The 142,050-nt window shown below is 50.8% G+C and overlaps 2 protein-coding genes, 1 non-coding gene and 2 pseudogenes across 3 annotated transcripts; 2 read left to right on the forward strand and 3 right to left on the reverse strand.

Annotated features, from left to right (window-relative positions):
* Nucleotides 1–3,233: 3,233 nt before the first annotated feature.
* On the forward strand, nt 3,234–28,885 carry LOC140695786 (lactoperoxidase-like; annotated as a pseudogene).
* Nucleotides 28,886–31,580: 2,695 nt separating this feature from the next.
* On the reverse strand, nt 31,581–40,928 carry LOC140695787 (myeloperoxidase-like). The gene is made up of 12 exons (XM_072958950.1): nt 40,835–40,928; nt 40,609–40,702; nt 40,106–40,281; nt 39,758–39,881; nt 39,535–39,664; nt 39,241–39,447; nt 38,079–38,397; nt 36,047–36,207; nt 34,161–34,416; nt 33,532–33,702; nt 32,519–32,756; nt 31,581–31,788 (listed from the first exon to the last, which is right to left on the reverse strand). Exons 1-12 carry the CDS (start codon nt 40,908–40,910, stop codon nt 31,581–31,583), a joined length of 2,160 nt encoding a protein of 719 aa, XP_072815051.1. The 5' UTR covers nt 40,911–40,928.
* An 11,956-nt stretch (nt 40,929–52,884) lies between these two features.
* LOC140695945 (cytoplasmic dynein 2 intermediate chain 1-like) lies at nt 52,885–104,166 on the forward strand. Its single transcript, XM_072959058.1, is given in 27 exon segments — nt 52,885–53,027; nt 55,000–55,149; nt 61,691–61,775; nt 69,559–69,612; nt 70,224–70,641; nt 72,266–72,357; nt 73,895–74,191; nt 74,667–74,722; nt 75,982–76,036; nt 78,268–78,333; nt 80,235–80,312; nt 80,963–81,182; nt 83,223–83,325; nt 84,456–84,585; nt 86,393–86,526; nt 86,830–86,917; nt 87,887–88,016; nt 89,536–89,708; nt 90,414–90,567; nt 93,041–93,154; nt 93,245–93,306; nt 93,707–93,758; nt 95,922–95,982; nt 98,257–98,356; nt 98,531–98,662; nt 100,227–100,450; nt 103,626–104,166. Coding segments are annotated over 27 exon segments (3,468 nt in total). The 5' UTR covers nt 52,885–52,962; the 3' UTR covers nt 103,801–104,166.
* On the reverse strand, nt 63,311–63,371 carry LOC140696233 (small nucleolar RNA SNORD44). The gene has a single exon (XR_012072389.1). It is a non-coding gene; the product is annotated as a small nucleolar RNA SNORD44 (small nucleolar RNA).
* Nucleotides 104,167–121,141: 16,975 nt separating the features above from the next.
* The window catches only part of LOC140696225 (vasoactive intestinal polypeptide receptor 2-like), a 25,625-nt pseudogene continuing 4,716 nt past the window's right edge, over nt 121,142–142,050 (reverse strand).

Consider the following 142,050-nt stretch of genomic DNA (forward strand, 5'->3'; position numbering starts at 1 on the left):
CTAAAGCTTGAGATTTTGTCCTGCGGGTAGCAGAGAGCCCTGGAGCAAAGGAAGGGGTGGAGAGGATTGGTGGCAGGGAGGCCACTGAGAAGGATGTGGTCTTGAAGCAAAACTGTGGTGAGTCAGAGCAGAACCAGAATGTAGGGAAGGCTAGAAGATGACAGATGCAAAAGATTTATGAAGGACAAATGGACAGGAATTGGTGACTGAGATGGGAGATGGGAGGATGGAAGAGGAAGAGAAAAAAGAAGAGTAGAAGCACTTGGGATAACTCGCTGGTTTCCAACCTCATCATCTGTATGTTAATTGAGAAGGAGGAAGATTGGGAATAAGGAGAGGAAAAAGACCAGAAGCACATAATATCAGGTGCTCAATGAATACCTATGAGGGAGAAATGAAAGGACAGGGAGACAGAATACCAATGGGAAATAGGAGAATGGCCTTGACCAAAAAGAGGATTTTTGATTAATGGAGAAAAGGAAGGAACAGCATTCTGCCCACTCCAGCAGAGAAGTTCTTGGGAACCCCCTCTGCCAACTCTACTAGAGTTGGGTCCAACATTCTGTGGCTAATTGGAGAAACTCATTGATACTGAGTTTGCCACTCAGAACCCTTGTGTTACGGCAATTTCAGAAGCCACCAAGCATCTAATGAATCCTCCCACTAAAAAATAGTTAGAGAAGACAGTGGGGCCTCTTTCTGTCTGCTGAGGGAGATACACAAACCATCCCAGACATTTTTCTCTTCCATAAATCCCTCTTCACTCTGAAAGGGGCTGCCTGGCAGTGTTCCCATCCTTTCCAAGGGCCTCTGGCTGCCAGGGTCACCATTCAGAGAACCTTTGCCATCTCCACGCCTCTCCTAAGGCCAGGATGGCTTACACCAGAGCACCTGGGTTCCTCCCTTTCCTGGGGTGAAAAGTGGGTGAGTCTCAGAGAGGGTAACCATTGGGGGACGAGAAGTCCATTAGTTTGGTGTTCTGAGAACCAACAAGAGGAAATGCATTTTAGCCAGGAAAGAAAAAAATAAGCTGTCCAGCTGTGATTGACAGCCAAGCCAGCAGAAGATGGGTGAAAACAGACAGCTGAGGAAGGGACCAGCTGGGTTTCCAAGGAAGGTATCATCCAAAATGGTGGAGATGGCGAGAAGGCCAGTGTAAGAACTTAAGTCACCTCATACAGAGAGATCACTTTGTCACTGACCATGGATGTCCCTTTAATCAGCATGCAGTGTATGTACAGCACGCAGAATTCTACCTCTTAAAGTAGAAGAGGAGAACCAACCATGTCCAAGGTCAGCCTCATCTATAAACCGAATTCCTGGAAAATGTGTGTGTGTGTGCGCACACTACCATGTGCCCGTGATCTTCACTGGGTATTTCCTGCCACTTCTGCTGCTGTTACTAAAATCTCTTGGAATCTCTGCCCCCATACATGAGAAGCTGTTGGCCTTCTTAGCCTTCTACTGGACTTCCTGTCTTCCAATCTCCATTTCTTATGGGCCAATTTGCCATTTTCTAATGGGGAGACATCTAACTATGCTAAACAGAGTTAACTAGATTGAGTAAGTCCAGGAACACATCATTACATGTCAGCAAAGCTCTGAAAATACAGATTAGCCACAGGACAGTTACACATCCACTGTGACTGCCTCCAGGTATGCCTTATGCCCAGAACAAAGGAAGGACCACCCTCGTCTGGAGCTGACACTGCCCCACCCCTGCCCATTCCAAAAAGATCGAACCTAAGACATCATATCATCTCATAACACGATCAAGACACAGGGACAGTCAGATCTGCATTTTGCTCTTACCTTGACTCCAGTAGCTCACTATATATTGCACACAGGAAGACAGCGTTATCCTATATGCTCTTCCAGAAGGAAGTTTCATTTTGAAATCATTCAGAACCAACTAGGTCAAAATCCATCTAAAGTCACACCTTCATTAAATCATAAGTCTCGAAACCCAGAGGTGAGAGCCTTGAGACACGTGCTTCAAAGTTCAGGGAAGGATCAGACAAAGAAAAACTTGGCTGAGAAGCAGAAATGTCTTTCAAAGAAAACAAGAAGAGCCTGAAGTCTCTCACTACCTTTCCTGGACAGCTGCCTTCTTTCGAGATGCCCAGCTCATTTGCCTGGATTCACCACAAGAGAAGCAGCTTCTAACTCCATTCCATCAGCCAGAGCAAAGGAATATCACTTTTTGGAAGGTAAATTCAGGGGGTTGGTTTTTGGATGATGAGTTTCTGATAGTCCTCCAGAGTATCTTCACCCCAAAGTATAATTTCATAAAAAGGCTAATGTGTTGTCAGTCTGTAAAATACACTTTTATGAAATTTCATTTTCATTGAACCTTCCTGTTTCCTTCCTGTATGGATTTAATGAACTTGATGGTATATAACATTATACTTGGGCTTTAAATTATTAAATTCCCAGATATTGGTGTTTTTTAATGATTGCCCCACAGAAGGTATGAAGTCATAGCACGTTAGTAATCATCTAAACCAGCCATCAATTTTGCAACTAAAGTGTATCAGGCACCAGAAGGTGAATGACTTGTCCACAGCCACACAGGGACAGAGGTGGGGACAAGTCCAGGGCTCTTCTCACTTCTCTGGTGGCCAAGAAAGGGCAGTATTTTAAAACCTGGGCCAGAAAAAGTCAACATTTAAAAATCATTTTAGGGGGCAGGGTAATAGCACAGCGATAGAGTGTGTGCTTGGCATGCGTGAGGTCCTGGGTCCAACACTCAGTACCTCCATTTAAATAAATAAACATAAACTTAATTACCTTGCTCAAAAAATAAAAATTAAAAAATAGAAATCATTTTAAATCTCTGTTGGCTTCCACAATGGATTGGGTGAAAGGTAAGGGAGGAATCAAAGGATAGTGAATAAATGAATGGAGAAGAGAGCCATTTATTTAATTGTTCCTAATTTTGAGAGCTATTCAGATCCCATTAAGGGCATAAAAGGGACAAGCCTGCTCAGAGATTGGAGGTTTGCCTTCCATGACTGCAGCAGGACTCCGTATTTGACCTGGAACATGGGAAGAAGAGGATTTTGCTTCACCCAGAGTCAGTGATACTGTATCAACCAGTCCCTGCCATTCTGCAGTTTCCTCATGCGTCTGCCTTAGAGTCACAGGGTGTTTCCCGCTGAACCTAAGCGTCTCCTCCAAGCCACATCAGCCCCTCAAAATCTTTCCTTCTGGGCCTCTCCCAGAAATAAATTATGATAGACGGTATAAAAACCAACTCCTTCAAGCAGAGAAACACACCTGGCTGCCACAGGAGGCCAAGGCCCTTGGCAGGTAAGAGTCATTAATTTTAATCTTTCCTGGTTTCTGTGCAGTTGATGATGAAATTTCCTAAAGACTTCTCAGAAAGCTTGGTACTGGATTTGGACTTGTCTTCATCAGGCATTTTCTGTTGCCAGCTCTGGCTGCCACCCTGGCAGGTCATCCCCATTTTGTGTAAGGGAGAATGTGATTGAATCCCTTTGTTGGATAAGGAGGCATTTCTGAGTCTGAAAACTGAGTCATAGAATCATAAACTCTTAGGGCTAGAAGGTACCATAGATCTCTCATCCATCCTGTTGGGAACTGAGGCTTCAGAGAGATCACGGGCCCAGGTCACACAGAAAGTTGGGGGAAATTAGTCACAGAATGACACATGGTGTTCTTGAGACTGGTGTGATATGATGCGACCACCATACTATCGGGAAAAGTCTGCAGTGTTTTAAAGGGTTCCCTGACCCAGGGCTCTCGGATCTTCATCTTGTTTCCAGCAGCTCATGCTTCCGACAGCAGCCCTGAACATCTAGTTAGCCCTGAACGTCTAGTCTCAGGTGTCTTGAGTGCCGTATGGACACTTGGTTCTCAATCAGATTTATGAAAGCAGCGATATTTAGATGGGCTTTGTCTTGGGAGAATGGAGTGGTTGAATCAGTTTTTTTATTTTTAAATGTAATTAGGTGTCCCAAACCCTATGGCTCAGGTGGATTTTGTTCTGCAGTAGAGAGTGTGATAAGAACTCTCTCTTCTCCATTCTTCTCTTGATACTGGAACTGCTCAAAAGATCAAACAGAGCATTCGGGGGGTGATGGGGTGTTTGTTGATTTTCCTACTGGCCCTTCCCACCACCCTCAACAGAGCTCTCACCATTCACGGAAAAGCATCCTCCTGATGCCTTCCCTTCTCAGTCCTTCCTGTAGCCCCCATGGTGACTTCTGAGCAAGTCTGAGAGCCAGACTCTTGGAGGTCGTGACATTCAGTGTGGTCGGCAGAGCAGCAGCATCGGCATCACCTGGGAGCTTGTTGGAAGTACAGGCTCTCAGGCCCCTTCTAGGACCTTCTGAGTTAGAATCTGCGTTTAACAAGTTCCCTAGGTGATGAGTAGGCACATTAAGGTGGGAGGACCCTGCTAAGGGACCATCACCACCCTCTGCCTCTGCACCCTCCAGATGTTGGATTTCTCTGCCCTAGGGGTTTCATTCATTCAGCAAGTACTCAGCACCTATTTTGTACCAACACTAGGCTTGGGCACTGGAAGAAACAAAAGCCAGTAAGATATAGCTCTTGAGGAGCTCATGATCTCCATAGGGGAAACAGTAACATGAGATATGAGTAAAGCACTGTGGGAGGACAGAAAAAGAAATGGCCTAACTTGGCCTGGAGAAATCTGGTACACTTCATAGAAAAGGTGGCACTTGGCCTGGGTTTTGAAGAATGAATAGGAGTTTATTGGGCAGAGAAGGCATTGCATAGGAAAGAGCTCTGTCTCCAGATAGTGCTTCATGTCCCAGGGAAGACTCCAAGCTTTGATGCAAACCAAAGGGCTTGGGAAATGGTCTCTGCACTGAGCATGATGATAAGAATGTGTGTAAATATTCAAACATCCCAGAAGCCTCTTGGCTCTGGAGTGTGCCTCCAGGATCTTTCTGCACACCCCCTGCCGCCAGTGGCATGAACTTTGCTTGGCTCGGCTTTCTGTCCCATATGCTTTGTTCACGCCCACCAGGAAAGACGGTCAAGACATGGAAAATAATTTAGCTTTGGCCTTGAAGTTCCCACCTACCACTTTTCAGTGAGGGAAGTATGAAGGGGGTTCCAAGGAAAGGAGAGGATAAATGAGTATCTAAGGACCTTTTCCTGTTCAGATTTCTCAACTTTTATTTCTTTGGCTACGATATTTTTCTTCCTTGGTCTCTCTCAGATGATACATCTTTTCATAGACTAACCTTTTAATTTTTGTTTTTGATTTATTATAAAATACATTAGCCATTGAAAGAATAATATAATGAATACTTGTGTACCCATCAGTTCTCTTAAAAAAAAAATCAATGATAAGGGGCTGGGAGGAGAGGAGGGGGGAAATGAGAGTTGGCATTTAGCGGGTGGAGTTTCTGTTTTGCAAGATGAAATAGTTCTAGAGATCTCTTGTACATCAGTATGAATATACTTGTCACTGTTGTACTGTATGGCTAAAAATGGTGAAGACAGCAAATTTTATGCTATGTGTTTTTACCACAATATAAAATAATATTGGGGAGGGTATAGCTCAGTGGTAGAGTGCATGCCTAGCATGTATGAGGTCCTAGGTTCAATCCCCAGTACCTCCATTGAATGCATGAATGAAGAAGAAATAAACAAATAAATAAATAAACCTAATTACCCCCCAAATTTTTTAATAATAAAATAATATCAATGATGCTTTTTATTTTCCAAAACCATCATCTTTGTTTTCTTGAAAGGCTAGATTTCTGCTGGCTCAGTGATCTCCTCAAATCACAAAAAGGAGGACAATGTTTCCACTCGTAGAGGTGTAAGGACAGGAGCCCACTGAGGCGTCAATCTCAACTGTCTGAGATTTCCTCTTGGGAAAAAAAAAAAGTGCTGGAGAGAATCTTGACCAGATAGGCATTTATTCATACTTTGTCTTTTTTTTTCTCGAGTAAGCTTACAAAAAGTACATTCAACAAGATAAAAATTATTTAGGGAGATCATCAAAGGTCAGAGGGAAAGACTGAGGAGGTGTGGGGGTGTCAGGGGGGCCTGAAATTATCTGGTCCAGATACACAGGTCTTTTCTGGAGATTATCCAGAGAATGCCTGGAAGACCACCTGGATGGTTTCTCAGGCAAAACTCCAGACCCACGATTCCTCTTAGGGAGCGTCAAGTAGATCTGGAGAGGGCAGCCAATCTGAGGACCTTCTCCAGGGTGCGTTTCTGGAGTTCAGTCAGTGAAGGCACACTATGGGGACCTCTTGTGAACACAGTCTAGATACACCATCATTCCATCTGTATTCCATGGCCACCTCCAAGGCTGGAGCTAGTATCTCCTTGAAAGATATTTTGGGTCTATTCCACCAAATCTAATGAACACCCTAAGCCCCAAAACAAACAAAGCTGCATGCTTTTAATCTGACAATCTAGGGTCAGAGTTTAAAGCTCACGATGCAGGGGTTAATCGAAGAGCTGGAATCTCTCCAGGCAACCTGGCACACAGCTGTGAGCTCCGGGGCACCTTGAGCTTTTTCACAACTTTCATTCATGTGTTCCCATCAAGATGGCTCTCTGAGAGGGGGTAAAGCCCCTGCCGGCTTCTGAAGGTAGAAACTGAGCATCTGTGTCTCTGGCACATTCTCTTGTGCTGGGCCAGAGGAGGACGGCTTTCATCCTGAGGGGAAAGGGGAAGGGGAACTCCTAAGATGTGTACCAGATTTGGTAACAGCATTTGTCACCGGTGACAAGACAGGTACAGAATCTTGAGTCACAGGCTGTCAGAGCAGAATCAGACATCCTGGGTCACTTGGTCCAACCCCCTCACATGGCAGGCCAGGGACCCAGAGATGTTACGTAACCTGCCCGATGTCACAGAGCTAGTTAGAGCACGTGGAGAACTACAACGTAGGACCTCCTGACCCCGAAGCCTGAGCTCCTTCCTTTCCATCTCTCAGTACCTACCGTGGACCTGCACACACGGGAGATGCTTAGTTACTGTGGTTTCCCCTCCTCTGCCCCAATGTCAGGGTGTCTGGCATTCTCTGGGCTGTTTTTGCTTTATCATCCCCTTTCTGTGATCCAGCTCCCCACCATGGGGACTCTCCAAGGCTCACGCCATGATCCTGGGTCTCGTTTCAGTGATGCGGGTCCTTCTCCATCTCCCAGTCCTTTTGGCTTCCCTGACCTTGTTCCAGGCTGCAGCATCTGACACCACTGGTAAGGGCCACTCTGTGTTGATTTCCCGGGGTTGCTGTAACTAAGGACCACAAACTGGGTGGCTTAACACAACAGAAATTTATTCTCCCACAGTTCAGGAGGCTGGAAGTCCAAAATCAAAGTGTTGGCAGGGTCATGTTCCTCTGAAGACTCTAGGGAAGAATCCTTCCTTGCCTCTTCCAGTTTCTGATGGCTCCCAGCAATCCTTGGCTTATAACTGCGTCACTCCAAGCTCTGCCTCCATCTGCACATGATCTTCTTCTCTGTGTGTGTCCTCTTCTCTTTTTATAAGACTACCAGTCACTGGATTTAGAACCCATTCTAATCCTGTACCTATATGATTTCATCTTAATTAGGTAAATCTGCCAAGACCCTATTTCCAAATAAAGTTCCAGTTGGCATATATTTTGGAGGGGCATTATTTAAGCCACTATACCCTCCTTGTTTAGAGACTATATCCTGCCCCCCCAATCTCCAGACCCCAGTACGAGTGAAAACAAGGAATCTCACTTTTACTCTATTCCATCCCCTTCCCTACTTCAGGGTCCTGGTGATCAGCCAAGCCCTTTGATGGACTAGCTTACGGGTCCGCCTCACCAAGAACCAAAAAATTCCGCACCAGCAGCCAGAGCCAACCTGAGTGGTCACAGACTTTCTGAATCCCATCACTGGGTCCAATTAGCTCTCAGTATCTGCAGGTTCTGCATCAGCAGATTCAACCAACAGTGGATGAAAAGTAATCAGAAAAAAAAATTCCAGAAAGCTCCCCCCCCAAAAAATACCCACTCTTGCAATTATTTACATAGCATTTACATTGGATTTACAACTATTTACATGGCATTTACATTGCGTTGGGTATTATAAGTAATCTAGAGATGATTGAAAGAATATGGGAAGATGTGCATAGGTTGTATGCAAATACTATACCATTTTATACGAGGGATTTGAGCATCCTGGGAGGTCCTGGAACCAAATCCCTGTGGATACTGAGGGATGACTATATTGTAGTGGACTCCTGAGAACAACACTGACAGCTTACTGAGAATCAGAGAGTATTCTTACCATTCGAGGTTTTTTCTCCTGGTGAATGTTTTCAATCTTGATCTTCTGCCTGCTCAGATCTGAGGGGTGGGTTAATGGCTGAGAACGAGGGAAACAGAAGCAAAGGCTTTTCCAAAGAGTGGAGTCTGATACCCTGCTCCTTGCTCCTCCCCATCCAAGCGCAGACCACCGCTGCCGCCATGTCTGACGCCGTGCGTCAGGTCAAGGCTCACGTCAACAAGGCTTTCCTGGATTCCCGGACCAGGTAGGTGAGACGCACACACCGCATGTGTCCCCCTTCCTGGGCTTCCCGTTCATGATGAGCACACCTGGGCCAGCCCTGACAAGCCAGGGAGCCAACGCGGTTATACAACCTGCCCTTCCACCCTCACCTGCGGGCGTGTGTGGCAAGTAGGAGTAACAGCCCACAATTCCTAAATCCTCAGCCTCTAAGTTACTGTGAAGGGGATGTCTAATCTGACCCTACAAGCACTTTCTTCCACGTGGCTGAGTGATTCCTTGGGTCACGCATACCAGAGTCTCAGAAAGCCTGAGGGGCCCACCTTACTCTTGCCTCCTGGGGCTTCCTTCCTCCTTGGCCCTTGAGTAAACTCTCAAGTGGTCCCATAACCTTTGGGCTGACTTTTAGAGGACAAGATGTGCTCTGGTCACTTCTAGTCCCAAGAACAGTGTCCTTTCAGGAATTCAAATGTCAGCATGAGAAGATGAAGCCGAGAGCGTCTCACTTTCCTCAGCTCAGTGCTGCTTCCTGCTCTCACAGTGAGAGAAGGGCGCCTGGTCGTTTGTCCCCCTCCCCCAGCCCAGGTTTCTGACTCTTAGGGGTAGAGCTGGGGGAGGTAGGAGGGGGGCAGGATGGCAAAGTCTAAGTCACCGGGACAACTTAATGCCTGAGGGTGAGGGTGGAAGGGGGGTGGGTCAGAAGCGCCTTTCCTCCTTGGGCACTTTTCGGCTCTCAGAGATTTGCTGCCAACTCTCTGACCCAGAGAAGTTTCCGGCCAGCAGCTCACAGCTCCAACCCTCAGCCCAGGAGCCTGGGGCTCACTCCCTCTCCCCTCGCCACACCTTCTTGAGTCAGGTCCTTTTTAAAGAGGCTCCAGGAGACTTTCCCCTGCTGCTGGAGGATGTGCGGATTTGGGGCCCAGGGCCGCCCTGTCTGGCTTACTCTGCTCTTAGGTTCAGAGCACCAGCCGCCTCTTCTTTTCTTGTTTTCTTTAGGCCTTTTGGGCAGGTGCCAATCACCAGCCACAAACACACAGTGGAGCTGCCTGTTAAGTCCCTTGTCACTAGAATTAGTCCAAAGAGGAAGCCCCATGGTGGCAGCAGGGAAACCATCTCCGAATGAAAATTCTCCCTCCCTAATGTCAATCCTGTCAGAGCCCGAAGGTGGGGCAGAATAAAAGCCACAAAATCAGTGTTCAGCACCTCCCTTGGGAGTTGCGCAGCACAGGACCACCAGCCTTGCTTTCAAACTTGCCCCCACTGGTTAGTTCTTGGACTTGGGGCCTCGTGGAGATGTCAAGAATCTACGTTTAAACATCTTGTTCACAAGCACCCAAACAAACAATCCAGCAACTCACGATCTGTGAGAAGGACAAGAAAGGAAATAAACAGAGCAGTGGCTGCGGCTCCAGGTGCAGGGATCCGGGAAGCCAGATGGAGGGCGAGAAAGAGCCAGCCATGTTGAGAGCTGGGGGGATGGCATTCCAGGGTCTGGGAACAGCAGAAGCAAAGGTCCTGAGGCAGGCAAGAGCTTAGGGTGCTCAGGAAACAGAAAAGAGGCTGGTGCTGGTGGCAGTGGTAGGAAAGGAGGAGCACGCAGGCAGAGCCTGAGGACCCAAGAGTCAGAGGCAGATTCGTGGGCACCAGGGAGGAGGAGGGAGGGATGGGACGTGACTGTTCATGGGCGTAGGGTCTCCTTGGCAGGTGATGAAAATGTTTGGGAACTAGATAGAGGCATTGACTGCACAAGGTCACGAGCATGGATGCAGTAAGCATGTGGATTCACACACATCGTCGGGGAGCCAAGGAAGTGCTTCAGTCAGAGAGCAGCCTGGCCTGCTTTTCATTCCAAAAAGCTCCCTCCGGCAGTGGGGTGGAGCTGGACGGGAGAAGGACAGGAGAGGAGCCAGGAACCCAGTTAGGAGTCTGCTGCGGCCATCCAGGTGGGGGAGGATGCTGGCTAGGTCGAGGGTGGAGGCCTAGAGATGGAAAGAGTTCCTCCAAGGCCCTGCCTCCCCCCAGGGAGCCCCACCCTGAGGCAAAGCAGGAGGTACCTCCCGGGTGAGTCAGGTTCAGGCAGGAGGCTGCACGGAGCCCTGGCCCAGGAGGAAGGAAGGCGCACATAGGACCTTGCATGGGAACTTTCGGTGAAACCCTGGGAGGCCCAGCAACCCCACTTTCTTGTTCGTGGGTGGGGGACCCTTTGGGACCTGGCTGATGAAGATGGTGGCCTGGTGCTAAGGCACGTGGCTTTATTCTGTGCCAGAGTCCGCTCTTGGCCTTTCTCATTCCTTCCTCCCTCAAATCCTATGCAGTGCTTAACCCAACTATAGGATTTAGCTGTTTTTGAGGCCAAATGATCAAATTGCATGGTTACCACCATTATCCACATTTTGTGGATAAGGAAACTGGGTACAGAGAGGTTGAGTAACTTGCCCAAAGGCCACCAGTAAGTAGCAGCAGGAGTCAAACCCAGACAGCATGTTGCAAAGGCCACGGGCGCTGGTGTCAGCGACACTGATTCCCAGTTCACAGAGGAGGCACAGCTCACTGGGAGGTCACATCCATACGCCCATCCTGGTGGAACCAGGGTTCAAACGTGACCTCTAGGCCCAAACTCTAGGTCAGTGCTGTCCGATACAGGAACCACTGACTACATGCGGCTACTGAGCACTTGAAATGTGACCAGAGCACCAAGGAACTGAATTTTTAATTGTATTTCATTTTAATGAATTTCCATTTAAATAGCCAAATGTGGCTAGTGGTTACCATACTGGACCTGCAGGAGTCTGGGTCCCTGGGCCACGAGGTCTCCTGCAACAAAAGGCAGCAGGTTTATCTTCTTGGGTTCTTTTTCACCAAGGTGGAGGGGAGGTTAGAAGCACGTAGGTCTGGTAATGAGCCACGTAGCCCCTCAGGCTGAGACACCAGGCCCCCTCACACCTGAAATAGAGTTAATAACCTGGTCTACAGGGACAGGCCAGGTGTTACAGCCTGTGCAGTTCACTCCCAAAGCAGGGATGTCTTTGTGAGAATTTGAGCCACTTCCAATATTTGAGTCTTAGAGCCTTGAGTCTAGAGGGGGTTCGTGAAGAGTCTTACAGATCGTCTCCTGGAGTCCCCTCATCTCACACATGAGGAAGCGGAGCACCACAGGGGCTGGAGGTTCTCATAGAGGGACTTTCTGACATCTTGCCCTTAATCTCCAATTTCTTAGTAGTAGAAGGGTTTTTGGCTTCTCATTTTATACATGGGAATTTAAGAATAAAAAGGCTGAACATCCGACCAAATAAATGGGCAGCAAGAGGCTGGATGCTCCAGCCACGTCTAAACAAACCCCAGTCTCACTCTAGGGCCAGGTGGAATTAAGGATGCTTTCGTGGGCAGAACTGGAGGCCCAGAGGCATGGTGTTTCTAGAATTCTCAGTCCATGAGGCTCGATGAGAGGCCAGCTCCACGGTCAGGGGTTTCTTAGCCTAAATCCGTACATCCTGGGACTAAGGTGAGTTTGAGGTTCCCCAACAGATCTGGAAGCAGCCAGCACAGCTGCCACCTGCCAATTCTAATTCAGGAAGGGCTCACCTTCCTCTGCCTGCCTTCCCTCAGAAGCAGACGTCACAAAGCTTAAAGACATGCTGTAGCTTCCTCCTCCCAGAAGAGATTTTCCAGAGGCATCAGAAGAGAACACAGAAGTGGGGGGAGGTCTCTGGCGTGCTGTCCACCCCCCACCCAGCTCCTCCCTACACACACGGCGCCTCACACCCCTTCTACAGGGTCGAAGCCCGGGGGCCAGGTCGTGACTCCCCCACTGCTCTCAATTGTAGGCTGAAGGCTGCCATGAGCTCTGAGGTGCCCACCACTCGACAGCTCTCAGAGTACCTCAAGCATGCCAAGGGCCGGACGCGCACAGCCATCCACAATGGGCAGGTGTGGGAGGAGTCCTTAAAGAGACTGTGGCAGAAAGTGACCCAGACCAACGTCACAGGTACAGAAAGCTCACCAGCCCTCTGATGGCAAGAAGGGGTCATCTCGCCACAGGGGAGAGCAGAAGCCAGCAAAAGCTGCATTTCCTCTTGGGAGCCATCGCCTCTCTCTCTCCTAGACCTGCAGAGCAAGGAGAGGCTGAGTTCAGCGACGCCCATGCTCTTTCCTGCAGAGAGAGGAACTCAGGCCCAGCAAGGTCCCACTGCCAGCTCGCAATGAGGGGACATTCATGCTCTTTGTTATAACGCCATCTGTTAGGTCTCTGTTCAGAGGAAGGACTAATGTCAATAAACACCAGTTCCTTGTCCCAAACCACAGTGTCACCACTTCCGCCTGTGAAAGGGACAGTTTAAGCCACCTGTGTCGAGGGGATTTACTGGGATTATGTCACAGGTGATGAGATTTCCCTCTTGTTCTGGGTGCTGTGGGGCTGAAACAATGAGCTGATGGACTGGTCATGACCTCCCCAACCCCTCCGCCCCACCCCCTACTGAATGGCACAGCTCACGGAGGGTCACGGAGGGAGGGGATTGGTCATGACTCGAGGAAGAGGCTACAAGTTCTCCCTGGGCAAACATCAAGTGGATGAAGATCCCTGGCCTGGGTGTTTGGGCAAATTCCAAAGTTGCAAAAGAAGGAAACTGGGACAAGGTAGGGAGAAGCAGGGAGCAGTTTGGACTCCAAGATTCAAAATGTGCTGGGGCCTCTGCCAACTTTCACAAATGAGCCCCCCAAAGAAGCCCCCAGAGCCAGATTCCCTTGCCTCCCTTTCACTGCGGGCACTGGGATGGAGCACAGCCTGCATTAGGAGGTCTCTCCATTCTGTGCCCACGTGGAAGCCTCTGATGCCTAAAGCTTCCCAATGTGTTATCCTCCCAAGACCACAGCGCCCCTCACTTAAATCCTGCCAGGAACAGGACCACCACAGAAACTGGAGAGAGTCCAGCCCAACTGGTGTCCACAGAAACACGGAAAGCGGAGGAAGAATCCAGCCCACTTGGCATCCCTTCTCTTTCAGACCCCAGCCTGGACTTGACTGCACTCTCTTGGGAGGTGGGCTGTGACGTCCCAGTTTCCGTGGTGAAATGTGATGAGAACAGCCCTTACCGCACCATCACAGGAGACTGTAATAACGGGTGAGTGGCCATGGGTGGGTATAGAAGGCAGGTGCCTCCCATCCCCACAAACAGCCCACTAGGCTCAGCCCACCTGCCCAGGCCACCTGCCCTGCCCAACCCAGCCAGGACTTTGCCACTTGGACATTACAGGCAGAACTCCCACTGCCTTACCCTCTTGGACTAGCGTCCCACTGGAATCTGTGCTGTTGGAACCCCCCTAACTTCCCCACCTTCTAGAGACCACTGTAACCCACTGGAAGCAGCACCTTTCCCCGGTGCAGAGGAGCCCCGCGCCTTCGGAGGTGAGAGTAGCCCAGACACCCCACAGTTGAGAAGCACCTCCTCCGGGCCCCCTATCCCTTGTTCAGAGGCTCCAGGTCCTTCCCCAGGGGATTCCCAGTGGGGTTTTCAAACAAGCAGACCCCGGGGCCGACCGGCCGAGGCTGAGGACGGGTCTTGCTGTTTCAGGAGGCACCCCGCCCTGGGAGCCGCCAACCAGGCGTTGGCGCGCTGGCTGCCGGCAGAGTACGAGGACGGGCTCTCCCTGCCTTTGGCTGGACGCGGGGGAAGAGGCGGAACGGCTTCCCTCTCCCGCTGGTGAGCGCAGGCCCGGGGTCGGGGAGAGCCCCGGGCAGGCAGGTGAAGGATGGGAGTCAGAAGAGAAGGGATGCACTCCCCAAACACTCAAGGAAAGGAAGAAGAAATAGGTGGGAGGACAAAGGGTGCGCGGTGGAGCCGCAGGCGGAGAGATGCAGATTTGGAATGGCTCCCTGGAAGTGTTCCCCCAAGTGCCACTAGAGGGCAGCAGAGCCCGGGTCCCGGAGCCCGGTTATGTGATGGTCACTTCCCAGCTGCCAACAGACCAGGTGCCCTGGGGTTTCCCAGGCAGATGGCCTCCCTGCTGCATCCCGCTGGCGCCTGCCCTGTCCCATCCCCTGGAGTGCACCAGCCGTTGTTTGCCTAGAGGTCCTCTCTGTTGGCCTCATCTGACTTGGCAGGCCCTCTTCCCAGAGCCCCTCCCCTAATCCCAGACACCGGGCATCTCCATGGCACTGGCTTCAGAAAACAGCCTGTCTTTCTTTTTGCCTCTCCGAGTGGAAACGGCACTGGCCTTGCAAGCCATCCAGTCATACAGACCTGGCCCTTTGTGGCTGTAGGACCTTGGTCAATTGACTTCACCTCTCTAGGACTCAGTCTCCACATCTACAAAATGGGAGTAACGCCACCTGCCTCACAAGCTTGTCATAAGGATGAAACACACCTATCATATCATAGGTACTCAATAAACTGCAGTTGAAGCTAAATCCTTGAAGCATCTTCTCCTCCCTCTCCTTCTCTCTCCATCCGTAGGCCCGTGAGGTATCCAACAAGATTGTCGGCTACCTGAATGAAGAGGGTGTTCTGGACCAGAACAGGTCCCTGCTCTTCATGCAGTGGGGTCAGATTGTGGACCACGACCTGGACTTTTCCCCGGACACGGAGCTGGGGAGCAGCGAGTACTCCAAAGCGCAGTGTGATGAGCACTGTATCCAGGGAGACTACTGCTTCCCCATCATGGTAGGCCACTGCAACTGCGCGTCCCTGACAAACCCCCTGCCTCCCTAAGGTAGCAGACGTTCCCCGCCAGGCAGTCAGCCAGGACCTCTTGGTAGGTCTTGAATGCTGATTTGACAGCTTCCCAAGCCTCACACATCTATTCATTCACTCACTCGTTTACTTAGTAAATAGACATTAATCATCTACTCCGTGCCTGGCAAATGACACACTGTCCCTTCCCTCAAGGACGAAGGGTCTGTGTAGGAAATGGACGAGTAACCACTAATGGCAAAATTGGGAAGCGCTGGGGAGGGCCGTCTGAGTCCCCGGCCCAGCAGCATTTGGTGTCACCTGGGGTCTTGTTAGAAGTACAACAAGATATTGTTGTCCAAGACATTGGGAAACAGAATCCACATTTTATCAGGATTCCCAGGAGATTCATTGCATACACAGTAAAATTTGTGGAATGTTGCTATAAGTCACCATGGGGTCCAGGACGGCTCCTTCCAGAAAAAGCTGAAACCTGATGGATGAGTCAGAATGAGCAGCCGGTATTTATGGGAATTTCCAGCAGGAAGGACAAGGAACTTGCCATGATGCACCTTTTCTTCAGGGATTTTACAGTTAGAGAGTGATTTCTTTACTGAAATAAATCAAGGCTGTGAGCTGTGTTATAAAGAACATGAGCTATGGAGTGAAGTCACTCTAGCTCTGAATCCCACATCTTTCCTTTGCAGTTTGTAAGTTCTTGGGCACATGACTCAACCTTTCTGAGCCTCGGTTTTCTCCTGGGTAAAATGGGACCAAATTACCTACCTTACAGGGTTTTATGAGGACCAGAGTGAGATAAAGTATGCATAATGCCTAGCACATGGAAGGGCCAAAATAAACAAATGGTAGCTGTTGTTAGCAGTTATTATTAACAAACCCTTTCCTGTCTCGTGTTCTGCTTCCTTGTGCCGGGGTCGGAGGACTCCCTCACCACCAAAAATTTGGAACCTTTGCTATAAAAGATTGGATGAATCCCTTCAGCCCTTTTCCACAGCGGGACGTCATGAACTTCAAGGTATTGGGGGCCCAAGACGTATAGTGTCAGCAGGAGGCACCAGGAGCCAGCGTGTGGTCCCAGGGTCCCAGGAGGACACCATCAGCATTTTTGCCAGCTGCATCTGGACCTGCCCTGGGGTTACCAGCTGTACCACCTCTGCCCAGTCACCCTAATGTCTCTGCAGTTCCCGCGCAATGACCGCAAGGTGATGACTCAAGGGAAATGCATGCCTTTCTTCCGAGCTGGGTTTGTCTGCCCCAATCCTCCTTACCAGTCTTTGGCCCGAGAGCAGATCAACGCCCTGACCTCCTTCCTGGACGCCAGCTTAGTGTACGGCTCTGAGCCCAGCCTGGCCAGCCGTCTCCGTGACCTCAGTAGTCAGCTGGGCCTCATGGCCGTCAACCAGGAGTTCTGGGACCACGGGCTGGCCTAGCCACCCTTTGTCAACAAGAAGCCGAGCCCCTGTGAGGTCATCAACACCACTGCCCAAGTGCCTTGCTTCCTGGCGGGTGAGTTTAGGCTGGGAACAGAGGCGCCCAAGGACAAGGGGGTTATCCTGGGGACTGAGAGCAGAGGGAGGCCAGAAAAACTTCACGAGGCCCCTGGGCAGCCTCTGGGGAGGCTTTACCATTGTTCCTTCTCATCATCTTCTACAAAAACACACACCGAGCCACCACCGCCCCGGGCACTGTCCAGGACTGGCAGAAGGGCCCAGGTGAATACAGAATCTAAGAATGTATGTTCACTGTAAAAATAAATAAGAAAATTCACAAGATCCCACCACCCACAGATAATCATTCTTAGCATTTGAATGCCTATCTTCCCAGGTTTTTTTCTATCCCATCACTCTACATTGTTTTACATCATTGAGGTTGCACTTGAAATAATGCTCTGTAACCTGATGACTTCCCTTCATGCATCACATCATGAAACCATCTTCTACAGTGGGCTCTTAAGTGGCTGCCTGGTATTCCGTGACATTTATTATCATAATTGATTTTTGTCAACCCGATTTGGAGACATTCAAGTCATTTCTGGTTTTCCTGTGATTTTTTTGTTGTTGTTTTTAAGTTAATGAGCATCCTTGTTGATGAATCTTGGTGCACATTTAAAAATTTTTTACTAAGATAATTTCCTAGAAGAGGAAGTTCTAGATGAAGAGGAAGATATAGCTTTAATGCTTTTTATAAACTTGGCACAAAGCCCCTACTCCATACAGCCCGTGCACAACCAAATTCTCATTCTGGGGGTTCCTGTCCTCCTGGTCCTCACTGCCTTTGGCTTTCGGAGGCTTTCTCTCTTCTAAAGATCCAATCCCCCAGGGCAAGCCCCCTGCCACCCAGACATGGCAGGAGGCCAGTCTGTAGGGCCAGATCTTCTCTTAGCTGTGTCCCTGCATCTCTCACATCAATCCAGACCAAGCCTTTGCCTGTTTCCCCCCCAAAAAATTACCCAGTACGACTAAGCACTTGTGAATTTAACAGACTTTCCTGAAGATTGGAGGACACAAAGAGAAAGATCCGGTCTTGCACCATCTATCTGACCTCCCATCCTATTCCTCCGTCCCTCCCAATTGCCTCTATCTCATCCTGTATTACACAGAGGAATTGGACCCTACCCTCAAACTTGGATTCCTAAAACCTTCAAAGTTGTTCCACACAATGAAAAGCCCCTTGTTTATTTGTGGGTCCCATCTTGGAAGGCAGTTGGGATTTAATTACCAAATTTTAATTTTTTAATGTCACCTGTAGTCTTTCTGTCAGTCTTGAGGGTCGACCTTATTAGCCCCATTTTCCCAGATATGAAGACGGTGGCTTAGAAATGTGAAGTCTTAAGTCACACGGCTAAAAGTGTGTGTGTAGAGTTGAGATTCAAATCTATGAATCCCAACCCTGATCTCTTTCCACCTGACTTCCCTTAAATTAACTGGAAGGAGGGGCTTAGGAGAGGTTCTCTTTGGGACATTGTCACTGATTTCTTCGTGCAGGTCCCTGGGGTCTGGGGTTGCTCCAGGGAACCTACCTTCCTACCTTGCGGGCTTTCAGGAGATTCCCGAGCCTCAGAGCAGATCCTCCTGGCCGCTTCCCACACCCTGCTTCTCCGAGAGCACAACCGTCTGGCCAGAGAACTAAAGAGACTCAACCCTCGCTGGGATGGAGAGAAGCTCTACCAGGAACCCGGAAAATCCTGGGAGCCTTCATGCAGGTGGGCCCAGGAGCACTGCGCCACACGCCAGCCTCGCTCCCGCTCCTGACCCTGCTCTCTGCTGGTCCCCACACCTCCCGCTAGCCCCTCTGCGTTCCCCCTTGCTCTGCTGCTGCTGCTTTCCCATCATCTCATTCTTGTAAACCTCCCCTGTGCTTCTTCTGCCTCTCGGCCCCAAAATGAGTCCCTGGATTCCGAGTACTGGAGAGTCAGTCTCACGTGGTCACTCAGTGTGCCTACCCAGGTGCCCTCATTGGGACCGTAGGCTCCATCACTCCTGGGACTGTGACAGCACACTTATTCCAGTTGTTTTGATCGGATTATCGTCTTTAAAAATTTTCTGCACTTAAGCCACATGTCACCGGCACAGTTAATTGCTATTGTTGATTGGCCAGTTGACTAGAAGGGATGTAGAAAGGGCGATATGTTGATTCTTATTTTTTAAACATTTTATTTTGAAATAATTGTAGATTCTCAAGAAGTTGTCCAAACATGTACATGCACCTCCCCCAGTGTTAACACTTTGCAGAACTATGTCACCAGATCACAATCAGGAGGTTAACACTGATAACAACTACAGAGTTTATTCAGATTTCATCATCTTCATGTGTGGTGCATGTGTGTGTGTGTGTAGCTCCAGGCAATAGTATCACATGTGTCGTTTCATGGAATCACCGCCACTATAAAGATACCTAACTTCCATCGCCACAAGATGCCCTTGGGCTATGTTTTTATAGCCACAGCCACCCTCCCCCTTCCCATTTTCCTAACCCCAGGCAACCACTAATCCATCCTCCATCTGTACACTTATGTTACTCCATGAATGTTATATAAATGAAATCATGCAGTATGTGTTCTTTTGAGACTGGCCTTTCACATTCAGCATAATTTCCTTGAGGTTCATCCAAGTCATTGCATATATCAATAGTTCATTCCTTTTTGTTGTTGAGAACCATCTCATGCTTTGTTTAATCGTTCACCTATTGAAAGACATTTGGATAGTTTCCAGTTTAGGGCTATTGTGAATAATGCTGCCATGAACATTCATATCTATGTTTCTGCAAGAAAATAAGTTTTTATTTGTCTGGAATTTAAGCCCAAGAGTGCAATTGCTGGGTCATATGGTAAGTCCATTTTTAATTTTAAAAGGAACTGCAAAACTGTTTTCCAGAGTGGCTGTATCATTTTTACATTCCCATCAGCAATGTATGAATGACCCAAATTCTCTGCATCCTGGTCATTATTTGGTGTCATTACTAATTTTTTTTCACCCTTTCTGTTAGGTATGTAGTGATAACTCATGTTGGCTTTAATTTGCATTTCTCTGATGGTTGATCATATTGAATATCTTTTCGTGTGTTTTTTGTTATCTGGATATCCTCTTCAGTAAATACCTGCTCATGTATTTTGCATATTTTCAAATTGGATTTTGTCTTTTATTGTTGGGTTTTGAGAATGATTTATGTATTCTGGATACGAGTCCTTTGTCACATATGTGACTTTAAATATTTTCTTCCAGTCTGTACTTTGTCTTCTCATTCTCTTAACAGGATCTTTTGCAGAGAAAGAGTTTTTCATTTTGATGAGGTCAAATTTATCAGTTTTTTTCTTTCATGGATTGTGCTTTTGGTGTCAAGTCTTTACTCTTTCCCTGGTCCTAGATCCCAAAGATTTTTCTCCTGTTTTTTTTTCCTAGACTTTTTATAGTTCTATGTTTTACATTTAAGTCTGTGATCTATTTGGGGTTAATTTTTGTGTAAAACATAAGATTTAGGTCAAGGTTCATTGGTCGGGGGAGCTACGGATGTCTAACTGCTCATGCACCATTTGTGTAAAGACTGTCTTTCTTCTATTGAACTGCTTTTGTTCCTTTGTCAAAAGTTATTTGGGCATGTTTATGTGAATCTATTTCTGGATTGTCTGTTTCATTCCATCAACCTATGTGTCTATTCCTACACCATTACTACAGTGTATAATTAATAACTATTAGTAACCACATAATAAGACTTAGCATTGGGAAGAATGACTCTTCCCACTTTCTTCTTCTTTTTCAAAATTATTTTGGCTACTGTAAGGACTTTCCCTTTCCATATATATTTTAAAACAGGCTAATCTATGTCTACAAAGAAATCTTACTGAGATTTGGATAGGAATTGTATTAAAATTATAGATCCATTTAGGGACAAATGACATCTTTACAATGTTGAATTTTCCAGTAGATAAACATCGTATGTCTCTCCAAGTATTTAGATTTTCTTTGATTTCTTTCTTCAGCACTTTGTAATTTTTATCATCAAGAGCCTACACATGTTTGTTGCATGTATACCTGAGAATTTCATTTTCTTTGGAGGAATTATAAATATTACATCTCTTATTTCAGTTTCCACTTCTTATCAGTGTATAAATATATAACTGATTTTTTAATTGAAGTCACTCAATACTAGTCAGTTTACAATGTTGTGTCAATTTCTGGTGTACAGGGAAAGGGTAAGTTGGCAGTTTGAAGCTTGCAGATAATTGACAATTTTTACCTGCTGATTCTGTATCTTATGACCTTGCTGAACTCAATTAGTTCCAGGAGTTCTGTAGATTCCTTGGGATTTTCTATATAGATAATCATGCCATATGCAAATAAAGGCAGTTATATTTCTTCATTTTAAATTTCTTTTTCTTCCCTTATTACAGTAGCTATAACTTCCTGTACTATATTGAGCAAGAGTGGTGAGAGCAGACATTCTTATCTCCCAATAATAGAAGAAAAGTATTCAAGTTTTCATCATTAAGTATAATGTTGGTTATGAATTTTTTGTAGCTGCTCTAGATGACGTTGAGGAAGTCCTGCTCTATTGCCTAGTCTACTGAGAGTTTTTGCCATCAACAGATGTGGAACTTTGTCAAGTGGTTTTTCTGCATTGATTTATATGATCATATGATTTTTCTTCTTTAGCCTGTTTTGCTTGCTTTGGGTTTATTTTGCTCTTCCTTCTAGTTTATTGAGGTAGGAACTTAGAGTATTAATTTGAGAGCTTTCCTCTTTTCTAACAGAAGTATAGTAAGTGATATAAATTTCCCTCTTAGCACTGAGTTAGCTGCAGCCTACAAATTTTGATATGTTCTGTTTTCATTTTCACTCAATATGTATTTTCTGCTGTTATCTTCTTTCAGACTTCCTCTTTGACCTGTGGCCTATTTAGAAGTACGTTATTTAATTTAGAAGTGTTTAAACATTTTCCTGCTGCCTGTCTGTTATTAATATCTAGTCTGATTCCATCATGGTCAGAGAATATATGATTTCATTTCTTTTAGATTTGTTAAGGTATATTTTATAGCCCTGGTATGGTTATCTTGTTGAATGTTCCATAGGTCCTTCGAAAATATTTTTATTCTGCTGTTGTTGGGTGGTGTGTTCTATAAACGTCACTTAGATCCCATTTATTGGTGGTTCTATTCAGTTCTGTCTCCTTGCTGATTTCTCTCTAGTGGTTCTATCAATTGCTCAGAGTAGGGTGTTGAAGTCCCCAACTATAATTGAGAATTTGTCTATTTCTTCTTTCAGTTCTATCGATTTTTGCTTCATGTATTTTTGCAGCTCCGTTGCTTGGTGAATAAACATTTAGGATTGCTTGATCTTCTTGATGGATAGATCCATTTTCAGCATGCAATGTCCCTTTTTGTCCCTTGTAATCTTCTTTGCTCTGAAGTTGATTTCACCTGATATTAATATAACCTCTCTTGCTTTTAAAAATTAATGTCTCCATGATGTATCTTATTCCACCAGTTTCAACCTACCTATGTCATTATGTTTGAAGTATGTGTCTTATTGACGACACATAATTTAAGTCACTTTTTAAAAAAATGTTTTTTAATGGAGGTGCTGGGGATTAAACCCAGAGCCAAGGCCACTTTTTTTTTAATCTGCTCGACCAATCTCTGTCTTAAAATCGGTGCATTTAGATCATTTACATGTATAGTAATTATTGACGTGTTAAGGCTTAAATCTGCCATTTTATTATGTTTCCTGTTTGTTCCCTGTTTCTCATTCCTCTATTGTTATTGTTTTCCTTGCTTTCCTGTAGGTTATCTGAACACTTTTTAGAGGTCCATTTTGATTTTAGTACATCACTTTGCATAGTTTTCTTAGTAATTGTTCTCAGTATTGTCATATGTGCATCATATCAAAACCTACAGGTGTCAGTGTTTTATCACTTTCAGTGAAGTGTAGAAAACTTAACTTCCATTAGGTCCCTACATTTAGCACCACATCAGATAGTGCTTTAGCCATAAACTATGATTAAAGAAACTCATAAGGTAGAAAGTAATTCAGTCTGTTTGCTTCTATTTTCCATTACACTGTTCTCATTTCCTTTCTGAAGTTCCCAGCCTTCTTCTGTTATCATTTTCTTTATGCTTAGAGAGTTTCCTTTAGCCAGTTTTTGAGGATACATCAGCTAGCAATAAATTCTCTTTCCTTCATCTGAGAATGTCTTTTTTTTCGTCTTTATTCTTGAAGAATAGTTTTACCAGATACTAGATTCAGGGTTGACAGTTCTTTTCTTTCAGCACTTGAAAAATGTTGTACCACTTTTCTCTGTCCTCCGTGATTTCAGATCGGAAATTTACTGTTATTCAAATTGGTGTTCTTTTATAGGTAATGAGTCATTTCTCCTTGGCTATTTTTAACACTTTATATTTGTGTTCAGAAATTTAATTATGATGTGTCTTAGAGTAGCTTTCTTTGGATTTATTCTGTTTGAAATTCAGTTTCTGAAATCTGTAAAGATATGGGGAGGTTTTCAAACATTATTTCTTCAAGTACTTTTTCATCCCACTCCCTTTCTCCTCTACTTCTGGGACTCCATTAATATGAATATTAGATCTTTTATTATTGTCCCACAGAACCCTGAGGTTCTGGTTTGTTTGAGGGTTGGGGGGCAGTTTGGGGAGTTTTTTTCTGTCTATTTCTCTCTGTTGCTCAGATTGACTGAATTCTATTGGTCTGTCTTCACTGTCACATCCACTGTACTACTGGGTCTAGCCAACAAGTTTTTCATTTCAGTTAGTGTATTTTCAGTTCTATAATTTCAATTTTTTAATAAAATTCTACTTCTTTGCTGAGATGTTGTTTTTTTCATTTGTTTCAAGATAACATAATGGATTGTTGGAGCATTTTTATGACAGCTGCTTTGAAATCTTTATCAGATGATTCCAACAGCTGATTCATGTCAGCATTGGCATTAGTTGATTGTCTTTCCTCACTCAAATTGTGGCTTTCCTGGTTCTTGGCATTATAAGTGATTTTCAGTTGTATCCTAGGCATTTCAGTTATTATGTTAGGAGACAAGATTCTTGATCCTGTTTAATTCTTCTGTTTAAGAATGCAGTTACTCTATTTAGGTTTGGCATGTAGGTTCTGGCATACTTTGTGAGCTTTAGTTCCAAAGATAGTTTAGTTTCCTGAGCCCTTGCAATGGTATCCTCATCTGCTTCATTCTTCTGGTATGTCTGGGGTTTCAACTCAATCCCTGTTGACTCTGTCTGTAGGGCAGGAAGGTACTTTCCTGGCTCCCTTCTGTTGCTAGGAAATCTTCTAAAGGATCAGAAACCACTGCACCTGAGTCTCTATGCCGATGGATGAAGAACAGAGAGACGGGGCTTTACTGCTGCAGGCAGATCAGACCATTCACCAGCCTGGGTTGTGTATCAAGAGCAAAGATGGCTAATGGTTTGGATTGTGAGGTGGGTTTGAGGGCTCTTTGCTAGGTCCCTGCTGAATTTCCCCTGACCCAGTCCTCTCCAGAAAGAGAGAGAAGGCTTTTCATAGCTTCTTTTGTCTATTCCTATTGGAGCTTCCAGGGTGCCAGCTTCTCACGGACCCAGCCTGGGATGTGTAGGAGCTCATCTTATTGTCATTCCTCAAGTCCTGAGGTTCTTATCCAGTTCACCTTCTTTCCAGCTTTTACAGTCTATTTATTGTTGTCTGTTGAATAATTTCCAAGGTTTTTAGTTCTATTTAGTGGGGAAGACTAAGGAAAAATGAGTCTACTCCATCTCATTCTGGAACCAGAAGCACATGCTCTTCACCATCGAAGATCTATTTCCATTTATTTCTTAGAAAAGTCTCCAGAATTCAACATTTATTATGAAAATTTTAGACTCAGAAATCTTGCTGCTAGAGATGTTTGTAGGAAATCATCCAAAGAATTAAAAATATCTACGTAAAGACTATCTGAGTTGAGGCTTATATTCGTTTGGTTGAGCTGTCATAACAAAATAATGCAGACTGGGTGGCTTACACAACAGAAATTTATTTTGTCTCACAGTTCTGGAGGCTGGAAGTCCAAGATTAAGCAGTTAGCGGGTCTAATTTCCCCTGAGGCTTTTCTCCTTGGCTTGGCCGTGTTCCCTCTGTGTCCTCACATGGTCTTTCCTCCATGTATGCACTTCTCTCTTCTTGTAAGGACACTAGTCTTATTGGACTAGGGCCCCACCCTTATGACATCATTTAACCTTAATTACATCTTAACTGGCCTTATCTCCTAATACAGTCCCACTAGAGTGTTAGAGCTTCAGCATATGAATTTGAGGGAGACGCAGTCCCACCTGCAATGAGGCTTCTTGGACTACAGGAGGAAGAAGCCCACCCAGACTAGCACAGGTGTTTTGTATTGGCTCACCCTAGACAAGTGGAAGCAGGTAAGGGTTCCTCCCGGAACCCCTGGGCAGGGACTGTAGCTGGGCCTCAGAAAGGGTTAAAGCCAGAGCCTGGAAACCATCTGGAATTAGGGCAGCTACTCCCGCTCTGCCTCTCCCTCCTCTCTGCTCCTCTCTTCACTTCTCCACTCTCCTTCTCTGCAGATGGGTTTTCCCTGCTTTTCTGCACATGGTAGGAAATGACAGCGCATATCACCCCATCTGTCCCTCAGATCAGGCGCCACCAGAAACAGTCTAGGATAGCTGCCTCTGAAATCTAAATTCCTGAGAGAGAGAATCTGACTCACCAGCCTCGTCTGGTGCCACAGCTGAGCCAGTCACTGTGGCCAGAGGCAGGGGCCTGTCCCCTGCTGACTCCCACAGCCTGAGGCGCAGACTGCCTGCTCCAAGGATGACATCCTTAGATCTAAGCTGCTGAAGAAATGGGCAGCAACCAAAGAGTAAAACAATAAAAGAAGGACCCACGAGTGCAAGAGAATATCATACACATTTAATTATATAATAGTTGGGAGCTAGGTAGAAATGTGAGAAACTTAAAGTGAAAAAGCAGAATGCAAAAGCATGCATTCTCCAGGGTTACAGTTATGTAAAACTAGGTATCCTGTAGACAAAGATTCGAAAGAAGAAACAATTATTATAATTATTGAGTTAAGTGGTGGCATGATATTTCCAAATTTTCTCACTTTATGTTGGTTCATTGTTTTGAGCAAAACAAAATGAAAAACAGATCTCTCTGTAGTGCAGCATTTCTTTGAGAACTGGAGGTTGAATGAACTTTCCTTGGTTACCCTGTGAATCATTCCTGTGGTTCTTCATTCCTCTCACCCTGGCCTATGGGGAAAAGTTTAAGAATATGACTTCATCATGTTAAAGTGATGCATAAGGACTGTCACTTTAGCTTCAAAGTCGTAAACTTATAGCAAAGATGGCAAAGAGAGTACATCTCAAGGGCCATATTAAAGTGACTGATTGGTAAAGCCTACATGGAGACAAATTATGAAAGAGCAGCAGAAAGTATGTCGTGATCAATTAGTAATGTCTGCCAGGGTCATAGGAAGGGGAATTGGACACATGTGCTATCCATTAGCCATCCTTGATTTTTGACCAGTCATCCCTCTTGGCAGCGGCTTCTCTCCCACCTCGCTCTGCAGAGGTTTTACGTCTCCTCATGCCCTTTTCTCACAACTCGTTTTTCCTTCCAGATTATCACCTTTAGGGACTATCTACCCATTGTGCTAGGTGATGAGATGCAGAAGTGGATCCCTCCATATCGAGGCTATAACAAATCTGTGGATCCCCGAATCTCCAATGTCTTCACCTTTGCCTTCCGCTTTGGCCACTTGGAGGTCCCCTCCACTATGTCCCGCCTGGATGAGAATTATCAGCCATGGGGTCCAGAACCAGAGCTTCCCCTGCACACCCTCTTCTTCAACACCTGGAGGATAGTCAAAGATGGTATGTCCTTTCAGGGCAGCACCTGGCTGTCTCACTCTGCAGCCTGCTTCTGGGGAAACCTGGCTTGGAAGTCAGACTCCATGCACTTCCTGTGTGACCCTGGGCAAGTGAATTCACCCCCCTTGAGCCTCAGTTTTCTTATTTGTGAAATGGGGACAATAATAATACCTATCTCACTAGGCTATATAAAAATTGAAATATATGGATAGAACTTAGTCTGCAGTGGTTCCTGACACACAGAATGTGGTCACTAAATTTAGCTATTATTCTTTACTTTCTCCTCTGACCTTTAAGTTGCTGAATTTTCTCTGCTTTCTTTCCATGTCTCGGGCTTCTCTGATTGCTGTAGAAAGAATGCATGGGTCTGGTAAATAAACTGCTCTTTCTGCCTTCTCTACGGCTTTCCACCTCCATTAAGTGCCAAAGGTTGGACACAGCTCCGCTTAGGATTCCTGGGCTGGGCTGTAATGAAATTGGCTTTCCTTAAGTCCTGACAAATCAGGGCATTTGATTTCTGCCATCTCTTCCCTTGCTGCACAGTTCCTTGCGGGAACATATGTCAGGAGAAGGAGCCAATTCTCTGAACTAGAGCTTGGGAAAAAGTCCCTGAGGCTGATGCTCATGCTGTCACCCCCGGAGTGCCCCCTTCCCTCCACCCCGAAGGCGTGCAGTCTGACCTGGACCCCGGCCCCCAGCCTACCCTGCAGGCCACAGCAGGCTCTTCCCTCCCCACTTCCAGCCCAAAAGGTTCAGTTAGCTCTTCTTTCACCTACGAGAAAATGTCTGGTGGAAGGGGCGGACAGCAGTGGACGATGTCCCCAGCCTACCCCCATCCCCATGAGGGCCTGGTCTCCCTGCAGGTGGAATTGACCCTCTGGTACGGGGCCTGCTGGCCAAGAAGTCCAAGTTGTTGGGTCAGAAGAGAATGATGACGGGCGACCTGCGCAACAAGCTCTTCCAGCCCCCTTACACGATCCACGGCTTTGACCTAGCCGCCATCAACATACAGCGGTGCCGGGACCATGGGATGCCCGGTGAGTGGGCCAGGGGTCCAGCCATGCCTGGGGAACTTGTGGCTGCTTCCCAGGGTTCCTGCGGACTCTCTTCTATAGCCCTGAGGCTCTGATCAGTTTTAAAACAGAAGACCAAGATGCCCATTTTTAAAACTTACTTTGTTCCTCTGTGAAATGGAATCTTCCAGTCTCCCTAATGCAGAGACCAGAAAACACATCTGGTACTATCTTTGAGCTCCTCAGACGAAAAAGAAATCAACAACTGACGTCTAAAACCAGTTTTAAAGCCCCGAAAATATTAAGAAATGGATCGTAGAGGGAAAGCAATGATTTTTGGGCCTTCTTAAATGTAGTACTTAAGAGCCACACTGCCTGGGTTCAGATCTCGGCGACACCTTGTCTAGTGGTGTGACCTTTGGCGAGTTACTTAACATCTCTGTTCCTCAGTTTACATATTTGTACAGTGCTTGGAGTAGTGCCTGGACCCAGAGCAAGCCCCAAAGAACCTACTAGCCCTCTCTAGGCTTCAGTGCCACAGTATAAAACAATGGCTTCCTTCCTGCCTACCCTGTCCCAGAGGTTGCGAATCCAGACTTTCTGGGGCTGATGCAGTGGGCGTGTCCCCCAAAGAGACTGTGGGCAAGAAGTCCCTGGGATGAGACAGCTTCAGCCTCTCCGCCCTAGGGTACAACTCCTGGAGAGGCTTCTGTGACCTCTCACAGCCCCAGACGTTGAAGGAGCTGCATGCAGTGCTGAAGAACAAGAAGCTGGCTAAGAAGCTACTGGATCTGTACAGGACCCCCGACAACATCGACATCTGGCTAGGGGGCATCGCTGAGCCCCTGGATAAAAGGGGCCGGGTGGGGCCTCTCCTGGCCTGCCTCCTGGGGAGGCAGTTCCGGCAGATCCGAGATGGAGACAGGCGAGTGACCCCACCGTGGGGAAGGTGGGGAGGGAGGCGCTTCTCTGCGGGGGGCGTCCCGATGTCCTGCCTGAGGACTAACTTCAGACCTCGGCACGGCCCCAGTGACCTCGTTCCTACCCTTTGACAGAATTGAGAGGGGCCCACAGCTGGGCTGATGGAGAAACTCTGCGTCTGTCTCTGCAGGTTCTGGTGGGAGAACCCTGGGGTCTTCACTAAGAAGCAGCAGAAGTCTCTACAGAAAATGTCCTTCTCATGCCTTGTCTGTGACAACACCCACATCACCAAGGTCCCGCTGCACCCCTTCCAGGCCAACAGCTACCCTCACGGCTTTGTGGATTGCTCAGCCATTGATAAGTTAGACCTCTCACCCTGGGCCTCAGAGAACTAGGGGCCTGGACTCCACACTGTGTAGTAAAGCACCCTTTGGTCCATGATGCCATTTCAAGCAAGTTCAATGACCTGGTCCCTTAGAGCACCACACCCTAGTCCCAGGCCTTCTTTCCAGCAGGGTCTCTCTACACGCCCCAGCCTCGCTCCAGCCCAAGGCCAGCCGCTCTGGCCTCTCCAGCGCTTCCTCTTGAATCCCACTGTTCCCATCCGCATTCCCCCATCCTCTCTGCCTGTGGAAATCCTCCTTTCTGTCAAGACTTGGACCACTTGAGATGCTTTCCAGATATCTCCCATCCTCTCTCCTAAACAAGTCTTGGCTGAGGCTGTGGCCTTTGCACGTGTATCTTTCCTCCTGTCCCCTTGAATTAGATTGTAAACGCCTTGATCCAGGGACCACAGCCTGCTTCTAAGTGTGTCCGGTAGCCCCCAGCATGGTGCTCGGCACCCAGTAAGTGCTCAATAAACATTGCTGATTGACTACAGGCACTGGCAATGACCTTGTTCCCCTGGAAGACAGGCCTGGGAATCAATGCCAAATAAGTAACTAGATGTTTACAGTTCAGACGTGTCTCACCACTAAGAGGCTGTGTGCTTGAGTCTGTGCGGTGAGAGGGCACAGTTTGGTGGGATTTGCAAGTGCTCTTAAAGAAAAGGGGGAGGCAAGAGGCTCCTGGGAAAAGAAGCCAAAACCATGGATGGGCAAGAGAGGGCAGTGCCAAGGGGTCAACAGGGAGGAGATCCAAGCCTGGATCCCCCCAGAGCTAAAGTTACTTTCCCTTCCAGAGGCCCTTCAGGGAAATACCCTCTTCTTCTAGGCTAGTCCTTGGAGCCTGTGCAGCCTCTGATGGGCAATGGGCGGGCAGCTCCAGAACATCCCTAGTGCTGCTGCCTGATGCATATTCATCAATTCTTTAAAAGTGACCCTCCTGGGTCAGCCAGCTGGGGCCTTTGGATCCCCTGACTGGCAGGGCGTGGGTGGGAGGCACTTAGCCCAGGACCCTGAAGACCGGGGCTGCAGCCCTGGCTCTGGCACCTTTTCTTCGAGGCCTCACATGAGTCCCTTAACCTCCCTGAAGGCCCCTGTCACCATCAGTGAACCGGAGATGAGCAGTCTGTATCCAGCTACATGGTGAGATGCTAATATAACTGCCTGGGGCGCCTCAGGGTACCTGAGCCCCAGCATCCTGCATAGTTTCAGGTGTGGGTGCCCCCCCTCAAATGTGGGAAGAAAGGAGGGAATGGGGAGGGGACCCATCAGTCATTTATAGGGATGAAGTTCTAGGCAAGATTAATAGGGACGTATCCTCCCTCCCCTCCCTCAGCACAGCCATGTGCTGCTCCTGTCTGGGAACCTGGCCACGTGAAGGTGGGAGTGAGAAGGAGTCAACTGTCCTGAGGGTCTCTGAATCACTGTGCCAGCTGCAGGGAAGCAGGACCCAGTCATGCCCTGTCATCTGGGGAGGGAACTACCTTCCCATCACCCCCCAGCTCTTTCTCTCTCCCAGGAAAGCTGTGTCTCCTCTATTTCCCAGCACTTGGCACCGGCCTGACATGGAGTGAGCGGTTAGCAAATCTTTCCCGGAGCCATGCATGAACAAAAGGGCTTGGTGACCACAAGTCCTGTACTCTGGGGTAGTGTGGGTGGAAGGTGACGGAAGAGGGTCTGCTAGGTCTGGCCTGGCACCTAGGCTTCTAAGAACTGACTGCCTTCCATATAGGAATTGGCCAGAAGAGGATTCCTGGATGCCCTGACCTCCAGTTCAGAAAATGAAGGGCCCTGAGGCACAGCCCACCCGTGTTCAAGTTCAGAGCCCAGAGCAAGCTTCACACTGAGGACCCAGCCCCACTGCAGACTCAGACAGAGCGAAGGTCCCTATCAGTGGCGCTTTATTAGAATAATCATCAGGTATAAACAAACGGTACCAGAGGGCCAATGGGCCCTAGTTCCTCTCCAGGCAGGCTCCTGTGAATAAGCAAGAGAACAGGGTAAGGAAGCCAAAGGGGAGCCATGGACTGAGCCTGACTCGCCTGGGCTCATAACTCAACCACCTCGCACTGCTAATGGCCGTTCCTCCGGGGGTCACTGGTTCACCTCTGCTGACCGGGGACACTGTCAAGCTGTAGGGTCCACGAGGGCCAGACACGGTGTCTGACTTTTCCCAAGCCTAGCACAGTGACTGGCAGGGGGTAGGTGCTCAACAAAGTACTAGAGGATGCAAATGGACCCGCTAAGTAGCCACAACAGCTGTCATTTACAAAGAAGAAAATTCAGGCTTAGCGAGGTGGAGGAACTTGATCAAAGTCACGCAGCTGGTAAGCTGCAGAGGCAGGATCTGAACCCAAGCAGTGTGGCTCCAGAGCATGTGCTCCTCACCAATCTGCTCGGCTGCCTTCCATACACTTAACATAGACACAGCAAGCACACACTCCCATAAATGACACGTATACACAGCACACAAAACACTACCTGTGTTCATAGGCAACACACACATGAAATGCACACGCGTACCCATGCACGTGCATGCATGTGCACACACACACACACAAGTGAATGTCTAGTCATTCGCTTCGTCTGTCGGCTGGCACCAAGAACAGGGATGGGCTCACCCAGGGAAGGGAGATCTCTGTGTTTCCGACTGGCCAGCCCAGGTATGCCCGGCCTTCACCTCACACTGCACCCCCTTACACAGCCTCTAGTCCCTGTTCCTCCAGGGAGCCAGGTCCAAGGCAGGGAGTGTACTGCAGTTGACAAAGTCCCGAGGGAATGTGTTGGACATGAAGATGTTGTTCTTGGACACGACAGTGATGCCTGTGTTGTCGCAGATGATGCGGGGCAAGGAGATCTTGGCCAGGGCCCGCTGCTGCTGCATGCTGAACACATCCTTGTTCTCCCACCAAAACCTGCACGGGAACACCCATGGTCACTGTGACCGAGGCTCTCCTGGGCTGGGAGGGCATCAACTGGCCAGAGCTGATCCTGGACGCAAGAGGACCATGCAGACAGCAGCCCTGCAGCACAGGAGAGCTCCGGGCTCTCAGAAAGCCCGGGGGCTTTCAAACAAGTAGAGCCCCACTCATGGCTGCCCAGTTGCCTACCTCCTGCCTCCAGAGCACCACTAATGATAGGCAGGGAGCCAGGCCCACACACGCTCACCAAGCCCTGTGCCCTGGCCCTGGGCTATATCCACAGGGTAGAAAGAAACTTGGGAGTGCTTAATAATTGTCCACCTTTTTCCCGATTTTCCTAAAAGCACAATACAGGTGAGGTGAGAAGTGGCTATGAGAGATATATGACAGTGGAACGACAGTGGGAGAGGCGGTGGGGAAGCAACGACTGGACTGTTCAACAGGGACAGGCAGCGCCATGGCTGCGCCCTGAGACCCGGAGCAGTGACTGGCGTGGCAGCGAGGTCTCGCTTCCCTCCTTCACAGCCAGGCCCAAGTCCCTCCTTGCTACACCATCAACAGATTCAGAGCACATTAGGGGTGACCTGGAGGCTCCCCGGAACACAGTGGGAAATCACGGACTCCTCCTAGCCCTTCCTTTCTCAGGAGGAAGAGGGGCCCCCAGGGGGTCAGGGACAGGCCCGGAGCCGCACAGCCAGCCTGAGCCGCTCGGCTGCCTCCTCACCGATCGCCATCCCGCAGCTTCCTGAACTGGGTCCCGATGAGGCAGGCGAGGAGCGGGCCCACACGGCCTTTGCTCTTCAAGGGCTCAGCCACGCCGCCCATCCAGATGTCGATGTTGTCAGGTGTGCCATACTGGGCCATCAGCTTCCTCGCCAGGTTCAGGTTCTTCAGCACCGTGCCCAGCTCGCCCACTGTGCTGGGCTGCGGGAGCCCGCAGAAGCGCCTCCAGGCATTGTATCCTGTATGCGGGGAGGGGAGAGGAGGCTGTGGGTGGGTCCCAGTTAGCCCACCTTCCCAACACACCGAGGTCACATACAGAGGTACACGTGAGAGAGGAGGATATGGAGGGGCTGCCACCCCACTGTAAACCCCCAGGGAACCCCCGGCCTCTCTGGGAGCCTGAGGACAGCTGGGTCTCTCCAGGAGCCTCTCTGTCTTCCCTGTGCCCTCCTACCCTGAGGTAAATCCTTAACTGCATAACTCCTGCTAGATCCAAGAATAGGAGCATCTCCTTGCCCCTCTGGAAATCTCAGACCGCGAGGGGCACAGTTTGCCTCAAAGGATCAGCCACACCAGCTCTCCCGTATCATTGGGGTTAGGCTGATCTGGGTTCGAATTCCAGCTCTGTCACTGATGAGGCTGGAGACCCTGGGCAGGTTCTGAATCTCTCCAAGCCTCTTTCCTCACGGGTAGACTTGAAGTGACAATAATCTCTTCCTCTCAGAGTTCATGTAAGATGAAACAAAACGAAATGTAGTAGAAACAGGTTTTCAGACTGGGGGTGGGAGGGCTTGTTGTTGTTGCTATGGTGATGCTCCAATTTGGAGGGTTACAGCAACACAAAAGGGGTGAGAGGAGCTGGAAATGGACCAGGGAGAGGTAAGGGCCTGAGCTGGGATGGCTTCCTAAGAGCAAGGCTGGTGGGCGCAGGGCTGGGCAGCTGGGGACACTGGAGACAGCAGGGCCCTGGGTGGGAAGCGGGGGAGGGTCAGGGGGACTCCTGCAGCCCCTCACCTGGGAGGCCATGGTCCCGGCTGCGCTGCATATTCAGAGCGGGCAGGTCCAGCCCGATCCTCATGACCTGCTCGAACAGCCGCTCCCGGATCTCATCCACCACGATTTGGTTCTGGCGGTTCAGCTTGGCAGGGGTGGCCATGAGGCCCCGGAGGATGGGGTCGATGCCACCTGGGGCAAGAGGAGCCAGGGTGGGGGAAGGATTTGGCTCAGTTTCAGAGCTGAAATGGAGTAAGGTAGAACCAGGGGGATTGCAGAAGAGGGCTGGGCACTTGTGGCTCCTGGCACCACGGTGTCCCCAGGGGGCAGGTCCTCGCTGGGGCACTGAGGTCTTAGGGAATCATGCCATTCAGACTGGCAAGGTTGCCATGCTCCCAGACGCTGGCTTCCTGCGTCACTGAGAGTCACAACCCACAGGAAGGAGCCAGTTCCCTAAAAGCCATCTCCACCCCACCCTTTATTATTAGATGGGCAAGTGGAATCAGGTGAACTGAGGCTGGAAAGTCAGATCAGGTCCCTAAAATAAGAGGGAAAGAGGGTTTATTCCGCCCGAGCTCACTGTGACCAAGCCTGCCCCCACCCCAACCTCGGCTGCCGGCCCACTCCCTCCTGGCCTAGGCCCTGCTCACCTTCCAGCACTACCCTCCAGCTGGCAAAAAAGACCCTGCTGAGCGGAACACGGGGGTTGGGCTGCATAGGCCGGTACCGATGGTCCAGGCGGAACATGAAGGGTTGGATGAGGGTGTGGCCATAGCGGAAGGCGTTGGTGAAGACATTGGAGATGCGAGGGTCCACCGAGTCATTGTAGGATCTGTACTTGGGCAGGTACTTCCTCATGGCCTCTGGCCCCAGCACCAGGGGCAGGTAGTCCCGGTAAGTGATGATCTAAACAAAAATCACCCCTCCCTGCAGATTCTCCGCCTGCTCCTGGCTCAGGGATCCCTTCCTCTCCTGTAGCCAGGGATTTGCCTCCCACAGCACTGGATCTGGGTCTCACAGAGTGGCACCAAGAGGCAAAGACAGGGCTCTACTGCCTGCCTGCTGTGTGACTCTGGGCCAATTATTAACCACTCTGAGCCCCAGTTCCTCAAATGTAAATTAAGGGTAATTAAGCTGCCCTCTGCCTTAGAGGATTAAATGACAAAAGGCTTCATTAGTCCCTGCAATAGCTCCCTTGCCCTGGAGTTACTAATGTCTCATTTCTCCTACTAACTTATAGCTCATTGAGGACAAGGGTTGTCTCATTTCTCTTGAAATTACTCAGTGCCCAGCAAGTGCCTGGCTCACAGTGGGGTTCAATAAATTGTCTGTAGAAGGAGGAAAGGCAAGAAGGAAGAGTCTCCCTAGGTGACTTCTCCCAGTGAAAAGGGCCATGTCCTGGATGACTTCTCCCAGAAGAGATGAAATAGTCTCACTCTAGATTCTAGACTCTGGAATCTCCTCTGAGGCTTAAACAAATCTCACTCAAGTTCTTAATGCAAATCAAAAATGCACCAACGGCCCTTGCAACTCTCTCCCCCACAGAATCTAGGAATAGTAACAAGGTGGGGGCCGGGGCGGTGTGTGTGTGTTTGTGTTTATGGCTTCAGGAGAGGATGGGCGTGCTGAAGCAGCACAAATTGGAGGAGGGACCCAGGAACACTGCCCAGGGACAAGCAAGGATAAGCGTCGTGGTCCACAGTGGGACAGTCCGTGATGGGCCGGTGACACGGGTTGGTAAAAGAATTTACCAGAGATGAGGGAGGAAATGGTAAAGGAGTTTATTAGGGGTACACTGCCATAGACAACAGCAGGCCACAGAGATGAGAGGTGCCAATGTGAGCGCCGAGGGCCAATTGTTGGAGTCTTTTATAAGGTCAGGTCACAAGGTGACTGATCGGCTTGTGCACAAGTCTCTGATTGGCTGTAGGTGAAGTAAGAAGTTTAGGGTCCGTGAAGGGACACCGGGGATTTATGAGTCTGATAAGGTGGGCTGAAACAAGCCAGCCTGAGCTGTTGTGAGATTAGGCACTACCCAGGGCTATTAGTTTGTTAGGGGAAACATGCCCAGTGAAGAATGTGCTTTATCTGTTAAGGGATCACAGGCAGACATCTGAGAGCCCAGGAATGGGGGTCATTGGGCTTTGAAGGATGTCAGTTGGCCCCAAAAGAAGGAGAGTGGGGAGCTGTGATAGAGCCGTAAAGAAGGGGGGTGTGTGTGCGTAAAGAAGCCAAGAGCGACAATGAAACAAAGGAAAGGAGAAGCATTTACTGAACAGCTACTGTGCCAGGCACTTTAGTCCCACCTGTTTAAACGTCCCAGTACCATTCCTGGCGGACAGGAAAGAAGAAGGGAGAGAAAGCAAGTGACACTTGTCAGGCACTTAGGATCTGCCAGGTATTTAATCCTCACAGTATCATAGGTGAAGAAACTGAGGCTCATGAAAGTTAATTTGCACAGCTAGGATGTGGCAGAGGAGCATTTGGATCCCAAGTCTGCCGAGCCCCAACATCACCGATGCGCAGGACTGCCTACATGGACCATGGCTCCCACGATCTTCCGGGCTTCCTGGTAGAGCCTCTCTCCATCCCAGCGGGGGTTCAGGCGCTTGAGCTTTGTGGCCAGCCGGTTGTGCTCCCGCAGTAATAGTGTGTGCATGGAGGTGAGCTCAGGCATCTCACTCGAGCGGGAGTCCCCTTGGGGATGCAAAAGCTGCTGTCAAGCTTAAGACCTCCCTCCCAGAAAGTACTTGCTCCACTGAAGCTCCCTCCCAAGCCAAGGCTTGAAGTGCCCCCTACCCAGCCCTCCTCTCCACCCATCTTTCCATGCCATGCTCAGTTTTCATCTCCTCTAGAAGGTATCCCCTGATGCCCTGGTCCACCACGAGAGCTTTACCCCTCTTTAGTGGCACTGCTGGTTGGAAATGTTCATTCAGTAGGCATCAGATCTAACATATGATTTGCCACTTTCCCATATGTGAGACTGGGAGAGCCTTGAGGACAAGGACCATGGCTTGTGCCATTTTGTGTCTGACCCTCCTATCCAACATACACCTAATGCCTGGTACAAAGTAGGAGATCCATGAACACTGTCTGGCTGACTTATTCTCTTGACTCAGGAAAGTCCACAAAGTAGCATGCATGTTGGCTCCCCCTATTTTTCTGCCCATGCCAGATGCAGCATATGATCACATCCCTCTCTCCTGCTAAAATTGAATGCAGCCTCAAAATCCTTCTCAACATAGGACTCTGGAAAGCCGTTACCCATTCTATGTACTGATGTGTAGCTTGATCGGGGGAGGGGGCCAAGGCTAAGGATGTTTGAAGTCCACACCTGAGACTGTCCAAAAGTATCAAGTCAGACCCTCTGATCCCTCCAGTCCTCCACTAAACCTCCTCTGGAAGGACCAGAGGGTTAGGGCCAGGCCCATTCCTGCAGGACACTGGGTTCAGTCCTCCCCAGGTTCTAAAGGTTGGTGAAAGGAGATTCTCTGAGAGCAGATTTTCCATCCCACAACCTGCCAACATGACAATCCAGGCTGAGGACATGTGGCTCAACACCACATGGGCTGAGGAGAGCTTCTCTTCCACCACTCACCCCAGAAAGTCCACCCTGGTGTGACTTTGGGGGGGGGATGTGGGGAGGTAATTAGGTTTATTTATTTATTTACTTTTTTTTTTAGAGGAAGTACTGGGGAATTGAACCCAGGACCTCATACATGCAAAGCACATGCTCTACCATGTTGAGCTATACCTTCCCCCCTCATCCTGGTGTGACCTTGATCTCCTCTCTACAGTCACTGACTTTGATCCTCTTCCCTAAGGCCCAGCCACTGGAAGCCACCAAGAGGAGAAATTGGGAGGCCAGAGAGAAGGGCCTCAGACCCACTACTGGTCTACATTAAAAGTCATTAGAAAATTTCTGGGCATGGCCACCATCAATGCCCCAGCCATATCCCTAGGACTGCCAGTTTTTCACATCGAAAATCCCACCCTCTCTTATTATAGGGAATCAAGGTGGTTAGGAGGTGATATTCTGGAGCAGCTCTGTCCAATATAGCTTTTTGCATTGATGAAAATGTTCTGCATGTGAGCAGTCCTACATGGAAGCCACTAGCTATAAGGCTATTGAGCACTTGAAACGTGACTAGTGCAGTGCAGGAACTAAGTTTTTAATTTAGGTTGATTTAAATTAACTTAAATGTAAATGAAAATGGCCCTGTGTGGCTAGTGGCTACCATACTGGATACTGTGGTCCCTTTAGTTCCCTGTCCCTGGAGGACTCAACTCTTCTCGCTCCCAGAGCCCAAAGGGAAAGAGAGGGACAGATGGACAGAAGATCCTTAGCCATCGCTGAGTCTCCTTCTTAGGTCTGGGTTTTTGGTTTTTGTTGGTTTTGGTTTTGCCTTTCTGGCTCATCCACCTTGTTACCAAGGCAACTGGATTAATCTGAAATTGGTGAGGAGAGTCTCTCTAAATTCAAATCTACAAGCGGCTTGCAAACAGGCCCGCTGTGGCTCCAGCAGGGGGCACCCCTGTATCAGCCCAGGTCCCCGCCCAGGACTGACCTGCCAGGAAGCAGGGGATTTGTGCAGAGTGGTTGGTGAGGAGGCAGGGGTCATCGTGCAGGTTGTCGAAGGGGAGCAGGGCCCGCCCGTTGTCTTGGAAGCGGGTGTTGACAGCCAGCAGCCCCAGCTGGTTGGTCAGGTTGCACAGCCTCATGGCCAAGGGGTCCTCGCTGCCGTACACCATGCTGGCGTCCACGAAGGAGGTGAGCGCGTTGATCTGGTTGCGAATGGTGATGTTGCTCCCCGTGCAGGCCGGACAGGAGCGGAAGAAGGGGATGCAGTCACATTGGTTCTTGATGCGGGGGTCATTGGGGGGGATCTGCAGCATGGAGAGAGGCCCAGCGGGCTCACCGAGGGCAGGGACAGAGGTCAGGAGTGGCTCTCCCCTGTCCACCCTCCTGAAGGCCTTGATCTCATCTTGGGGAGGGGGTATGGCCTGGAGCCCAGGACCAGAAGGGGAGACCCAGATATCAAAAAGGAGTTCTTCGGAACTTCTGGCCCCCTCAGCCTGCAAGGAGACCCCTCAAGGCCCACAAAGATTGGTGGGCCTGCGGTTCCACCAGCAGAGCTCCTCTGACCTGGGGGGTGATGACTAGGACGTTGACCTGGGGGATGTGGGGCCCCCTGGAGGTGGGCGGGCCAGTCCTCTGACCCCTTCTCCCCAAACCTCCTTTCTCTCCTCTTTTCTGTGTCTGCTCCTCCCTACTCCGTCTTCTGAATCTGGTCTTCACCCTGCCGGCCTCCTCTTCCTTTTCCGTTCCTCTCGTAACTGTCTCTCTACCCTGTCTCTTTCCTGTCTTGCATTCTGGCCCTGTCTTTCTCTTCCTCTCTCTCAGATTCTACTTCCTTTCTCTCCTCCACTCTACTCTGCATGTGCCTCAGCACACCAGTCCGCTCTCGGCCGGCTCTAAGACCACAACCCAGGATCTGTGTGCTGTGGACTGTGGGGAGGGAGCCCTGTGTGGGGAAGAAAGAGGACTGAGCCTGGGGAACCTGCAAACAGAGGTTGGAGGGACAGTGGGAAGTGGGCAGGGCCAGCCCTACTGGGGAGCTGGGGAAGGAAAGCTGGGCACCGAGGGAGGTGGCCCCTTCCAGACTGATGCCCCCTCATCCACCCCGACCCCTGACCCAGCAGGCTGGGGGTGGGGCAAGGAGGGAGAACCTTGAGTGGGAAGCAGGGCGGCTGCTGCAGGCAGCTGGTCTCGCAGTTGAGGCCAGTGAGGAAGGAGACGCGGGCGGCCGGCTCCGGGGTGAAGTCGAGGTCATGGTCCAGCAGCTGGCCCCACTGCATGAACATGAGCGAGCGCTCCTGGTCCGGGGTCAGCTGATCCGTGGGGAAGCACACGATGTCGTTGGAGACAGCGCGAGTCTGCGGGACACGGGGAGTCAGGGGGCTTGGACTCCACGAGGTCTCGGCCTCAGTGGGGTCTCGCCCCCTCCACGGGCCAGTACTCACCAGGGGCACCTGGAAGCCATTGCGCTTGACCCCTGGCATCCAGCCAAAAGGCAGGGAGAAGCCATCCTCGTACTCCGCTGGCAGCCAGCGCACAAAGGCCCGGTTGGAGGCCCCCAGTGTGGGGCTGCGCCTGCAGGGAGGTGGTGAGAGAGGACAGGGCGCTGGGACCAGGTGGCCCCGGGCTGCTGGGACCCCACCCTGAGTCGTTGCGCAGAGGCTGCACCTGTTGTTGCACTGGCCGGTGATGGTTCGGTACTTGTCCTTCTCGGGGCACCTCACCGCCAGGTCCTGGTAGGCGCAGCCACTAGTCTTGGACAGCAGATTAAGCTGGACAGGCGTCAGCACATCTGTGGGCCAGGAAAGTAGGGCGTGGGTGGTTGCCGAGCCCCACCATTTTCTATCCTAGGCTGAAAAGCCTTGGTTGAGGGTGTAGTCTGAGGACATGGAGGAGATGCCAGGAGGCCCCTGAGACTCCCTGGAACGGGGTGTTGGGGGAACTGCTGGGAGATGGCTGGAGGCACCAGGCAGGGTCACGAGTGGAGTGAGGGGCTGGGTTGTCGGGGGGTGGTACCTGTGACGTTGAAGGAGCCTGGCCACAGGGACCGCAGCTTCCTCTCCAGCAGGCCTAGGGCCACGTGCAGGTAGTCAGCAGCCCTCACCGCTGTCCTGGTGCCTGCCACTGGCTGCTTGAAGTAGGACAGCAGTTCCATGGGGCTGGCTGAGCCACTGCGAAGGCGCTGCTTGATGCTGCTTGGAGGAGGGAGGAGTGAGAGCCAGAGAAACCAGGCAGAGACACGCAACAGAGCCCTAGCCCAGGCGAGGGACACGAAGGACAGTGTAGGCAGACCCACTGTCAGGAAGCAGGTTTCTCATAATAAACAGGGTATGGACCTGGGTATCCAGAGACTAGGCCACGGAAGGCGTGGTTTTAAAGATATTCTCACACCCAGAGACATAAAGACTGGCAGACAGACAGAGGGACCCATCCCCACCCAAAAATTCCCCGCTGCCTGTTTCTTCCCTGAGAGGTCCGGGGTAGCCTTGTCCAGAGCCCAGCAGCGCCCGGCACCCCACCTTTCCCGCCGCTCCTTGTAGGCCTTGTCCACTAGCCGCTTGGCCTCCTCCATGCAGGTCAGCACCACCGAGGTCTCCACTTCCCTCGGGACCGCTGCTCAGAACAGGGATCCCGAGGTCAGGAATGGGCCCAAAGTCCCCATCAGGTCCCGGAGCCCATGTGGAATCCCTGAAACTCAGAACCTCCCCCAACCCACCACGTTTTCCCTTCTTTCTGAGCTGTTACCTGGAGTGGCACCCCCAGAGGGCTGGAGCATGGCCAGACTGGCCAGGAGCCCTGCTAGGGCCAGGGGCAGCTTCATCTCTGCAACAAGACCCCAAGCCCAGTAAGTGTCCAAAGGCCACAGTGCATTTGGGAGAAGAGAGCCCCACATCTCTCCCTTCCCAGGCCCCTCACTCCCACCTTCATACCCCAGCAACCCCTCGGCAGGTTCTGCCTACAGACGGAGTCCGGGACCCCACCTCCAAAGTCCCAGTGCTCCCCCTGGCATTGGCATCCCCTCTTAGCTGAATCTGGGCTTTTATGTCCTCCACGCTGGGGGAGGGGCAGGGCAGAGGAGGCCCGTCCCTGGAGACTGAACTCTCCTCCCCCACCAGAGCTGGGGTGCACAAAAGAGCTCCCTGAGATCAGAGAGATGGGCAGGAGAAGAGGGACCAGAACTGTCTCCAGTCTTTGAACTTAGCATCACCACCCCAGAGTTTCTCAGCTCCCCATTGTGTGCCTAGACTGGTGCTGTCCCCAGGGAGTACAGACAGTGAAGCCTCCTTCAAAATTCTGATAAAACTGGCTATCCAGGTTTCCTTTGAAAGGGACGAAAGTTAGGAACCAACAACCTAGGGAATTATGGGAAGCAGAAGATGAAGGGGCGACCTGGAGTGATGATGGCCAGATCAGCCTCTGGGCACCATCCCCGACCCCCAAGTGTAACCTGGCCCCTGGGGCCGACCCTGGTGGGCAGCCCCCTATCCTTGGTGAGGGCCATAGTGACAGGAAATCTGGCTGGGGACCGTTGGGCTTCACAGGAAAGAAGACTCTGGGGTCTATGGGCTGAGGACCAAAGTAACTTCCTCTCTATGACTGCTCACCCCCTTTCTTCTTGGCTTTTGGTAGGGGGCTGTCTCCAACACCTCCACCATCTGCTCCCAGATTTCAGGAACCAGGAAAGGGCAGGGCTGGTTGTGGTTAGTGGTCAGTTAGGTGACACAGCCCAGGGCCTCTCAAGGACGAGAACAGTATAATTAGAAGGATTTTCATTAAACTTTTGAAATAGAAGAGGGAGACGCCTTGAGGACAACTGGCAAAGGGCCTGCCATTCTCAGGCAGCAGGAGTGCCCTATCACTAATGACTGTGTTTGTCCACCTCCCTGGGCCCTCATCAGGCTGGGCACGTGTCAACTGTGTCTCCCATGTCCTGTTTGGTCTAACCACACCTCCTACCTCTAGCCACCTTCTGGCCACTCACTCCTGCCTTCTATGCCCAGACCACATCTTGGCCAAGGAACAAGGGGCAGTGACATCTTCCCAGCATGCCCAGGGATCCTGGCACCTGCCAGGAAACAGAGCCTAGGGGCCCACGAGAGAGGAGGCCTTTCTTCCAGCCTTGCTCTGCCAGTGACTTGCTCTGTGTGAACTTGGACAAGTGGCTTTTTGTGAATCAGGTTCTAGAATTTTATAAGATTTTGAAGATACTTCTTTTTTAGTCCTGTAAGGAGTATATTTCCACTCATGAAATGTTAGAGAATAAGTAAATAAAATATTTACAATCAAGTGACCTTATGGGTAATTTTTTTCTTTCCAGGTTTGTCGTTGTCTTTCACGTAAATAAGAAGCAAGAAGGAAGATAATTTCCCATAATCCCACCACTCACCAATAATCTCATTTCGTAATTTGATATTCTGTATGTAGATATAATATGTATTTTAATCAGTGATAAGAACATACTTTAAATATTGTTTTACAATCCACTTTTAACACTTAATTTAGCCTGGACATCTACGTCAATAAATATAGATTTATTTCATTTTTATGTCTGCATAATATTTTGTATGAAGTACTATGATTTAATCACCAATCCTCCCTTGTTCAATCCTGGGGTCATTTCCTATTTTCACTATTATAAGCAATACTAGGATCGTTATCCATGCAGTTAAATCTCTAGTTGCATCTTCAATTATTTCCTTAGGCAAAAAGTCCTAGAAGTAAAATTGCCACATGTTTGGGCATCCAAATTTTTAGGGCTTTTTTAAAGAAATTGTCAAATGGCCTCATGAAGATTTCACCTCATCCTCCCATCAATCATGCGTGGGAGCACCTGTTCCCCATCACCCTCATCGACGCTGACAATTAGGGTCCTTTTACTCTATTAAAGGAATTGTCAGAGCTCAAGATGAAAGAGACATTTAATACAAGCCCCTCATAGCACAGATGAGAAAGATGGAGGCCAGGGAAGGAAGTGGCTTTGCCTAGGGCAGCGGTGTGGCGCAGTTCAGAATAATATAGCCATCAGGTCTTGACTTAAAAACCAGTGCTTTTTACCCAGTGGCCTGTATGCACTGATTCCTGACCTTTAGCTTGGGTTTTTATTCAACTAGTGTGTACTCACCTCTTGCACATGTGCTGGCCCTTGGGTGCACTTCACTGAGCAAAGGTCTTGTCTTCAGTGAGCACAGGAGCACGCAGACCAATGGCACCCCCAAGGACCTTGTGCAGGATTCCTTGTGAGCATTAGAGAAGGCTTTTTTGAGGAATCAGTGCTCGAGACTGTCTTGAAAAATGTTTAGAAGTTAACCAAGTAGACATACAGAGGAAGAGCATTCTGGGCCCAGAGAATGACACAGCAAAAGCCTTGACACAGGTGGGCTTCATGCAGATGCTTCCAACGTGGGGGAGAGGGTAGGGCAGGATGAGGCTGAGAAGACAGGCAGAGGCCCAGGATGTAACACTCTTGCTGACCCACTGAGAAATTCTTGTCCTGAAGGCTCTGGGGAGCCATGAAGTCTTTGAAGCCCATGATCAGGGTTCCATTTTAGAATGCTCACTTTAGGGGAAAGTATAGCTCAGTGGTAGAGCACATGCTTAGCATGCAGGAGGTCCTGAGTTCAATTCCCAGTACCTCCACTAATAATAATAATAATAATAATAATAATAATAATAATAATAATAATAATAATAATAATAATAATAAAGAAAATAGTAGGAAAGCTAACTTGGGCAGCCGAATGGAAGGTGCACCGAGGGGACAGGCCCCAGAGGCCAAGTGCCAGGCAGGAAGCATTGCAGGGATTCATGAACGTCAGGAGACATGCCCTGATTTTTCATGGGCGGTGATGAGGCAGTTTGAAAAAGCTTTTTCAAAGAATGATGTTAAAACGCCTTTCACTATCCATGTGGAGCAGAGAGAATTCTCTCTTTGTGTAATCCCCAAACCACCTGCCTTTTGCTGGGCTGTGGGCCCGCATTTGTGTGCAAAGGTTTCAGGTGCTCCGTGATTTTACCCTGTTTCCGACCAACTAAGAATGGCCCAAATGAGGTCACTCCAAGGCCGTCTGTACCTCTGCTGGTTTCTCATCTAAGCCTTATTGGTCTGGCACAGGTGTATTTGAGGCTCAAAGGGCTTCTCAGCATGCAGAGTAACCAGAAGGAGACTATGTCTCCCTGAGGAGGTAATTCAGACAAGCCTTGTCCCGCAGATAACCCGCTAGCTCCCCATCCTGGGGGTGGCCTCTGGAGGGCACTGCTGGAACTGCCACATCTAAGACTACAGTCCTTTGAGGGAGTCTCCCCACCCACACCCCTACCTTCCTTTCCCCCACTGACCTTCCCAAACATCCCCACCCCCAGGGTGAAGTCCAACTGTCTGTGGGATAACGGGCTCTCTCTGCTACTGCTTGAAAACAGTTCATTCTTTCTTAACACTGTTTCAGTTGGAATTGCAGCCAGACTTCCTGTGTGTGTGTGGTTGGAGTGAAGGAGGCTTTGGAAGCTGGGGAGGGGACAGAGGCAATGACACCTCTGACACACCAATTGCACCCAGCCCAAAGACCTTGTTTTCTCTCTCTTTAAAATTTTAAAAATTAATTTTGAATTATGCAGGTAACTAACATCTGGATATGTTTCAAATGAAATTAAAATAGCACAGATCACTTTGTTTGTCCGTTTATTTATTTTTATTAAAGTATAGTCAGTTACAATGTGAAATATCACAGATCACTTTAAAGATCCCTCTAGATCAGGTTATTACACCATTTCCAATTACTACATTCCCCTCCCCCAACTGCTGAGCCATAAACGCTGTTGCCATTTCCGTGTTTGTCCTTCCAAATCTTTTCACTTTACATTCATTCATAGATATAGATCTGTGGGAAATATCCTTCCCCTTTTACTTTTCCCATAAATGATGTCACAGTATACATACTGTTGACAGGCATACCTCTCTCACGCAAACATACCTCTTGCAGATCTATCATGTACTACTTAGAGAACTATCTCACTTTTTTAACTGTTACCTAGTATTCTTTAGTTGAGTAATCTACACCTCCCATTATGCGACCATTCTTCTATTGATGGAAGTTGACTTTTCCCATTTTTCACTATTAAAAATGTTGTAGCAAGAGCCTCTTTGTGCACACACACAAGTGTTCTCCAGGGTAAAGATTGAGAGGTGGGCCACAGGTTTTGTGCATTTAAAATTTTTAATAGTGGGAAGGGTACAGCACAAGTGGTAGAGTACATGCTTAGCATGCACAGGGTCCTGGGTTCAATCCCCAGTACCTCCTCCAAAAAATAAATACATAAGTAGAACTAATTACCTCTGCCACAAAAAATTAATTAAATAAATACAAATTTAAAAAAAATTAATAGATATTACCAAACTGTCCTCCAAACTAAAATTCTCATAGGCAAAGATTGGAATCACATTATTGTGATTCTTTTTTTTTATTTCCTCAATTAATAGTGAGATTAAGCATCTTTGTATTTGTATTACCTTTTCTGTAAATTTCCTGTGTTTAGTTTTGTCTATTTTCCTATTGATAATCACTCTTTTTATTGATGTGCAAAATTATTATGTATTCTGGATAAACAGTAATCTGTCAGCTGTCACGTATGTTGCTAATATTTTTTCCAGTTTGTCATTTTTCACTTATGTTTTTCATAGGGTCCTAATTTTGAGGTGGTTAAATTTATCAATCTTTTCCTCTGTAGATTTTCCTTTTCAGACTTGTTTAAGAGGATTTCTTCCTTTTTCAAAATCATAAACATATTCTCCTGTATATTCTTCTAATACCTTATTACTTTGATTTTTCACATTCAGATTGCTAAAATGTCTGAATTTTGTGTGTGTGAATAGTGTAAGGTAGAGGACTACTTTCATTTTTTTCCAAATGGATAACCAGTTGTCCTAATGTCTTTAATTGGATAATCTGTCATGTCTCCACTGAATTGAGACACTACTTTTATCACTGACCATAAATGTGTATCTATTTCTAAACTATCCTATTCTACTGACCTACTGTTTATCGAGTCCTATGTCAATATCTCATCATTACAATTACCATGACTTTCTAATGTTTTGATTTCTTACAAGATAAATTCTCCTTCCTATTCTTCTTTTCCAAAAAGAATCTTCAACATTCTAACATATTTGCTTTCTCTTGTGAATTTTTTAATGTCTAGTTCCATCAGAAATCCAAATGAGATATTTATTGATATTGTATTCATTGTATACATAAATTTGGTGACAATTGGCATCTTTATGACATGAAATCTTCTCATCCATGTGCATTCATTCATTTAATATGTATTTACTGAGCAGCTCTGTGCCAGCACTGTTCTGGGCACTGGGAATAAAGCAATTAACAAATTACTCGCTCTCATGGAGTTTACATTCTTGAATAATAAAGTACATCATTTTATTTTTCTATCTTTATATTCTTCATTGAAATGTTACTGTTTTACCTTCCTGTTAGGTTTGTTCCTAAATACTTTCTTTTTGAAGAATGTATCCAGATTTGGTCTTTAAGTTTCTCTGCAGAACTTATAAACATTCTCTTTCCCTTAAAAGCTTTCAAGGTAAGTATTTTTAAAGAAAAAAAATTTTAGTACACTTCTTTTTATTCTTTTTAGAAGGTAGATTCATAGATCTGAAAAGCATTGGACATTTTTAACCTTCTGAAAGGTCGCACTCTTTATTTAATGAATAAGATTTTTAAAAATTTAAGTGAATATTCAAACTTATGTTAGTTTCAAAGCATGGTTCCCAAATTTGTTTAGGGTGTATGGTAAAGGTAAATACAAGTTAAATTACATGATCATGCAAATGTCTAATGGTTATTCAGTAAACTCCATTTATACTTGTGGTTATTGGGGGTGGGGGTGGGGGATGGGTGGTAAGCTTCCATGAGACAAAGTTCTACAAAGTAGCACTAAAAATGAGAAGCACTAAACTCAAAAGTAAAAGAATTCAACAGCATCTTTACCAATCAGACTGGTTAAAATTTAAAAGGACTAATAATGCCGATGTAAGTAACCATGTGAAAAAATAAGTGTAGATTGGTTCCATGCCATGGGACAACAATTTGGCAATGGCAGTCAAAATCCAAAATGTAGACTTGTTCTGACTCAGCAATTCTACTTCTAGGAAGGAATTTTTCCTTCAGATGCATTCTTAGGAAAACAGAAAGATATCTGCACAAGGGTGTTCACTTCAGTCTCATTTGCAACAACCAAAAGACTAGAAACAAGTCAAAGAGCCATCAAAAAATGTTGCCATATTGTGGTACATCCACCTAATGGTAATGTTTTATGCATCTTTTAAAACAAACGAGGGAGGTCTATATGTAGCAATACAGAAAGATGTATTACTGAAGGAACAGAGCTAGTTAGAAAAGACTGTATGCAGCATGATGAAATTCATACAAAACACACAGACACACATACACACCACTCACACACACGCCCACACCCATATCTTAAAATGCACAGATGGTTTGATCCCAGGATCAGCATCCCCCAAAATAAATAAATAAATATAAAAATACATAGGAAATTCTAGAAGCAGGCACAGAAGCCTATTACCAGTGAGGAATGGAACTGAAAGGGCTGAGGAGGAGGAGGCTTTTACTTAAAATCAATGCCCCTCTGTTTGATAGTTTTACCAGGAAAATATAACAATTTTATCTGAGAAGAACTAATAGTCTCTCCCTCCACCTTAACCAAAAGTAGCAAACTTTGATTTGTTTTACATAATCTGCAGTTTTAGATTATGTTTGCCTTGGTTTCTTAATATGAGACCAAACATTACCAAAGATCAAAATGGTAACCTTGGCAAACGTGGCACTGGGGATTAAGTGCTTCTTCTGTGGGAGGCTTTGGTTATGTGGCTGATAATTTGACTAAGTATAGACTTCAAGTTCAAATTTCTTGCTCTTTGGCACTTGGAAAATACTGCTCCATTATCTTTATGCATCTAGTATTGCAGTTAAGTTCTCCATTACCAGAAGACTTCTTGTTCCTGAAATACAGATGTTAGCCCTGATTTCAGGCAAAGCAGAATGAACATGGGCTGCAGGCTCCATCAGCCAAACTTGACCATGGAGATATCACAGAAGTGAGACATAGAAGTGAAATTGTTGGACAGCAGAAAATAACAAGAGCTGTGGGAAATCCCCAGGGAGACAGAAAGAGCCTGGGACATGGTGAGGGGAAGACAGACTGAGAAGGGAGGAGGGAAGGGCAGAGGGTGGGGCTAAGGAGAGCTTCCCAGTTGTGCCCTCCTCTCTGCAGGGTGTTGCCCTCATCAGATCAGTGCCTGTCCTGCAGGGATTGCAAGGCAGGGAAACAGCTCTTCGAGGCCAGAAGAAGTTTGCATGGGGGGATGTTACCTTGGAGGTTTGGGAGTAGAAATAACAGGTCCTTTCCTCTGCCCTGAGAACTAGAGTATCATGACCCAAGGGGAAGTTCTTGTCTTGACAGAGATACATGGAGATTTCCCAATGGATGAGGACCCACTGTTGGGAACAGGTGGGAAACAAAGAATGGATGAGCCCAGATTGTAACCGCAGAGTCTCTCTACTCCAGCATATGAGTCTCCCACCATCCTCACCATGACCCCCTTACCTTTGCCCTGTACACACGTCTCCACTCAATAAAAGGGGCACATCCTGGGGAATAGGCGTTCATCCTCCTCCCAAGTCATGACCAAATGGAATTTATCCCAGAAAAGTAAGGGTTGGCTGAACACTTGAAAATCAATCAATGAAATTTGCCATAACTAGGAAAGAAAAACAGAAAAAACAGTATGATTTCTCATTAGATGCAGGAAGGTCATTTGAAAAAAATCAAAATCTGTTACTGATTTTTTTTTTTTTAGAACCTCTCTGCAAACCAGGAATAGAACTTCCTCAAACCTGACGAAGGGCATCTACAAAAAAAAAAAAAACCCAAAAACCTATCACTGATATCATACTGGTGAAAGACTGAGTACTTTTTCCCTAAGGCCAGGAACAAAGCAAGTGAGTCTACTCCTGTGATTTCTATTAAACATTGTACCAAAGTTCTATCAGTGCAATGAGTCAAGAATAAAAATTAAAATATCAAAATTTGAAAGGAAGAAGTAAAGCTACTTTTTTATATACAACCTGATCACATAAGTAGACACTCAAAGAATCTACAAAAAAGCTATGAGAATAAGTGAGTTTAGTAAGGTTGCAATACACAAAGCCAAAATACAAAGAATCAGAAATTGAAATTTAAGGTAACAATACTATGTATAATATAATATAAATTTATATTTATGATAGTATCAAAAATACTAAATAATTAGGAGTAAATCTGAGAAAAGATGTGCAAGATCTGTATTGAAAACTACAAAACATGGCTAAGAGAAATTAAAGACATAAATAAATGGAGAGATGTATTTGTTCATGGATCAACATTTGTTCAAATGTCAATTCTTCCCAAATTGACCTGTTTGTTTCATCTTGTCTCTTTGCCTTAGTAGTTGAGAATCTTTGCAGAACAGTTGGGTGGGTACTGCTGCTGGCTTGGAGGGTTTCAGTGAGAGAGGGAAGAGGGGACCACGTGCGGCATTTTGATAGCTCCTCACCTGAGCAGTGTTTTTTTGTTTCTGCCCAGTGTTGCCAGCCACCTAAAGTGCTGTCTGGTCTCTGATCCACGCTGCCATTCCCACTGTTCTCATCTAAAGGCAGTCATCCTCACCTTTGCCCCTTGGCCCATGGAGAGAAGGAGGATGTGCGCCATCCACCTGGGGCTCCTCATGTAGAACCTCAACTAATCACGCTGTCAGCAGCCCCTGTGGTCCTTCTGCTGTTTGTGCCACCTCTCAGCGCGGAGCTCCACGCAGAACTCTCCCTCACGCGCCCTGTTTCGAGGTTTCTAAGTGCGATCTCCCATCTGCTCTGTCTGCTGGAATCCTGTCATTTCTAGTCTTCCTCGAATGGAACTATGCGTGGTGTTTGTGTGTTTGGTTGGTTTTTATTACATCTACTAGAATTTGGTTCAGGAGACTCAAGATTGCAGTATGTGTTCAGTCCCCTACCTTGAAACTGGTGCCTGCTCTCTTCCTGCTTCCCCGCCCCCTTCCCAGGCCTCTTTTGCCCCAGGACCCTGACCTGGCTCTGCGACCAGGAGCCCAGGAAGCTGCCAGACCTTCTTTGAGGAAAAGAATTCCAGAGCTGCTTGGTCTTCTTGGTGTTCATTAGTTTTGCCCCAGTCACACTCAGCTGTTAACTTCTGGGTTCTAAAGTCAAGGTCAAAGCCTACCATGACCCAGCCCCTCCAGGAATCCCTCATCCCGGGTAGAGTCCAGCATGGGTGTTGTGAAAATAGACTTCATTATAATAAAATGTCTGTTTAAACAAATGCCCTCACCACTCCACACCCCTGGAGACCAAGGTGGGGGTGGGGGTTCAGTCAAACAATCTCCCACCACAGCGAAGGAAACATGCAGAGAGACACTCACCCAGCCAGAGGGTGGGGTGGGGTGGCTAGGGTGAGGGGCGAGAGCCCCCCGCCCCGTTCTGAACAGGGAATGTATGAAAATAGCTGCATAAATCTGTCCCTTTCCCCAGCCCTCGGACTCCGACAGGCGCCAGAGGAAAATGATGCAAAAGAGAAGTTGAATCCAATGAGCAAAATAAGGCAAACCCAATTCCTGCTTTCAGCCTGCTGGCCCCGGGTCTTGGGTCTCGGGCCAGGAGGGTGGCTGGCAGAGGGGGAGTGAAACGGGGCGGGTTCAGGCCTCTTGGGCAAGGGCCTTCCCCTCTCCTGGTGCCGTGCAGTGGAGGCGAGATGGAGGGAGCTGGACTGAGGCACTGAGTATGTACATATTTACACACGGCCCGCCCGTCTGCCGGAGAATCCAGTGCAAACTTTCCTTCAGGGGAGGAAGACATGATGAGGGTGGCCAGCGCCACCAGAGGAACAGGCCCCTCTCGCACAGGGTCCCCATCCCAGGCATGTGGAGGCCAAGGCAGGTCTAGCACAGCATGGTGGACACTAGGCGGAGGTGGGCGAACCAGGAGTCCCAAGTCCACGGCCAGGCCCTGACTGAGGCGCTCAGACTCAGCCACCGTGGCCGATTGGCTTCCCCACGCTGGGGCTCAGGTCCCCCTCCTGGAGGAGGAAGACACCCAGCCAGAAGACTTGTCGAGCTCTGACCTTCAACGAGTCTGCCTCCCACCCAAGTGCCACAAGGGGAACTCGGGAGGAAGAGGTCCCCCCTGCAGCCAGGAGAGTGCACTGGGGCCTGAGCCACTCCTGCTGCCGGGATGGCCACGGCGTCCTCACTCCTTCTTCCCAGAGCCCAGTTTCCTGAGGAGCTGCTTCCCTTTGGAGAGGAGATCCCACACCTTCTTGCTTGGGCCCAGTGGCACCCCCAGCTCAATCCTGGGGAAGAGGTCAGGGCCAGGAGCACAGGGCCAGCCTGGAGGCACTGAGGGCCCTTGTGTTGAGTCCGCGCAGTCCTGGAATGTGAGAGACAGGGGGCAAGGTCAGGGCCCGACTCCCCACCCCAATTTTCCTCCTTTACCCCACAACTTCAGGAGCTGCAGCACCCCCAAGTCACAGACTCGTGGGAGAACCAGGGTCCCCAACCCTGCCACTGCCCCACACAGAGCACAGAGAGGTGAATGGGTGCAATGATGCTGAGGGAGCACTGAGGTGAGAGTCCAAAAGGACAGGAGAGGAGTCTCAGTTCTGCTTCTGCTCACTTGGGCCTGGGCAAGCACCCACCCACACCAGCATCATTACATAATTCTGAGTATCTCTAACGCCAGATACATTTTCCAAACTAAAAAGTATGATCATTATTTTTTTCATCAGAGTACATTAAATCATTTCTTTCCATTACTGCCCCGACCCCCTGCTGTAACATTTAGAAATTGGTTTTGGGAACCAGATTTTGGAAAACCAAATTCATAGTTGTGAAAATGAAAACTTCCATATTCTGTTTTTGAAAAGATGCGGCCATTATTACATTCATCTTATTATAGTGCATTGCCTCATCCAATCATAGTGATATTTTGGTCAAGGAATTTTAGTGACCAGTTATACTTGATTAGAAACTATAAAGCAAGTGATACATGTCTTTGTATGATGTAATTCAGTGGAGATCAGAATAGTCTAACATACTGAAAACATTTCTAACATTAATTTGTAAATCTTGAATTTTTAAGAGGCTTATTTTGTTCTCTTGGCTGAATGAATACTTGAATTGGTTGAATTGAAATTGATAATTCTCATTTAAAAATAATTACATTCCAGAAATATACTTTATATTAAATGAAATTGATGATTTTTACTTACTTACATTGTTCATATAAATAAATATTAATTTAATTCTGATGATTGGCTTTAAATATTTGTATTACTAATTTTATTTTCTATTATTGTAAAATAATAGATATAATGTACAATAATCTTTCTGAGAAGGATTCTATACTATTATTTAAATTAAAAGATTTAGTATATATTGCCTGAAGTATTTTTATTTGGCCCTTGAAATGTTCTTGTAAAGAAATACTCCACAATTCTTGGTGGTAAACATGTCTCTTCTTTAATGTGTGCCTCATATTTATATAGCTTTTATTCATTCATCTTATTATAGTGCATTGCCTCATCCAATCACAGTGGGGCTGCGTTTCTTCAGGCGGCGCAGAGGGCAGCCTGACCCGGGGTCCTTGGAGCGGGCGCCATGGCCACGCCCCCTTCCTGGGGGCGGGCCCTGCCTTGTTCCAGTGGCTTCCAGAGAGGACCTACGCCGATGAGGAGCGGAGCAGTGAGCGCTGTGTGTTCTCCAGGCCTCTCCGCGAACGTGGAGTGGCTCCTGGGGCCCCATGGACGCGGAGTCAGAAGAAAAGGGGTGTTGGAGCCATCGAGGGCATGGGTACTCTTCGAAAAGGTAGGCCCCGCGAACGGCTCCACGAAGCGGCGGCGGCGGCGGCGGCGGCGGCGGGCGGGGGGCGGGCGGGAGGCGGGAGACGGCGGCGGGAGGCGGCGGGCGGCGGCGGCGGGAGGCGGGAGACGGCGGCGGGAGGCGGCGGCGGCGGGAGGCGGCGGCGGCGGCGGCGGCGGGCGGGGGGCGGGCGGGAGGCGGGAGACGGCGGCGGGAGGCAGCGGGCGGCGGCGGCAGCGGCGGCGGGAGGCGGCGGCGGCGGGAGGAGGGAGACGGCGGCGGGAGGCGGCGGCGGCGGGAGGCGGCGGCGGCGGCGGCGGCAGCCAGCGCGCTGCTGGCATCGCTGTGTACGAACAAGGGCCTGGTTCCCGCCGCGCGGAGCGGGAGCGCGGCGGGCGGCGGCAGGCGGCGGCGGGAGGCGGGAGACGGCGGCGGGCGGCGGGCGGTGGCGGGAGGCAGCGGCGGCGGGCGGCGGCGGCGGGCGGCGGCGGCACCCAGCACGCTGCTGGCATCGCTGTGAACGAACAAGGGCCCGGTTCCCGCCACGCGGAGTGGGAGCGCGGCGGGCTGCGGGCGGCGGCAGGCGGTGGCGGGAGGCGGGCGGTGGCGGGAGGCAGCGGCGGCGGGCGGCGGCGGCGGGCGGCGGCGGCGGCGGCACCCAGCACGCTGCTGGCATCGCTGTGAACGAACAAGGGCCCGGTTCCCGCCACGCGGAGTGGGAGCGCGGCGGGCTGCGGGCGGCGGGAGACGGCGGCGGGCGGTGGCGGGAGGCAGCGGCGGCGGGCGGCGGTGGCGGCACCCAGCTCGCTGCTGGCATCGCTGTGTACGAACAAGGGTCCGGTTCCCGCTGCGCGGAGCGGGAGCGCGGCGGGCTGCGGGCCGCGGCAGGCGGTGGCGGGAGGCGGGCGGTGGCGGGAGGCAGCGGCGTCGGGCGGCGGCGGCGGCACCCAGCACGCTGCTGCCATCGCTGTATACGAACAAGGGCCCGGTTCCCGCCGCTGGAGCGGGAGCGCGGCGGGCTGCGGGCGGCGGCAGGCAGTGGCGGGAGGCGGGCGGCGGCGGCGGCGGCACCCAGCACGCTGCTGGCATCGCTGTGAACGAACAAGGGCCCGGTTCCCGCCGCGCGGAGCGGGAGCGCGGCAGGCGGCGGCGGGAGGCGGGAGACGGCGGCGGGCGGTGGCGGGAGGCAGCGGCGGCAGGCGGCGTCGGGAGGCGGGAGACGGCGGCGGGAGGCGGGCGGTGGCGGGAGGCAGCGGCGGCGGGCGGCGGCGGCACCCAGCACGCTGTTGGCATCGCTGTGTACGAACAAGGGCCCGGTTCCCGCCGCCGGAGCGGGAGCGCGGCGGGCTGCGGGCGGCGGCAGGCGGTGGCGGGAGGCGGGCGGTGGCGGGAGGCAGCGGCGGCGGGCGGCGGCGGCACCCAGCGCGCTGCTGGCATCGCTGTGTACGAACAAGGGCCCGGTTCCCGCCGCGCGGAGCGGGAGCGCGGCGGCAGGCGGCGGCGGGAGGCGGGAGACGACGGCAGGAGGCGGCGGCGGCGGCACCCAGCACGCTGCTGGCATCGCTGTGAACGAACAAGGGCCCGGTTCCCGCCGCGCGGAGCGGGAGCGCGGCGGGCTGCGGGCAGCGGCAGGCGGCGGCGGGAGGCGGGAGACGGCGGCGGGAGGCGGGGGCTGGCGGGAGGCAGCGGCGGCGGGCGGCGGCGGCGGGCGGCGGCGGCAGGAGGCGGGCGGTGGCGGGAGGCAGCGTTGGCGGCACTCAGCGCGGCTGGCATCGCTGTGAACGAACAAGGGCCCGGTTCCCGCGGCCGGAGCGGGAGCGCTTCCTGACACGTGTCGGGGAAGCGGTCTGGGAAAGGAAAGGCAGAGAGGGCTCCGGTGAGGCGCCAGCCTGCTGCGGCCAGAGGCGGGCGGCTTGAGAGCCGAGGGGAAGGAGCCAGCCCCGTGGAAACCCACTCCTGTGAATTCATGGCCCGATAGGTGTAAAGAAAGAAAAGACTTGCGAGGGGCGGCCGGAGTGCCCTGTTTCCGGAGGTGCCGTTCCCGAGGAAGCCTGAGTCAGCGGTCGTCGCCAGGAGCTGGCCTTCCCGGACGGACGAGGGGACAGATCACCGTGAGAACCAGGGCCCGGTAAGGTTCCGTCCCCGGGGGGCTCAGAGCCGGGAGAGCGGGGCGGAGGGTGCTGAGGAGCAGGCGGGGCAGGATCATGAAAGATCTGCTGTATACTTGGCTGCTTTGCTCTTTGCCAAAGTTATAAGGGGTGACAAACTTTTTGAAAAGGGCCAGATAGTAAATATTTCAGACCTGGCAGGGAACATACATCTCTGTCAAATATTCCTTTTTTATTTTTATTTTTTTACGGTTCTTTCTTTAATTGAAGTAGAGTTGATTTACAGTGTTTGGTTAACTTCTAGTGTACAGCATAGTGATTCGGATATATGTATTCTTTTTTGTATTCTTTTCCCTTATGGTTTACTACAAGATTTTGAATATAGTACTCTTGCTCTGCAGTGGACCTTGTTGCTTATCTATTTTGTATATAGTAGTTTGTATCTGCAAATCCCGAACTCCTAATTTATTTCTCCCTTCCCCCTTTCCCCTTTGGTAACCATGTTTGTTTTCTATGTCTGTGAGCCTGTTTCTGTTTTATAAATAAGTTCACTTGTCATATTTTAGATTGCACATATAAGTGATAGCATATATTTTTCTTTGACTTCACTTAGTATAGATAATCTCTGGGCCCATCTATGTTGCTGCAGATGGCATTGTTTCCTCCTTTTTTATGACTGAGTAGTATTCCAGTATTATTATTATTATTAATTTTTATTATTATTTTTATTATTATTATTATTATTATTATTATTATTATTATTATTATTATTATTATTATTATTATTATTATTACAGATCTTTAAACACATTAAACCCGTTTGTCACTTGCAGGCTGGATTTGGTCCACAGGTCAGCTTCAGCTTGCTGACCGCTGAAGAGAGTGGGAGGCATTGTAGACATTTAAGCAGGAAAGGACGTTATCAGATTTGTGCATTGGAAAGCGTACTCTGGTGGCAAGCAGTGTGGCAGAGATTTGGTGGGGCTGAGGTGTAGGGAGAGTTAGGTCAGAAGGGATGTGTAGAAGAAGACTCTAATCATGATGGTCCAGGGAGAAATAATGAGGGCCAGGACCAGGGTGGTGGCAGTGATGCCAGTGACTTCTTCATAGCTGGGCTGGATCACACATGCAGGAGTGAACGGGCATGTCGTAGTGCTACCTTTCTCTCTTCCTCCTTCCCAACTCCAGGAGACATCTTCTTGTCCACCTAGGGTGTGAGTGACTAGCAGAGGAAGGATACCTTAGCTTAAGTCCTGCTGTGTCCAGGCATAGCTTCACCCTGGGGCACAGCTTCACCCTGGGGGACGTGCCCATCCCTTTCCTGTGGACCCCACATGCCAGGTTCTCCCTCCAGCTGGTGGCAGCCATAGGAGGGCAGCTCCCATCCCTCCTGCCCCCTCCTCAGGCTTCACACTGGGCTATGCCTAGTCTCCTCTTCCTTGAGACCAAAGTCTCATTTTTCTCCTGAAAATAAGCATTTCCCCAGAATATCTCACTGTGTGTGCCACCTCCACTTTAGTCTAATTGCCCTCAGTGCCAGGCAGCTCAAGCCTGACACTTCTCACCCCGCTTCTTCTGTTTACTTCCAAGAAGAGTTTCCTGTTTCAGGTGTAAAAGATAGGACTAGGGCAGAGGGACCCCGGGCAGGGTGGAATCACATCTTATCCTTTTGCTCGGTGCCAATGACAATGGCCCTCCTTGTGGGAACCGGGCTGTCTCCCCGCAGACAATTTGTGTACGTGGTCTTTGCATGTTTTTTGGCACTTAGATTTCTGAAGCTCCTCACTGATATGGGTCCCTTTTATCCCAGGCCCCATCTCGCCTCCCCTTACCTGCTAGTCCTCCTTTCTCTGTAAGTGCCTCTCTCATCTCTTCAGGGTTAGCTTTCTCCCCCCAGGACACGAACACATTGTTTCCAGATTTTCTCACTGTTCCCAGGGTAGAACTCTTGCCCTTTTTACTTGTGTTTCCTTCTCAAATACTTCCTTGCAATTTCTTGAATTACGTTTTAAATGGTGAGTTGCTCATTCTGGTCGGATTTGTTTTCAAATACTTCAAATATCTGTGACAACAGGTTACGTTTTCACTTTCCCCTTTTCTGCTTTTTTACTTGATAAAACTTTGCTGTTGTCTTTGGAGCTACAAGCGGCTCCCCTTCAGCAATGCTTGGTAGGGGTACAGGCCTCATTGTATTGACTCTGGTCCTTGTTTATGTAACTTAGTTTTGAGCATAAGTACCCTCACTGATAGATCACTGAGCAGTGTTTCCACAGAGGATGTCTTCTCTTTTTGCACAGCTGCTTTAGTCAGTGGCTCTGCTCTCTGGGCTTTTCTTTATTATTGTTAAACTCATGAAGCAGAGCCGTTACATTTAGCGCAAGTGCCCTCTGTTGTAGCTGAAGACATTCCCCTGTTCTGGATTCTTTGGAGGTCGCCTACCTCCCTTGTTCCAGAATCAACCTCGGGACAGAACACATTTTCTTGGTTGCTTCCTGATGGAGACTGGATTTAAGGGGTAGAATCAGAGGAGCTGTGGTTTGTGCAGGCTGAGAATCCAGAAGCGGGTTCTCTTTCTCCATCCATGTGAAGCTGGGTCAGGCAGGAGGAGGCTGTAAGCGGCCTGCCTCTCCCCTCCTAACCTCTGGAGCTGACGCTGGGCTGGATCACGGTGGGCTGTGGGCGGGGAAGTACAGCTCTGGCTTTCCCTGAACCTTCCTCGTCCTGCTGAAAGATTGGGTTTGGGGCCTGCTGATTAGGGACTGTGGTTTTGCTGGCGATTTTTCTTTTCCAGGAAAGACCTCCAAGCTAAGGAGCAAGTGTGAACACTAGCCTTGCTTGGATGTGGTACTTTTCAGTGAAAATCACAGCATTTCATCTTATTATTTGCACCCTTTGCTCCCTGAGTCCCAGAGCAGCCCCTGCCTAAATTTCAGGCGTTCCCCAGGACAGCCGAGCCCCTGGGCACCCAGTGTGGGAATCTGAGACACAGCCTGTGGGCTGCTTAGAAGACAGGGAAAAGGTGTCCTGGGGCTTTGTAGCTTCAGAACTCTCTGCAGGGCTGCAGGGGTTTAAATTGAAAATCCAGTCCCTTACAGGCCAATATGCATTTCAAGCAGAAAGGGGATTTCAGAGATCATCAAATCTAATGTCTGTTTCATAGATGTGGAAACAGAAACCCAGAGGTCATATGTTGGATGACCCCCAGAGCAGGACTTGAAACCTAGGTCTCCTGACTCCCAACCTAGTGTTTTTCTCGTGGAGGCATTCATATAGCATGTTTGTATTTTGGTTTTTTAAATTATTATTTTTTATTGAAGCATAGTTGCTGTACAGTATTATATAAGTTATATTATATAAGTTATAGGTGTACACTATAGTTATTAACAGTTTTTAAAGGTTATACTCCTCTTATAGTTACTTTAAAATATTGGCCTGTTTTCCTGTGGTGTACCATATATCCTTGTGGCTTATTTTCTATCTGATAGTTTGTACCTCTTAGTCCCCTATCCCTGTATTGCCCTGACTAGATCAAGAGATCTCAGATGGTAGAGACAGCTGAGTCTTAAGATAAAGCTGAGGTCTTTTTGAGATATCATAGTGGAGGACAGGCAAATTCAATTTCTGGAAGGTGAATTGAGCCGATGTCCTGAGGCATAAAGGCAAAAGGCACGAAAAGTATAAGTGACGGGTGGTTGTTGATATTAGACAACAACTGGCTATCAGGAAACTGTAGGCCCTGCCTGAAGGCTGTAGAGAACAAACCATGGGTTGAACTGATAAACAAGCTGTGAGAAATGTCACATAGCTGGCTGAATGAGAGATGCCTACTTAATGTGTCCAGCATGGACTGCTGGATAGCCAGTGACGGGTAAGATCCTCAGAGGAGGACAACCTAAGACAGGCACAGCCGGCTGGACCGGAGATGGCCTACCCAATGTGTCCAGCATGGACGGCTGGATAGCCAGTGACGGGTAAGATCCTCAGAGGAGGACAACCTAAGACAGGCACAGCCGGCTGGACCGGAGATGGCCTACCCAATGTGTCCAGCATGGACGGCTGGATAGCCAATGACGGGTAAGATCCTCAGAGGAGGACAACCTAAGACAGGCACAGCCGGCTGGACCGGAGATGGCCTACCCAATGTGTCCAGCATGGACGGCTGGATAGCCAGTGACGGGTAAGATCCTCAGAGGAGGACAACCTAAGACAGGCACAGCCGGCTGGACCGGAGATGGCCTACCCAATGTGTCCAGCATGGACGGCTGGATAGCCAGTGACGGGTAAGATCCTCAGAGGAGGACAACCTAAGACAGGCACAGCCGGCTGGACAAGAGATGGCCTACCCAATGTGTCCAGCATGGACGGCTGGATAGCCAGTGACGGGTAAGATCCTCAGAGGAGGACAACCTAAGACAGGCACAGCCGGCTGGACAAGAGATGGCCTACCCAATGTGTCCAGCATGGACGGCTGGATAGCCAGTGACGGGTAAGATCCTCAGAGGAGGACAACGTAAGACAGGCACAGCCGGCTGGACCGGAGATGGCCTACCCAATGTGTCCAGCATGGACGGCTGGATAGCCAGTGACGGGTAAGATCCTCAGAGGAGGACAACCTAAGACAGGCACAGCCGGCTGGGCAAGAGATGGCCTACTCAATGTGTCCAGCATGGACGGCTGGATAGCCAGTGACGGGTAAGATCCTCAGAGGAGGACAACCTAAGACAGGCACAGCCGGCTGGACAAGAGATGGCCTACCCAATGTGTCCAGCATGGACGGCTGGATAGCCAGTGACGGGTAAGATCCTCAGAGGAGGACAACCTAAGACAGGCACAGCCGGCTGGACCGGAGATGGCCTACCCAATGTGTCCAGCATGGACGGCTGGATAGCCAATGACGGGTAAGATCCTCAGAGGAGGACAACCTAAGACAGGCACAGCCGGCTGGACCGGAGATGGCCTACCCAATGTGTCCAGCATGGACGGCTGGATAGCCAGTGACGGGTAAGATCCTCAGAGGAGGACAACCTAAGACAGGCACAGCCGGCTGGACCGGAGATGGCCTACCCAATGTGTCCAGCATGGACGGCTGGATAGCCAGTGACGGGTAAGATCCTCAGAGGAGGACAACCTAAGACAGGCACAGCCGGCTGGGCAAGAGATGGCCTACCCAATGTGTCCAGCATGGACGGCTGGATAGCCAGTGACGGGTAAGATCCTCAGAGGAGGACAACCTAAGACAGGCACAGCCGGCTGGACAAGAGATGGCTTACCCAATGTGTCCAGCATGGACGGCTGGATAGCCAGTGACGGGTAAGATCCTCAGAGGAGGACAACCTAAGACAGGCACAGCCGGCTGGACCGGAGATGGCCTACCCAATGTGTCCAGCATGGACGGCTGGATAGCCAGTGACGGGTAAGATCCTCAGAGGAGGACAACCTAAGACAGGCACAGCCAGCTGGGCAAGAGATGGCCTACCCAATGTGTCCAGCATGGACGGCTGGATAGCCAGTGACGGGTAAGATCCTCAGAGGAGGACAACCTAAGACAGGCACAGCCGGCTGGACAAGAGATGGCCTACCCAATGTGTCCAGCATGGACGGCTGGATAGCCAGTGACGGGTAAGATCCTCAGAGGAGGACAACCTAAGACAGGCACAGCCGGCTGGACCGGAGATGGCCTACCCAATGTGTCCAGCATGGACGGCTGGATAGCCAGTGACGGGTAAGATCCTCAGAGGAGGACAACCTAAGACAGGCACAGCCGGCTGGACCGGAGATGGCCTACCCAATGTGTCCAGCATGGACGGCTGGATAGCCAGTGACGGGTAAGATCCTCAGAGGAGGACAATCTAAGACAGGCACAGCCGGCTGGACCGGAGATGGCCTACTCAATGTGTCCAGCATGGACGGCTGGATAGCCAATGACGGGTAAGATCCTCAGAGGAGGACAACCTAAGACAGGCACAGCCGGCTGGACCGGAGATGGCCTACCCAATGTGTCCAGCATGGACGGCTGGATAGCCAGTGACGGGTAAGATCCTCAGAGGAGGACAACCTAAGACAGGCACAGCTGGCTGGAGAAAAGATGGCCTACTCAGTGTGTGCAGTGTGGACTTGGAATTGGAGAGAGAAGGCATCACTCGGTCCTTGAGGCTGTATGAAGTGGCCTTATAAGCTAAGTGAATGAATGACAAAGGAGAGAGAGAGAGGAAGAGAAAAGAAGGAAGGAGGGATGGAAGTGAGGGGAAGGAGGAAGATGTGCTTAACTCATGAGTCTGAAGTCTGAGGTGGCTTGAGTGTTCAAAGCGGGCCACATTAACTTGGGCATTTAGGACAACAAGACAGAAATCACACCACAGGGCAGAAGCTGGCTTGGTGGGCAGTGACGGGCAGCCATACCTTTCTGTGTTGGTATTAAATGCTCCCTTACGATTGGCTTCTCTGTTGGAGGGGGGAGACCCAGCGAACAAGTGCTATTCCTCCTTTGCTGCTCCCTCCCCGCGGGACCAGTCCTGCACTGTTTTGCTTTTTCTTCTTTCTTTTTTCCTTTTCTCCTACCAGGTTTTTGGCATCTTTGTCTTTCGAAGAGGGCGATGTTCTGTCGGAGTTCGACAGGTGCTCTGATTGGCTCAACGGGTCCATAGATGTGAGTTTTGGTGTATCTGTGGGAGAGGGTGAGCTACAAGCGTCCTTCTGCTCCACCATCTTGCTTCTCAGGTGGCTGACTCCTGTGCCTCCTGTTAGTCAGTTACTGGTGGGGGTCACCCTCTGGGCCCCAGGACAGGTTGTAACCTCCCAGGCTTTTCGCGGGGTCTCCTGTCTCTGGAGGGCAGTTCTCCAGGGAGGGGTGTCACCAAGAGCACTTAGCAGCCAAACTAAGAGCATCTGTAGCAGCGTCCGCTGGAGGAGAGAAGGAGCACCCCCACCACTTCCTCCCAGCCCTGTGTCACAAAGGCTGAGAAGGAGAATGGCCACAGGAACAAGGATCAGGGGTCATATTGGAGAACGGGATTTGGCAGAAGGGAGGAAATGTGCAGATGGTCAGGCTTTTCTGATGCAGCCCTGCAAGTTGCAGAGTCTGGGGAGGAGGAGGACTGGTGCAGGACCTGGCAGGTGTGTGCAAGTGAGCGTCCACCTGTTGAGGGGTCTGGGAAGTCTTAGACCCTTCCCCATAATATTCTTTTCAGGAAGTGCCTTGTTTTCATGTAGAAACTCAACTGATTTTTGAGTGTTGATTTTGTACTCTATAACTTTGCTTACTTTATTAGCTCTGATACTAAGTTATTTTGTGGATTCTTCAGCATTTTCTACCCACGGGAATCACGTCATCTGTGAACAGAGTTTTACTTTTTCCTTCCCAGTTTGAATGCCTCCTTTTTCTTCTTACCTACTACTAGTAAATATTGAATAGCAGCAGTGAAAGCAGACATCCTTGTTTTGTTCCTGATTAAGGAAAAAACTTTCAGCCTTTTATCATGGAATTTGATGTTCGCTGTGAGCTTTTCCTAAATGTCCTTTATCATGTTGAGTAAGTTTCCTTATTTTGCTAGTTTGCTGACTGTCTTTATGAAAGGTGATCTAGTGGCTTTTCCCCTTTATTCTGTTGATACGGTGTGTTATATTGATTGATTTTTCTAATGATTCATTCCTGGGATAAATCTCACAGGGTCCTAGTGTGTAACCCTTTAAATATATTTTTGGACTCAGTTTGTTGGTATTTTGTTGAGGATTTTTGCATCTATATTCGTAAGGGATATTGGCTCGTAGTTTCTTTACCTCTGATTTTTTAGTCTGGTATTGGTATTAGGGTAAAATGGGCCTTATAGAAAGAGTTAGAAAGCATTTCTTCCTCTTCTATTTTTTGGTAGAGTCTGAAGAAAAATCGATGTTAATTCCTTTTAAAATGTTTGGTAGAATTCACCAGGGAAGCCAGCCAATCGGGCTTTTGTTTGTTGAGATGCTTTTGATAGCTGACTCAATTTATTTACTTAGTATGGGTTTTATTAGGTTTTCTATTTTTCAATCAGTTTTCATAATATATGTATTTCCCAGAATTTATCCATTTAATCTGAATTATCTGTTTGGTGTAGAGTCAGTTGTTCATAGTAACCTCTTGTCATCCTTTTTATTTCTGTGGCATCGGTAGAACTGTCTCCATGTTCATGTCCTTTTTTTTTTTCTGATCAGATAGAGCTAATTAAGACCTTTGTGTTTACTCAGTATTTGCTTATCATCACACAGCCCATGTTCATTTCTGATTTTATTTATTTCCATCTTTTTTCCCCCTTGGTCAGTCTAGCTAAAGATTTGTCAGTTTGCTGATCTTTTCTGAGATTCAACTAGTGTTTCACTGATACCATTTTTCCATTCTGTATTTCATTTTCCACCACACTAATCTTTATTATTTCCTTCCTTCTGCCTAGGTTTTAGGTCACACTCTCTCTGGTTCCTTAAGGTGTAAGAGTCAGCTGCTGATTTGAGATCGTCCACCTTTTTCAGATTAGGGAGTAATTGGTATAAATTCGTTCTGAGCACTATTTTTTTCTGTATTCCATAGGTTTTGGTATATTTTGCTTTTACTGTCATTTGTCTTTGTTCTCTAATTTTCCTGTGATTTTTTTTCTTTGGCTCATTGTTTATGTGCGATTTAGTTTCCAAATATTTGTCAGTTTTCCAGTTTTCCTTCTGTAAATGATTTCTAGCTTCATTCCATTGTGGTCTGAAAAGATGTTGTGTGACTTCTACATTTTTAAATACATTGAAACTTGTTTTGTGCCCTAACTTATGGTCTCTTCTGGAGAAAGTCTGATCTGCTTATAAGAAGAATGTCTATTTTGCTGATGTTGGGTGTAGCCGCCTGAGTATGTCTGTGAGGTCTAGTTGCTTTATGGTGTTAATTCACTCATTTCCCTACTGATTTTCTGTCTAGATGTTCTATGTATTATTGAAAGGGGTACTGAAGTCTTCAACTATTATTTTAGAACTGTCACATTCTCCCTTTAGTTCTGCCTCATGTCTGTGGGGGCTCTGCTATTTGGGGTCTAGATGTTTATTACATCTTCTAGATAAGTGTGAAATTTTCCAAAACCCTTTTATCAATACATAATGTCTTATTTGTTTCATGGTAACGGTTTGACATATAGTCCATTTTATCTGATACTAGTTCAGCCCCCCCAGCTCTCTTCTGTTTACCATTTGCATAGAATGGCTTGTTCTGGCCTTTCACTTTCCACCATTTTTTGTCTGGCTCTAAAGTGATGATCTTATAGACAGTAAATATTGGAGCATGTATTTTTATACCCCATTCTCCTAGGCTTTTTCTTTTGATTGGAGAGTTCAGATTTAAAGTAATTACTGAGAAGGAAGGACCTACTTTTGCCATTTTGGTGTTTGTTTAATATGTCTTATACTTTTTCGTGTTTCTCAGGGATACTAACTGATAATTTCATCTGTCAGTGGGTATACTTTTTCTTTGCATTTTATGCTTCATAAATTTTTGTTGAGCACTATACACTTTGAATACAATAATATGATAATTCTGGAATTTTCTCCATCTCAGGGTTTATGTTTTTAAGAGTCTACTCTGGTACTTTTTGTTTAGTGACTTCTCTGAAATATTTTAATGAAATGTCTGTATATTCTTCCTCATGTGTGGCCTATGAAGTAGTTGTTGTTTACACTGGGTTGAGCTAGTGTTTGAACAGGGATTTCTTTGACAACAAAGAGAAACAAGAAGTAGAGAGAGAAGGGGGAGGGAGGAGGGGAGTGAAGAGGAAGAAGAGGATGGAGGAGGAGGAATAGGCTCCTCTCACCCTTATAGAACAACTCTGGGTCAGGGTCAGGGATCAGTAGTAAGGATCAGGGCCAGGGTCAGGTTAAGGGTCAGAGCCAGGGGATGAGGCCAGACCCAAGAGTCAGGGCAAGGGCCAGGGTCAGTAGTCAGGCCAGGGTCAAGGGTCAGGCCAAGGGCCAGGGTCAGGAGTCAGGACAGGGGCCAAGGTAAAGGGTCAGGACAAGGGCCAGGGTCAGGGGTTAGGACAAGGGCCGGGGTCAGGGAAAGGGTCAGCGTCAGGGTGAAGGCCGGGATGGCTAGGTATACGGCCAGAGGCAGGGCCAGGGCCAGGGTGATGGTGAGGATCAGAGACATGGCCAGGGTGATTGTAAGGGTACGGTCAGGGTCAGGGACAGGGTCAGGGTCGGAGTCGGGGTTTAGGGTCAGGGTCAGGGTTTAGGGTCAGGAACAGGGTCAGGGGTTAGGGTTAGGGGGTTAGGGTTAGAGGGTTAGGGGTTAGGGTTAGGGGTTAGGGTTAGAGGGTTAGGGTTAGGGTTGGTTAGGGTTAGGGCTAGGGCTAGGGTTTAGGGTTAGGGTTAGGGTCATCTACTTAATGTTTTACTTTGTTAATTTTAATATCGAGGATTTTTTCTTGTTCTTATATCATTCCTTTTTGCAGCATTTGTTTAACTTGTGCTTATAATATTTTAGAAAAAGTTGAAAGATATTCCTTTTATGCCTTTTTTTAAAAAATAAAGATTTCTCTTTATTTTCTTGGTCACATTTCCTTTTAGGATCCTTTTCTCCATTTGTTTATCTCGATTCTTTGCTCTCTCATGTTTGTTTTTCTCACTGATCTTTCATATTTGTGCGAAGCGCCAGATTAATTGTGTAAGTTCTGGGATTCCAAGGGTTTTCTCTGCTGGTCCTCTGCTCTGGTTCCCTGTCAGGCCGCCTGCACTGTCTGCAGAGTCCTGCTGGAAGCAGAGGTTCCAGCACAAGCCCCGAAGCCCTCAGGGCTCCTCTCCACCAGTCCTCGCACTAGTCATCAGACACCCCTTTCAGACACCTGTTTGCCTCTGGGACCCCCGTGAGTTCCTTTCCCTCCAGTGTTTTTCTGTGGTCTGGCTGAGATCACTCACCTGGTTTATTACAGTTTGTGTTATTTTTGGGTCACTTTTGGGATTTTTTCTGGTACATATTTATTAAACATTTAAAGTCACAAAAGCCACGACCTCAGGGCTAATGTTCGCTGGCAGCTGATGGGTGTGCACCTTAGTTCTCAGTTTAAGCCGGTCTCTTACTTCTTAGGAAGTTAACCCACCGGTTGTTAGAACCTGATTGTGTAATTACTGTGACTTCGTGGAGTTACTACTTTGTCTCCTGACGCAAAGGGAAGGGTCAAGGCGGCACCAGCTTCTTGATGGTGTTTCTTCCGGCCCATGTCCTGTGCCAGCCCTTCCCCTTCCTCTGAGCATCTGTGCACTCTGCGCTCACACACACACACACACACTCTGTGCGTACACACACACCGCGCTCACGCACGCACTGCACTGACGCACACATACTGTGCTCATGCACACACACACAGCACTCACACACACGCACACACTGTGCTCACACGCACACACACACTGTACTCACATGCACACACACACACTGCGCTCACACATGCACAGACACTCTGTGTTCACACACACACGCACGGTCTGTGCTCACACGCCGGCAGTGCAATGCAGCAGGGCCAAGGCCTCCCCGCCCTGGGTGCTCACGGCCGTCCCTGGGACACGGAGCATGCCTCGTGTCTCCTTGGCAGCACACCTGCTGGTAGGACCAGGCAGTGCTGTGAGTGCTTTATGTATTACACAGTGTTGTACACCTGTTTTACCTGGGTGAAAGAGCACACTTCAGCTTACCTTGCTTACATGGGAATGGCCAGGCCCAGCATCTGCCCCATGGACTGGGGGCGAGGCCTGGTGTCAGCAGACCATGCAGGGTGGACAGGAGTGGACATGGGGGCAGCCCTGGAGAGGCAGGGGCCCGCGTCTCCCCCGCAGCCTCATTGCAGTGAGAACAAAGGACAGTAGCCATGTTTAGGGAGCGCTTCCTCAGTCACTGAATTCGATAATTCAAAGAATTCTGGGATCAGGCATAATTTTAAAAGATTAAGACAGCAAGAGGGAACTGTCTTGACCCCAAAGCGGTGTGTGAAGCAGCCTTTCCCCCTTTGGGACTTTTTAGCAAATGTTAGGGTGGTCTGTCACCTCTGGGGGTGGACAGCATCCTGTGCCCCTGTGGTCCTGGGAGTCGCGGTGATGCGGGGACCCCGCCCCGGGGCTGTGGCAGGTCAGGAGATGCTAGTCTAGCCGGGTGTGGGTGGCAGTGGCCCGGACAGGAGGGTGGAAGCAGGGCATGAGTTAGAGGAGGACATGCAGGGACCTGGTGAAGAGCCGTGTCTGATCTGAGAGTGGACCCGCCCCTGGCTGGCTGTCCGGGCACCAAGACCTGCACCGAGGTGCTTGGAGACGGATCCTGCTTGGCCTCAAGTCTAGGGAGCAGGGACAGCCGTTTTCACCCAACTGATGGAGAACGAAACAGCCTTGCCCTCTGACCTGCGGACTGGTTCAGTGACTGGCAGCTGCGGGCAGGCAGAGGGAGAGGTCTGCTCGCCCGGGCGGTGCAGGGCGCTGGAGGCAGGAGTGGAGGCCCCTGCGGGGCGGGTAGCTGCCCGGTGCTGCCTGATGGGACACCCGTGAGCACAGCACTGCCGGGGCAGCTGGTGGAAATCACAGCTGGGGTGTGTGGGGAGGTCCGGGCGGCTGAGCTGTTCGGGTGGGGAAACAGGGGAAACCACTTTTCTCCAAAAGGGAAACAGGGCCAGCAGGGCCGCCTAGAGACCCAAACATGACCCTGGGGGTGAGGCCATGGCTGGACGGCCTGTGCCTGGCTCAGGAGAGACATGGTGCAGGGAGGTGGACCCTGCATAGTCATGTGGGCCCCGAGGCAGGGCACTGGGGTCTACGGCGCTGCTTCCCTGGGCCCACCTGGGGCCGCGCCTGTGGTCTGACACCCCTGCCCCCTGGGGGCCCTCCCCTGGTTCCCGCAGTCTCAGGATGAGCTGTGGGCCCTGCGTGGATGGGAAGGGAGGGAAGCAGTGTGACCCCTTTATCCCCGCGGAGGTAGACGGACTGCCTGTTGCCTGGGTTCTCACTGGGCGCCCAGCAGGGCTTTGCTGTAGAAGCTCCTGGACAGCAGCCGAGTCTTGGGCTGCGTATGAGCGCTCCCTGTGTCTGTCCATCCCGCGCACAGGACGACACGCACGTGGGGTGCCAGCTGAGGTCCCCGCGGTAGACTGGCTGCTCCTGTGGTCGGAGGGTTTACTGTTCAGGCAGTGCCCTTCACGGAGGACATGCAGCCTCCGGCTGTGGAGTAGGTTTTAACTGCACTTGTTGCTCCGCGAGGCAGACGGGGAGCACGGGCGAGGGCGGCTCCCGTCTGAAGCCATGTCCCCGCGCGCACTCTGGCGCTGCTGAACTCGTGTGACAGTGAGCTGTGGTGGGCACGAGGTGCTTGTCATTTTACGGCTTAAAAAGTGTGAAGAGAAAAGGGAAAGAAAGAAAAGTGAAGGACTGAGACCTGAAGTTGAGCTTTGGTTGGTGGGAACGTAGGAGGCGGGTGGAGAACCCTGGGATCTCTGCTGGAGATCTGTTGCCTTCAAGATTTTTACTTTTTGACACAAGTGCTATGATTATAGCCACTTGGAGAGACATTCCGATGGGTTCCCGACGCCCTCGGTCTGCTGTCCGGCCCTGGAGCTGGGTGACCGCGCTGCCGGCACATGCTCTTCCTCGGGTTTGGACCTTTTGTTCGGAAAAGGTCACGTGTTAACCTCTCTAAGGAGCCTTAACTTGAGAGAATGGATTTTAAAGTTCAGCAGCTGTGAGCTGCAGCCGTGCTGGGCGCTGATCCTCTTAACTGTATCTTCCTGTGACCCGTTTTGTTAAATCGACCAGCTTTCCGGACGAAGAATACATTTCCTAGTGAGCGTGACGGTAGAGGGCGACGCGTTTTGTGGCCACTCTTTGGCCAGGTTCTTCCACCGGCTTGCTTTTTGTTCCTTTCTGCCTAGTGTATTTGTGAGCGGCTGTGATTTTCTTCTGCTTCCCTAATCTTCACATCACCAGGAAGACTTCTGTGTTTTGTCTTCATTTGGGACACGTTGGCTTTAAAGTCGGAGCACTCCAGGTCGCCCTGCAGCTGTGCCCTTAGGGCCGTGTTTCTCCAAGGGAAGGGGAGCAGTCCACCAGAAATGCCCTTAGTCCCGTCTTACTGTTTTCACCAGGCCGTGTCTTGCATGCGGCTGGGGACCCGTGTCATGGGCTGGTGTCCTCTCAGCACCTGGGGGGCCACCTGCCATGAGTCCCTGGGGGGCCTGAGCCTGGGAGCGTGTGAATGTCACATTATGAAGTAGCTTGTGATCACTTGTGGGTGGTTTTAAGATCTGTGTTGGTGGTAGTTTTAATTCCTGTAGAGAGACTTGTGTTTTCTGGCATATGAAGGGCTGATTGCCACTGACTGGAAGTGACAAAGCTCCCTGGAGCAACAAAATTCGATCTTTTAAACTTTAATGATTCTGACTTTATGCTTTTTGTTTCAGAGAAGAACCAAAGACGATACTTGGAAAGCAGATGACCTCAGAAAATACCTTTGGGTAACATACTTTAAAGATTTGGGAAGAAAGACATGGACCTTGGATGGTTACCTGGGGCAGTTTTACCTGGTTCTCAGGGCTGCACGACTTTGCTCACGTGTGACGTGACTCGTTTGGGGAAGTTTTCACACAGAGATAAAGCCACGTGGTTAATTGCCCTGGGATAGGGTCCCTTCGCCCCCCGCCCAGCGCCCCACCAGCTCAGTCGGGTTTCTGTCGAGGTTCAGGGCTCGTGTGTGAGACAGTGTGTCACTGTGCATGTGTGTACACGGGGGGCATTCAGGTTGTGATCCAGGCCTCCTGAGGGCTTACAGCAAGGGTCCACGCTGGTGGAGTGGGCCCTGGGTGGTTAGTGTCACACTTACTGCCCAGCCCACACCCTCTCTCTTCTTTCTGCTCCATGTGGTACTTTAGGGTCGATTTGCCAACACACGTGGGTGTCCCTTAGGTGGGTGCTGTCACCAGTCGTGGGGCCGCCAAGTCTGACCCCTTCTTGGGTTCGAGAGTGTTGGTCTAGGCCCGTCCTGCTGGGATGGAAAGCCCTCAGCCTGCACTTTAAGGCCCCTCAGTGAGTCTGACTCTGTTTCTGAAACTTGCCATCTCTTGTTCAGGCGGCACAGTCAGCTGGTCCCAAGGAGAATAAGAAACACAGAGAGAAGCAGCCGCAGAAGGATCTGGAAACGGACCTCCCTGAATGCCGGGAGCACAGACGCAGGGACCCAGAGCGGGACGCCAGGTGCAGAGACAGGGCGGCTGAGAGGGAGAAGCCACACAGGCTTCAGGACCAGGACCAGGACCGGCATCGGGACAGGAGGAAGGACACCAGGAGCCGGGACAGAGAGAAGCCCAAGGAGGGACACTGAGAGCAGGCCACTGTTGAGAAGGCCCCCAGCCGGGGGAAGGAGCGCGAGAAGGGGGGCCACAGGGCACGGCGGGACGGGCTGAGGCAGGCAGCTGGCTGCCACAACCTGCTGGGCCGGGACGCGCAGGGGCAGCCACCTGACAGGCCAGAGCGCAGGACGCAGGCAGGTGTGTGCAGGGCGGCCTCCTCCCCGCTGCTCTCCGAGTTTTGTAAATGCTGGGTGGTGGGTTTGCAGTGAGAGGCCTGGGCTGCACCCTGTGCACCTGCCCCTGCCCCCTTCTTATGTTTTACAGTTCATCTCGGCGAGTGAGGGGGTAACTGTTGTCTCATTGTTTGCTGGGGTTTTACTGTGAAATATAGTTTAGACTTAAGTCTCCGTAAATCTTAGTCCACATAGTAAATAGACAAAAATAATGCTCTTTGATAGAAAGAAATCCTGAAAAGGAACAGATTTATTTTAAGCAATGTTTAAATATCACTTGTCCAGATTCCTAGGAATTCTAGTGTAGAGGTAAATGTGCTTTTTTTCTCCCAAGTATGTATTTCATTATCTTTTATTACACAAATGGTGTGTTCTTCCTATAAGAAATTCAAACCAACCAACATAAACAAAAAAGGGAATGTCAGAAGAGTTCGTAGTAACTTTGGGAGTCCCCAGGCTAGGAAGCTGGGCTCAGGCTCCGGGAGGGGGTGTGTCTGTGGCCTTGGGCAGGGCCGGGCTGAGGTGGGTCATCACTTTAGTACGTTGCCTCTTTCTGGGGTTATTATGTTGGTGTTCTCGGTAGTTTTTTAAGTAATAAGGCTGCAGGCTTGTTAAGCCCCCGGTGCCCGACAGCCCCCAGAACCTGACCCCCCACGGCCTTCCCTTCCTCAGGCCAGAAAACCTGGGGACCACCCTGACCTGCACTTCCTCTCCCAGCCTGGGGAGCCTGGCCTTTCTCCCTTCCTCTTCTGCCCCCACGTTGGGCGCGAGCCCTGGGAGGCCCCCACCTCCTCTCCTGCCCCCACGTCGGGCGCGAGTGCTGGGAGGGCCCCCACCTCCTCTCCTGCCCCCACGTCGGGCGCAAGCCCTGGGAGGCCCCGCCTGCTGTTCTGGCCTCTTGTACCCAGGCTCCTAGAAAGTGGCCAGTGTTTGGTGGATACTTCTAGACGGAATGAACTTTGTTTCAGTGATCGCTGTATGTTTAATTTTGTCCTCATCTTTTAAAATATTGCGTCTCTTAGGACTAAGCCTAGTAACTTTGAGCAGACTCAAAAGAGAAAATCTAGTTTCTCACTGTTGGACAAGGCTGTAAGTGGTGTCTCCACTGGCTGCCCATGCCAGGGAGAGCTCGCGGGTCTGGGCAGCAGGTGGGCTGGATGGAGCCTCGTGGTGGGGCCTCCTGGTCCACTACGCTGCGCCCTCAGCAGCGGGGCTCTGGGAGCCAGGGGCTGGGCCCAGCTGCTCGAAGGCCGGCACCTTCCGGCAGCTGAGCCCTCGGAGGAGACGTCGGCCCTCCTGGCCAGTTTTCCTGGGAGGACTGGGCTCTGTTCCTGGGCTCCTCTCAGCGGCCCAGGGGCTCCGAGGGCCTGGCATTGGGCTGCTGCCCCTCTCAAGTTTCCAGGGCCTCCTCTGACACCTTCTCCTGGCTGCTGGATACCAGCTGCCATTTATTCCATTTTAAGCCCGATTCCAGAACTTCCCACCCTCGAGACTGGAGAGTGTTAGTCAGGGGTGTGTTTACATACGTGTTACTGTGTAGTTCAGTTGAAGCTGGAGTTGGGAATGTTAAAACTTGTTTTATTTTGTAGTGAGTAAAGCAATGCCTGAGGAGAGGGAGCCAAAGGGTGAGGAGCCCGAAGGAGGCGACGAGGAGAGAGAGAGACGGTACCGGGAGAGGAAGGTACGTGGGGAGGCAGGCCGCTGCCGACTTGGGCCTGGGCGCCAGGCAGGCGCATCTGTCTGGTGCAAGAGTGAACTGTGGCCGTTTGGGAGAATTTAGGAAAACCAGGCCCCCCCCAGAGAGAACTATGGGTCACATCATGCACGTGTATTCTTGTGTGTGTATGTGGATGGACATGTACGTAGAGACAGTTTTCTTAGGTTGGATTGTTACTGTTTTATAACTGTTCAAACTGAATACATCTTGAGCATTTTCCTAAGCTATCGTGTGTCTATGATATTATTTTATCCATAATATAATACTTAATGATATGGACTTATCATGGTTTTCTTGACACGTCTGCTTTTTTTGGACACTTCAATTGCTTCTAATTTTTTTTTTATTATGAAGACATCCATGGTGTAAACTTTTTCACTTATTCTGAATTATTTCTTTATGATTAATTTCTGGAAGTGAACTTGCTGGATCAATGTCAGGGTGCACTTGCCCGTTTGCTTTACCTCAGAGCTGTGATTATGTATATCACCGGAGCGTGGCACCCCACGTCATCACTGTCAGTCTTTGCTCATCTGACTCAGAGAAAAGGGCATTTCCTAAAAGGCTCTGCGGCCCTGCGTTGGGCCCGACCTGTGTGTGTGTGCGTGGCTGTCCGGCGGGGTGTCGTGCTGGTTTTGGGAGCGCCTTAAGGTCACCTCTGTGCCTGTCACGTTTGCTGGGGTTCTGTTTGTTCTGTTCATGTTACTGTGGAATCTGTATTTTTATATGTTTAAATCATGAAATAGTCAAGTCTGTCCTTCCGAATTCCCGTTGCTGATGCAATGAGCTCTCCTCCCCACACTTGCGTCATGTTAGGAGTCGCCCGTGTTTTGTTCTGGGTCCTCATAATTTCTTAAACACTCAGGTCTAATCCCTCAGACTTTGTTCTGTGATGGGTGTGGGCAGCCACGTAATGTTACACTGAGCGTCTCCATCAGGACCTGGTTGTCACGTTTCTCTCTGGGACGGTTGTCCTGGCGGCTGTGAGCAGAGTGGGTGGGGCTGGAGGCCAGGGGGTGGTCTGCGGTGGGACGGAGGGCGTGGGGCCCCAGGAACGGAGGTGGGGAGGCCCTGCATGAAGGAAAAGGCCAGTCCAGTTGGGGTTATGTTGAGACCTGGAGATGGTGCTCCCGGCCCGGCATCCCAGCCAGCGCTGGTCCGCGCTCACCCACCTTGTGATGACGTCATAGTTGTCACTGGGCTCCAAGGCAGTTGAGGGATGCAGAGATGACGTAGCGATGGTGCTGGTTTTAAGGATCTCCCTGTGGGGAGGGGGCAGACGTGCAAACTGCCCAGGAGACCGAGGGACCTGGGGATGCACTGTTGGGAGGGGAGCCCACAGAAGCCGGCAAGTCCCAGACATGTCCTGTGGGAGAGGGTGTGCGCTGGGAAGACTGGGACGAGGCCCCCGCCGTCCTGGGGCAGTTCAGCAGCACCCTGGGCAGGGAGTGAGGGGCAGCCGCTCCCAGTCCTCATGCTCAGTTTCCATGTCACGCTCCAGTTGCGGTATGGTGACAGCAGGGACAGCCCTCTCAAGTACTGGCTGTACCAAGAGGAGGGCGAGAGACCGCACAGGTGGCAGGAGGAGAGGAAGCGCCGAGAAAAGAGCCACGCCAGGGAGAGGAGAGACAAGAGCGCGAAAGACAGCAGCCACTCACTGTCTGACAGGGGCGGGGAGGAGCGGCGGAGAGACCGACGGCTTACGGAGGGCTTTCCTTCTGAGGACAAGCGGCTCTGGGGCCATGCAGACAGAAAGGACAGGCCGTGGAGGGAGGAGCAGTGGAGGAGGGCGGCCAAGGTATCTGCCCCCGCGCCCTGCCCGCCCTGCTCCCGGGCTCCCAGCCGGTGGCCTCACCCAGCTCTGTGAGGTGCTCATGGCGACAGACCGTCTAACGCCGACACACCTGGGGACCCTGGCCCTTTAGGTGTTCTCCTCTAAGTATGTGGCTTTGTGACATAGCCATCTTCCATGTGTTTGAAAGTTTAACTTGAAGCAGTACAAGGAGCTAGTCAGATTTTCTGAAAATAATGTGACATCGAGAAGTATAAATTTCTCCTGCTCAGGTAATGTCACTGAGGTGACAGTCACTCTCAGTGCACCCTTATTCACCTCCCTTACTTAGGGCGACACCTTACTAAAGCTGAGAACCATCATTGTGAGACACGCCGCAGCAGAGACACTGCTAGGACTGAGCCCCGCTTGTCTTGCAGGCGTCACTATCGCTGATTTGTTGTGCTGTACTAATGAGTGGTTCTGGAATCTTTCCCGACAGAATGGTGAGCACAGAAGTCGAGGTGCAGGTTCCAAGAAGGACGAGACCGGCAGCCAGTAAGGCCCCGTGCTCTTGGGTGGTGGCTGTGGGTTGTGTGTGTGGCGCAGTCCTCACAGGTGCCGTGGGGTGAATTTTCCTTACTGGGCCTGGTTGGGGTTGGTAAGTGAGTGTACATAATGGGTTTACTTCACTTACTCCAGATACAGCCCTCCCACTGTGTGTCTGCTGTGCTGGGGGCTTGAAAGCTTGTTACAAATGGTTAGTCCTGCTCTGCCTTTTGCACACTTGCTCATGCAGCATTAGGAAGTCAGCTCTCATGGGGCGGAGGGGGGACCGTCCTGAACCGTGAGCCGGGAGCCTCTGCACATGGGCTGTTAGGCACCTTTTCCCAGTGTCTGGTCCACGTCCCTGGACATGGAGCCGCCTGCAGACTCCCGCTCGTGGTGTCCGAGAGTCAGACGACAGACCCAGGGCCTTGGCACCACTACTGCCTGTCTGCCTGCTCGGGTGCCAGGCCGTGGAGCTTTCTTCACCTATAAAACTCAGACGATGCCCCTTGTGGGTTTTGTGAAGTTACAGATTAGAGTTTATAGAGGCTCTCATTTTGTGTATCAGCTCTACATTTTAATTTGTGCATTGCGACAACCATTTCTGGTCATTCTTTTTCATAGATGAGGAAAATTTAGGTTAAATGCCTTGTCCAAATTCTTACAAGTTTGAGCAAAGTTAGTCCTTAAACCTGGGGGTGCCAATTCCTAGATTGTGTGTTGCAGATCTGCCACGGTGCACAGTGAAGCTTTTGCCTGGCTCTGTATGTTTTCAGCCACGTGCTATATTGAATTGGTATGAGTGTGAGTTCCAAAAACTGAAAATCAGTCTGAAATTTTGAAAGCCTTAATTTTAGGGTCCAATTAAACATATACATGTGACTAATAAATAGAACATATTTCAAGATAAATCTTTCTTTTGGAAATACAAATATTACATTAAACACAAAACAGTATTTGGGATTGATTCTCTAATAAAATTGCAGGAATTTTCTAGAACCCTTATGAGGATCTATTACACAAGCACAAGTTTGTTCAAACACAGTTTCTTCTCTCTGCTGAAGGTATTTCCTATCTTGCGTTACTGCTGAATTAGTAAAAATTGTTTTTAAAAAGACTTCAGTGTTCATAGTTCTAATAAACCAGGCTTTGCAAATTTGCCAACCTAATTGTATCAAATGCTGATAACAGCCTTCACTGAGGTGTAAATGTTTTATTTTTCACGTCATTTAACATTAGTTTTGATTTTGATCATGTTTGCTTTCTAGGCATGCAGAGAATTCAGGGAGGAATAATGGAAGAGATAAAGACTCAAGAAGGAAGGTAAGACACTTTGCACTGATTCTTTCATGCAGTGGGTGTGGTCCTGTGTCTCAGCCTGGAAGCTGGGCCGGAGACGGGCCTTGTTTCAGATGATTTATTTCAGTGGTGATTCCAGGAGGCACATAAGAGACACACTTTAGATTAAAAGACTCACATTGAAGGTGAAAAGATGGACGAGGTGAACTGTCAAGCAGCAACCGTGACAGAGCTTGAGTGACTGTTGTGTGCAGGCCGAGTCGCTCGAGAGGCAGAGAACAGTTCACAAGGATGAACTGAGCAGCTTGCAGGAGATGTGGCAATTGTAAAAGAACACGCACCTCACGGAAGAGCCCCAAAATACAGAAAGTGAAAACCTGACAGTTACAGGGAGAGATAGAAAACCCAACAGTAGGAGGCTTTACCCCCCACTTCCAGTAGTGGACAGACGACAGCATTTCACACTACAGGCTGGACAGCTCAGACGGAAGGGACATCCCTGGGAGACGTAAATTAGTGAAATGGCCTCCGGGGAAGCGGAAAGTCTGAGTGGGCCTGTGGTAAGTAGTCACGTCAGTGCTAAAAATCTTCCCACAAAGCAGCCCAGGCCCTTGACCTCGCGGGCAAATCCATTACACGTTTGTTACTGACATTGGCCGGCTTCGGGGCTCCACTCCCTGCCTCATTATTTCGTGTTCTGGGCCACGTGTGTGTCGTGTGTGTGTGTGTGTGTGCACGCTGGGGTGCGCACATGTAAGTGTGCGCGGGGTGTCTGTGTGTGTGTGCGCGTGTATGCAGGTGTGTGTACGTGAGGATCACATGCAGATCATGCAGCATCACTAGGACACCAGCAGCTCCCCGTCCTCATTTTTACGCTGTCTTCGTAATTCTCGCCAAGTGGTCTTCAGAATGACTACTTCATTTCGCTGAAGTGGTGCATACCAGGGTGTTGGAGTGACTGTCAAAACATTTCTCAGTTTTCCATTCTGTTGTCGACAATGTGACAACCAGATTGGGCTTCTGTGGTTTCCCTTTCTGTGTTATTATCTGGGGGGCAGGACCAGGAGTAACTGTCTTTCGTGTCTTGTGCCCTGTTTTTGTGGATCTTTATTCCACACACACACAGAAAGTGCAGTAACTTTCCGAGTGGCAGGCGGCATGTGTGCTGCTGGGTGTGTGCGTGTTTTAGTCACCAGTTTGAGGCAGTGGTTGGGTCACTCACTGTCCAGTGCAGCCACTCCTTAGGGAAAAGTCAGCTGTGCAAATGTTTCTTCCCACATGACCTTTTTTCTGTGTGATGGTTTCCAGTCCTGCTTTGATACATGTGTTTGGGGGATTTGGGTCCTTTTTCTCGCCCCACCCCAGTGCAGCACACTGTTTTTCCCAGTTCATTGTGGAAATCCCTCCAGCTCTAATGATACAGGCCTCTCTCCTACTTTTTGTGGGTAAACTTCTGAATGTGGAATTATTGGATGAGAATATATCTTTTTCTGTTTTCCTTGTGTCTCCCATTTTTTTTTGTACAGGTTAACATTGTTCACTGGAATTATAACATGAGCCATATTTGTAATTTTCAATTTTTTGGTAATCACCTTAAAAAAGAAACATAAAATCAATTTTAATAATATATAACCCTACAGTCCTGAAATATTTTTCTTTCAACATGTAACCAATGTAAAAAATTATCAACGAGACATTTATTTTACATTCTCTTTCTCACCAAAGGAGCAAAATATGTTAAGTACTTTTTTCCTTAAGGTATCCAGAAGGGACCTTGAAGACATTTGACAGGTCGTTTTGGCTTGTGCTTGGGGCATGTGTTTCATAGCATCGGCACTGACTTGACCTTGATTTAGTTCTTGAGCGTTTATGAGACCCTCAATATGCCAGAATATGTTCTGGATGTGTGGACGACCCCCTTGTTCATGGGGGTACCGTGCCGTCCCCACACTCAGGCACTGAATAGTTCAGGGTGGTGATGTCCGAGAACTGTGCCTTCTGGTGCCAGTGACCATAGCAGGGCTGGTGCCCGACTTCTTCCGTCTTGCCCGCCCCTCGCTGGCACCAGGGAGGAGGCACCAGGAAGGCTCTCCCGCTTCTCAGAGGAGACAGTGACGCACGAGAGGCTGAGTGACTTGCGGGGCATCGCAGCACTGGGCTGCCTCCCAGCCAGACCCGAGGCCCCACAGAGGGATGGGTGGCCCGGTGTTGCCCGGAGACGCTCCCTGGCACTGACCACCGCGTTCTGTCCTCAGCATGGCCGCGAGGAGGGCGCGTTGGAGTGGAAGCTGGCCCGGAGGCGAGGCAGCGAGGAGGCAGTGGTGAGGAGAGGGCGCGTGTCTGGCTGTCACCTGTGTTCCCTGCACTCGGGCACCTGTGACGGGGACTGGGGCGGGAGGTAGGGGTGTTGGTGTCCGTTTGCGAGGCCGCGGTCCTGGTGGGGCTGCAGAGCGGACTGGGAGGAGCTCGGGGCGGGTGGGTGCCCAGCCTGCACCTGGGTGCTCTGCATTTACAGTCACCAAGTTTGGGGAGAACTGGAGAAACTAGAGACATTACAAAAGACCGAATTCAGGCTGTTGTTGGTGAGAGGTGTTCAAGGTTGCAGATACTTTTCAGAGATAAATGCCAAACCAGAGAGTTGGACGGAAGCTGCCCTCCGACCAGAGGGGCCCGCTGGTGAGACTGAGCCATTCTTTCCAAAACTGTGGGTGGCGTGGGGGGCTCTCTGCTCAGTGCCTCCACAGGATGGGGGACACTTTCTTGCCATCACCCTCCTGTCCCCCTGGCCAGCACCCTTCCCGCTGTCAGGCCCTGAGTGTTGCTGAGGGGGGCGTTGTTGGGGACGTGAGGAGCTTGTGTGCTGTGAGTTTTGTTTGAAGCTCCTGCAGAGCATTCGTTTCAGTTTCTCTCACCAGTCTCAGGGCTCCCGCTTTTGGTGCAGTGAGCGTGACGTCCCTCTGCTGCGACGTCGGGCTGGGAGGCCTTGTCTCGGGGCAGTTCTTCCTGAACAGCGTTTGCTTGGAGTCACTGCGCCACCCGGCCGTGCAGTGCCCTTGGGAATTGTCTCTCGGTCCTGTGGGTGCAGGCCCACGTGGCCACGGTGGCAGCGCCTGGGGGCTTGGGGTAGGACACCCACTGGCCTCACATCTCTCAGCATCTCCTGCCCTCCTCCCTGAGCTCCCCGCCTGTTGGCCTGTCTCCCACCAGGTCCAGGCCGCCTCCCTCCGCTATCCCCGACACCTGCCCTGGTTTAATCCTGAAAGGCTGACAGGCCTCTCCTTCCCTGGGGCAGGCCACCCCCCCCCCGCACGGCTGCTCTAACCCCCACATCCATCCCATCTGTAGGCACCAGAGGCTCCCATTGATGCCACTTTTATTTCTTCTCCAGGATAGAAACCAAGGACACTTTGGTGGGTGGATATGTGGTGGCTTGGCCACCCATCCATCCATCCCCCAGTGCAGCGAGCTGTGTGGTTTTGATCAGATTTCCCCTCACTCGTGTGACTGAGAGGGGACAGGGGACACGGGAAGGTTGGGGCTGGACTGGGGACAGTGGTGGAGCAGCTGTCAGGTGGGGGCGCAGGGCCCTGGGGGAGCCCCGACGTGGGTGCCTGTGGGATGCAGAGGTGCCACGTCCCCACTGGGCGGGAAGAGCAGGTGGACGAGCAGGAGCAGCCATGGGGAATGGGAGTTTTCTCCACCGGTGCTCGTTTCTGCTGCCTCTTCCCTGGAAACCTGGAACGTGCGCTGCTGGTTTTCCTGGGACCCTCTTCCTTCCGGCCAGGGAGGCCACCCACCCTCCGGAGCCCCACGGAACGCATGTCCTCCGATTTCAGGAGAGACCCTGAGGCCCACAGGGTGGGGTCGGGGCCAGAGCAGGCGTCCCTGCGTGCAGGAACACACGTGTCTGTGTCTTCACAGGGAAGACACAGATGTGGTTGTGGGGAGGCGCTGCTGTGCGTCTGTGGTTGCCTCTTTTCTTTAGTCGTCAGAATTCCAGAGGCTTCTCAGAGTGTGACTGTTGACGCTTTCTCTTCATGGTCATACTCATCATGAGGGTATTTCTGTAAGAATTTGTGGTTAGGTTATATTAGTTTTATAAACACATTGTAAAATAAGCAACGTCAAATGAATCTCAGAAAACATATGTTTTCCCAACCCATTTGCAAGATTCAAATTTATGATTGGATGTCTTAGTTATATGTTTCATTTCTTCCTCCAGGAGATTGGAAAGGAAGACGCTGACTCAGAAAACGCAGGAGCTGGTGAACATACAGCCGGGTTTGAAGATGATTTTGAAGTAGGTGTAATTAAAAATTAAAATTATTCTATTGTTAGCATTAAAAGTGTTCTCATCTTAAAGATAATTTGTTCTAAAGCTAGAAACTTAACAGTTTTTCTCTCTCTTTTTATTGCTCTTAACACTCCGTATCTGACTTAGGTCTGTTACCTACGCGTCTACCAATGCTGACCAATGTGATGTGATTAAATGACTTAAGTTTACCCTGTTGTTGGTGCTCCCCAATCAAACTTGTGTGTGCGTGCACGCCGGGACGTGTGTGTACGTGTGTGTGTACATGTGTTATACGTGTGTGCGTGTGCATGCCTGGACGTGTGTGTACGTGTGTATAGGTGTGTGTGTACACCTGTGTGCGTGTATATCTGCGTGGAGCACGAAGTACACGTGTCTACATGCACATACATGCACATTCCCCGCACTGAAGCGTTTGCACATGGTTGTCCACTCAGGTCTTGGTGGATGCAGGTCTGTAGGCTCCGGTTCCTTTTTAGAGAAACACATGCAGCCATTTACATGATTGGTCACTCAGTGACCCTGGACTTTACAGACTGAGCCTCGCTGCGGCCCTCTTCTGCTTCAGGGGACAAGTTGTGTATTTTCTTCCGTGTAGGGTTTGTCCTAGTAGCTCCAGGCTCTGTGACTGTTTGCAGGACTATGAGGATGACTTTGAGGTCTGTGACGGGGATGAGGACAGCGGGCTGGATGCACTTGAATCAGCAGAGATGGCAGAAGAGCTTCCCCCGGCCAGAAGGAGGGAGATTGAAGAAATTCGGAAAGCCATCCATGCGGAGAACGAACGGGTGGGCGAGCTGTCTTGGAAGCTGTTGGAGAGCCCAGGCCGGGTGGAGCGTGGAAGGGGCACAGGGCCAGGTACGTGAGCCGGGCCAGTTCCCCCGCTCCCTGCTACAGGTGCCTGAGCACTGCTCAGTGCCCATGGGGCCACCGGCTGCAGACACCGCCCATTTCCCGGGGTCAGTCAGCCAGGCTGCTGTGCAGGCTGCTTTTTTTCTAACAGAGGAGATGAGTGTCACCAATGAGGGGCAGCAGGTCCCAGGGCCAACGCAGTGCTCAGGGGTCAGGGCACCTCCAGGGGAGTCTCCTTTCCCAGGGCTTTTCCTTAGGAAGTGTACTTTGCTCAGAAGTTCTTGGCATCTGGATACGATAAAGTCACTTGTATAAGGGCAGGAATAAATATTTCAAAACCACTTAAAGGGAAAACTATGATATTCTAATAAAAAATCAGCATTAAAATAACCCCCAAAATTCAAATAGGACAATATTAAAAACATTGGATAGTGTACTGCTTTAAATGGTTTCATAAAATAATTGTTAACGAGTAAATTAATACGATGTGATGATCCAGGTGAGGCCAGGCAGAGCGACTGTTGCCTCGTCTTGTGCGTCTGCTCTGGAGGGAGCAGGACTGAGCCGGGGTGCTGGTGTGCAGGGTCCTCTTGAACCTTGGAGCCGGGTGGCGGCCCGCAGGCTCTGGTGTGCTGCCTGTCGCTGCTGTGCGGCCTGGCGGTACCTTGGCCTCTCTGTGCCTGGCTCCTCGCCCGTAGAACAAGGGCATGGCGTCTTCAGGGCTGCTGTGGACTTAACTAAACAAGCTGCCACATGCGAAGCGCTTGGGGGCGCCAGGCCTGTGGTGACACAGAGACCTTAGTCGTTGGTGGCGTCCGGTCGCCATCTTTCAGCGGCCGAAAGGTGTTGGCTCTCCTTGTCCTCCGCAGTCAGCCCCATGTCGGGGGTGGCTGTGGCTGCAGCAGTGGCCTGTTTGTTTGTAAATGACATGCTTCATCTTTGTCCAGGGCGACAGGAAACTGTTTGATAAGTAACTTTCCAGAGCAGTAAGTTACTCCGTGGTGTGAAAGTGTTCACATACCGCCAAAAGGAATTGCATGCTTGGCTGGCGAGTGTTTCCCAAGGGCAGACACCTGCTCTGCGGGGTCTTTGTTCTCGTCTTGACCCTGTGGCCTCAGTCAGGGGCCAGTTTCCTCACTTCTGAAGCTGGAGCAGCAGTCAGCATCATCTCCGGTCCTGCGCGGTGCTTGGCAGATGCTAGGGTTCTTCTCATAAACATGACCTGCTTCCACCCTTGTCTCAGTCCTGCTGGTGGGTGTTCTGACCGTGGGAGGGTGGAGGCTCACAGACTGGCCACCTGCTCACTGCAGAAGGCCAGCACCGGGCAGAGCTGGGGCTGTGGGATGGCTTCCGTCCCGCAGGCCTCGGGGATTTGGTAAAACTGTAAGCCAGCAGGGTGGTTCATGCTCTTTGGATGAGTTCAAACACAAATGCAGAAGGACTAAGAAGTTGGATTAAGATACAGTTGAAATAAATACATAATAGACATGTAGGTACATCTGTATGGAAACCGCAGAAACCCTTGGGGAAGAGGCGACGTGAGGAGGTCCATGCACGGCAGAGTGGTGGGCGGAGCTGCTGACCCTCACAGGAGCCTTTAGGCTGCTCCATGACTGGTCACCAGCCCAGCTACCTCTGCCCACACCTGCCCGTTTGTCTCAGGGCAGCGAGTGGCCAGACCCCAGGAGCTCACGTCTGCCATTTTCAGCTCTGCCTTACACATCTCAGTCCCTTACAGAGCGTGCAGTTTTGGAGGAGGATGGGAGTGGAGGACTGCATCTTCTGTTGTGTTCTTAAATATTTCTGAAACTAGTATGATTGGTGCATACGTAGGAAATTGTGCTTCGTTGCTGAGAGTTTTAGATGAAATGAGCAGAAGCGGTTCTCCAGATGCCCGGGGAAGGTGTTTCCCTTTGTCGTCACCAGTTACGTGTAAAGACTTATTGAGCATAAGTGGTATGCGTGCTTCTCATTCCTTTACTCTTGACTTCCTTTGCTTGAAAGAAATATTTCAGTTTCACAAATATAGCTTTTTTTCCTAAACAGGTGCAAACAATTCCCCTTCCCAAATCCCTGTTTGTGGAATTCTCGTGGATTTTGCAACAGCCTCACACCGTCAGAAGAGCCGGACTCAGGCACTTAAGCAAAAGTAGGTGGACTGGGAAATTTGCAGAAGGTGTGATTAGTTTTAAAATGCTTCTCTTCAACGTACCTTTGAAAGTTAGCTGATGGGCAGGCAGGGTCTTTAATTTGTGCTGCGTCTCCCTGTGCCCGGTGTGGTGTTATTGCTGTGGGTGTGCAGTGTTGCACAAAGACATGTGGCCCTAACGTTGTATCAGTTTCAGGGGCCCTGGGAGCCCCACCTGTCACGGCTGCAGCAGAGTTGCAGTCAGGTGGTCACAGGGCTGGCGGCCGGGCCTGACCCCCTGCAGGTGCCACTGCCTCTCGAGGCGTGGTTGGCATTGCTCAGGGTTTGAACAGCCCTGTGAGCCCTGCTGCTTCTCGGACGTGCAGCTGGAGAATTCTCAGGCGAGAGTCCCAGGTGGGCCATGCGGCCCAAGTGCCCCGGACACCATGCCCGTATTGATGTCCTTAGGTCCTTGTGTAGACGACCACAGGCTCGAGTCAGCCTCTGGGGTTGAGGGAGCTGAGTGTGAACCACGAGAGCTGTTCCTCCACGTGTCAGAGTCCAAGCTTGCCTTACTGTGAACTCAGAAATTTGTAGCATTCATAGATTCGTGGAAGTGAAGTTCTCAGTCGGTGATCTAGGACTGAGTGTTGGGTCTAGTGCAGATTCGATGGAGGAGTGGAGCTGTAGGTTCACAGAGGCCAAAGCAAAACCAGAGCATGACTGCTGGGGAGAAGGCGTCCACACTGACTGGAACTTGGGGGTTTCTCCTCGCCGTGCCCCCCAGGTCTCCTGCCCACTAACCATCTGCAGCAGCAAAGCTCTCAGTGTTGGTATCAAGTGAAGACAGGTGGGGTGACAGGGAGCACATGTGTCTTGGGTGCACGCCTGTGAGCAGGACAGAGTTCAGTCCTCTGGAGGGATGGGCGGGCCTAGGGCTCTGAGACAGAGCAGACAAAATGCCGTCAGCGTGGTCCAGCCACATGGCATCACCCGTCCATTTGCGGTGTCTTATCTTTAATGACCATTAATATCTGACTCACACCAAACGTCAGTTAGGTCCTCAGCAAGAGCTACCATCTCACCACGAGGCCTGTTCCCCCTTCTGCACGTTGTCTGTTTGACATTGTTTTGTTTCCAACTGTTTTGAGGATGCGCAGCACAAAGCTGCTCCGGCTCATCGACCTGGACTTCTCATTCACCTTCTCCCTCCTGGATCTGCCACCGGTGAATGAGTATGACATGTACATCAGGAGCTTTGGGAAGAAGAACACCAAGCAGGTGAGTGCAAGTGTGCTGACAGGTGAGCAGGTGGTGCAGGTGTACTGACAGGTGAGCAGGTGGTGCAGGTGTGCTGATAGGTGAGCAGGTGGTGCAGGTGTGCTATCAGGTGAGCAGGTGGGTGCAGGTGTGCTATTAGGTGAGCAGGTGGGTGCAAGTGTGCTGACAGGTGAGCAGGTGGTGCAGGTGTGCTGACAGGTGACAGTGCAGGTACAATGTAGGGAGGGGATTGAGCCTGGCTCTGTCCTGCCATGATGTTAGAACCTGGGATGGTGTGAAGGACACAGACTTGAGGGAAGAGGGGCTCCTCCGTCACGGGCTCTTCCCTGGAGAGATTGTGCGACGTCCTCCATGTCCAGAGCCTTCCAGCACAAACGTGGTCACACAGGAGGACTGGGCAGGCTCCTGGCTCAGAGGACAGACAGCTCGACCAAGGGAGGGTTTCTGGGAAGTCACGAGATGTCACCTCTGGTCACTGTCCAGGTTCCTGTGGGGTGGAGCAGTCCTGCACGTCCTCCCTGTCCTGCAGGTATGACCACTCAGGTTCTTCCCGAGCTCCCAAGATGCCGGGCTCACCTTAGTTTCCCTCCTCTGTTCCCATCCACCTGCCTCTTCTCCCAGGTCTTTCTATGCCAGGTCCCCATCACTGCCTGTGTCCCCCTTGCCTCACTAAGTGTCTCCCTTACCTCACCAGGTCCCTCATCACCTGCGTGTGTCCTCCTTGCCAGGCCCATTTGTCGTCTCCCTGTTGTTCTCCATCATGTGCTCCTGCTGTCCCTGCCTCTCCTCTTGGCGACCTGTCTGTCCCTCCGTGTCCACAGCCTGTTCTCGGGGCTCCTTCTTGGTGACTCCTGCTGAATTGCCCCTGGCCCAGCGCTGCTCCCCCGTCCCCCAGCTCTGTCCCCCATCCTGCTTTCTATTGTTAATTATGTTTCAGTCTAGTTCCCAACAGTTGGCGGCGTTTTAAAGTCAGGGACACCCTCTGATGCTTCTCTTGCATCCCAATGGTGCCGCGGATCAGCATGCTCCTGGGTGAATTCCGTCAGGAACCTCTCAGTGGAGGATCACAGGATGAAATTTAAGAAGCCGCCAGATTAATCCTGGCTTTGCAGCTGGACTCACTCTGACCCTGAGCAGATACTCTGACTTCTCTGCTTGTTTTCCTCATTCAAAGCTCTTAGTATCTTACTGTCTTCCCTGAAGCATGTAGCTTTTTCTGCTTGTTTCTTTTGATTTTTTAATTTACTTATTTTAATTAATTAATCAATTAATTTATTGAGGTGTAGATGATGGACAGTATTACATATTTCAGGTACACAACAAAGTGACTCACACTTTTTAAGTGTTTTATGCTCCATTTACAGTTAGCATAAAACACTGGCTCTGCTCCCTGTGCTGTGCAGTGTGTCCTTGTGTCTTACTCATTTGATACGTAGTAGTTTGTACCTCTTAATCCCCTACCCCTAAAGCATGTGCCTTTTTTAAATTAAAAAACTGGTTTTGCGAAGCCTCTGTGCTCTAAGAGAGTAGGGTGCCGGTGGACTTGGTAACAGTGTTTTCAAACCAGAGTTGACTTGTTTGATGTGACTTTCTGAAATCACTTCTGAGATTCAGGCCTGTGTGTATCGAATGTTTAAGACATGAGCAGCATTTGTGTGGCTTTATTTACGCTGTGGTACTTATTTTTGACAGAAGCAAGAAGACTGTCATTATTAACTTTAAACATTTTAATCGTTTTCTTTTCAGTTGTGAGAAATTGCTCTGAGGTCAAGACCCAGAGCTGACTCTGGCACACCTTGTTTTTAAGGCATACGTTCAGTGTAACGAAGACCATGTGAAGAGGGACGTGAAGACCGAAGAGGTGGAGACCCGGGAAGTGTGGACCCAGCACCCGGGAGAGAGTGCGGCTGTGTCTGGGGGTAAACGGCTCCTGGCCCTGGGGTATGTTTGTTACCTTCTTGCCCTTTCTCTGTCCTGGGTGTGGTCACTGCTGTGCGGCTGTGGAAACACGTGCTCTTCCCAGCCGCCTCCTGGCTGTTCAGAACCCCTAGTGTCTGGGCCCTGATCCAGGCCCACACAAGGGAAGGAGCTCACCCTCAAACAGGCGCGTTGCAGACGGGCTCCCCCAACACTCCCTGCTCTTAATTTGGGCAGTCTGTGCTCCTCATTTGTTTGCAACAACTTTAAGTTTGTGACGTGTGCCTGTGAGTCCACCTAGCTGGTTTCACATGAGCTATCTTTCAGGGAGTGACGGGGCAGCCCTGGTGGCGCTGCCGTGGTCCCGAAGGTCGACACGCCCCAGCTGTGCAGCTTCCTCCGGGCAGCCTGCCAGGTATGCCGGTCCTGGGGCTGCATCTTGCTAGTGCTGTCTGTGCTTCTGGATTGTATTCCTTAACGTTAATTGCTTGCATTGTAAAATCTAGACTGAAAAACAGGTATGTTAAGTTGGCAAGGGACACACATACCCAGGGTATTTGAAATTAGTAAACTTATGGCTTTAAAAACTGGTTCTAAGTACGTCCAAAGGCTGAGGGAGCAACGGGGATCCTGAGTGCCCGCTTATCTCATCTGAGCCCCAGCCCTGCCCCTCAGTTGGGTCAGAGCCGGTCACAGTCACCAGATCCTCCACGAAGGCTCAGTATGAGTCTCGGAGATTCTTCCCCCAGCGCGTTACAGAGTCTGGTTTCATGTGACTTTAAACTTATTCAGCTTCTCTTAGAGTTGACGTGGAGTGAGGATGGGCGGGGGGAAGGTGGTGCAGGATGACTTGGGGACAGGCCTGGCGGCTTCATGTCACCGTGGTCCCTCATCTTCTCCCCGGGCCTCGCTCCGGGCCAGCTGCCTTCCTGAGTCCACTGCGTCTCCCTCCCGCCTCCTTGCCATCGTCCCAAGCTGGACCCCTGACTCCTGAGGGCAGGGACGCTGATCTGCTGTACACTGGGTCTCAGCGCAGCCCGGCGAGTGGGACGTGGGCTGTGCTGAGTTTCCTCTAGAAACGCTGGAGGGTCTACCTCTCCCCCTCCTGTTACCTTTAGCCCATGTTTTCTGTGACAAGCGATGCCTGTGTTGGACCATGGCTCCCCCGTGGAGTTTACGTTTTTGGAATTTTCCCTGCAGTCTCTGCTGTTGTGTGGGAGGAACACTCTAGTTTCCTTGTGTCAGTTGTCATGATGTCTTGGACTTGGGCAGTTAGGTTTTTGGAAATGGGTAACTGCCCAGGTAGTGATTTGTGTGTGGTGTTTTTCCTGTAAAGCGAGCACGTTGGGAGTGCTCACCAAGGACTGCTCTCATGTCTTTGAAGGTGATTGCGGCTTTGCTGGAAGAGGACCGTGTGGCCACGGAGCCGAGCTGGCCCCCCCGGGCACAGGACTGCACCCTGCCTCTCAGTGACGGCTCCGTCCCCTTCAACACCGGCCTGCTGTTCCTCCAGAGTAAGCACGGCCCTGCTCAGCGTCTGGGTCTAGCGGGAGACGTTCACGCCGGCACGGCCACCTTTACTGTGACACCTCTGTCCCCACAGTGGGCTTATCGAATGGAGATTCTGCGTCTGCAGACTGAAGTGTAAGGTCACGGTTTTGTGGGGCCCTCCTGAGGCGTGACTGGAGGAAGGACACGCGGTCATTTTCCCGTTTCCTTCGGCTGCTTTTGGTTTTTGGCTCAGAGGTGCAGCAGGAGCAGCGTGGGAGGGTTCAGGGTGGGAGTCGTGCAATGAACTTGGCTCAGCGTTTCCCATCGAGCTCCTGACTTCAGTTTAAGTAGGTTCCTGGGGACAGGGCACCTTGCGACGTCACACACGCAGTGAAACTGCACGTGATTGTGTGAGCCACACAGACTGCCTTCGCGTGACCAGGTGTGACTTCTTGAGCAAGTCGCCACTGGGCTTTAAACAAAGTGGCTGGTAAGGGCGTGGGTGGCCAGGCTGGTCCGTGAGCGGAGGTGAGGCCCACGGGCCGTGTGCACCAGGCTCCAGTGCCGCCAATTGGGGTGTTTTAGGTGTTTCCTGTGCTACCTGCTGTTTATACAGTTCAGATGCACTCACGTTCCTCCACATCCAACATTAGCAAAGTTGGTGGTGTTAGTTTCTTAAAAACTCATATTGTTTGAGAGAGCTTTTGTTTTTAAAAGATAAGACTGATTCTCGAAAAATACTATTATTGCATCTGTAGCATCTGAAACGCGGACACGCAGGCTCCCACGTTCCTCTGCGTCCTGAGAAGCCGAGGAGGGACGGCGGCTTCACGGAGCTGGGGGCCTGGCTGAGCACGCACCAGGGCCCTTTGGGGAGGCTCGTGTGTCCTGTGGGACCTGCCCCTGTTCCATATGTAAACAGAAAGCAGGTTCTGGTGTGTTTTGCTTGGTAAAGTTGAGTTGTGAGGCACCAGGAGGAGACTGGGGTGACAGTGTCTGAGCCTGGGCCTGGGGCACGGGTCCTGGATCTGAGCTTGGAGGTAGGGACGAGGGCCCCCCCAACACTGTGGCCACCAGGAACCACACAGTGCTGGCCGCCCACTTGCTCTTCTGTTGGTTCCACACGTTCAGGAGTGTCCAGTGTCCCAGGCCCAGGAGTCAGCAGTGGACACACAGACAGGCAGACATCACTGTGAGCTGACTGGATGGGGGAGTGGGCCACGACGGGAGGGCGAGGAGGTGTCACCACTGCTGGCAGACAAGGTGCTGATGGGCTGGCCACGGGGCCTCCCCAGACCCCTCCGTGCCACCCAGTCTGTGGGAGCGGTGGGGGAGTGAGAGGGAGCGGGGCCACGTTGGCCAAGGGCACGGGTGGCCTCCAGTCGAGCTGTGGCCATCCGTTGACACCAGATCTAGGCGTGTGTGGCAGTGAAGGACCATGTTTGTCTCTTCGTTGAGCTGATGCATGTCTGAAAAGTGTTCACGTGACGTGGGTCCTGGCGGGTCACTAACCACAGGTACATTTTCTTGTCTCCTCCTCAGACCGAAGGGTGACCTGCGTGCACGTATCTCAGGCCCAGAGGCGGACAGTGGTGTCCGTCCACGGTCTGCCTGGCAAGGCCTCGGTGCCCCTGCTGGACAGCAGGCACCTGCTCTGCGTGTGGGACATCTGGCAGCCGTCAGGGCCTCAGAAGGTCCTGCTGTGCGAGTCAGAGGTACAGCTTGAGGAATCGTCCGTGTAACTCGGGGGTGGGCCAGGGGCGCCAAGGAGGGGGCTCCCACGTGGCTTCCTCTGTCCCGGCCGCCGCCGCTGTGTGCAGGGGATGCGGCACAGTGCTCTCAGCTGGAAGGACGGCTCACCTCTCAGGCCTCTGGGGTTGGGTGGCAGCACGGCTGCAGGTTGAGGAAGACCTGGGCCCGGCGCCCTGGGGTCCCAGCAGCGGTGCCTGGCCTCTCGCGGCTGGGGACATATGTTGCTGGGGTTCTAAACAAGCTTGAGCCTTTCCGGGCCAGCTGGTGGGGCTGTGGTGTGCTGACCGTGCAGGTCCAATGGGAGAGCTGTTCTTTCAGACTGGGAGGATACACACGTGTCTCCAAGTCGTGATCTCCATGACCTCAGAATCTTCCATCTCCACACAGGCTGTGGAGAAGTGTAACTTCTGTGGGCGTCAGTCTTGGGGCTTGGGAATCACAGAGTGCTGCCGCGTGGGAGGCAGATGACATACCAGCGGTGGCCTGGCCACTCTGGGCGGCGGCTGGGCGGAATGGAGATGCCTGGGGCTCACCCGCGACTGCCTCTCTTATCCCTGAGGCCGCGGACACTCAGACACGCCCCCCCCGCGCTGTGTCCCCAGCTTCTACGGGAGGGTCCATGGGAGCTCTCAGTGTCTGGCTTTTGTCGTGGCGGGGGGTCTTTCCAGGTCAGCTTCAGCCCCTGTAAAGCCTTTTTGCTGTTTGCTGGAACCACGCATGGCTCGGTGCTGGTGTGGGACCTGAGAGAGGACACCCGGATCCATTGCTCCCTGAAGCTGAGTGGGTGCTCCTGGACGTTCAGGATCTCAACGTTTTCTACTGGTCAGTGATGCCTGCCTGTCAGCCCGGACTTACAGAGGGGCCCTGAAATCTCTCTGTTTTGTCACTGCAAGTTACCCCAGAACGGTCTGACCTACGAGCAAAAGGGTCCTTTGACGAGCAGGAAAAATGGACCCCTTCCAGGGGATGCTCAGGCAGCGGCCGGCGACAGTGGGGTGTCCTTTCTTGTTGAACCTGGGGTTGCAGGTCCTCAGTGAGATGACTTTCAGTTTTAAATCCATCTGGGGCATATCAGAGCCTGCGCTCCCATGGCTGAGACAACCCACAGAGGGCTGAAGGAGGAGAAGTGGTTGCCTCTTGCGTCAAAGGGAACTGGAAGCACTCGACCTGCCAGGACCTCTAGTTAGACTCGCGTGACTGACTACTGCATGTTGAGCAGCTGTGGCCACAACCACAACCACAAACAACCACAACCACATTTACAACCACAACCGTTATTATAACCACAGACAACCACGATTACAACCACAACAACAAACCACAGCCACGACTACAACCACAGCTAACCACGATTAAAGTCACAACCGCAGCCAACAACAACAAACCACCTATAACTGCAACCACAGCCATAATTATAACCAGAGTCCACCACAGCCACAACCACACAAGCACGACCCCCACTGGGGAGGCACTCGTGTCCTGGGGTTTTCTCTGTGCTTTGTGGACTGGCTTGCTCAGTGCCCATACCGGCCCACCTGCCAGTGCTGGGGGCTGGGGAGCTCGTGCACGGTGCACTGACCCCACGCTGACCGTGGAGGGGCTGCCCTTGGCCCAACTGCATTCAGCCCATGCTCCCTCTGCTCCTGCCCAGGAACCCCGGTTTTCTCCAGACAGCGAGTAAGGGGCCCTGTGAGCCCGGCCTCCTTCCCTGGCCTGAGGCCCTGGGGTTCCTGCACCGGGCGTTTCCGAGCTCCCTCCCCTCTGTTGGCGGAACCTCTGGTGCACCTGCTTGGTCTTTCCACCCAGCAGTCCAGGGGTTTCCAGGTAGTCCTGTGGTTGGCAGGCAGGACCAGGGCCTGTGGCACAGGCAGGCTGCGTCCTCACTGGCTGAGCTGTGGGGCGTCTCGCGGTTCTGCTGTGGTTTCCTCGAGGACGCAGGTGAGCATCCTCCCTCGCCCTCTGTCTGGGCGGGTGTCTGCCAGCTCTTCCCCGGGGGTGTAAGTTGAGTCGTTGCTGCTTACTGCTGCATGTGAGGGGTCTTTGTACGTTCTGGGTGCAGTCCCGTGTCAGATGTGTCTGGGCCGGCCTCTCTCCCAGCCGAGTAGCCTTCCAGCTCCCCCTCCTGTTCTGTGATACTGCCACGCATGTGGATGTCTTGCATCTGTTTGCACCACGAGTGTGTCTGTGCTTCCCACGTGAAGACTCAGGTTTTCGTCTCCCAACAACCCATTTTTGCCCTTCTGGAGGCGACCTTGCTGCTGTTGGGAGGTGTGAGTGTATGGGTACGTGAGGGCTTGGTGCGCTAGAGGACATCTTTTGATGGTGCTGGCTAACCTCTGACTCACCTCCGTGTTCAAAACACTGCAAGTCTTAAGCTTTTGACCTCACTTGAAGTCTTACTCCAGGAGGGCGCTTCCTTGTGCTCTGCTGCCGTCTGAACTTTGTCACTAGAACCTCCAGTTCCCGTGGCCTCCCCTCCAGAGGGACACCGGCTCACCACGCCTCCTCCACTTCAGGGCACTGAGCCTGGAACCCTGTCCGTCCGCATTCATTCCTCAGACTGCTTTGCCTTTTCCCTCGGCTTTTCCTGAGTTCAGCTCCAGCTCTCATTTTCTTTCTCCTCGTTTTCTACCCATCTTTGTTCTGGGTTTCTGATTTGTTTCCTTGCTTTAAACACATTTGCAAGTGCTTTTCGAAGAGACGTGATGTAGCTTGGAGTGTTGCGTTCTGGTCTGTTTTGTGCTTGTTTTGGGGGAGAATGTGCAGGGGCTGAAACACTGTGATTTGCATTTTCTGCCTTGTTCCTTTGGAGTCTGCGTGAGCTTGTCTGGTTTCTTCTGCTCCTGACATCGTGCACGTGGATGTTTGTGGTCAGAGGAGCTGTGTTGTGTTAGGGTGTAGAGGGTCACTTCTTGAATGGGGGCGGGGGTCTGCAGCTCTGAGTCCCCCTTGGCCTGTGCCCCATGCTGCTCTGTCTGAGCCTCCTCTTCCTCCAGAAGCCCTGCTGCCCTGCGCACCTTCCAGCCCCGTCGTCCCCGCAGGTGGAGGGTGGCCCCAGGGTCCCGACCAGGGGTCTGAACCTCGCCCTCCACACCCACAGCCCTGCGTGCAAAGCTCACCCCTCTTCTCACTGGCACAGTGAACTCTGGTCTCAGCTTCACGGTGATGCTGATAGCAGTGGCACGTGGACGTTTGTGTGTGGTCCGTGTGGTCTCTCGTTGAGGAGATGCACCTGTGCCCGTCCCCGCACAACTCAGTGCTAACTGTGCTCCCTGACTTACCCTTCCATCCCCAGACGGCGTCCTGACGTTGGTGAACCACCGCAGTCCCCTCCGAGCGATAGAACCGGTCTCGGCGTCTGTCTGCAAAAGACAGAGCTGCGTGCTCTCACCTTTCTCTGCTCCGAAAGGTACGCCCTTCACCTCGTGAGCTCTGTAGCTCAGGTCGTGAGGAGTGGTCTCCTGGTCTCGAGCCTCCCTCCCCACTTCTGTCTTCACAGAGACGTCGGGTCTGTCGTTCCACATCACGTCCTTGGACGAGAGCGGGGTTCTCAACGTGTGGGTGAGGAGGCCGCACGCCCGGGCCTGGTCTGTGCTGAGGTTGGTTGGGTGTGGGGGGCTCCATTTGGCTCGGGGACACAAGGACCAGACGGGCCATTGGGAATTCCTGTGGGAATGAGCGATGCCAGTGCAAGCGGTGGGGACAGTCGGGGCCACAGGACGAGCGTGGGAGACTCACTGCAGAGGACGCGCTGGACGTCGGCCCCTCATGGAGCGTGGAGAAACGGGTTGAAAGAAGGCGGTTTACAGCATGCAAGTATTAGTTCGGAAGTTATGACACATCTCTCTTCTGGAGCAGTGATCCTTTTAGTGGCTAATGGAGCATGCTGTCCTCGTCAGAGCTCTGCGCTGCTGAAGTGTTCCGTGAGTGTGAAGTGTTTCCGTCTTCCCATCTGTTTCAGGTGGTGGTTGAATTACCAAGGGCAGATCTCGCTGGTTCAATAAGTGACTTGGGTAATTATTAAACAAAAACACTAATTTTATTCAGTGTTTGCTAAAATGAATAAAACGAATGAAAAGATTCCAATACCTGCTTTGAAAAAAAGAGTAATTAGCTACCTGGAAAGTAAAGATGAAGGTTGTATGCTTCATGCCCTTTGACCCTTGAACAGGCCCCGAGACCAGCTCGCGTGCTGCTCTTGTTACAGGAAGGGCTGCGTGTCCTGTCTGTGCTGCAGGGCCCTCTATGTCCTGGGTCACCAGTTGGTGTGCGAGTCCCAGGTCCACCCCTCAGGGTGACTCCCACAGTCTTTGAGGCTGGGGCAGTGGAGGCAGGGGCCAAGGCCCGAGGTCAGTGGTTCCTGACGCCCCGTGGCCAGTCTGCCGTGTCAGGCAGGGCCCGGGCGTCCGTCCCACAGCCCCTCACCTGGTTTGAGCTGGGGGTGCCCCGGCAGACCCAGGCAATGGGTGTAACAAGAGTGACCCCAGCTTTGCCCCGATGCTCGAAATCAGAAAGGGGAGCCCCCTGTCTGCGGAGCAGCTGCCGGGCTTCATGTGGGCCGCGGCGGCCTGGCTGAGAGGTGGACTCGCTCCCAGAAGCCAGGCTGGATGGAGGCCTGTCTGAGGCGAGGCCCCGCCTTTCTCGGCATTTTCTCCACCCAGCATGTGCTCATCTGCTTGGGGCAGTGTTCACTGTGTCTGTCGGGAATGTTGGGCGGGAGGGCCCAGGCACCTCCTGGACGTGGGCTGGTGGGGCCCGACGCTGCCCTCACCGGCTTGCACCCTGGCCCCGAGACCCCAGCCCCAGCCTCAGAGACCTCAGGGGTCACGTACCCGAGGCCTCTGTGCGGTGACCAAGGCACTTGGGGGAATTTTAGGCGGTGTTGGGAGGTCAGTTCATAGTCTGCCTGTGGAGACAAAATTACTTTGCGTGAAAGTACTTTGTGATATAAATGAGAGAGTCTGACAAAGGGCGGTATCAGGCAGTGTGTATTTTATCAAAAGTTGCTGTAAGAAGACTTCTTTATCTGTAGAACCACTTGTGTAAATTCCAGCCATGATCTAGCTCTGCTTTTAGGAAAAGAGGGGGTGACATTCACACCAAGAAAGCTCTGGGCGTTACATGCCTGCGGGAGAGGCTGGGGTGGTTCCGAGCCCTGTCGTGTGCATATCAGGTTAGTGGCCTCTTGGAGAGCTCAGGTCACGCTTAGAACCAGTCCTTCATTCACGGATTCTCTGAACAAGCTGGGTCCTGGCTGCAGTGCCAGGGGAATGGGGTGAGGGGGCGACAGCGCTGCCTGGGGAGTGGTTTCCTGGGGAGACTGGCCGTCGTGATGTCACTGCTGGAGCAGGACTGAGGGCCCAGATCGGGGAAGACTTCCCAGGGAGGAAGGTTTGAGCCAAGACTCTCAGCCCCAGAGTCGGTCCGGGGAGCAGGTGCTGGGAAAGTGGGATCTGCAGTCGGTGACGTCGCACGCCCTGAAATCAGAGTTATAACTGTGACAGGTGGCAAGTCTATAAACACAGTCCCATGCCTTATAATTACAGCCACCCTTTCTCACTGCAGGTTGAGTTTTTTGTGTACTTTTAGTTCATCCACTGCCAAGGTTCTCGGCTGTGCCTTGCTAGGACGTGGGCCTCCATATAAGTAAGTCTCTAGTTCCCCCTCTGCAGTAATTACAGAAGAGGAGGACGAAGCTGGAAATGGACAAAGGAGGGAGAGCCAGTGGGGCCGTGAGCCCGTGGGGAGTGCAGGGAGGGGTCGCGGAGCGGAGCCAGGCAGCCTCTGAGGAGCGAGACCACCAGAGCGTGAGGACGTTTGCGGAAGAGGGTTTCTGTGGGAACCGGAGGTTCCAGTTATGTATTGATTTTTTTTTTTGCTTAGTGTACTCCCTTTGTTTTATTTTATCAAATCTAAAAATAGGAAGGCTTTTTGATCTTGATCCCACCAGCCATTTTCCCGTGAAGCCTTGAACTGCAGACTCTCGATTCTTCCCCCGAGGGAACTGCAGGACCCACCCCTGCTCTAGGGAGGGAGCGCTCTTTACCCACCTGTGTTTTTATGTTACTGCCGGACACAGGTATTGAAGCAGTGGAAAGTGATTCCAGGCACGTGTGATTGGATTTTGGCTTAACTCATGTTAGAGGCACACTTATTTCTGGTTTCTCCATTTTCAGGGCTGATACCTGGAGGGAGGATCAAACTGCTGCACAGCACGGCCGTTCACCTGGGTGGCAGGTAGGTTTCCCACAGAAGGAGCTCACGCTCGTTCGTGAGCAAGCCAGGCGTGCGTCGAGGAAACCGGCTTCACACGCCGTGTGTTTGCTTGTTTATTATTAACGACTCAGAGTAATAGGTAAAAGTACCAGGTCTAGAGCTAACATTTTTTTCTTTGATTTAAATATTTTCTATCTTATAAATTGGTGCTATTTCACTATTTTTCATCCAGTTTTAATACAACCCTGAAGCTAAATAGACAAGTTTGAGGATTCGGAAACAGTGATATGAAAGTTTTATTCAGAAATTAGATTTATTTTCACTCAGATAACTTGATATGACATAAAATCTTAAGTGTACAAGTAGTATTTGCGGTATTTATATATCATGTTAACTGATTTCCCAGTGATGCCCTTTGTTGTCGGTAACCACAGTCGGGCTCTCAGCCTATGACCCACCCTGAGAAGTTTTCATATTAGCCCGAGTCCTCTCTTCAGACGAACTCCTCTGGGCTGTCAGTGATCAGACACGTGCCGAGGCTGGTTTCAGTGTAACTGTGGCAGGAGTCAGTTATGTTTAAAGCTCACCGGCTACACGGCAGACCCCAGCACAGGTGGCCCAGGCCCTTTTCTGACTTCTGCCAAACCAATCTCATCTCATCTCGGTTCTGGCCTTTATGCATGTGGTACCTTGCGTTACATGTACCCTTCAACTATAGGCTTCTTCTGTGCTTAACTATACGCTCTTGAAAGGGAAGTGTCTCCTGTAGCCAATATTGGGTTTCCCCCCAAACACCGGGTGGTGCCTCCCCATGTCTGTGCACAACCAGCACCATCCAAACTTGTGTGGCCCCTTCGCTCAGGCCCTCAAGTGCAGACGGTGACCAGTGGTCGCTGCAGCCCTCGGAGAGGGCGTCTGGTGAGGGGTAGGCAGTGGACATGGCAGCTCGGGGGCTGAGCTAGGCCTGACACCCCCCTCAGCTGCAGACCATGGGCGTCCCTGGAGGTGTATGACCTTGGGTGATGTGCCCCAGGCCCCTGGGGCAACAAGCCCTCCCCCGAGGGGCTTGGTGGCAGTGTTCTCGTCCCTGTGGTTGGCTCTGGGGGAGGCATGCGGAGCTTGGGAGCTCAGGGAGGGCTGTGGTGACTTTTCAGAGAGATGACGGCTGAGATGGGGCCCGGCAGACCCCGATACATCAGCAGCCTGCAGCAGATCTGCTTTGAGAAATGGGGATGAGTCGGGGCCAGGCCCAAAGAGTGTGCTGTGCTGAGGGCTGAGACTAGCCTCAGGGGGCAGGGACGAGACGGGCTCCACGGGGACTCCTATGGGTTCTCAGCAGTTTAGGGGGATCAGCTTGGCAACAGTGTGAGGCAGGAATGGAGGACGGCACATGGGGCTCTGGGCAGCCTTAAGGGACTGACGCAGGGTCAGTCGAGATCAGAGACGAAGCTGGAGCTGGAGCCGCGGCGGCAGGCACTCAAGGGTGGGCTCCCTTGGTGGTGGAGGCGAGGAAACCTGGAGCTGGCGGTTCCAGGGACAGAGGACCGAAATCTGGAGGGAGGAGGTGACAGGTCCAGAGCAGATTGTGGCTGGAGTCTGGGATGTGGGTGTGAGCAGAGGGTGGGCGGAGATGGGGGCAGACCCCCGCCGTGTGCCTGGGGTGGCCTCGCAGAAGGAGCAGCCCTGGGCCTTGCCTGTTACAGATAGGTACGCAGCATGAGGTGAAAAACCAACAACAGACCAAATATCGTCTTTCAGAAAAGAGAGAGGAAGACGCCAGAGCACGGTGGAACTTTGAGTTGGCCTGCAGTCTTCCATGCTGGGGTGTGGCCGCGCTGGCACCTCCTCCCGGAGCTGGGGCCCGCGGATGGGGAGCGGTGGGCTTGCTGGGCCGTGCGCTAGAGCTGACCCCACGGACTCCAGGACGCGCCGCCCCTGCAGCAGGAGAAGCCCAGAAACCAAGTTTCGGGTGGCCTGGGGTCCGCGCAGTGGCACAGGGGCTGCTGCCTGCGGGCGGCCCCGCACGGGGAGGCCACAGACACTCAGGCGCCGGGACAGCGCCGGTCGTGGGGTCTGAAGGCGTTCCTAGGTGGAACTGTTGTCTCTGAGGTTTGAAAGTTGGAGCGAGAATGCAGACAGACACTGGAAGAAAGGACTGGTGACCCGCGGAGAGCACAGGAGCGAAGAGCAAGGGGGCTGGAGATGCTGGTCAGGGGTGGGCGCCCCGTGTGGCACAGGTGCCACCTCCGCCCTGCGGCTTCCAGGCTACCTGACACTGTCCTTCTCTTTTTCCAGCCTTTTCCATAAAGGCGATGAATTCTGGGTGTCCACACAAACACTGAACGTTAAATTTCTGCCTTCAGACCCTGATCGCTTTGTCGTGGGCACGGACATGGTGAGTGGTGTTCGGACTTCGCTCTGTGACTAGAGCTGCTCGGTGATCGTCTCCCTGCAGATGAGCTTCCGCTCGCCCTTGTGATGCCGCTGTTTACACTGTCTCAACAATGGCGGTTTTGTCCAGCCCGGGCCAGACCCCTCCTTCCTCACCGGGGCCTCTTCTCACCACCAGGGCCTCGTCTGCCACGGCAGCAGACAGGAGCGGAGGGTGTTTCCCAGGCTGTTCAGACCCCAGCAACAGGGCGTGAGACCCGTAAGGGTGAACGTGGTTGACTTTTCACCTTTCGGGGAACCAGTTTTCCTGGTAAGAGTGTCGGTTTGTCTTTTTTTCTAACATTTTTTATTGATTTATAATCATTTTACAATGTTGTGTCAAATTCCAGTGTTCAGCACAATTTTTCAGTCATTCATGGACATATACACACTCATTGTCACTTTTTTTCTCTGTGATTTATCATAACATTTTGTGTATATTTCCCTGTGCTATACAGTGTAATCTTGTTTGAATATCGGTTTTTAAAGCACCAGTTCTGCTGCGTCTACAGTGTCGGCACACTTCTGCTCTGATGTCCTGACGCCCCGTCTGTGGTCAGGGCAGCTCACTCCACGGGGCCGTCGCTTGTGACATAATTTCAGGCTTAGAGAGCAGTTTCAAGACCAGCACGAGGATTCCCGCCCCTGCCAGGCATGGGGGAACATCCCTGACCTGTGGCCAGGGTGTCCATCCCTGAGGAGCTGAGCTGGCCCTCCTCTAGCCTCTGTCCTGTTGGCTGTGGGGCGGAGCAAAACATCCTGTCAGTCAGCGTCCATGACGAGCGAGATCATGCCCCTCCCGAGTCCTGCTCAGTCACCGTGTCCCCTCTGCTTGAGACGGCCTTGGGCCCTCACCAAGGGCGTAGATGCCCTCCATCCAGTCTGCTGGCATCTCCTTGTCTGCAGACACCAGTCTCCCCCATGGGCCCCAACTTCCACGTCTCACCCCTGGGCTCTGGTGGGGGACACGGGGACACTACTGGAGCTCCTGGCACCCTGCTGTGAATTCTGTTGCAGGTTGGAGGACTTCCTTTCCTCCTCAGAGCACATTTACTATGTCTGCACGGACACATGGCTCCCCACTCTCCCCATGGGTCACAATTGACTGCTAGTCCTTACTCTGCTGTGCAGGCTGTCCCCAGCGGTGGGTCTGCGTCCTGTGCATGGTTCTGTTCACTCTTCCCACAGTGACGTTCACTCCCAGCCCCAATCCGTGCTGACCCTGGGCCCGCCTCCCCAACAGCCCCGTTGTCCACGGATGTGCTTAGTTACTTGATCCTGGAACAGACAGACCTCCCGACATTGCTCACTCAGGCTTCTGGTTTTTTTGAAAGATTAAGAATGTGAAGGATTAAATATATTGAGTAAAATGGGATTAAGTTTCTCTTTTTAAGCTAAAAACTTCGTCTTTTACTAAACCAGCTAAGTTTTTTTAATGCAAATTTCACTCCAAAAGGAATGTACAGTCCTATTATTGGTGCAAATGTACGTAACTTTTAAAAAGTGGCACAGTGATTTCCACTTTAGTGTCAGTCTTCCCAGTCTCAGCGTCCTAGCTTGAATCGGCGACAGCCCATTTGTTAAAAAAGCGCCCGTTTACCTGGTCACTGAACTCACTGATCTCAGCCATCCTGGGCTGGAGGGCGTTCACAGTGAGTCAGTCTCCAAGGAGAAAGCTCAAGTTGGTAATTTGTGAGGACAACATTTAATGTTATAATTTTATGTTTGGAAACAAAAATTAAACCAGCTCTTTCTGCTACACAAACAAAAGAAAGCTAACGCTCTGAAATCTTTCCTGGCTGTGAGATTGAGTGACGCCAGTCTGCCCTCCCCAGACCAGCTGCTCTGACGGGAGCCTCAGGCTGCACCAGCTGACGGCTGAGCTCCCACGCCTGCAGTGGGACCACAGCACGGGCGGCCACGCCATAAACGGCCTGCACTGGTCCTTGACGAGACCTGCCATGTTTCTGGTCTGGGACGACGCGTCCTGCATTTACGTCTGGGACCTCCTGGAGAGCGACCTGGGTCCCGTGGCCAAACAGTCCATCTCCCCAGACAGGTAAGGCTCAAGCCCTCACGGGTGATTTCCTGCAGAAGCGTCACTGATGGTCTTCCTTAAGTTACATATAAGGCTACTACACTTTAAAGTGCGGTTATTTGTATTTAAATTTATATATTATCTTTATATACTTAAGCACTGTGTTAAAAATCACTTTAAAGTGTGTCTGTTTGATATTTAGCCTAAAATAGTGTATGGTTAGAGAATTCACTCTGTAAATAAAAGGAGCTTTTTTCTTCTTAGCACTTTATTTATTTACTAGTTTATTTACTAGTTTTATAAATTCACGCACGTTTGAGCGGTAGACAGAGCGTTCCTTCTGCGTTCTGACAAGGATGCTCCGTGGAAGTCAGGAGTCAGGGACTTCCACAGAGTCACAGTCCCCCTGCCCCAGGCGATTGGGGGCCGACTGCCCTGGGGCCCGTCCCACACACACAAGAGCTGGGTTGTCACCCGTGTGCTCTAATAATTTCTCATCTTTGTTGTTTTATGAGCATCAGGAAGAGTCCTCCTTGAGACCACTTTTTCCATTCACCTGTCTTTTTTTCTTAGCTTTTATGTCTCTTGTCAGTAGATCCTCCTTCTGTGAAGGCTTGTTATAACCTGGAGGATGGGGACCACATCCCTTTTGTGAAAGAAAGAAGATAAAAAGTGATCAAAACCAGAAGATCGTTTGACAGAATGTTAGGGGCATACTGATAAGATATGAAAAAAATTAAGAATTGCGTTTATTTAGTTCAAGTAGTAGGCATACTTACATTATTCTAATTATTAAAAAATTACATCATTAAAATCCAAACTGTGATTTGCTGATAAACACATAATGCTCATGCAGTTTGTTCCAAAACGTGTCTCGTTTATTTAATAAAACGTGTTTGTCTGTTCATTTATTTATTTGTATTGAGGTGTAACTGACATAAAGCATGCTGGTTTTAGGTGTGCGACGTCGTGATTCGGTGTTTGTGCAGGTTGTGGAATGATCGCCACGGAAGTCTATCGCCTCACATGGTTTCAGGACTTTTCTTTCTGTGATGAGAACTTGTAGCGTTTAGTTTCTTGGCAACTTTTCAGACACGCGGTTCAGTGATACTTAGCTACAGCTGTCGCACTGAACGTCCCGCCCTATGGTGGTTCCTTTACCACTGGAAATTTGTGCCTTCCGACCCCTTCACCCCCTCGGCCCACCCCCGCCCCTCCCTCTGGCCACCACCCGTCTGGTGTCTGTATCTGTGAGCTTGGCTGGGTTTTCTTGTTTGTTTTGTATATAAGCGGGATCATACAGTGTTTGTCCTTCTCTGTCCAGCTTATCTCGCTTAGCTTACTGTCCTCAAGATCCTTCGATGTTGTTGCAAATGGATTTCCTTCTTTTTATGGCTGAATAATATTCCACATGTAATATGTGTACATAACGTATTCTTTATCCCTTCAACCACTGATGGACACCTGGGCTGTTCCCATGTCTTGACTATTGTGAACAGTGTTGCTGTGAACGTGGGGGCACAGATACCTCTTTAAGGTCCTGTTCTCGTTTCCTTTGAATACCTACCCAGGAGTGGAGCTGCTGGGTCATATGGTAACCATTTTTAATTCTTGAGGGACCTCCAGACTGTTTCACGCAGTGGCTGCACCAACTTGCATTCCCACCAGTGGTGCACGAGGGCCCCCTTCTCTCCACACCCTCGCCGACATGCGCTGTTGTCTGCTTGATGGTGGCGTCCTGACACGGGTGAGGTGACGTCTGTGTGGTCTGGGTCTGCATCTCCTTGATGACCAGTGGTGCTGAGCGCCTTTTCATGTGGCCGTTGTCCTCTGTGTGTCTTCCCTGGAGAAATGTCTCTTTAGATCTTCTTCCCGCTTTTGAATTGGGTTGCTTGTGCTTTTGCTCTTGAGGGGCGTGAGTTCCTCATGTGTTTAGGGTGCTGGCCCCTCAGCAGGGGTGTGGCTGCCGGACGTGCTCTCCCGTCCGCTGGTCTGTGTCCACTTTGCTGCTCATTCTCCTGCTCTGCAGTTTTTCAGCTTGATGTCACCCCAGCTGGTTGTTCCTGTGGCCTTTGCTCCTGGAGTCAGATCCAGAAAGGCCATCGCCCAGACACTGTCGCGGAGATTGCTGCCTGTGTTTTCCTGGGACTTTATGGTTTCAGGTCCTACATTCAAGTCTTTAATCCGTTCTGAGTTGATTTCTGTGTGTGGTGTGAGATGATGGTCTGTCCAGTTTTCCCATCACCACTTATTGGAGACCATCCTTCCCCCACTGTGTATTCTTGGCTCCTGTGCTGTAGGTGAATTGACTACATACGAAAACAAGTATTTATTGGGTCCTTCCTGTGCGCCCCTACGGCTGCAGGCACCAGGGCTGTGACAGTGAACTGGTCAGTGGGCTGCAGTCCCCGTGGGCTGACGGGTGACAAAATGAAATAATGTGATGGGCTCATGTCCTGGGGCCTGGGGGGAGGGCTGGGGGGTATTTGGGTTGTGGGCCCCGACGGGGGTTCCCTGCCACTGAGACCCCCGCTGCCCCTCGAGGGGCTGCCTGCTCCTGCAGTCTACCTGCGTGGCCCGCAGGTCTGGCTCCAGTCATGGTGGAGAAGACGGGAGGGGCACATTGCGGCGGGTGTGGTTTAATCTCGGTGATTAAAGCTGTGACTACGTGATGGGTGTTCCTAGGATGCCAGGGCCCAACTGAACTTGGAAGTCAGGGATGGGGAGGCCTCGGGGAGATGGCACTGAACCACAGGAGGACGGTGGTGAGGCTGCAGAGGGTGCTGTGTGGGGACGGGGGTATGGGGTGGCCATGGAGGGGACATGGCGGGGAAGCGGGCCTGCTCGGAGAAACGGGGTCGGCGAAGGTGCCCATGGTACAGCGGCCCCACGTGCGGTTCCTTGGCTGGACGGCAGATCTGGAGCTCAGGGTGAGGTCTGGGCGAGGGGTGCAGGTCTGTGGGCTCCCCATCTCAAGGCCGCACGTCCCTGGTGCTTAGCAGTGACCATCACAGACGTCAGTCCCACAGTCTCTGGCTGCAGAGACACGTTTCAGTGTGGTTTCTGTAGATTGAGTCCGTCTGCCTCGGGTCTGATTTCCATTCTGATGATGACAGACGCTGCAGCCTTCCTCTTCCTTCCCCGGGACGCGGGTGATAGGGTGAGTCAGGGTCACACGTGTGCTTCTTGGTTCCAGGCTGGTGGCCATGACTGTCGTGGGGGAAGCCGAGAAGACCCGTGGCAGCTTCCTGGCCCTGGTGCTGGCCAGAGCCTCCGGCAGCGTGGACGTCCAGTACCTGAGGAGGGAGTGGGCCACCCCGGCGGGGGACAAGCGCAGGAGGCTGCGTCTGCTCCTGCAGGAGGCCCTGTAGGAGCCAGGAAACCACCAACTGCGGGCGCAGCCCTGGCCGCAGCCGGGAGGGCACCCTCGTGTAGACGGACGGCGTGTGTTCCGCACGTGGTTCGTTCCACAGGAATGCTACTTCAGTGCACCAGGAAGTAAATCACTGTCTTCGAGTGGAAGCAGCAAGCAAGCACTTTAGTGAGAGAGCCACGCCCGGCTGCTCTTTTCTGAGGACATTTCCACCTGTTTTCAGAGCAGCTTTAAAATACTGTCACGTTTATTAAGAGATTTTTAAACAATCCAAATGAAAATGTATTTTTAATTAATACTTTTCTTAGTCAAGCATAAAATGAGTCACAGGTTTAAATTAAAGGAGTGACTCCACTAAAATGACCTCCCGCCTGTGTTTTCTTAACGCTTTCCTGGGCTCGTCCTGCTGGAAATGTCGGGCTGTCCGGTCAGACCGACGTGCTTTGGTGTTAAAGCATTTGCAGCTTTATGTAAAGATGATACTGATAAATACGTCCTCTTAATTCTAGCTGTCACAGGGATTCAAGGGCAGGAGGACCCTGGGTGGTGGCCTTGGCAGAGATGCAGTGTTGCCAAAAATAGTCTTTGAAGGCACGTGTGGAGATGAGAAGGGTCCTGCTGGGCGTCTGCGCTGGAGAAGCTGTGGGTGTGCTCTAGTCCAAGAGACGTTGCTGGCGATGGCCTGCAGGCTGACCACACTGCTTGTGCAGAACGTTACCCTCTCTGAATAACGGCACTTCCCTGGGCGGGGAGGGAGGTCACCCCAGGTCTTCCTGCTCTTCCAGCGCCTGCTGCCCTTCGCCGGATGTCTTCCCTTTGTACGCAGCCGACACGCAGCTCGTGCTGTGTTGCTTTAGATGGTTCTTTCAAGCGTTAGAAGGAGGAGAGGGGAGTTGGGTGGGCCACACCTACTGTGCTGCTGGCTGCGTCCTGTCCCCTCGGCCCAGGGGGCTGCCTTCGATGCTTCTCGGAGGGGAGGAGCGCTGGCAGGCAGCTCCCACTGTTTCTGTCACAAAAGCCTTTCTCCGTAGGTTTTGAAACACGTTTTTACCGGGTGTGGAGGTCTGGGTTGAGAGTTCTCCCTTCAGCATTTTAATGCAAGAATAGGGCTCTGCCCGGGAGTCTTGGAGCCAGAAGGCAGCCAAGCTGAGGAGGACCCCGGGGCAGCCTTGTTGTTGGGAGCAGGACGCCTGCTGTAGGACGGTGGGGGCTCAGGTGAGGAGGTTTGGAGGAGGGCCTTGAGCCAGTCTAGTCAGGGCTTGGATAGGGTCTGGGATCTGCTGTGACTTCAGAAATCTCTCTTGGCGCCTGAGACGGCACAGGCTGAAACCACAGGAGAGCACCTCGGAGGGTGAGGGCCGGCTCCTGGAGGCCATCCAAGACCTGTGCGTGGAGGACGCTGGACAGGGCTTCTGAAGGAAGACTCTCCATCCCCCACTCCCCCAGCCCCTGGCAACCGCTGAAGCGCATCTCTGCTTCTGAGCTTGACTGTGTGGGGCGTCTCGTGCTCGTGCAGTGTTTGTGCTGGGACTGGCTTCACGCAGCCTCGTGTCCTCCGGTTCATCGTGCTCTTACCAATGGCAGGATTTCTTTCTTTTTTGATGACTAATAACCTGTTGTCTGCATACACAACATTACCTTTATCCGTTCATCTGCTGATGGACACTTGGGTTGTTTGTGTATCTTGACTACTCTGAATAATTCTGCAGTGAACATGGGGGTAGAGGTAGCTTTCTGTGATTCTGGTCTCAGTTCTGATGAGTATATTCCCAGGACTGGATCATACTCAGACGTGGGACTGCTGGGTCACGTGGCAGTTCCACTGTTAATTTATTCAAGAGCCTCCAGACTGTTTTCCACAGTAGCTGCTCCATTTTGTATTCCCACCAACAATGTACAAGGATTCCGATTTCTCTACATCCTTGCCAACACTTGCTGTTTTTTTGTTTTTTGATAATAGTCATCCTGACAGGTGTGAGGTGGTGTCTCATGGCAGTTCTGATTTGCATTTTGATTTGTATTTGATAACTAATGATGTTGAATGTCTTTTCATATACCCATTAGCCATTTGTATGTCTTCTCTGGAGAAATGTCTGTTCAAGTCCTTTGCTCATTCAGAAATCACGTTTGGGTTTTTTGCTACTGAAGTGTAGAATTTTGTATAACTTTCAGGAATTGATCCTTTATCAGCTATATGGCTTAAAAATATTTTCTCCCATTCCAGAGGTCACCCTTCCATTCTATTAATTGTTTCTGTTGCGAAAGATTTTTAATTTGGTATAGTCCCATTTGTTTATCTTTGCTTTTGTTTTTTGCTTTTTTGGTTTCACGTCCAAGAAATTATTGCCAAGACCAATGTCAAGAAACATTTCCCCCATGTTTTCTTGTAGGAGTTGTACAGTTTCAGGTCTTGTGTTTAAGTCTTTAATCCATCTTGAGTTAATTTTTGTGTATGGTGCAAGGTTGAGGTCTAATTTTATTCCTTTGTGGTCATCTAATTTCTCAATACTGTTTATTAAAAACACTGTCCTTTCCCCTTCGTATATTATTGGCAATCTGGTCAGAAATCAGTTAGCCATGGGTGTGTGTGTTTATTTCTGGGCCCTCTATTCTGTTCCATCGGTCCATATGTGTGTCTTTATGCAGGTGCCAAACTCCTTTTACAAGACCAGCATTACCCTCACACCAAAGCCAGAGACCCCACAAGAAAACTGCAGGTCAGTATCCATGATGAACAAAGACATGAAAATCTTGAACAAAATAATAGCAAACTCAGTTTAGTAGTACATTAAAAGGATCGTGAGCCGTGATCAAGTGAAATCCATCCTGGGATGCAAGGATGGTTTAACATAAGAAAATCGATAAATGTGATGCACCACAGTGACAGAACGAAGTGTAAAAACCACGGCCTTCTCAATAGGTGTTAAAAAGCATTTGACCAAACTTAACACCCTTTTGTTATTAAAGTGATCAACAAACTAGATACAAAAGGAATTTACCCCAACATAGCAAAGGTCTCTTATCACAAGCCACAGTTAATACCATACTCAGTGGTGAAAAATTGGGAAGCTTGCCTCTGAGACCAAGAACACAGTAAGAGTGTCCACTGGCCACAGCAATCAGGCAAGAGAAAGAAGTAAAAGGCATCCAAATTGGGAAGGAAACAGTAAAATGATCTCTGTTTGCAGATGATATGATTCTGTATGTAGAAACCCCCAAAGACTCCACCAAAAAAAAAAACCCCAACCCTGTTAGAATTAATAAATGAATTCCATAAAGTTGCAGGACACAAAAATCTGTTCCATTTCTAGACACTAATATGAGTCATCTGAAAGGGAAATTAATGAAACAATCTCATTGACAATATCATCAAAAATAATAAAATACTTAGGAACTAGCCAAGGAGGTGAAAGACTTGTCTGCTGAAAACTGCAAACCATTAATGGGAGAAATTAGAGGAGGCACAGATACATGAAATGACACCCCTGTTCATGGATTGGGAGAACTCACATTGTTGAAGTGTCCACACTACCCAAAGTGAGCTACAGATTCAGTGCTTATCCCCATCAAAATCCAAATGGCAATTTTTACAAAAATGGAAAAAAATCCTAAAATTAATAGGGAACCACAAAAGACCCAGATTAGCCAACGCAGTCTTGAGAAAGAAGGGCAAAGCTGGAGGCATCGCACGTCCTGATTTCAAAGTAAATTACAAAGCTGTGGTAACAGACAAACATTTACTCAGTGAGCTTACAGACTGCACGGGGAGTGGGAGGACATCGCTGTCCCCACGCACACGTCACCCCGTGAGCAATGTGACAGCCACGCTCTTTCCTCTTGCGCCAGATCTTCCTAATGCTTGAGTCAGGAACTGCTAATCTTCCGGATTTCCAAGAGTTTACATGTTTGAGAGCTGTTATAACCTCTGCGAGGGATGGAGGGTGGAGTCCTTTGTACCCAAGCCAGCACTTGAGGGAGAGAGCTGAGTGAGGACAGTTTGTTCTCCAGGCCACCCGCCGTCAGGCGGTGGACGAGGAAGGCCACATGCCTCGTGAGAGGCTGGCGAGCTGCTGGTCTGCCCTGAAGGGCCCTTGCTGTCCACGTGCTGCCCGCGGGCCACCTGCACCCAGACGGCTCATCCCCAGCCTGCGGCTCCGAGCTTCTCCAGGCTTGGGTTCCCTGGAGGCTTGGGGGTCAGGACCCACCATTTCTGCCGGCCTCACAGTCTAGGTGCCTCCGTGCCTGGAACAAGGGATTCCAGGGGCCAACGTGGACAGAGAGAGGGAGGAGGACACGTGGACTAGTAGCAGGTACTGGATTCCTGTCCTGAGATGTTCTGACCCAGTGAGGTGGGGATGGTCCATGGGGCCAACCGACCCATCCCTGTAAGCTGGGGAAGCGGTTCTTAGCAACAAGGCCTGTGCCATTCTAGAATATTCTGCCCTGTCTGGCGCCATCGAAACCCATCCTTGTGACGTAGGACCAACACCCGACCGCTCTCAACTGCTGATTAACTAAATTAAGTGAAGTCCTACCCTCCCAGGGCAGGCCTGCATGGACCAGTGCCCAAGCGGGTCCCTCAAAGCAAGACGTGGCTGGTGATGCCGGTGTTGGCAAGAGAGAGTGCCTTCTGGAACACTCTGTGCTCTGAATTTTTAGTAAAAGTCTAGGCAAAGGCTGGAGCAGACCAACAGCATTATTTAAACTCTTCTCAGTCAACTGCTGTTGGCTGCTCTTACACCAGAAAGTCTAACTCTCATCCCTGCCTTGAAAATGAGCAAAGTGACTTTTCAGGCCGTGTATGTGGCAGAGTGTGTGTGCTTCCTCATTTATCCACACAGCGCCCACTGCTCCTGTGCCACACAGTGAGTGAGGACGGACGCGTGGTGGCCCCCGAGTCCGTCTGCCACTTGGCCTCCACACCCCGGGACCAAGGTGAGGCACCGTGTGTGGGGGGGCTCGGGAAGGAGCGGGCTGCGGGGATGTGCGTTCTGACCCAGCCTCGGCCTCCAGGCTGGAAGCTGCAGTGGTAGGTGGAGGGTGTGGCTGCAGGGAGGGACTCGGGAGGTCTGGGGGACCCCAGCCCCCGGAGCACGGCTGACCGGGGAGGAGGCCTCCTTAGCTGATGGACACTCAGCTGTTGAGTGGACGCTCAAGCTTCCCGACTCCGTGGAGCTCTGCCAAGCTGCTGCACCCGGAATGGGAGGCTTCCCCACAGAATCCTTGGTGTGCCTGGCAGTTTCTCGTGGGGGGACTGATGAGCCTGGAATCGTGTGGGGTGGGGCAAACACTGAACAAACTGGCTCAAGTCCTGGAGGTGGACTGACCTGTCCAGAGCTGAACAGAGGGTCATGGCACCCAGGCCTCCAGTTTCCAGCTTGGCCTCCTTGCCGGCAGAGAGCCGGGCCGCCCTGGGATGGCTTCCCGGTGGCCAGCCTGGGCTTTTAGCAGCCCCTCGCCAGGTCTCTGTCAGGACTGGGTGGTGGTCGTACACCTGGCCGAGGACTAAAGCGTCCTGTTGGGACAAGATCATGCTGAGATCCAACAGTAGTAAACGTCAGAGGTTTTCCCCTAATAGCTAATACGCCAGGAATTCTGACATGTCACATGCCAGCTCATCTTCTAACTTTGGTGAGAAGCCGGGGGCTCAGCTCAGAGGGACTGGCCTTGCTGACGTGAGCCTCTGGGCGGGGTGAGGTACACGGCCCCCGAGGTGCCAGGGCAACCACTGTGCCAGGGGAACTGGGTTGGATAAATCTGGGTTTGGTGGTGTTTGCCAAGCCTCAGAGAGAGCAGTGGGGAGGGGAGCTTCGCAGAGAGAACCCCTCCTTGGGCTGCCAAAGCTTCCAGTTTCCTGATGATGCCAAGACCCTAGAGAAGGGAGACCCTCTGTGAGACAGGGTCTCTGGGCCCCCTGGGAAGGGGCACTGGGAGTGTGGTGGTGGCCAGTGTGCCTGAGCCTGGCTGGAGAGTCACGTCCAATCTCTGGTCTGGGGCTCTCCTTGGCTGCAATAACAGGACAACTTTCTGTAGTTAGAAACAGGGGTTTATTTCTCTCACATGAAAAGGGGTCCGGGACTGGGGGCCACTGACACTTGAAATCACCACTGTAGAGAGTCACCGTCTGAACACAGCAGGTTGGTAGATGGTTATATTTCCTTGTTGGTAAGTGCTCTGCTTCTGTGACCAGACAGTTCATGCATTTTTGAACGTCTGCCTTGATTCAAGCAGCCAAACGCCAGACCTCTACTGTGATTCATCTGCGAAGGGGAATGACCGCCTTCCTGGAACTGTGAAAGCCAGCTGGGGGCCTGGACCTTCTCTCTCATGCGTGACCTAGATCTCTCAGCTCCCCTCACCTCTGGGGTGCAGTTGATCCAGCTGCTGAGTGAGGTTATCCACACAGAAGGGCTTCAGAGACAGCTGCTGCGCTGCAGAAGCAAGACGCTACCACCACGTGCATGGCACGTGCCCCCCGGGCCCAGAGAAGCCAGATATGGGAGGAAGGTGCTGCCTTTTGTAATTGATTAAATCTGAGCGACAAAAGGACGTATAATCCTTAGAATGGAGCGCGCTGATCTGAAAATCAACACCAGAGAATTCTAGGAAGTACTCAAACAGTATTTGAGGAGAATAGAAGCTAGTTACTTCTAGTGCCACGCTTTCCTAAGACAGGAAGACGATGGGTTGGAAGGAGGAGACAATCAATCAGGGTGGGTCAAGACCCCAACATCCCCCAGATCAGGAGCAGCAGTAATTCAGCCCCTTCCCCCGGACTTTGCGTGATTCCCAGGATGTCTGCCTCCCTAGGCATGGAGATGCCCGTTGGGTGCAGGTCTGCGTGTTCGCGGTGAGAGGTGGGGCTGGGAGGCCGGCTCCTCCCTCCTAGTACCAGCACCCCAGGCTGGGTGGAGGACAAGGCTGTGAGACAGAACATGCGATTGTATTAAAAAGCCAGCACCTGAAATTTTGCTCTGGACTGGGAGCAACTTCGTAAGACACAAACGACTTTGATCAAAACCGTAAGATTTCATTTCCACTGAGAAGTGTGGTGATGGCTGGAACTCACCAAGCGCGTGTTTTGATAATAAATTGTCCCAAGTGTCTTATGTCCCTTGTCTCCAGGTGTTGCAGCCACATCTCAGGAAGGTGGTGCTGACTTCAGTGGAGCGGGGACCCACGGTGACTCCACTCCAAGTGGCGGGAGGGGCCCTCTGTGCAGCGCCCGAAAGCCAGGCTTTGAGAACGTTCATTTCCGTGTGCTCACTGCATTTTTTCCTTCTCATTGTAACTTCCGTGTCCGAGGATGTCCCCGTGTCCCTGATCCGACGGCAGGCGTGTGCAGCGCTCACTGCGGTGTGTGCCGATTTGTGGTCTATCCTCCCGCCCGGAGCGCAGCCCCCCAGGGACAGGCACCCGTGCCGTCCACGTGTGGCCCCAGGGCCCCAGGGACCCTTCACACGTTAGTTGGAAGAAAGGAAGGGTGAATTTGTGAGAGTGAATGAATGGTGCCCCGGGAACAGCCACTTTACTACTGTGTTTTTAGTATTTGTTAATGCATATTATATGAATAAAGGATTCTGTAGGCAGCTGAAGTGCTTTCCGTCCCCACCCTACCTCCGAGGCATTATCTTTTACAGCTTATCATCAGCGTCCTGTGGTCAAATTATATCCCAGTAAATAGCCACCTGTGAGCCACTCTTGTACAGAAATACTTGCTGAAAAGCATTTTTTGTTTTGTTTTTTGCTTAGGATGCTTAAGAAGCGAAACTATCTGGTCAACGTTTGTGAACATTTTTAAAGTTATTTCTGTCTTCACTGAATTGCGTTTTTGAACTTTTGGACCAAGCTAATCCTGTCAGTAACATTCTAGGCCCTGTCTCACATGGCCAGAGTCAAATATTACTCGTTTATTTTTACAAATTATTGTGAAGCATTGGGAAGTAAAAGTAAAAATGCATCACTTTGTTCACTTGTAAAGCTGAAGAGTTTCCATGTATCTGTTAGCCATTTTCATTCAGGTGTCCATGGATTGGCTTTTTAAGCAATCTGCCAACTTATCTCTTGGAGTTCTGGCAGACTTCTTATTAACTGAACCTTAGGAATGCTAATTCCCTCCCATAGTTCTTGCAAACACTTTTCTATATTGTTACTTGCCTTTTAATTTAGTTTATGGCTTTTTTTTTTTTTTTGATGTGCAGAACTTCCTTAAAATGTTTCTGTGGTAAAATGGAGGATTTTGTTTTTTTACTTAAGAAGAGTTTCTCAACTAATCATTAAAAAATTCCCCAAATGGTGATGTAATTGTTTTGGTTTTGATTTTAAATATATTATTACCTTTTAAATCCATCTGAGGTCTGTATTTATCCATACTGTGAGAATGTATTAACTTTCCTTTTTTGGTTTTAAAATGAACTTTGATTCTTTTTTTTTCTGCAGAGGAACCTCAAGAACCCCTGGTCGGGTAAAGCACTGTCAGCCCCGGGAAGTGCTGGTGGGACCCGCGTGGCTGGTGAGGAGCCGCGTAACTGCCGTGGGCCTCTCCGGGCTTAGGGAGCAGCTCTGGTCCCTCTTCACACGTGTGGCTCAGACTCACCTTTCCCAGGGGCCTTTACTGCGAGGGGTATGTCCAGTGGGACAGGACCACAGATACCAGCCTGGGGCCTCCAGTCTGGGCAGTGCCCCTGACTCTTGGGGAACAGCAGACACGGGGTCTTAGAGCGGGCGGCTGGGTTGCTGGAGGGGGACCTTGTGGTCAGACTGCTGGGCTGGGAAATATTTGCTTCATTTGACCTTGGGGCCAAACCAGATCCATCTGCCATTTGAGAACAGAACTCTCTTAATGGAAAGATCCCATCCAAACAAAACTAAACATTTTTCTGAGGAAGAACTCTGGAATTTCTGGTCTGGTTATTTCTCATTCCACCCTGGTTGTTATGGCAATGAGAATCTTGTGCAAAGGCGGATGGTGGGAGCCTAAGTGACTTGCTTGAGAAAATGAGTCACTATTTAAATTGAGTTTTGTTTTGTTTTTCTCATAGAAGTAAGTACTTCAAGTGTATTTCCAGGAAAATAAACACGAGGCCTATATGGTTTTGGCCTAATCAGACATGGCCACCCACCTGCCAGCCAGACCTGCCACACCGCGGGGCAGTGATTGCTGCCCGCACCATCTTCCTCCTGGTGCCGAGCTTTACAGCCACCCCTCCAGCCCTCCGGGGCCTTCCTGTGACCTCGCCTACCATTAGGGAAATTTTTAATGAAATCTTGAACCTCTCAGAGACCTGCTTTTCCTTCTTAAGAGCATAAGTGCACATTAACACATCTGTGGTCACTACTCCTAAAGCAACACCCACAGGCCCCTGGGCTCTCCGTCTGCAGCTGGTTTGCCCTCTCCCTGGAGGAATGACGGTCCCGGGTGCTTGGTGCAGGGGCCCTGCTGTCCTCTCCTATGGCCTTGGTGTCCCTAAATGCAGGGTTGTCCTCTTACCTCCGGCACAGCTGCCCAGGCCACTAATCCCAGGTGTGCTGGGACCACACCCTGCAGCCCTGGGGGCACCTGGGCTGCTTGTCTTCGGGTACAGAGGCCTCATGTTCACCACCGTGTGCAGACGAGCAGCACCTGTGTGCGCTGTGAAGACAGATCGGGAAGGAACTGGCTCAAGACTCCCTAGATCTGGGTTCCCTGGAAAGATCGAGTGGGGACAGTCTCCAAGGTTTTCTGCTTCTGAGCAGAGAGGAAGCTAGCAGGGAGATGTCTGCACGTCCCCTTCCCTGCGAACAGAAGGGGAAGGCAACCCTAGGCCTGTTTGTTTCTGTGTCTCGACACATCCACTCCTGAGTCTGTAAGTCCTGATGAAGTGGGAGACGGGTGACTTTAAACTGGGGCCAGATCGGGGAAGAATTTGAGGGGAGCAAGATTCAGCAGGGACCAGCTGAGAAACAGGCGGTAAAGAGGGGGCAGCCTCAGGTAGAAGATGGTGGGTGGAGCTGGTGAGGCCCTTTGGTGAACCGGGCGTGAGGACTGGGTGATTCTGAGGCTTCTGTCTTGAACATCTAAGAGGAAACAGACTGGGGAGAAAGCGCGCTGCTTTGTTCTTCCCGTGAAGTAGAAGCTTGGGTCACCGATTCTTCTGATTTGCTTTTTCCTGTCTGTATTGCACGTTCCAAAGTCTCCTCCAAGGATTGCTTTAGTTGTGCCCTACCAATTTTGATGCACTGTGTTTTTGTTCTCATTCAGCTAAAAATATTTTATAATTTCCCTGAGATTTCTTCGTAGGTCTGTTTAGACATATGCTGTGTAACTTTTATTACTGGGCATTTTCTGGTTAACTTTTTGTTACTGACTTCCAGCTTAACTCCATTTTGTCAGAGAAACTGCTCCGTATGGTTTTATTTCTGTGAAGTTTATCAAAACTTGCTTTTGTGCTTAGCATGTGGTCTGTTTGCTGAGCATTCCATGTGCACTTGCAAAACACACAATCTGCAATTGTTGGCTGCTGTTTTCTACGTGTGTTCTGTATGTATATGTTCTGCATATGTGTTCTGCCTGTGTATATATGCTCCGTGTTGTAAACATGTATGTTCTACATGTATGTTCTCAATGTTTGTGGATGCTATATATATGTTCTCTGTATGCATATGTTCTATACATATTGATTACACCAAGTTGGGTGGTATTTTTGGTTAATATTTTGTTCAAATTTTCTACATCCTTACTGGTTTTGGGGGAAGCTTGTTCTATCAGTTACAGAGAAGTGTGTTAAAATCTCCAGCCACGACCGTAGGTTTGTCTGTTTCTTCTTTCAGTTCTGTCCGTTTGCCTCCTGCACCTGGCAGCCCTGTCACGAGGTGCCTGCACACTGAGGACTGTCGCCTCTTCCTGATGAGTCGGCCTTTGTTGCTGTGAAAGGGGAAGGTGCTGTGTGTGGGACGGGTACGGGCAGACGTCGATGTACAGGCGGAACCTGGAGTCTGGGCCTCAGGAAGAGATGCCATGCTGCCACTGAGGGCACACCAGTCCTCGGCCCTGTAAGTGGCACTGCTTGAGTTAGGTGAGCTGGCTGTTTGCTGTTCCCGGTTTACTTGCTCAAAAAGGTGGCTGTCCTAAATTTCATTCCTAAATATCCTTGCTAGGTGAGTAACTGGACTGTGTAATTCATACTGCACTATTAGTGGTTCGCTTGGCAGAGTTAGTGACCACCGGGACTGCGGTGGAGGGAACTGCAGGCTGACTGTCCACGAGCTTCCTCTCAGGAGCAGTGAAGTTCTCAGAGTATGCAGCTGTTTCTCCCTCCCAGGACTCCGGCCTTGTTCGAGACTGCCCAGTGGTTTCTGACTCCTGGGAGCCCCCTTCCCCACGCCAAGGGCTCCATTCTGTGGTCCAGCCACAGCTTACTTCATCACGCCTTAATGAGTGAATAGCTCTGTTGTTTCTGATTCTCTGACACCGACATCATGGACTGCATCATGACGACTGTTCTTACACATAAATTGTGCACAGCTGAATGCTTAATTAGGGGAAATTCCTGGAAATGAAATTACTGGGCCACGTGAAATGAACATTTTAAAGTTAGAATGTGTTTGAAGTTTATAGAGGAAACACAGGTAATAATTTGCTGTGTTGTACACTAGTTACGGTATTGTGGTAATGCTGTGATACAACAGAACCACTAAATGCAAAGGTTATAGTGTTATTCCACACAATGTAGCTGTAACCTTACCTCAGTATCACAGAACAGTACCATATTCATAGGCAATTATGGGATCCAGTTTTTAATTTTACTTATGAGGGGTGCGATCTTTTCCTCATTCTTTTTGTCTTTCATAATTTTTGTTCATTAATTATCAGTTTCTGCTGGTCAGTTTTCTAAGTGTTGACATTTTTCTTACTTACTTACTAGCTCCTTGTGTGGAAATCACCAGTCCTTCCATAAGAGGAAATCGGGACTAGCGGACAATTACTTAGCTCTCACTGGGCATCAGCCTGTTTCTAGGGCTCCCACAGCCGACACACTCTGCCCCACAGAAGTCGTGAGGCTGGGTGTGGCTCGGGGTCTAGGGAGCTGGACACCCAGGCTGCTGCTCCGAGGGCCCCTCATCCAGGCACCTGTGGGCTGTCCTTGTCCCTCGTGGGAGCTGCCACAGTGTTCCCTGCACATTTCTGCTGGGACATACTCCCTGAGTCAGACCCCTGCTGGCTGAGGGAGGGAGGTGGGCCTGGGCACCGGTCACATCCTGGCTCACCTGAGGGCCAAGTGCCAGAATGGGACTGGGGACAGACACCCAGAGCCCCATCACTACCTGGACGCTTGCCCCATCCAGAGGGGGCCAAAGGCGGGTGAGGCAGGGGCGAGTCTCAGCCCACTGGGAACTTTCTCAGATGAACTGACAGGCCAGCAACACTGGAACACATTTACTTGTCTGGTTTATTTTGCAAACAAACATCCTTTCAACTTGTTCTTGAATGTTATTTAGAAAACACTCTTGAGCTGTCTCCCCGGCATGGGGCGGGCAGACAGAGGCACATGGAGGTCACCCTCCCTGCCAGGCCCTCTCGCTCCGGGGGGCATCTTGCTCAGAGTCGCCCTGCGCTTCTGTGGCACAGAGGTGTCTCCTGAGCAGTGTTGTGGGTCCATTGCTCCCACCCCCACCACCTCCAGGGACTTCTTGTGGTCAGGCTGCCTGCCTCCACGCCCCCTCCCAGCACCCATCACCGCTGACCCAGGTTCAGGTACCAGGCACCTCGCGTGGCCACCTGCAGGCCAAGTCGGGCTCAGCCTTCTCCCCGTCCCTTTGTCTTCCCGGGGTCTCATCAGTGTGGGCACAGGGCCGTGGGCGTGTGAGCAGGGCTGTGAGCGCCCTTGACGTGGGCGGGTCACAGACAGAGATGCTGTTGGGATTTAAAGAGAACTTGCTCTAGCAGCCGCCCTCCCCCCATTCTGCAGGGCAGAGGCTGAGGCCCAGATTATTCAAGAAACTTACCAAACCACGTCCGCGCCACCCCCCCATCTCCCGCCACCAGTCACCTCCAGAAAAGCTGCCCCAAGGTCCTTCCCTAGCCCTGGAGCCTTGGGAAGCTCCCAGCTTCCAAGAAAGCCACATTTGTCCTTCTGGGCAGCACTGGTGGTGGCTGCTCTGCCTCTGCAGGGCTGGGTGTGGCCCGCCCGGCAACCACACCAACTACACCTTTGCTGTATTAACTTACTTCTAGGTCATTCCCTCTTACTCCCGCACCAACCTCACTCAAGGCCTACCTCCCCTAAAACCTTTCACTCCTTTGCTGAACTCTCAGCGTTGTCTTCTGCAAAGCCTTGCACAACCTCGTGGTCAGATGGACAGACAGATGGACAAATGGGCAGAGGGCAAGGAGACACAGTGTAGACCGGATGTGGTCGAGGGTCTGCGAGCCACAGTGACGTCCACACATCAAAAGCAACGTTAAGTTACACTCACGTCCTTCACTTGTGCTTTCTGTATAACACGGGCACCTCGTGGGTTTGGGGACTTGTGGGCCCCCTTTCCCATCACCCCTGCTCAGTGCACAGACTTGCTGTCTCCGGTGCTGCTCTATTAAACTGCCCCCCCCATCCCAGCCAAAAGGAAACCCTCTCCACCCACCTCCTTCCTTCAGCCTCCCCACCTCAAAGCCCTCGAGTCTGTCTGACCAGGAGGGAGGGAACAGGAAGACCTGGAGAGCCAGCCCGAACCCTTTCCAGAGGGTGGGTGGGCGGTGCCCCTTGTAAAAGCCCCTGACCCACATTCACCAGTGCGTTTCGTACACACATGTGCAGAAACTGGGACTAAATTTACAGATGCCTCACACACCTACAGCTTCCGTAGAACCAAGCACAGACATTACTTGGGTTTTCACTGCCGGCTGATAGATTCGGGGAGACACCGTCTGCCTTTGCCTGTGAAAGTCTGCAGGATGATGAGGCACCTTATAATGGGGTTTCAGTAAAAATGGGTGTCTTTAGATCTGAAAGGGTTGTAATTATTTATGCTATGTTTGAAAATCACAAATTTTACGTCTTCTGGCTTCACAGTTGCAGTTGTTAAAACCATGCGAGCTCGTGTTTCTCAAGCGCATTGAGTGTCCCTGCTGCTGCTTACACTTCATCACCTGCCCCGCTCAGCACACGAGGGTTTGCAAAATCCTGCCTCCAAGAGCGAGCAGCTGCTTGGTCTCGTTTTTCCGCAGTGATGTTCTGACAGCTTATTCCCCCTGTTGCTTCCTCAGGGTCAGGTGCTGAACATCAGGCGCTCTAACAGAGATCCCAGGGCCACCCCAGGGTCAGTGTCCGTGCTGAGGCCCGCCGTCCAGGGCTCGGTCCAGGGCACCCCTGGGCAGGCGGGGGTGGGCTGTTGTCAGGAGCGAGGGGACCACCTACAGCCTGCCCCTGATTTCCTCCTTACACCTTCAGGAAACACAAAGGAAGTGACAGGCCCTATTCTTTCCATCTCCCAAAGAACACTCTTCTGTATAAAAGGTGCCCTGAATCCTTTGTGATGTCCACAAGCCAAGCGGGGCCTCGTAGAGGGCCGGCGGTTACAATGCAAGCACATGATGATGACACACCGCCTACTGCCTCTGCTGAGTCTCGACCCCGTTTCACAAGAATAAAGGATTAATCTGTGACCTTCCAGCAGGAACTGCATCTGGGGGGGGGGGAACGGCCACCTGGAGGAACAGACGAGCCTGAAATCTGCCTCAGTGGGTCGGGCTGAGGCTCAGCTTTGAATCAGACTAGACAACAAGCTTCCTGTGGAAAAGAGGTGCTCGCTGTCTCCAAGACCACGGACGGGCAGGTTGGGGCAAGGTGCAACCATAACACCCGTGGTGCTGGCGTCCACCCAGCCCCGGTGAGAGGGGAGCTGCTTCAGCCCTTCCAGGGCCAGCACCTGCCTGGAGCCCACTGCCACTTCTGGGAACTGATCTCTGGCACAGCAGAGCGGACACCTATGTGCTCAAACGCTCATCAGCAGCGGTGGATGGACTAAACCACGCATGGCCGTGCCATGCAGCTGTCAGCAATAAGGCAGGTCTGTGTGCAGACAGGCAAGACCCACACAATCCGTCTTAACTAAAAAAGCAAGTTGCAGAGACTTCTATACAACATGATCCAATTTCCATGGAAAAAGAGAAGACCGAGAAGGAGGGAGAGGTGTGCACAGACATCGAGGAAACTCACAACATTTACCTCCAGACCAGAGAGAGGCAGACGGAGGATGGAATTCAGAGCCTTTCACGTTTCAGATTCTATCTACCTATATCAATATTTGAGGTTTTGTAACTCCTCCATGTAATTTCTATAACCTGAAAACCTAAAAAAAAAGCCATTTAAAAACTGCCATTCTTGATGAGAAAGGAAGGTGCATGCTACTTCCGTCTGCAGAGAGGAGGTATGTTCCCCAGAATGGCTCCTGGGCACCTGCCGGTCCTCAGGTCAAGCACTCTCTTCCTTTCGATGAGTCTGGAACAGGTTCCTGCCTTACCCTAGTCCTCACGAGGCCCTTTCCACCAGCAGACAGCTGACAGCTACCATCACCTGCAGCCTGGGGTGCGGCTCTTAGAATCTCACTGGAGGCTGGTCCGCCAGCTCAATTCTCCAAGTTGGGCCTCCAGAAAATCTGCCTTGTAGCAAGGTGCTGCATTCCTCTCAGAATGAAGCAGTTTGGTTGAGCACAGAGTTTCCTAGAAATAGATTTTGTATGTCTGTGGCACAAATGGGGGTAGACAGGTGTGCACACATGTGCACAGACATAAATGCACACTGGCATGTGTGTGCTCAGCCCTGCCCCTACTTGGCAGGTTCTCAGGTTCTGTGGAGCTGGGGATTAGATGTCAGGAGCCAGGTGCATCGCCCCCACTGCTGACCGGCTGCTGTAAGGAACATGTCTCTGCAGGCTGCATAAGTGCCCTAGGGAAGGTGGCTGCCATGTGCCACCCTCCCCACCCTGTCCCACATCCAAGCTCTGCTGCAGACGTGAGGAGGTTTCCTCTGAATGTCCCCAGCTCAAGGCCCTGGGGCCTCAGGATTTGCTACTCAGAGTCACTCAGCACACAGACACGGACCGGGTTTTATTCAAGTGGTCAGGCATGGTGGCTTGGGGACATTCCACACATGGTTACAACACTTTACAAAGACATATGTTGACTCTGATCACCTGCTCCTCTGCCAACAATGAGTAACACTCACTCTCCCCTCTGCTCTTCATTGGTCCAGACAGTCCAGTTTCTGGCTCACGGCCTTGGAGGGCTGTCCTGGGAACATGTCTGATGTCCGAGCACAAGTGACCGTCCCAGGTTATGGGGGCTGGCTCTCCAGTTGGTCGTGTGGATCCGGTCACAGCAAATCTTCTAAGTCAGGGAACCTGGCTCCAGGGTTTCTGGGTGGTTCCTGGACACTGCCCGCTGCTCTTGTTCAGGCTCCCCGTAGCTCGCGCCAGCCATCCTGGTCACGGGCACTCGCACCCAGGCCTGTGATGTCTCAGAATGAAGATGCTGTAGCCTCATTGCTAACAGGGACCACTATCATAAAGAGGTTGGAGAACTGGCAAAGCAGTTGAAGCAGCTGGACGGGGTTGTGAGCAGAATGCCTGCCGAGGGGGGGTGTGCCCTGGACAGGGTGTGGGCCTGCTTTTCCCCACACCCCCCGTCCCCCGCCCCCGAGGCCACTCAGCCCCTCTCAGACCCACGAACAGTCAAAGGAGGCCAGGCGAGGACAGCTGCTTGCCAATACTGGATGGGAGCTTGATACATTTTAATCTTTCATTAAAATAATTCTCCACTCAAACAGAAATGACTTCAAGATTATTCTCATTAAGGAGAGAGCAGGTTTCCACCCCCACCAAGTAAAATGCCTGGTCTCCCTGCCCCGCGGGTGAGGTCACCACCCGCAGGGCCGCCGACGGAGCCCTGCCCGCTGCCTGCTGGGCAGGGCCTTCAGAAAGTGCAGGTGCCCTGGGAGGGGGGGGACCGCTCCACCCGCTGTTCTCACCTGGCGCCCTTCTCTGCACTCTCCCTGCCAGCCTGGCTGCCCCGGTGGAGCAGCAGCAGGTGGACAGCCCAGAGGTGGCCGTAGCGGGACTCGAGCAGTGGGGTACGGAGTGGGCGCTGGAGGGGCGGGTCCGCCCGGGCTCGCAGGAGAATTTAACGGAAGCCCTCGGAGGGCGGCTACGTGTCCTGCTCACAGGAGGGCTGCCCGGGGGACCTGGGGGCGGGAGGCCAGTGGTGCTGGTTATTCGGAGGGAGGGCGGCCAGCATCCCAGCTCAGGCCCGCGCTCCCCGCAGAACAGGCACTGAGATTAGGAAATTCCTCATTTTTTCCCTCAGTCGCTGGACCCAATACCTGGGCTTCAACCGCCTTGGTCTCTCCTACTCTCTTTGAAAATAGGGCCGGCTACACAGCCAAACATTAACGAGACAATTACTAAATGCTGGAGTTCTACAATCACTAGGTTTAACCCCCAGGCGGTTACAAGGTAACCCGGCTGGCTCGCCCCGCAATCCTGGCGGGGACCCCGGCTCACGGCCCTCACCGCGGCTCCGCTGCGCAGTGGCCTCACCGCTAGATGACCGAGGTCTCCGTCTGCAGGAAGGACGGGGTGCGGGAGCCACGGGGCACCTGCAGGGCGCCCTCCGAGCCGTTCCTGGAGATGGACGAGCTATGCAGCCTGTAGTCCCGGCCGGAGGGCCGGCTCGGGCACAGGCCTCGCCACTTCCTTCTCAGCTCGCTCTGCACCTGCGGGCGAGGGCAAACGCAAGGCGGGCGGTGGGGGTCAGGCGGACGACAGGCTTGGAACGGGACCCCAGGTGCCCTCTAATGCAAACACCTGTGAACGAACCCCTCCCTCTTCCGCCCTTTTCTGTGTGGCGGGTGCGACATTCCTGCCCGCCCATCAGACGCGCTTGGGAGGGTGCGGCAGGGAAAGGGACGCGGGACCCGACCGGGGCCTAGGGGAGAGTGTCCAGGCTGCGGAAACCAAGGCTCCGAGCTGCAGGTTCCAGGATCTTCAGTCCGTAGGACAGCAGCTGACACACCCAGAACCGAGAGAGCTAATTCGGATTTTCAGGGCATGCAGTGCTTTTACCTACGGTCCTGGTTCTGCTCCCTCAGTCCTGGTGAGGGAGTTCCCGGGGAGTTTGGAAAGAAGGAAGGGAGGCAGGTTTAGCAGTCGCTCAGGCCAACATGAGGGCCGCGAGGAACAGCAAGTAGCGAGAAAGGGGGAGCCAGCGAGGCGCCAGCTGGAGAGGCGGCCACAGCCCAGGTGAGTGGGGGCCAGCGCGGCGGGGGCGGGACAGAGCGGGGGGGGGCGGGGTGGAGGGCGGGGGGCGGGGCTGAGGATAGAGGAGCGGGGTGGGGTGGGGGTGGGGTAGAGGGTGGGGTGGGGGCGGGAACTCAGGGCATGGGGCGGGGCTCAGGGGGGAGCAGGGCAGGGGCGTGGGTAGAGGGCGAGGCGGGGCAGAGTTGGGAGAAGGGAGTGGGGTAAAATGTGGGGCGGCGGCAGAGGGTCAGCAGAGGGCGGGACAAGGTGGACCCGCGGGAGGACTGGCCGTGGACCCGGGAGGGGCCCCTGACTCCGTGACAGCGCCTGGCGGGCGGCGCAGACCCCCGCACGTGCGGGCAGTGTGAGCGGGGCCGAGACCCCAGGTGCTGGGCGGCGGCACTGACCCCATGGAAGGCTGGGCCTTTTGCAGGGCTGGGGCATTTTGGGGAATTCCTCATAAAGCGAGAATCTGTGCTTGCTTCCCAGAGGTGAGCACTTACTTCACTGTTCAGAAAGCAGTAGAGAACCGCCACCACCAGGCCCTGCAGGTGGAAGGGCGGTCAGAGGCCACTCGCCCCCGCCCCCGCCCCCGCCCCCGTCCCAGGGACGCCCAGCCCCTGCTCACCGCACCTGAAAGGATCCGATGCACAATTCGAACAGGGTCTGGTACTTGGAGGAGATCCCGATGGGAAACACGGCAAACACCATGTAGTGGACTCCAAACAGCGGAATGAGCAGCAGGGTGGACTTGGCGAGCCTCCTGCACCAAAGAGAAAGGATCCTGAGGTCCCCGCCCATTCTGGAAAGAATGTGTGAACTGACTGTCAGATCACCTTCCCTCCTACCGCAACGGAGCTCCTACAAGAAACTTGACAGGTTTGGCAAGAAGATACTGGTCTGAGGGGTCTCACTGCCCCTTGGGCCACTAGTTTTAATAGTTGAGACCCATCCCAGCATTTGAAGGGGGGGCAAGCTTTACTTTCAGATCAGAAGAGCAGACAAAACGGTGGTCCCTTGAACACACGTGTGACAGAGAGTGTCCCCGTGGAGAGCAGACTCAGAAGTCGGGGAGCCCAGACGGGATCTAATTTCTTTGTCACAGAGCTCTTACCCTCCCTAGTCCGAGCAGATTTTCTCCTCACCGTGTTGTTTGTAAAAAACAAAATAACTGAACGCAACTCCACCCTCTGAGGAGCCCCATTCCTTGTCTGAACCTTTCCCGCTCCCCAAGCGGGTGCTGGTCACGCTCCTCCAGGTCAGGGCTTCCCAGTTCCTCCTGCACCAGAACCTGGTCATGTTAAAACGCCGCTTGCTCCCAGCTCTGAAAGTCTGGGGTGTGACCTGAGAATGCATTTCTGTCAGGTTCCCGAAGATGCTGTGGCTGCTAGTTGGAACCCTGCTTTGAGAACTACTGCGCTAAGGCAGTGACTCTCACAGCTGCACTAGAGAGTCATCTGGGGGGCTCTTCAGCTTCCTCAAGTCTGCCTGGCCCTCATCCAATGTCAGGTCACTGCAGGTGGCTGGCATCTTCCCAGGGGATTCAACGTGGTCCTATGTGACCTTGCTTCCGCCACCTGGTCTGAGGGTCAGGAGCACTGGGTTCACCGGCTGGCCCACCAGGTGATGTGTATGCACATCAAGGCCCCCAAATGAACCACCAGCAGGTGCTCTAATGACCAGCCTCATCCTGGAAACTCTGAGTGAGGGGTGCCTCCTTGCTCCTCCCCCACCCAACACTTGGAAAAGTCACGAATTTCTTTACATATTTTTGAGTCACCTGCCTCAAACCTAGCACTCAGAGCCTCAAATGTAAGTTCTAGAAATGTGTTCATTTCTCCCAGTTCCCTCAAAAAACCCACCTGTGGTGTTTACCAGAGGCTTGCCTCTGTATTGGACCATCTGCACAAGCCCAGAAGCCCAGCCTACTCTGCAGCAGACGTGAACGCCCCTGGGCAGCAGGGAGAGCCTGCCCACCCTCCAGGCTGCAGCTGCAGATTTGCACATCTGACTTTACGAGGCCCGCTGTGCCTGCACTGCACTGACACTTGGGCTGGTGTCACCATGCGTGAGGATGGGCCCTGCAGGGAGCTATGCCGTTGGTTAAACTTCAGCGAGAACCTGCCTGAATTCCAATTATCCATCTGCCCAGAAGTGCTTTGTGCTGGTTTTTGGAAAAGGGTTCTAGAGGCTGGGCCCCAGGGACCCTGTGTGGGGAGACCTGTTACTACACTACTGAGACAGTTACAGGGAGAAGAAGAAGACGGCAAAGTACAACCAGGCGAGATCACAGACGTGCTCTGCCTTTTGTGTTATCCTGGAAAAAGACCAGATTCAATTATCCCCACTTTGTTTTGTTTCCAAAATAAAGCATCTGTCTCTAAGACCTACTCAGTGAACTTCCCACAGAACCCGGAGGGAAGGTCGGCAGGGCTGTGAACACGACTAGCAGAAACACTAGGAGTCAGTGTGAAGACAGCCTGGGTGGCAGGCATGGGGGGTGGGGCCAGGGGCCGCCCAGCTTCTCACCTGAGCCAAGGAAATGCTGCTCGGAAGGACTGCCCCGCACCCTGCGATCTGACGTGGCAACCCATCTAGCCCGGCCTCTGTGGTGGGCTGGGCAGAGATTTCCACGCCGGGCACAATGAGGGGTATGTGTGTTTCCTAACTCTGTCACAGTACTTATTGCTGCCAGGCACGAAATGTCTTTGAATATTAATTTAGTTAATTGAGTTTTGAATAAATCTCAGTTGATCCTCAGAGCCTCAGTGACAATTACACTATTATTTCTACTTTACAGGTGAGGAGACTGAGGCTCAGAGCAGCCCAGTCACTTTCCCCCAGGCCTCCATGACCACCAGGATGCTGCCCATCTCCCACTCTGTTTGAAGGAGGGGAGGGAGGAGACGGCTGCGTGGGGCCCACCCTCGGGGCAGGCTGGTAACCTGCGCAAGAGCCAGGGCCACATAGCTTTCAGCAGCTGCAGCTCCAACCAGGTCTGTCTGAACCCAACCACTGTACCAGCTGTACCAACCACTCACACCAAACTGATTTTATTTTGTATCTGAGTTGTGCGCTGTATCTTTTCCTTATAAATTCGTGACAGACATGTACAGAATCTTCAAGTTCCTTTACTGTCTCAGAGCCTCAAGAATTTTTTTTTTTTTAGGAAAATTGTTGGATCTCGTAGATCCACAGTCATGTGGAGGAGGCTTAACCTCTGCTCCCTTTCCTGGGAAGGGAGAGGGTCTCAGCCATCCCCAGGCTGTCACTCAGCATGTCCACAAACATCAGCGGAGTCATGATCAAGCACAAGGCCCGACACCAGGTGCCACCTGAGCCCTGAGGTCTGAGGGGGCAGAAGAATTAAACATGAGGTATAAATAAGGTGTGGCCAAGGAGAAAGGTCAGATGACAACGCAGGAAAGTAGGCAAAGCACCTCGAGAAGCAGCTCCCTGGGGGGCATCATGATGGAAGGAGGGCCTGACAGTTGCCAGGGCAACCTGCCCTCGGACAAGACCCTCCGTCTCTGGGGGTTCCTGTGAAGTGGCCAAGGGCACACGCCTGCGACTGAAGGAGGAGAGCTGGGGCCCTCTGGGCCTGGCTCTGATCTCCTCACACGCGCTTCGTCCTCACCCTTGGGTCCTGGGTGACGAGGTGTGTCTAAGCACATACTCACTTGTACTGGGACTGGTCATTGCCACCAACATCTGGGGATGTCAGCTTCTGCAGTAAAATTCGTATAATGCTAACAAAAAGGATGAAATTGACCTGCACAAAGAGAGATGACACATTTGTGTGTGATGCCCCCTGGAAAGGAGGCCGGGATGTCTGTGGCTGAGCCTCACCAGTTTCAGCAGGGCCAGGGCCCAGCACAGCTGCCTGCCGCCCCCCAACCCCGAGAGCGGGACAGTGTCCCCTGCAGTGTCACATACACTCTGGCCCTGGGCTGCGGCGGCTAAGTAAACTGACTTTGAGATGTGCAACGGACAGACCGAAACCTGGTTCAGCTCAGAGGCTGCACACTTGGTCCTCCCGACGGTGATTCCCCTGAGGGTCCCCTGAAGGAGCAGTCTCCTTCTCACCCACCCCCTTCCCTGAGACTCCACCCTGAAGGTGGGCTGAGCCCACCGTGGAAGAGCTCGGCCTTGGGGTTCGGGCCTCAGAAGACCCAGGAGAACGGGGCTATTTATATTTACTTCTGGGCAGCAGCCCGCTCTTTGCCCAAGTGTGCAGCCTGGAGGGTCACTCGTGTTTCAATACAGAAATGACTTACTATAATGGAAATTAAAATTGGTGTTCGTATAAGCCACCAGGGAACACTGTGGTCGTTGGTATCTCAGCAACTGTTGAGAGAGGGAGTCACATTACCACGGATGATTCCAGCTACAAATCCAGCACAGGCTAAGCGCACTGCCCGGGACTCACCCCTTACAGGGTGCTTGCAAAACAGAGCCCAAAGCCCCCTCCCCTCCCCTCCCCTCCCCTCGGGGTTGTTAGATGGTCCCTCTTGACTGCCGTGCTCCACCCTGAAGGCACAATTGCTCTGCACTTAGAGATCTGCTGATGCAGAGGCAACTCCAGAAGCTGGGAGAAGGGGCAGGCCAAGCCCTAGGAAGGCCCACAGCCTGGGCGTTGTCCACCCTGAAGGCACAATTGCTCTGCACTTAGAGATCTGCTGATGCAGAGGCAACTCCAGAAGCTGGGAGAAGGGGCAGGCCAAGCCCTAGGAAGGCCCACAGCCTGGGCGTTGGCGCAGCTTTCTCCAGCTGACATCGCAAAGAGAAGTCTGCCTTCTGAAAATCAGTTCTCCTCAGCTCCCAAATGTTTAGTATTAGTATCTTGAATGAAAGCACAATGCCATCAGAATAGCTGAGGCAGGCACTGCCAGGAACGTTTGTCCAGTAACAGGTTTCAGTTTTGCTTTTCAGCATAAGGGCTGGCTCCAGCGGGAGGCTGGGGTTGGGTGCTGGTGAAACGCCTCCCTTGTTCCCTCGGTCACCCGCACTCCCTCCCAGCAGGGGCAGAGGCCCACCCTGGACCCCAGCTGGGGTTGACAGTAGGATGTGGGGCTCCTGGAACCCACAGGGCAGAGGGGAGGCTTCCCACAAATGCTGTCTTAGACCTGCAGCCCTGGCCCACCCTGCAGCTGCTCCTGGTGTGGGAGTGAGCCAGGCCGAGGCCAGGAGAACTGCCCAAAGTGCCAGTGACAGATACATGTCACATAAACTACAGCCATACAACTGGACTTTGAGAGGCTCATTACCAGAATAGACAACTGGTAGACCACAGCCTCGTGGTGGGAACTCTTGGTGCCTGAGTTTGGGGTCTTGTTCTGGCTCATTGTACTCACCAGGCAGAATGTCTGCGGCCCTAGGCCGGCTGCGCTGTCTCAGAGGGTGGTTCCCAGCTGGCCATTGTGACCTGGCTCAATACTGGGCTCTGCGTTTGCTTGGCGCCCTTTTGTGAATACTGCTCCAAGCTCTGGGACGCTGTTCTGTCTCTGCCCGGTTTACCCCAAACTCAGCTCTGCTGTGAGACCTGGTTCAGTCCCATCTCTCCCATGGCTTCTCCCGATGAAGTTCAATGTCCTCTCCATCAGGTATTCAAATCCTCAGCTTGGCCACATGTGCTGCCTTCTGATCAGTCACGGGGCCTCTCCCTAGTTTCCCAAGACTTGGTGATGCCAGGAACTTAGCGTCACTAGATGGATCTCAATTAAAAGGCAGAGGTACAGGCCCAGCACTCACCCTGTGTCTTCTAACGAGAGCCTGGCTGCAATCCACGCACCTGTGCAGACAGTGGGGATGCCTGCAGAAAGACACCTGGTTACCACCACCCACGCTAGTTCCCTGGACCAGCCCTGCAGGGACAGAGTGAGCCTTCGTCAGCCCAGCCATCAAGGACCAGGGCTTTCTGATGAGCAAGTGGAAGCTCTTCATAATACAGACAAGTTTACGCTCATGCCTGATGAAGCAGTGAAGATAATCTGAATGCTTTGAAAGCTGAACCTTCACGGGCCTGAAACAAATCACCATTTTTTTGTGGGTGTCTGTGTCAACGTGCTGGCAAGGCTGTGTCCAGACATGGCGGTGACCTGAAGGGGTGCTCCTGGCTGTGAGTGTGGGGGTCCCGCAGCTTTACCCCCTTTCCAATTCTGGTCAGTGTGGAGTCCCACTGACGGGCATGTGGTCGGGACTCAGGATGGACGGCCCCCTGCTTTTTCTCCTCCCAGGCCCCTTCCTTCTGACTTTCCCAGCATCAGGGTACACCTCAGCCAATGAGAGAGCAACCTGGTTCTCAGAAATATTAATGTACTGGCTGCAGGGACCTCCAGTGGCCCTAGGAAAGCTCTTCCTACAGGCTCAGCAAAGTGCTTTCGAGCTGAAAGAGTCTGCATTTACAGGTCAGAGAGGACGGAATCAGGAACCTGGAGGGTTTGGGGGTGGCAGTGTGCGGCAGGGCAGGAGTCCTTACCCCATCCAATCAGGAGGTAGGCCACAAAGCGTCAGCTGGGGGAGAATATGGCCACCAGGAGGGTGTGGAGATACAGCCCCTCCATCAGCAGCCAGCAGAAGTTGGCCATGATGCAGTACTGGAAGACCACCAGGCTCAGCTTGCAGCCCACCTGGAGCCAGACAGCAAGAGACACACACTCATGGCAGGCAGCGCCGGGCAGGGTGCAGCACGTGCTCACGCCCTCCGTGTAACCCGACCCTGACACAGAGGTGTGAGCCCAAGTGTGTGCGTGTCAGGGCACGGCTGGCCGGGGTCGCTGGAGGGTAAACACCAGGTGAAGGCAGATGCCCACGTTGTCCCGGAGGTGATTTGTAACTCTGAGGGAACACAAGCGGCACCTGGCACAGCCTCTCTCTACCTCATCCCACCTCCTCTCCCAGCTGCATCCTCACCCTCAACCCTGCACCCCCACCTTTCTCCCTCCTCCTCCCTCCCTGCACCTCCTCTCCCGGCTGCAACCTCACCCTCCACTCACTCCCACTTCTCTTTCTCTGTCTTCCTCACTGTCCACTCTTAACAAGAGATAGGAAAATAAAGGGGAAAAACAAGAGAAACCCAGCAAATAAATTTTCCCCAGGCGTTTCAAAAGGGAAAAAATATGTGTTACACAAAATAAATATATTTTAATCTCTCAGAACCCCACATAAGTAAACATGTCAGGTATTTCTACATCATGAGCAAACATGGCATTGAGGCTTATAGTCACTAAGCTCATATAAATGTTCTACAAATCCAGCACTTTATTTCTATTTTTCTGTATCTTTGCAGCCTCCTCCCCAGATATGTATCTGTGGGTGGGGTGGACACATCCACATACGTGTGCAGATACACTCTTATGTGTATGTGTGTGGATTTACTCATACGTGTGCACGGAGCAGATGTGCTTGCAGGAGATGCGCGGCAGCTTTAAAGCTGCTGTCGGGCTGGAAGGAGCTCTGGCCCGCGGAGGCTCCATTCTTTCCAGGACACCCAATCCCGTTACCTGTCCTCGTTTCTCTTGCCTCAGTTAAGCATGATTCGGTTTCTTTCTAAGGTACGGCACGGACGGCTGTTACCGTGTACTGATGCTGCGTGCAGGGAGTGTGGTCTGGCACGTGGAGGCTGCCCACGGGCCACCGTAAGTGGACAGATGCACATCATAACACAACTGTGAAAACAGGGGCAGCAGCCCGGGGCCTCGGGCCTCAGCACCACCCGCTCATTGGAACAGTGGCAGGAGTGTGTGCTGCGTGTGGAGGGGGAAGAGCTCTCCGCCTCCCGGAGGAGGAAACCATGGGGCCCTGCTGCTCGTCCAGGGGGGCGGGTCCCGCACCCATGGCGGTGTCTCCCCCTTTTGCAAAGCTGCCCAGCACTGTTTGTTACAATTTCAATACAGATGCCCTTTGATCCGTCCAGTCCCCCTCCAGGGCCATCTGATCGAGGGAGAAGCACCAGTGCGCAGAGACATCCGGGCGGTGATGCTTGTGGCGGCAGAACGTAGAAAACCAAGGTGGGCATGCTGTTACTGGTGGGACGGCTACAGTTTTATCACACCTCACGCTGGGTTCAGGGGAGATCCTGAGACAGGGGTAGACACGGAGGATTTCTGAGATATCCTGCTGAAGGAGGAAAGATGCAGAAAACATGTGTTTAAGGTGATTCCAATTCCATTTTCTTGGGAAAATGTTTAAAATGCAGCCTTTGCTCATCCACCAGTGAGTGCTCCCAGGACAGGAGGTCTGGGGAGCCATGCGCTGTCTGCTGACCTCATCTTCTTCAGGCCTGGAGGGGCTGAGCAGCCACGTGGCCGGGACAGTGCCCCACAGGGACCTCGCAGGTCTGCCAAGTCCAGCAGGTCCTCACCCTGCTCCGGGAGCCTCCCACCACCATGGCCAGGCATCTGGGGACCACACTGGTCATCCACGGGGGCTCCTGCTGCTGGGCAGCTTCCAGGTGGCCGTCTGGTCATTCATTTCTCTAGACTAGAGCATGACTTCCACAGGACTTGGATGAACCCCAAACCAACCAGGGCAGAGAAGGAGGCCCACATGTTGCAGGGCGGGGCCATAGTGGGGAGGGGATGGGGCTCTGTCCCTGGGTCCACTTTCTGATCCAATAAAGACACTGGCTTCTCGGAGGCCAAGCTGATCGAAAGGGATGGGACAGCTGCACCCACCCCAGGGTCGTCAAAGGTAAACATGTGTCCTCCCGGGCCAACAGGACATGAGGCGTCTCCCTAGGGTGCTGGGAAGACTGGCAGGTGCTGGTAGGAGCGAGTGAACAGGATATTTTACTTGAATATGTGACAGTGATGGTTGCAGGGCTGAGACAGCAGGTGAAGTGGGCCTTGGCACCTATGCGGGGCTGACAGCTGGAGCCTCAGTGTGCAGCAAGCAGCAGACGTGATGGCTGTGGCAACGTCCACTTGTGTGGTGTCACATGTCCTATGTCCACAGCTGCAGACACTCGCCAGACGTGGCTCCCCAGCACCACGCAGAGCCCTGACCAGCCATCCTTCCCAGGTGGGATCCAAAACATGCGATGGAGCAGAGTCTGGAGAGTGTGTGAGCTGCACACACATGCCAGTGTGTTTCTGCATGCATGTGCACCTTTGTGCATGTTTCCGTGTGTGCCCTCGTGCACACGTGTGTTCTGGGCACTGCTCACTTCCCCTCCTCCTGCCCCTTCTGCCTTTTCACCTGGGGCTGTGAGCCCAGGGCCCTCCGCCACGTGCAGACCCCTAGCCCAGCCTCCAGCCACTGCAGAGCTCAAGGCCTCTGAGTTTGCCCTGACTCTCTGGGCAGGTGGGGCTCGGGGCAGGGACACTGGTTCCCGTTGCTCCCCCATCCCTCAGTGGGGGCCTGGCAAGGTCCTCAATCTACGCAGCAGGAGACAGTTGAGGGCACAGCTCCGGATCAAGTGCCTGGTGTTTGTGGATCCATCAGGGACACCGTGTCCTTTAACAAAGAGCCAAGTGGGGAGGGCTCCTTCAAGCAGAGGTTTGAGACGCATGGAGAAGTGATGGAAGGTTCTTGGCAGGAGGGAACCTGGGTCTCCCGCTCCTGGTGCTGGGCGACCCCCTCTACACTCCGGGGACCCCATCTGGGGACAAAAGCCCTGTAGCCCCACCTCCACCCGGGGGCGGGATTTGCCAGGTGGAGGATCGCCTCAGTTTTATTATTACGCTCAGTCCACACACGTGGCTGGCAAGACTGCCCCCAGATGTGTATTTACGTGCAGGCCTCGGAGCAGCCTCCACTATCTTAAAACGACAGTGTTTCAAATCTGTTCTGTCCAGGGCAGCGGTGCCAGTGGGTGAACCCACCGTTTGGAATGCGAGAGGGGGCCAGCTTTCTGGCTCCGAGCGAGAGAGGCGCCGGCCCCGGAGCCGGGATCACGGCGGGGAAGACGCTGCACGGGGACTCCATCTCGGAGGAGCTCGATAACCGCACCGCGCTGAACTGGCCCCAGAGACCCACGCGCGGCCACCACAAACCTCGCCTGCACCTGTGGAAACTGCTGGTTCAGATGCTCATCCCCGTGTCGCTAGCTGGGCGCCGCGGGCACTGTCCCGCACGGGAGGCTTCCTCCCAGCCATCGGGGAAGCACCCACTGCTCAGGTCTCGGACATTTGCGGAGAAAACACGGGGGAGCGGGAGGGCGAGAGGACGTGTGTCCACCTGTGCCAGGACCTCCCACCCCGGAGTGGCCCTGCATCCCGCCGGGGGGGCCGTCGCAGGAGCCTGGCTCTGCCGGGGGCCTGCCTCGCGCCCGCCCTGCAGCCGCTGGCGGTGCTCGGGTCCTGCCAGTCCTGGGCCTGCTCCGGCCTCCGGCCAGTTTCCTCTCCTTCCGCACCGACTGGGACCTCGGACCCGGGCACCGGCGCCGGGACTTCATCCCAGTGAGTATCCCCACCCACCTTCAGGGAGAGGACCCTGCCCGGGGACAGCCTACCCAGGAGGACGGCTGGTCGGGGCAGTGCAGCGTGCCGGAGTTGGAGTACAGGATGTCGTCCTTGACCAACACGGAGAGAGCTCGCAGGATGAAGGAGAGGAACAGGTTCAGGTGGATGTAGTTCCGGGTGCAGCGCAGCTTCCTGCGGGGGTGGGGTGGGTGGGGGAGGGGCGCCATGGAGGGGGAGGGAGAGGACGTTGGGGACAGGGAGGGATGTGGGGGAGGGGTGAAGGTCGGAGGGGAAGGGGAGGAGATAGATGATCACTGTTTTGTGCACACTTTAGTGATTGCCTCTGTGGTTTTAGTCTTAAGGCTTCTTTTTTATGGAAGTTATTTATCTAACCGTTCCTTATTGTATATTTAAGATGTTCTTAGTTTTGCATTATGGTAAATTTTTTTCTTACATAAGTCTTTTTCCTTATTTCTGACTTATCTCTTTAGAAGCAAGATTTCAGGATAAAAGTATGAAGCAAAGATGTCTCGAGACTGCAGGGGCCTGCACCCACTTCACAGATGTGAAGACCACGTTGTCTTTACAGCAAACTTCCTGCAAGGCCCACAGCAAATGACCTGTCTTTGAACTTAACTTTATGCGATATTTTGCTTCTCTAAAAAATTCCCAGAACATTTTGTTTATAATTCTTTTACAACACTTAAATTCTACTTTGCAGAAGACTTAATTGGATATTTGATTTAACTCTGACTTTTAATTGTTTGGAGTCATTAAGAAACAAACTGCCCCACACAAATGCACTTCCAAGATCATTAAACATTAACTCTGGTTAAGTAAGGTTAAGGAAAGTTTAAAAATTTTGAAGAATGTTAAAAAATGTATACTAAAGTGGTCTTCCACTTGTGGCTACTAAAGGGGAGCTTATCTGACTACCCTCCCACCAAGGGGTCAACACGATTTTAAACTCTGGAGAGTAGCCAAAGCAGCTGGGACTCGAAGGACAGGCCCCTGGAGAGGAGGGAGGCATGGAGGCCCTGTGGACACCCACCCCTTGTCACCTCTGCTGGTGGTTAACTCATGTCTCAGGGCACAACGACCACTTAGAAAGCAGAGGCTGAGAGCTTATGACAATGTCACTGGACAGCATGGGCCACAGAGGAAGTTAAGGGATTTCAAGTAACAGATGCAAGCAGCAATCATTCTGGAGAAAAGGGAAACACAGAAAGTCCAAATTTCAGCAGGCAGTCACCTACTGAGGCTTTCCTTCTTTTATTTCCAAGGTGTTCATGTGCTGCTTGAGCAGAAGAATCCCCAGGTTTTCATTCAAAACCCTGAAGTGCTGTGACTTAGGAATAATGACAAACCAGAAGTAAACTGGCCTTCACAGAGCCTGGAATACAGCCTCAAATCAGCTCAGTCCCTGACTGTCTCAGGCTGGTCTGCCCATCTTGCTAGAAAAATTAAATCCTCTCTGTAGTCAGATGTAATCAGAAGCCTTTATAACTTAATTATTTGTGATTTCAATAATAAATTGCTAGGTATGCCAGAAACAGGACCAAATGATCAAATGCAGTTAAAAAGGAAAAGCAAAAACGAAACAAAGGACAAAAAGAGAGCCAGTTACTGGCATTTTAAGACATAGACTATAAAATTACCCTGGTTAATATATTCAAGGAAATTGATAAAGAAATGAATTTTATTATAGAATGGAATTGATTATAAAAATCAAATGACAAACTGAAAACTTAAAAAAGAACCTTGAAACTAAGAATAAATTACTGGTGTAACATTAGACACAATAAATCAGAGTATTAGGAACTGGAAAATAGATCAGTAGACTATGTCTAGATTAAAGTAGAGAGAAACAAAATAATCGAAAATATAAAGAAACAATAGGAAATATAAGGGAAATGGTGAAAACATTAAACGTGTGAAAATGGAGTTTCAGAAGGAGAGGAGAGAGAATAAGGTAGAAACAATATTTGAAGAGATTCTAGCCAATAATTTTTGAAACTGATAAAATATAATAAGAGACTAAAGAAATTCCACTAACCCCAAGAAGGAGAATTACAAAGACTACACAAGTCCCGTGATAGTGTAAATGCTGAAAACAAAAGACAAAGACAGAAATCGTCAAAGCACCCAGAGAAAGACACATCCTTCAGTGGAGTAATGGTGAGGCTTTTTCAAAAGAATTGATGATGTACATCTTTAATGTGATGAAAGAAAGTAACTGCCTACCAAGAATTCAGTACTCTCAAAAATATCCTCAGAAATGAAGGCAAAATTAAGATGATTTCAGGCAATCAAACCCTGTGAGAATTCATTGCCAGGAGGCCTGTGCTGAAGGAAACCCTAACGGGAGGTCTTCAGGCAGGAGGAAGATGGTCCCAGGTGGAAACATGAAAACACAGGAAGAACAAAGAGCAAGGAAGACAATAGACGATGACTCTAAGCAAACACCGACTTTGGAAACAGCAGCAGTAGTAACCATGCCTTGTGGAACTTAAAATACATGCAGAATTAGAACGCAGAATAATGACACAAAAGGCATGAGGGTGAGCAGATATAATTGCTGTAAAGTCTTGAATTGACTGGGAAGCAGTAAAAATAGTCATTGGAGGTTTCTGCCTATGAGACAAGGATGCATGTTGTAAATGTGGTGTGAAAACTAGAAGAACACTAGAATATATAACTGGCAATCTAAAAAGGAGAAATTGGGATAATAAAAATACTTGATAACTTAAAAAGAAGCATGAAGTGATACAAGAGAAACAAGGCACAGCTGAAATAACAGAGCAAAGACACAGAAGGTGGACTGGAACTGTAAGCTGTCAGTCAGTAGTCTAACTGTGAGTGTAAAAATACTGCTCGTAAAAATAAAAAGTCAGACCAGAAATAAAGAGCAGATCTCAATTAAATGGAGCTTTAAAACACTCACATTAAATACAAAACAGGAAGTTCAGATAAAAGAACAGAAAACAATACACTTTGCAAATATCAAACAAAAAAAAGCTAATATAACCACATTAATATAAAAGTAGATTTTTAAGGCAAAAGGCATTACTAACCATGGACAATTTCACACGAATATATAACATTAAATAGGTATGCCCCTAATAACATAGCCTTAAAATATATAAAGCCAACAGTGAAAGGAGAAATAGACAAGCTCACAAATATAGCTGGATATTTTACTGCATATCTCTCAGTAACTGACAGGACAAGTACTTAAAATAAATAGTAAAGATTAAGAATATTTAAATAACATGATTGATAAATGATGTGAATGACACCTTTAACATACAAACCAATAACTGCAGAATTTACACTGTTTTCAAGTGAAAACAAAACTTTACTAAAATAGACCACAATCTGAGTCATAAACCAAGTCTCAAAAAAAGTCACAGGGTTTAAGTCATGGGGTATGCTCTTTGATTACCATGAATTAAGCCAGAAATCATTAGCAAACTGAAAAGGAAAGTAATAACAGATTGGAAGTTAAGCTATGAATTTCTATAGCCTATGAGTTAAACAAGATAATCAAAAGAAGAGTTTAGAAAAATTAGAACTAAATGATAATGGAAAACACATCTTTAACTTGAAAGATGGAACTAAAGCAGGTCTGAGAGGGAAATTTGTAGATATAAATAAATGCATTTTAAACCAAGGAATGCTGAACATCTAACTTAAGAAGCTAGAAAATGAACAAATCAAAACCAGAGAATGCAGAAAGAAGGAAATAATAAAGATAAAAATGCAAGTCAGTAATAAAAAGCATACAAGAGAGGAAGTTAAAGGTAAAAATCTGTTCTTGGAAAACACAACTGATAAAGCTTTGCACAGGAAGATACATCAAGGTACAAAGAAGGAAAATACAGCTGGCTCACACCAGGAATGGAAAGGAGACAGCAGTATAGCTCTTACACACGTTAACAGTGTAGTGAGAGAATACAGAAACGTAGATGAAGCAAACAGATTCCTTCTCATGACTAACGTAAGAAGAAACAGAGAATCTGAATCATCATGTGTCTGTTTTTAAGAATTTGAACCTAAAATAAGATTAAAACTTTCCCACAAGACAACTCTCAGCCCAGATGGCTTCCACAAACGTTACGGAAGAAATAACACCTTATCTAACCCAGACTAGTCCAAAGAATAGAAAAGAGGGGCACCTTCCTATTCACCTGTGGACCAGCACAGCTGTCAAGTCAAAGCCCAATGTTATGAGAAAGGAAAATTATAGATCAAATTCATGAATGTAGATGCAAAAATCCTCAACAAGATGTTAGTAAATTACACCTAGCCATGTAATAAAAGGGTGATATATCACAACCAAGTAGGGTTAATTTTAGGGATAAAAGCTACATTTAATATTAGAAAATCTATCTATGCAGTTTTTCACATTAAATGAACAAATGATAAAAAACCACCTGCTCGTCTCAATATATGCAGAAAAATCAGTATGAAATTCAGCACCTATTCATGATGAAAACTCAGAAAACTGGGAATCGAAAGGAATGTTCTTAACCTGGTACAGCGTATCTTCAGAATGTCTGCTGCAATGTCATGCTTACAGTGACACTGTGAGCTCAGAAAGAAGAAAAGGTGGTCTCTTAGCATCATTTCTATTCAACACTGTACTTTACAAAAACAGGAGTTTCACATAGAAGAATCCACATGAAGTTACAGGATAATTATTACATTTGTAAATAAATTTAGCAAGGCTGCTGAGGCAAGATTTAGTATGCAGAAATCAATTCCTTTTTTAGAAAGTTATATATACACAAATATATACAACAGCATAAACGAATACTTCATATGACTATTAGGAGATGCCCAATTCGATAACTCAGAAAACCACAGAACACTATTGAAAGAAATTAAGGAAACTCAAACAAATGGAAAGGTCTGCTATAATCACTGGTCGGATGACCAAAGCTGTAAAGACATCCAGTCTATCCAAGCTCATCTATAGATTCAGTGGAATCAGAAGTGAAATCCTAGCAGGATTTTTTTAGTGGCTACTGACAAGCTGATTTTTAAAAATTCACATGTAAGTGCAAATGAGCAAGCTCTTCCTAGTGTGAAAGGAGAGTTGACAGACTTACACTGGGACTCAGGACTTCTCACAAAGGCACAGCAACGGCAGCAATGTAAAAATGGCTCAGTGACAGACGGGAGTGTCCCGTCCCTCGATACACGGTCACAAAGGCACCATTGCAATGCACGGGCACAGGGTGGCATTCCCAGCAAATGGTCCTGGAGAAACTGAACACACATACTGCAAAAGCAAGTGAACCTTAACCCCTGCCTCACACTGTACACAGAAATACATCATCAGTGGATCCTAAAGCTCAACTTGAGAATTCAGGATAGTAAAATTTCTAGATGATGACTAAGAACATGCTAGAGAGTTTTAAACAGTCTCAGGAAGCCCTGACTATGCAATGCAAGTGGTCAACAGACGTCACTAAAACAAAGAACTTTCGCTGATCAGAAGACTCACTAGGAGAGTGTAAAGTTGAACCACAGTGCTGGGGATAAAAGCTGTGACACCCATGTCTGACAAAAGGTTCAACTACAGCTTTCCACTCCTAAAAATTAACATAAGAAAAAAGAGACAGCTAAATAGAAAAATGAGCAAACACTTGGAATAGTACTGCTAAAAAAGTTTCCAAACATACCCTCACCATCCACCAAGGAAATGCCAATTAAAACACAATTCTATGTTATGATGGACCCAACTGGATGGCTAAATTTTAAGAAGTTGGCAATAACAGATGGTGGCAGGGAGGTGATGTGAAAGGAATCTCCACACTGCAGGTGCACGTGTGATGTGTCTGGGAAGATTACATCTCTGCAGAGCCTCGGACCGCACACACAATGTAAGTATAAGATAAATGTAAGTGTAAACATAAGTGTGCGCACATACACACACCCCCACAGCTAAATGCGCAAGACACAGTGCATGAGGACACTCACAGCAGCATTACTTGTCTGAAGTCAGCCATGTATCTGTGGACAACTGAGAGAATAAATACGTTTTATTATCTTCAGACAGCAATGAAGAGTACAGGATGGCCACATGCAACAACATGGGTGAATCTCCCTGCAAAAGGCTCAGTGAAGGGATCTGGAGGCTGGGGCTTCCACTTTGTATGATTCAAAGACAACATTTTCAAAATGAGGCAAGAGTAACGTGTGGTGTCAGGAATCTGAATAATGGCACCTTCTGGGAAGCGGGTGGTTACAGACACAGCGTCATGAGCACGGCTGCGGTGCCGACAGTGCCCTGCACCTTGGCCTGGGTGCTGAGCTCACTGAAGACCAGCATCACACTGCAGGTGGAAGACATACCCACTTCCCCTAGTGTGTACTTCCCGAATAAAAGTTTATTTTTATGTATTTAACACGGCTGCAGAGCCTTAGCAAATGAAGACATTAAGTATAATGCACAGCTGCTCAGGTCTCGGAGCAGTTCTGCAGCTGTGTGACCCAGGTCTAAAGGCTGCTGGACCCCTGCTCCCGGTGGTGCAGCCGCTGCCCCTACTGCATGTGTCTCGTGTTGGGGGCTCTCACCACTCCAGGTCACTTTTCCTTTCTTTTCTCCTCCCCTCCCTCCTCCCCACGTCTTTCCCCTGAGAGGGGTTTGGGATTTACTGCTGTCACCCGGGTCTGCAAGCCACCCAAGCAAGTCTTGCTGCCCAGGGTCTTAGTGATGGTCTTCACAGACGCTGTTCACTTGAAGTTCCATCTCGAAGTGCGGCTCTGCTAAAGGACGGTGGATGTACCTGACGGTGAGTTCCCCGGTGAGCCAGGCGGGAATCTGCCCCAATGCAGGCTGCGAGTGGGCCCTCAAAGGTGAACGGGGTGCAGGTGGTCATGAATCAGGGCTGTGCCCTCAGCAGCTCAGCAGCCTGGGGCGCACGGCACCTCTTGGGCCTCCTTTCTCTAGCTGGCAGAGCTGGGACGTGAGAGCACTGACCTGGTGGAGGCACTGTAAGGGCTAAACTAATAAAGCACACAGCGCAGTGAGGACTGGTGCTGCCACATCCATGCCTGGACCACAGGGCGTGCTCAAGGATGTCAGCCACAATGACCCCCTGCGACTTCTGCACAGAACTCGGCCCTGTGTTTGTCACCCAAGTCTGCATACACTTTGCAAATGGGAAGAAATGAGCAGCTCCATTTCTCTGTCCTTAAAGTAAGAGCATGTCTGCTTAATGCTTTCTTAGCTCATGGACTATTATGGAGAATAAATGTTCAATGACTGCAAAGAATTCTGTTTCCTGGGTGTAATTACTGGGGCAATGGAGCATATTATTTTCATAAGATGGATTTTAGAATCAACTCACTCTCACAGCTGTCCAGGGAGGTGACATCGGGTGAGCAGGTCTGGCCGATGTTGGCAGGAAGGTGCCCGAAATGAAGGCAGAGATGAGAACTGCACACCAGCCTGGGCTCTGGGCACTTTTTCTAGTGATTGTTACATACTGGACCAGCAGAATGACAAGTTCTTTTTTTAACCAAGAAGTGTCACCTGCAGGTGACTAATGACATCCAGGTATAAAAGATTGTGTTGGATACACGTAAAACCATTTGAGATTCTCTTAATGCATCATGTCCATATTTGCAATAATTCCAAAATGCTATCAGGCTGGCTAATTAAATATGTCACACAGTACAAATCTGAGGGAAGCTGCTGAGGTCAAGTATTTGGATTGCTCAAGATTAGAGCTCTTTAAAAACAAACAAATTTTTCTAATTCAAGTTACCCTATGCCAGCTTACCTCCCTAAATATTTCCTTTCATTTTTGTATTTCACAATTTCAATATTTAAAAATGTACAGCAAAATACAGAACATAGCAGAACAAATATTAATATTGTATCAGCCTTTTTTAAAGAACTAAAACATGATGGGTCATCCTCACATTTTTCAAAGTGCAGTTCTGGATTAAAGGCATTGCCTTGAGATTCAGCCAAGATGGTGGAGTAGATGGACCTTGAGCTCACCTCCTCTCATGAGCTCACCAAAATCACAAAAACAAACATTGATTAAAAAAAGACTGGAACCTACCCAAAAAAGATCTTCTATGACTAAAGACGTAAAGATGGAACCACAGCGAGACAAGTAGGAGGGGTGCACTTGAGATGTATCAAATCCCATACCCTCGGGTGGTGACCCACAAACTGGAGAAAAATTATATTGCAGAGGCCCTCCCACAGGAGTGAGAGATCTGAACCCCATGTCCGGCTCCCCAGCCTCCAGGTCTGGCACTGGGAGGAGGAACCCCTAGAGCATTTGGCTTTGAAGTCCAGTAGGTCTTGGTGGCAGGAGCCACAGGATTGGGGGAAACAGAAATTTCATTCTTGAAGGGCACACACAGTATCTCATGTGTACCGGGACCAGGGGCAAAAGCAGTTCCTTCATAGGAACCTGGGCCAGACCTGCCAGTCCTGGAGGGTCTCCTGAGAGTGGCTGTGGCTCACCCTGGGGACATAAAAGCTGGTAGTGGACATACTGGGGAGTGTTCATATGTATGCACTCTCTTGGAGGCTGGCATCTTGGGTCTTGGGTCACCAAGACCTGGCCCTACCTAAGAGCCTGTAGGCTCCAGTGCTGGGACACCTCAGACCAAACAACACACTGGGTGGGAACACAGTCTCACCTGTCAGCAAACTTCCTAAGCCCACAGTCACCTCTAGACAAGCCCCTTGACACAGCTCTGCCCATCAGAGGCTCAGTCTTACCCACCTGTGGGCAGACACCGGCCCCTCCCACTAGGAAGCCTGCATGAGCCTCTAGACCAGCCTACCTACCAGGTGGCAGACACCAGAAGCAAGAAAACTATGATCCTGTATCTTGCAGAACTGAGTCTGCAAACACAAATCCAAAACAATTTACAAAATGTCAATAAGAACATATGTACCAATAATTACCTTAAGTGTAAATGGAATAAATGTTCCAACCAATAGACAGTGGACAGATTCTTAGAAAGGTGCAATCTCCCAAGACTGAACCAGGAAGAAACAGAAAATACGAACGGACCAATTACCAGCACTGAAACTGAATCAGTAATTTAAAAACTCCCAACAAACAGAAGTCCAGGACTAGATGGCTTCACAGGTGACTTCTACCAAACATGTAGAGAAGAGTTAACAACTATCTTTCTGAAACTGTTCCCAAAAAGTGCAGAGGAAGGGACACTTCTAAACTCATTCTATGAGTCCACCATTACCCTGATACCAAATCTTTGTGAAAAAGATATCACAAAAAAAAAGAAAGAAAATTACAAGCCAATATCACTGATGAACATAGATGCAAAAATCCTCAACAAAATACTAGCAAACTAACTCCAACAATACATTAGAAGGCTCATATGCCACGATCAAGTGGGATTTATCCCAGGGATGCAAAGATTTTTCAATATCCACAAATCAGTGTGATACACCACATTAACAAATTGAATAAAAACCACATGTTCATCTCAATAGATGCAGAAAGAGCTTTTGATAAAATTCAACATCCATTTATGATAAAAGCTCTCAGAAAGTGGGCATAGAGGGA

The sequence above is a fragment of the Vicugna pacos genome, chromosome 4 (genome assembly GCF_048564905.1).
Source record: "Vicugna pacos chromosome 4, VicPac4, whole genome shotgun sequence".
NCBI classification, from domain to species: Eukaryota; Metazoa; Chordata; class Mammalia; order Artiodactyla; family Camelidae; genus Vicugna; species Vicugna pacos.

Excerpts from the sequence above, each read along its gene's own strand:
- LOC140695787 (XM_072958950.1), bottom strand. The coding sequence starts at position 40,910 with ATGAAGCTGCCCCTGGCCCTAGCAGGGCTCCTGGCCAGTCTGGCCATG. Across the intron at positions 39,882-40,105 it reads AGGCTCCTTCAACGTCACAG|ATGTGCTGACGCCTGTCCAG; the intron begins GTACCACCCCCC and ends CCTGGCCCACAG. Across the intron at positions 38,398-39,240 it reads CGCCCTGCTTCCCACTCAAG|ATCCCCCCCAATGACCCCCG; the intron begins GTTCTCCCTCCT and ends TCCATGCTGCAG.